This window comes from Bos javanicus, chromosome 23 (genome assembly GCF_032452875.1).
Source record: "Bos javanicus breed banteng chromosome 23, ARS-OSU_banteng_1.0, whole genome shotgun sequence".
Classification (NCBI taxonomy): Eukaryota; Metazoa; Chordata; class Mammalia; order Artiodactyla; family Bovidae; genus Bos; species Bos javanicus.
The window spans coordinates 24650246-24794424 of NC_083890.1; the positions used below are offsets into that span (position 1 = coordinate 24650246).

The 144179-nt window shown below is 47.7% G+C and overlaps 1 protein-coding gene across 2 annotated transcripts; it reads right to left on the reverse strand.

Annotated features, from left to right (window-relative positions):
* Nucleotides 1-354: 354 nt before the first annotated feature.
* On the reverse strand, nucleotides 355-69727 carry TRAM2 (translocation associated membrane protein 2). Of its 2 annotated transcripts, XM_061398422.1 has the most exons (11): nucleotides 69463-69727; nucleotides 33696-33759; nucleotides 17453-17562; nucleotides 16895-17011; nucleotides 11385-11443; nucleotides 10150-10234; nucleotides 9521-9591; nucleotides 7811-7915; nucleotides 7476-7619; nucleotides 6589-6752; nucleotides 355-5469 (listed from the first exon to the last, which is right to left on the reverse strand). In XM_061398422.1, the coding sequence occupies exons 1-11, from the start codon at nucleotides 69580-69582 to the stop codon at nucleotides 5396-5398; spliced, it is 1113 nt and encodes a 370-aa protein (XP_061254406.1). In that variant the 5' UTR covers nucleotides 69583-69727; the 3' UTR covers nucleotides 355-5395. The 2 variants fall into 2 exon arrangements, with proteins under 2 accessions (XP_061254406.1, XP_061254407.1); XM_061398423.1 differs by lacking the exon at nucleotides 6589-6752 and having other exon boundaries at nucleotides 5323-5469; nucleotides 69463-69700.
* Nucleotides 69728-144179: the final 74452 nt, after the last annotated feature.

The window sequence follows — 144179 nt, forward strand, 5'->3', positions numbered from 1 at the left end:
AACTATCTCAAAAGATATGCAAGAAACTACTAACAGTGAAAAACATTAGAAATGAGGTTGAAATGGCCGCAAACTCATTCTTCATATAAAAGCACACTTGCGCATACAAACTTAAGATTACAGTTGGTGCAAGTTCTTACAAAAAAGAAAGTTGCCAGCAATGTCACTATTTTCAAACAATCTTAATTGTAACCTTTTCAATCTTCAGGGGAAGAAACATACTCTGTAAATGCATTGAAGCAACACTCTAAACAATTCCCTTATAACCATCTGACTTCGAGGTGAAATAAAATAACTGCAACTTTAAAAAGCAAATGTGAGCATCCAGGTAAAAAGCAATTATACCTGAGACAATTAGACTAATAATTCTATGCCTTTTATTCAGTTATTTCAAAAATATTTGATCATTTGTCTCAAAATGTACATTTTAAAAAATTCATACAAAACTGTAATTTGTTTTAAAATCGGACAGAAACAGTGGGAAAAGGATTTGGAAAAAAGTTCACTGAAAGTATAAAGAGCCCCCTCAAAAAAAAACAAAACCCTTTTACATGAAAGCATAAATACGGCAGGTACAAATTTTCCTTGAGTTCCTCGTTGGAAATTTGGTCCATAACATGAACAGGCTGAAGTGGAAGAGTGAAGAGATACTTCGTCCACATCTGCATTATGAGTTGCTCAGGGCACCAGCAGCCTCAGCTCATCCTTCAGATGTTTATTAAACAAGAGAAACTGAAAACAAGGTGTAGAGTCTCGTCACATAAACACTTGACTCTGTACCCAAGGAGATGGTGGCACTTACCACTGGTCAGATGCGATCGGGTGACCAGGGGTGTCCACACACGGCTGATTCCCAGGAAAACCTCCCTCCTCTCCACACAAACTCTTAAATGCTTTCAGCGAAGTGCTGGTGATGCCTCAGGTGTCTCACAGAACTTATTCCCAGATGCTAACCTATTAATGCCCCATCGTGAGGATGGTTTTTTTTTTTTTTTTTTCCTTTTTAAACAGTTTAAAAAATACAGGGACTTCTAAGACGATGCTATAATGTTCCACTAGAATGCCACCAAGGTCACGAGAACGACAAAGAGGGAGCGTGGCTACCGTTTCTTCTGTGGGGATGACGACCACCCTCCCGTGGGTCCCGTCCTGGCCCAGTGGCCGAGCACTGGGAGGGACAGACGGCCTGTGGGAAAGACCACTGGCCGGGAGAGTTATTGCACAACCCGGAAGAGTGAGGAGGTGGCGGGAAGGGGTGGGCGAGGGGGAGCTGATGCTCAACAAGGTAACACTGCACGGAGGGGGCGTCTGCCACAGCCCAGCAGGACCCACGTCAGACGGGCATCTGTGAGTAACACTTGTGACCGGAAGTAAGAGTAAACACCTTCCTGCATAAACTTTGGGTCGAATGGGAAACAGAACAGATGAGAAGAGGCTGCTACGAGGATACCTTTTCTTCTACACGTCGGGGGAGCTGGATGAGCAGGGTTCAGCGCATGAGCCAGAGGCATGGCGGCCTGGTGCCCAGGGAGCCCCAAGCTTCCCTGATGGGCAGCTGCCCGCAGAGGGGCCCTCACAAGCACCTGGACTCGAGGAGGAACTGGAAACCACCAGGTCCTGACAACGGGCGGGGGCGAGGCTAAGACGAATGAGGGGAAACTGTCACAGTCCGTGTCCCTTTTCCACGGAGCCCTGCTGGGGCCGGGGGCTGGCCACACAGTGCAGGTGGAGGCCAGGAGACCCCGGTAAGGAAGGCACTTCTGACAAAAAGATACAGGATCAGCTCAGGGCACAAAGAGGCCTCGCAGAGCCAGTGTCCCCATGCTTTCTGGGGACCTCCATAAAAGAGCGAGCTGGTAAGGGAGGCGGCTGGGGGAACCGTGGTCTTTCACAGCCTTCTGAAAGGAATTACTACTCACGCAAGAACTGAGAGAGAGAGAGAAGTTGGTGAAGGCTCCTCCCTGAGGCAGCCATACCCGGGGAGAGACTCGACTTAGGTCCCAAGTGATCTGTCAACAGCCCAGTTGTGCAGTCGTGCCTAAGCCCTCCTGAGGAGAGGGCTGCGAGCTAAGATGGCAGCGTGGAGACAGAAAGACCACTCGGCGGCCCTGACTCCCAAGCCACTCTCCACGGGGTCAGGCCCTGACCCTCAGGAGAGGGGGTCTGTTCACTGGGACCCGGGGGCCCCTGCAGGTGCGAGTCATGTGCAGACCTCCCTGCTGCCTTGGCCCCCCAGCCTAGGACAGACCGACAGGGAGGCTGAAGCCCAGGAGAGAAACCAAAAGGCTGCAAGGAGCAGCCACTTTGAACTTGAACCTGGGAGGGGGGTGCACACCCTGCCCCTACCTTCTCCTCAGCACTGAGGAAAGTCAAAGGTGACAAGAAAAAAGGTCCCCAAAGCAAACCCAGCCGCGTGCGTCCCGGAACACCCGGCCCAGCTCCAGGGCTTTCCAGTCAACAGCACCCTCTGCAGAGGGGGCCAGGGCAGGGATCTAGTCTGGTTTCTGAAGTGTGGTAGCGACAGAAATGGGAGAGGCCCTCGTTGGGAAAGGATGCAGGTCTGCAGAGACACGTGTCAGGACTAGGACTGACCAGGCCCAGCTCGGCCTGCTCCTGGGTCCCCCAGAACTGCCCTGCCTTCAGAAGGGGCACCTATAACCAAGGAATAATATGCAGTTATCAGAACCCGGAGCGAGACAACTTCCCATCACAGAGCCTCCAGGGAGGGTTAGGATCGCCACCCCAGGGCCTCCTCTCCCAAGCTACCAGATGCCCCCACGTGTGCCAGCCGGCAATGATGGGGTGGGGTGGGGCTGCTGAGGTAGATAAGTGTCTGCTCGGCTCCTGGCAGATGGTGCTAAGCAGCCTCTCAAACTTGGGGGCGTCTGGCCGGGCCATCACAGAGGATGTGAGACTGAAGAACAGAGCCAGAATGGCCAAACCAAGACAAGGCAGCCCAAGTTCTCAAGACCAAGCGGAACTGAGATTTTTCAGCCCCTGGTCACACACAGTGAGCCAACCTGCCACAGGCTTGGCTCTGCTCTGAAGCAAATGTGCCAGGCATGCCTGGGGTGACAGGCACCCACAGTTACCCTCTCAGCCTCCCCTCAAATCACTCCTGAAGCTGGCGGGTAGGACACTAGCCTCCCGTAATGTTCTCAGGGGCTTCACATGGTGGGGAAGATTTCCCCAACTCTCATCAGGGAACCAACCCCATTGTTTAGGATGCAGTGAGAGTCGGCCCGGGCCCAGGCTGGTGGTACCACCGTGAGGCACACGGTACCGCGGAGACCAAGGGCACACCAAACACCTGTGTTCTGTCAGTGATCACCTTGGTACCCGAGAAGGGACGCTGCTCTGGGCAGGGCCCCAGCTGCGGCTCCCTCCTCCCCGGCCCAGGGAGAAGGCACGACGCTGCAGGGCTCCCCAGCATGGGGGGTGGCCTCCGGGGAGCACTGCCAAGGCCAAGGACACCTAGAGAGGACTGGGCCGGGCGTGAGGCCAGTGGGCAGGCTGAGGAGGCTGCAGGCTGACCTGGGCTACATACATGGCATCCCCAGGCAAGCAGGAGCAGAAACTTGGCTACAGCCACGAGCGGGGAGGGGGACTATTTGAATGGCTGAGGGCGTTCTAGACTGGATCCACTCAGTTGGTGCAAGCCACCCTTTCACCAACATTCTCCCTTGCAGCCCAGGTAAGTGTCAGGGAAGGAGAAGATGGGAGAAATTCGCATTTTCACAAGCACTGTCCCTCTCCTAATGGTAATCAAGAGAACCCCTTCCCCTCTCCAGGGCCTCATCCTGAGCAGAGAGGCGAGGGTCTACCAGGCTGTCAGGAAGCAAATCCCAGGCACTGGGAGATTAAAACTTTTCTCTGGGGCAAGTGACCTGGAGAAGGAAGCTGCCTTGATGAAGAGACCCATTTCCCCCATGCTGGGTAATAACTCAAGGTTTACTTTCTATTCTGGTGTCAGGGAGAAGAGCAGCCCCTCAAATGGCACTAACATGCCTGCTCCCACCAGCTCCACACGGCACTCAGGTCTCCTCCTGAGAGCCTCGCTCCCTGCTGGAGTCCTCACAAGGCACTGTGAGGCCTGGAAGCCTTGTCTTTGGGGGGTTGGGGGGGAACACGTGGGGGGAAGGTGCAAAAAGACTCCCGTCAACAAGGCTGGGTCTGCCCTCCTAACCAGCAAAGCGATTCTGAGTCAGCCTGGGTTTATACCGTCTAAAATGCTGTGGGCGTGCTCAGCAAACAGCAGCAGACAACGACAACTCCATAGGACAGTCAGCAAGTGAGGCTCGCAGGTGAGGGGCCTAGGTGACCCTCGCTGGGGCACCAGGGGTCACCGGGGAGCTTAGTGTTCCTGCAGCGAGAGAGATGAAGTCAGGGGCAAGGCCAGCCCCCAACAGGCAGGGCTGCTGGGTTTAGAACCGGCGTGTCCCCCGCTGGGCTGGTTTGTTAACTGCTGTTTGGTTTGGTTGCTGGTGAAAGATGGGAAGCGCAGTGCAGCTGGACGTGCTACCGAAGGCCAGGTCGACGCCGTCATTTCTGCCGCATTACCTCCCTGGAGGTGCCCACCGCGCCGGTTACTTTGCTCTTTCTGTAGAGTGGGATGACTCGTCCTCCTCTAGCAGGTCCCCGACAGAGAGCAGGGGTGGCTGCCGATGCATGACCAGCCACGGGACCCCATTCAGTCACCACCATCCTTCTGGAACGAGCTGTCACGTCCCAAAGCCAAACGCCTTGGCACTTAGGACTAGAAAGGGCCCCCGGGACGGGGGAGGCGGGGTGGTGCTCAAGATGGCACGTGCAGAACTGGAATCATACATCTCGTCAGTTCATCAGCACCTAGGAGATGATGATCCGAGAGAGCCGGTCTCTCCTCCTGCTGCCCATCCGCACAGAGATCACCGAGGGGCCACTGCCGGCTTGGTGGAGGCTCCATGGCACGGGGCGGCCCACTCAAGTCCCAGGGACTGGGTGTTAGATGGCCAGCACTGCAGGCTTAGCCTCCTCCCGTTGTAAAAAATCAGACACGGAGAAATTGCACGATAAGGTACACTAACGAGTAGAAAGAGAAACAAGCCATGAAAGGAGAGAAAGAGGAGGCCGACAGAAAAGGAACCGTGAGAGAGCCTGGGCTTCTAGCAAACCCCACCCAGGACAGAGGTGAGGAGGTGCGGCGGTCTGAGGAAGGGAAAGAGGGAGATTTTTGGTTTTATTGAGAACGGTTCATGGAGGAAGAAGAGGAGACAGCTGAGACGTAAGAAAGAGGAAAAGGCCCTGTGTGAAGACGGGATTGTGCTGTTTGAGGCGGGGCGCCTGGAGCAGGAAGGCGGGTGGGGGCGCTCCCTGCTGGCCCCACGAGAGGATTGCTGTTCTCAGCACTTTGGCCTTAAGGAGACTTCAGTTTCTTAGTCCGTGTGGAGGTTCCATTCTCGGCTTTCACCACCCCATTTTCGTGGTAACCTGGGAATAAAAGGAGACGGACGTGGTGTTTCTGTTGCGTCTGAAGCGGGAGGCGGCGGGTAGGGGTGGGAGCGGAGGGGTGGGGGGAGGCCTGGCAGCCCTGTGGCTCTCCACGGGACAAGCCGAGGGGACCCAGGCTGCAGCCCCCCATGGCGAAGGACACCAGCAGGCCGTTTCCGGGGGGCCCTGATCCCCGCTAAGGTGGCTGGTCTCTGTCCTTCAGCAGGAGGGGCTGGGGTGACACATGGCCACCGAGGCCGGCCCAGACCCTCCTGAAATCACTCCAAGGCCTCTGGGGTCCTCAGCTCCCCTCAGGCCCCTGCTGGGCACTGGCTGGCTTCAGCAAAGCTTCAGGGAAGCTGACCGGCCGGACAGGAGGAGGTGGAGAGGCTGCAGGGACAAGGCCGTACCCTCTTGCCTGATGCTCCCTCTGCCCGAAAAAACTCCGCTTTTTCTTGTCAGCAACACCCAGTCTCCTTGCTCAGAGTCAGAGGCTCATTTGGCTGCAGCCTCGCCCCGTACCCACCCCCGCCCCCAGCGAGGCCTGACTCGTAGCCACACCCAGCCGCACACGTGTCTGAAACACACACAAGCCCTGCCAAGCAGGCCACACCTGGAGAAAGGCCGGTGACTCAGAAGACAGAGCCTGGCGCAGACAGGCCCCCAGGCTGCATGGAGAGCATGGGGCTGGCAGCGCCCCAGGACCTGGCAGGGGCCAGAGGAGAAGGGGGTGTCCCCCATCCGCCAGCCCCTAGTGCTGTCACCTCGGGTCACCCCTGAAGAGAGAGGCAGAGCCAGCATCCTGGGAGACAGCCAGGCCGAGATGCAGAGCAAGGGGGCAGGTGAGGACACGCGGCTGCCCTTGATGGGGTCCCCAAGGCCAGCCTGAAGGCATGCTTCCTGCCAGAGTTCCCCACCCCACTGCCGCCCTGCCCTCTGTGGCCACGAGGGCTCCTGCCTCACCTGCCTGCCCCCGCCCCCGCGACAAGCCATCTGGGCCCAGCCACGTGCCAGTCAGGTCCCGGCAGGAGCCAAAGAGTCCCCTTTGGGGAGGAGGAGCAGCAGGTCTGGTCCAGGGTCCTGGGGGAGCCCACCTGCCCCACGCAGATCCACACTCACCCGACTCCCTCTTGATGAGCCTGGCTGCTAGCCTGGGGGCAGCAGGCACCCTGCGCTTGGCACTCTGCTCGCTCCAATACTCGCGCCAGTGCCGCAGCTGCGAGTGGATGAAGCGCCACATGAGCCAGGCCTGGGCGGCACACACCAGCAGCAGCACGCACAGCCTGCGGGGACAAGGGCCTGGTGGGCTTGGGCGGAGGCACAGCCAGGACCCCACAGCGCCCGGCCCGCCAGCCCTCCGGGAAGAATGTAGCCAGTGCCGGGCTCAGCTCCAGGCACGTGGCGGGGGAGGGGGGTGTGCCGGCTGAGAGGAAGTGATAGATGTGATTCCAGCTCCTGTCACAACGCCCTGTACCTGCCCGGGACCTGCCGCCCAGAACATGGCACATGTAAGCTCCCTATCATTGGGGCGGAGGGGTGGGGTGGTGGTTCAAGTGAACTGAGGTACGATACAGCAGAAATCATTCTAGAAGAGCGACTTCTCATCCGGCGAGCAACCCAGATAAATCTGATCCCCCAACCCCAGATCATGAGGTCCGTGGCCTCCTCGCTGCCCTCCTGGCCGCTTAGGAGAACATGTTGTGAAGAGCCCACAAGGGGTCGTGACGGACAGATGAGAGGCTGTTTGTGAGCCCAGCACCCTCCGTGAGGCGTGGGCCGGCAGGGGACCCTTGTTGGCACTGGGACCTGGCCTGCAGACTGACGGACTAGGGCCAGGCAGGAGAGACGGCTGTGACGGAAGCAGGGGGGTGGCATCTCTTTTCCCCTCCCAGCCGGATGTCTGAGATTCCCCCCTAAACATCAAGGTGCGGGAGACCTGGGGGTCTGCCCCATCCTGACCTCCAGCTGAAGTTGGGCTGAATTCACAAAGCTCTTGGCCAGCTCACCTGCAGAGTAATGTGTTGAAGTTCCCTTTCTCAGGGTCAAAGGCCTGGTTTTCCATGCGAGCGAGGCCGAAGCCGATGGCCAGCACGGCAAGGGTGAGGATGAAGAGGCGGGTGACTCCAAATACGGCCGCCCAGGCATTGAACCTGCCCGCAGGGAGGTGCAGAAGGTGTGTCAGCCTTTGGGGCCCAAACGGGAAGAGGGTTCAAGGGTGGTCGGGGAGGGTGATTGAGAACTGAGGTGTCCAGAATAAGATGCTCCAGGAAAAAAATAACCCCAGGGCTCCACCTAACCCCAGGGCCCTCCCATCCCACGCCCTGGCCTCAGCATCACTCACAGCTTCTCGTTGTTCTCGTCCGCAAAGTGGCAGAGCCGGGCCGTGTGGAAGAGGAACTCGGTCGAGTACTGCAGCAGGAGCAGGACGAGGCCCAGGCGGCTCAGGCTGCGGAGACACAGGCGAGCCTCACAGTCCCCGTGAAACACCCATCGCCCTGGGGCCCTGCCTCAGCCCGCGATTCAGCTCTGCTCCTTCCAGTCTGCCCCCACGCTGAGCCTGGCCTTTCACCTGCTCTGTCTGGGCCCGCTGCCCCACCCGCTCCCCCCGTGGACCTGGCTGACTTCACAGCACCCGTCACTCTGCATTCATCACCTGGCCCGGGGTGGGGCCACAGAAAAGGTGCTCACGGCGAGTAGCTGAGCTGTGCGCGTGCAGAAATACAGCGGGGGCTGGTGGGAGGGAGTCCCACTGCCCGATTTGTCATCCAAGTCTTCATGGCTAAGAGGCGCACGAAGAAGCAAAACTCAACACAACGTAAGAACACGTGCGAGTGAACTGGCCTCTTAAACCACGAGTTCTCTGGATCCTAAGAATGGTCGAGAGCATGACTGAGGGTGGCCCAGGGTCTCCACACAGCCGAGGCTGGCCAGTGGGATCGTGCCCTTGACCATCGCAAGCCTCATTTCCCAGCCCCGCTCCCACCTCAGGGCCCTGCTCCTGGGGTCCCCTCTCCTACACAGCCCGCCCCCGCCCAGGTCTCCACCTGCCTGACTCTGCCACTCGCCCCCGCACCAAGTTCCCTCCTCAGAGAGCTCTTCCCACCACAGAGGGGCCACCTCCTCATCCTGCCCACCACAGGAAACTCTTTCCTGACGGACACTCCTTCCCTTCCTTCGAGCGGTCCTGCCTGTGCACCCTCAGCCCATCCTCGCCTCACTGCTGGGTGACTGTGGGCTGGCTTGCTCAGACCTGCCCTGCACGCAGCACCAAGAGCAGAGCGGGCCCCACACAGCCTGTGCCCTTCAGAGGCCTGTCCAGGCACGGACGCTGCTCCCAGCCTCCAGAGAGGAGAGCGGACCTGGGTCTGGGTCACCCTGTTTGGTCATTCTCACAGCAGGCCTGTAGCGCAGACCCAGGAGACCCCAGGGCCGGCACCCCCGGGGCACCTGAGAAGGTTACACAGCACATTGCTTTCCTGTCCTGCTAAAAAACCCAGCCTGAGAAAACTCCAAACTAGAAGACACATCCTGCCCAGCAGTGATTCTCTTCACTACAGACACACTCGGGGTGACGGCCACGCTTCTGACCTCAGGACAGCCAAGCAGTGCCTACTCTACGCTTCACTGCAGACCCAAGGGAAGTCCAGGGCCACGAGCTCTGGCAGCGCCCCCACCTGGACGCGTGGGGCGGGAGCCCCGCTCAGGCTGCCGGCAGCCTGCAACGCCCCGGGTCGGCAGCGGTATGCCTCAGATCCCTCCCAGCTCTGTCTCGGGTTGAGGCGGTCACTCCTCTGGGTTCCCGTGGCAGGTGGTCCACGTGGTAGCACAGTGTTCATCCCACTTATCTTTGTAGTTTTCTCTCCTACTCGTCGGAGAAAAAGTCCGGTAAACATAAAGCAACCATCCACTGTCCATCTAAGTGTTCCCAGGTGTCAGCATGGTGCTTGGCACACAGAGTGTCTGATCAGTGCCTCCTGATTGAATGACGGTGTGGAGAGGGGCACAAACGTAAACGGGCGGGGAGACCTGGCCCACTCTGGGTCCCACTCACTTTAAGAGGTATGCGCCTGCTATGTGGACCAAGTACAGGCAGATGTACTGGAGCTGCCGCGGGATCTCCTCCTGCAAGAGAGAGACACAGATGGCACATGTGCCGACTCCCTGAGACGCAGGAGCAGGGGAAGAAGGCGCAGGCGGAGCTGCAGAGCAGGCAGGAGGGGTGCAGAGCGATGCTGCTCTAACACAGGCAGACGGGTGCCCCCAGAGACCCGTGCACCAGGCTGTACAAAGTCCAAAGGTAACTCGATGGTCAGAGGGCGGGACTGGGTTGAAAAAGGAGAGACAGGGACTGGGGAACAAGGGCTTTTGGAAATAAGTCAGAGGGAAGTTTAAAAAAAAAAAAAATCTCTGTGGAAAAGGCAAAGACCTCTCCATCAGCTCCCCTGAAGATGAGTCAGGTTTCCCCAGAGTCACACATCCTCTGGGGGAGGAAGAGGCTGATCTGGCAGTGTCCCCCCTGCCAACAATCCTGGAGGATGTCAGGGAGACTCTGACAGGCGCTTGCTCAGCATCTCACCCAACACACACCCATCTCCACCCCCCATGAGAGGGTAGCCAGAGAGAGGAACAGCAGGAAGGTAGGGGGACAGGTGGTATCAGAGAGGGGCAGCGAGTACTCACCTTCCGTACCTTCTGGAAGTAGAGCTCGGGAAGTGCATGCAGCCAGTAGGCCAGCTGGCACAGGTAGAAGAACTTCACCTGGAAGCTGGAGACAAGGGGGCCAGTCACCCAGAGGGATGGAGAGAAGTCCCTACCAGGGCGGGCGGGGGCAGGCTGTGTGAGGAGCTGGGCTGAGGGAGGGGCGGGTGGGGGAGAGCTGGGTTGCTGGGAGGGGCGGGTTGGGGAGAGCTGGGTTGCAGGGAGTGGGGGCGGGCAGCTGGCATGCACTAGATCCCTGGGCCAGGACACTGCTCCACATGTGGAGGGACACAGGAAGCCCATGAAAAGACACAAGAAGGATGAAAAGAGCAGAGGACAGGGGTCTTCAGCCCAGAGGAGGAAAGGCTAAGGAGAGGCCTGATTCCAGAGCCCTGTCAGGGAGGAGGTAGTGGGCAGCGGGTATGTGCCAAGGAAGGCAGGGGTCTCAGCCACAGAGGGTGGATCTAACTCTGCTAAGTCTCTGGGGTTGCCGTTCTAAGGATCTTAGGAGAGTCTGAGAGTCGTCTCGGGGGCATGCGGGCCCAGCTTTGCCCTCCTGGTATCCCATCGGAGCAGGAGAGGAGGGGGTGCTGCTCAGAGAGACACAGGTGTGGATGTGAGCAGGTGCCAGGAGGCGCAGCCCACGGAGCTCCAGGCAGTGGCTCTGCTTCCCGCTCCCTCCCGGCAGTTTAGGAACCCACTACAGACCCAACACTTGCGGCCCCTACCCTTGAAATTCACATTTGAAATCCTAACCCCGCAGTGACAGGGTACCAGGACGTGGGACCTCTGGGAGGTGATGAGGGCACAGGGGTGGACCCTCCTGAGTGGGATTAGGGCCCTGGTGACAGAGGCCCTTCTCCGCTTCTGCACGTGAGGAAGATGCCATCTGTGAAGCAGGAAGCGGCCTCAGCAGACGCTAGGTCTGCCAGCCTCCAGAACTGCAAGGAAGGACTGTCTGGGGTTTATAAGCCTCTGGACCCCTGCCATCTGTGGTGCTCCCTGAGGGCAGCCGGGCGGAGACCCTGTACCTGAGCTCCTGCAGGAAGCACCCGCGAGCACTGGGGGAGGCAGCAGCTCCCAGACTGGCCTCCACGACACTGGCCCCGGAAGGCTTGGGGGCATCTGGTCTTCATGCTCACTGGCCCATGTTCTGGCCAGTCTGGGGCGAGAAGCTGGCACACCCAGCCCTGGGGACAGAACGTGACAATACTCACGGGAGGTACACATGTGGGTAGTCTTCCCAGAGGCTCCTCGGGTTTGTTAAGTATCCTTCCTGTCATGGGCAGAAAGAGACCGCGTTTAGAGACGTGACCCCAAGGCCAGCAGGGACCCGGGGCAGGCCCGGGGGTCAGGGGTCACAGACACACCTAGTCCCCAGATGCCAGAACGAGGAGGTGACGGAAAATGTGAACACGGAGGCCCTCTGGCACTTGGCCGGTCTCTTTATTATAAAAAAGAGTCATGATGCAGGAGGAACAGCCCTGCTCTGGGGTCTGACTTGACTGAAGACCCGAGTCTGACTGCGGGTCTGACCCTGACTGGCCGCATCCTCCGAGCAAGTTTGTCTCCCTCAGCTTCAGCTGGCTTGTCTGTAAAATGAGGATAAAAATACCCTCCCAGAGTTATTGTTAGAAATAAATGTGACAGTTTATGTTTATGTGACAGTGTCGAGTATTATGCCTGGCATGCAGGCACTCAGGAAATGCTTGCAGGGTGAATAAGCAGATCAACTCCAGAATCACCGTCCACTGGAAAAATGAAAAGCCTCCTCTGGTTTTTCACAACGCTGTGAGCAAAAACAACAGCAGGACCCCACAGGCCTCCCCACCGGTGGCCCGTGTGACACTCATCGCACAGTGCAGTCCCTGTCCTGGCGCCAGGACACCACAGGCCTTCTTTTCTGGCCTATTTTTTTTTTTTTTTTCTGGTTCTTTTCTAGCCCTTCTTTGCATCTCCAGCATCTAGCCCAGGGCCTCTTATAGAGTAAGGGGGAGGCAACCTGAAAACCCTCCGATCAGAAGACACCTGGACATGCTGCATGAAATCTAACAAATGTTCTTTCAGATGCAAAGCTGAGCTCACAATAAGAAAGGCAAAACCCCTAGGGCCCAGGAGGGCAGAGCAGGGGGCAGAGGCTGTGGGACCAGGGCATATGTACCCACATGGGGACAGGAAGACCCTCAAAAGGCTACCACTCCAGAGGAAGGGGAGACTAGAAAGGATCTGACAAAGAACAGAGGGAGAAGAGGTCGGTGTCTGCTCACCCTCGGCTCAGTATGGGAACAAAAAAATATGACCTCCTGAACATCTGTAACCTCAGATTCACTTTCACATGGGTTTGGAGCGCACATGGACATCACCTGTGTGTCCAGGAGTCCCCACCTAAGAACTCAGCATTGGCGGTACTGTGGGCCAGTGAGACCACTGGGACATACTCCTGTCCAAGGAAATACAGGGTTCTGACATGCAAGCCTTGCTAAAGATGACTTTATTATCCAGGATCACAAAACATACAAGGAAACAACCCACCAAGAGCGAGGAGGCCAACGGGATGCTCAAAGAGGACAGAGGAGGTGATGGCAGCCTGACCTCCTTTTAGAGACAGGGAAAGGAAGGAGCCCCAGAAACAAGGTGGTTTCTCAGCAGTACAACTGAAATCTGAGCTGCATCCCCAGCCTCCTGGTCCCGGTACCCCAGGCCTGGTTGCCCGGTCCGTCAGAAAGAAACCACGCTACTGGCTTGGATGAGGAGGCCGAGAGTTTCAGATGTTCCCACCAGGACCAAGGAGCAGGCTGTGCTGGGGGGAGGAGGCCCAGTGGCTCACAGGGGACCTCCAGGTGGCTACAGGAGCCTCAGCCTTATTTCCACAGGAGGGCCAGTCTACCCTCACTTGAGTCACTAAACACCTGAGGACATTTCAGGTATGGCCCATGGCCCCAAACCCACGACCGGGGCCTCATTAACACAGCTTCCCAACTGACTGGGTGCCCTCAGGCCCAGGCCCAGGGCAGCCATGGTCTCCCCCAAGCCCTTCCGGCCTCATTCCATCTTCCTCCTCACAGTCCAACAGCGGTGGGAGGCTCCGGGGCGAGCTGGGTGAAGAGAGGGCTCTTCTGCGTTGAGGCCACCCCTCGCTGCCACCCACACGCCACCTGCATCAGACACCAACCCTGGGCACAGAGGTTCACAGCCTTCCACCCTTGCTTCCAAGAAACCAGAGCAGGCAGGACGTTCCTTCCTAGAAGAAGCACCAATGCACTTAAGGAGGAAAATGGTACTTCGAGGACTCAGGTGGGAGAATTGCTGCCAAAAAAAAAAACCACTGGCCAAGAAAAGCAGCACCAACAGAAATCTAAAGCCCAGAGAATCCTGGGATATTAAACACGGACCTTCCCGGCTTGGCCCTTCATTTAGGAGACAAAGAAGTCAGAACTGTGAAGCCAACCGACGGCAGAGAAAACGCCCCAGAACAATGCTGCCTGCCTGCGCAGGGCAGGAGGGAGGCGCACGGGGCAGCCGGAGGAAGAATGACTCACTGCTCTGAGAACAGTCTTTTCTAGACCTCGGGCCAGGCAGCCGCCCAGGGGGGCCCAGGCCGGGACCCTCGGAGCTCCACATGGAGTGTGGGCTCGCCGCCCCCAGATCTCCCTGCCGCCGGGTATGCCATCTGGGGGCCTTTGGGGTCCTCTGTTCCTTCCTGGTTCTACAAATCAACTAGGCAGCAAGGAGGCCCGCTGAGCCGCCACACTCCCTCCCCTCCCCCACAGCCAGAAAGCACCAGCAGAAGAGGAGCACCCAGTCCTGATATGGCCAGCTGCTCCCTGGACCCACTGGTCCTTCAGGAACACCGCTGCGGAGGTTCCGCTCCAGGCAGTCTGTCTGTCAGGAGGCAGCAGCCCTGACCTGCACACTTGCACCGAAGTTGCTCCAGGGCAAGGCTCCCGCTGAGCGCCCAGCTGCAGCCCTACACTAGGAAGGGAGGCGTCCCTGGGAAGCCAGGCAGGGGACCAGGCGCCCACCCAGCCTGATTTCCGCAGTAGAGTTCTGTTTCTTTGCCCTGAACGATGAACAGTAGTTGGGCTAGATTAAAGGTAGGAGGTTGACATTCTTATTAATGTTCAGTTGGCCCATCCACAACCCCATCACCCTGCCTACATCAATGCAGAGAGAAATCTGAATCCAATGCCAAGATAAAACTGGTTATTTTGTGGGGGAGGGATTTAGGGTCAGTTTTTACTCTCTTTTTATAAACTTTTATGTATGGCTCATGTTTGAAAAAAAAAAGATCTGTGAATTCATAAAAACAAGTGATTGATTACTTTAAAAACTGCTGAAAGCTGGAACAAGAAGATACATTTGCAGTTTATTCCCTGTCACAACAATATTGAGAGAGCACTCTCTACATGCTGTACATGCTGCGAACACACCGAGAACTGAACTCGGGGGCCAGCTGTGAGCACAATTCTGGGAGCAGTCCTAGGCAGAAGCAGGCAGCAGAGAACACCCGTTAACAAGCAAACACCAGAGTAGAGGGCAGAGTGCAGCAGATACAAGAGGAGGCACGTTCTCTGCGGAGGTGACATTTAGGTGGAGAGTTGGAAGGCATGGGATGTCAGGGGATGGAGCGCTGCCTGCAAAGCCCAGGAGGCAGGAAGGCCAGGAGAGTTAGAGGAACGGTGGGGGCTGGGGCGAGTGAGAAAAGATGGATAAGGCTGGCCCAGAGCTCAGGAAAAAGCACAATTTCTCTACAAGTGGGACAGCGGCTTTGAAAGCAGGGGGTGCATGACGTGGTTTACACTCTATGAAGATCTGTCTGGCTGGGCAGACAATGGATAGGGGTGGGTGGATGGATACAGGAGTGGAAACAGCCTCCTTCTACAAGTGATCCAGCAAGGATGATGGTGGCCTAGATTACAGATCAGGGCTGCCCAGCTGTAGCACTCGTGATGCCCGGGCCAGACTGGGCTTTGCTGTGGAAACTCCTGTGCACTGCAGGACACTCAGCTCATCGCTGGCCTCGACCCCCTAGAGGCCGGAAGCATGCTGTCAAGTGCCCCCTGGAGAGACCCACCAGCCTGGGGGACAGAGATGCAGGCAGAAAGCAGGGGACAGGCCCTCCACGTTCTGGTGGAGGCAGGGGACCTGCTGATGACCTGGCTGGAGAGTGAAAGAGAAGAATTGAGAAAAAGTTCATCATAACAGAAACATACGATTTTAAAACCTAGCTATTTTTACTCCTTTTACATAAGGACCCTCTCTTCTTCAGTCACTTTCACTTGGAATGGCGTGGAGGGAGCACGTGAGGACTAAGAGCCACGTGGTGGATAAGGACCGGGGTCACTCGAACTTTCCAGGGTCTCTATCTCCAGCTGGAGATGCTGAGTGGAGGCCTGGCTGTCACCACAGTAAAAGCCTGTTTGGAGTGAACGCAGGAAAGCGCGACCGCTCCAGATTAACGAGCCTCACTTCCAAGCCCTCGACCGGCCCGGGAGAAGCAGGGACTTGGCGTGGAGCCTTGCACACTCTGGAGGGGGTGGGAAATCCCCTGGGTGAGTAGCTGGGTCACAGCTCGGGTGGGTGGTGGGGTGAGACTGAAAGGGCAACAGTGATTCAGAGACGAGGCAAGAGCAGTGAGGTATCTGAGGGACCCCAGGGTTGCTGTGCCTCAAGGGAGCTCCAGGTCTCCAGAGGCCGCAGGACCCAAACACCCAGCAGCAGGGAGAGATCTGAGCCCAGCAGTGTGTACACTTCCTGGGGCCGCATCTGCGCTACACAACAGCAGGGGGGCACTACTCGCACAGACCATACGGAAAGTCCGCCCCAGGGCCTGCTCCGCAGCACAGAGGCCTGGGGCCCTGGGTTTCAAATCCCTAGTGTTCTGTGGTAACAGAAATACAGGCAACATGCTGAAAGACATGCTGAGTCCTGCTTTGAGAACATGGGCCCAGGGTTCAGACCAGAGACAGAGGGGTCCTGAGGATGGGAGAGTGGGCCACTGTCGCTAAAGAAGAGGAAGCGGGGTGAGGGGTCAGGGGAGGCAGGGAAAGAACCTCCTAAAAGATCACAAGGTTGCAGAATCTTCCAAGCCCCCGGCCTGGATTTCTCACAGGACGATTCTAGCTCCTGAGGAAGAGATCTGGTTACAGACAGGAGGTGCTCCAGGCTGTGGTTGGGGAATTAAAAACTTCCTAGCATGACCGGCAACCTCAAAGGACTGTCCACATTCTGCTGTACAAAGGAATTTGGCTGTATCAAAGGTTGCTTAAGAGTCGTATTGTGCAAAGAGGGGAGGCACAAAGAGGGGAGGAGCAGCTGTCTGCTCCTCCAGGCATTCGTTGGGGGCGGTGCTGACTCTCAGGGGCCTGATGTGCACACAGCAGAGCTGGCCATGCCCTGGGAGGCCAACGTGGTGAATCAGAAGCAAAGCCTCAAGTCCTGTCCACTGCGGAGCCATGTGACTGCAGGACCACTGCGAAACCTGAGCTTGGATTTCTTCAATCCATGACCCAGGTGCCAAGGTGAACATAAACCTCAGCTCAAGGGACAACACAGTGCGGGGGCCCTGGGAGCGGACATGGAGCTACGGAGCTGTACGCTGTCATCACCGTGACATCTTTTGGACCAGATGATGCTCCCTGGCTTCACACAGCTCCTAAACCACTGACCCCTCTTCTACCACGATGCCACGGCTGCCCGGGCCCCGGTCATCACGAGGACCACTCACCGTCACCACCACGTAGAAGCACCAGATCACCGAGCTGAGATGAAAGACAACCAGCTGCCCAGATTCGTTGAACTTGCTGTGCTTGACTTTGGAGAGATGAAGCCGTTTGCTGATTTTCTAAAGAATAGAGAGGGACCTGCGCGTTAATATATAAGTGTATGGATAACGGGCAGGTTTCAAACACCTTTGCTCTCCCCACAAAGGGGCTGAAGCTATGTCGTGTGAGTGTCAAATGTGCACACAGCGTTGAGTTGAAGGCAAGCACTCTGAAAGAGCGGCGAGGTGGATGTTTTTAGCCAAGATGTGAAGGCGACATCCCCGACCCGTGCCGTGTGAGCCCGATGACGCCGTGTCGACACACTTCAGGCAGCTCCCTCCCGTGAATAAACACCACTACTAGGAGGCTGGGGGTTGGGGGGGGGACACAGTGTGGTATGGAAGGTCAGCCCCCAGGGAGCCGGAGCCTGCGAAAGGGGAGGACCGAGGCCTCCGAGCTGCGGCCGCTCCACCCGCGCGTCCCCTCAGCCTCCCACCTCCGAGCCCAGACCCGGCACTCACGTCTAGTATGTACTCCTGCACCACGGCGTGCAGGATGATGGCGATGAAGATGTAGAACAGGACAGTGACCAGGTCTTTCGGGCCGTAGTGGTAGTGCACCGTCTCGCCGTCTGCGGAGGCAAGGAGAGCCACGTCAGCACCCCCGGCGGAGGAAGTGCTCTGCAACCCGCAACTGAAGGGAGACTGGAGCGGAATGTGCCATCAAGGGCTTCCCTTTGGCTGTGACCTCAGCCTGAGAAGAATGAGTTTATTCCAGAGAACCCACCCACCGTCTGGACTTGGGTCCCGGGAGCACCAGTGGGGAGGGGTAAGGAGAAACCAGCCCATGGCATGCCCTGATTTGGGCAGGAGGGCTTGGTGGCTGCAGCTAGAGGTTGGAGACAACCAGCTTCCACCACTCCCTGGCTGTGTAACTACAGAAAAGTGACCAACCTCTCTGAGCCATAATCGCCTCCTCTGTAAAAACAGGACCGCAGATTATAGACTTCATTGAGGAAGCACGGGGTGGGGTTCAGAGTGTGGACTCAGAAACCTGAGCTTGTATCAAAACTGTCATTTATCTACTCCCTCTTTTTGCTTTATGGCCACACTGTGCAGCTTGCAGGATCTCAGTTCCTGACCCCAGGCGATGGCAGCGAAAGCCGGGAGTCCTAACCTCTAGGCCACCAGGAAACCCACTCCTCCTCAAAAAAAAAAAAAAAAAAAAATCTGAAGTATAGGTGACTTATAACATTGTTTTGGTTTTAGGTACACAGCAAAGTGATTCAGTTATATATAATTTTTTTCAGATTATGTTCTAGTATTGGTTATCACAGACACTGAATAGCTTCCCTGTGCTATATGTAATTCCTTGTTGCTTGTCTATTTTATATATAGTATTGCGCATCTGTTAATCCTGTCAATCCTAACTTCTCCCTCCCCCTATCTTCCCCTTTGGTAACTATAAGCTTGATTTCCATGTCTGTCTGTTTCTGTTTTGTAAATAGATTTATTCATATTATTCTTTTAGATTCCACATATGGGTGACATCATAAAATACTGGTCATTGTCTGACTTACTTTCACTTAGTATGATCATCTCTATATCCATTCATGTTACTACAAACTGCATTATTTCATTCTTTTTACAGCTAATATTCCACTGTATATATATAAAACATCTTTATCCAGAAAAAAAAAAAAAGAGGCAAACTATAGTTTGAAAAGATACAAGCACCTCAATGTTCACAGCAGCATTATTTTACAAAAGCCAAGACACGGAGGCAAACCTCAGCGTCCGTCGACAGACGAATGAACAAAGAAAATGTCATTTCTTCCCTATGTAGCTCTGGGGCACCTCTATGTGTGACCTTTCTGGGCCTCAGATTCGTCATGTATAAAATGAGGATAATGGAATTCTTGTACTATAGGGTTGTTGTGAGAATTAGGTGACTTCAAAAAGGCAAAGTGCTTACTTAGAATAATATCTGGTGTATAGGAAGTACTGTACCTGTATCTGCTATTATTTTTGTTGTTGTTTTGGTTGCATGCAAGATGCTTACCAGTGCCTATAAGCATACACTAAAGTTATTAAAAAATAGTATTTAGTAGCGATAAACGAGATGCAATTTCAGATATCTTAAGTCTTGCAAAGCTCTGCTAGTGCAACCACTCCCTCCACGGACAGAGGCGGCTCCTGCCTTCTGTCCAGCTGGCAGACCTGCGGGAGTTCAGGTCCCAGGCCTGGATCCCTGGTGCTCCGTGGCCCTCCCTCCCCCGGGCAGACACACTGGCCACCTCTCCAGCTGTGCTGCCTTCACGCTGAGTCACACACACATGAGTCATCTCTCTCTGCTGGGATGCATTTACCAGAAGGTAGGCCAGGGTGAGTGAGTTTCAGGGTGGCCAGAGCCAAGAAGAGCTGACTGGGTCACTCTGGGAGCCAACCCATGACCCCGCCACCCCGGACTGGGAGAATGTACTGGTGGGCGGTGGAGGGGGTGGGGAGTGGGCTGGGAAGGGGGCAGGAAGACATGAACTTTGAGATCAGACCAGCTTTCCTTTGTCCTCTCCCTCCTTGCTTCCACAAACACCCTACTCTGTGAGAGCCACTGGGCTGATTGCTGAAACATGGAGACAAAAGACACTGCCTTAGTTTCGGAGAGCACAGACCAGTCAGGAGACTGACAAATAAGTGTACAAAGACCTACAGACAGGCAGACAACCACATGGTACCAAGAGGTAAACACAGCCACACAGGGAGCCAAGGCAGGTGAGGGAGACTCCAGCTGGGGCGGGGGAGGTGGGGCAGCCTGTCAGGATAAATGGGATGAAATAGAAACTTGAGAACAAGCAGGGGTAGGCAGGCGGGGGGCGGCGGGAGGGGGCGGTGGAGCATCCTGGGCAGAGGAGCATCTGCTAAGGATGCAGGGAACGAGGACACATTATTGAGGGCGGCCAGGGTACCACATAAAAGGGTGTGGACATGATCCTGAAGGCAACATGGAAACATCGAAGAATTCAAACTCAACAGGAAAACGCGGAAATTGGGTTTCAGACAGTTCACTCTGGCAGCAGTGCTGCATAAGCATTGGGCCTGGAGGCAGAGGCCAGTGAGACAGGTAAGGAACTCGGGGGACAGGAAGTCAAGTAGAAGAGGAAACAGGGAGGGAGGAGGGCCATCGGTGGCCTAGACCTGTCAGACGAGGTGACTGACCCAGGCAGGGGCTGAGACCCGGGCTGGGAGCTGGGACCCAGGACGGAGGAAGCAAAGAGGCAGGCTTGTGGGTCAGCCTATGCTTCCGCCCTTCCATTTGCAAGGCCAGCATCACCCTTTCCCAGCCTTTGTAATGGAGGTTCAACGGAGACTAACTAGCTGGCAGCATATTTTGAAACTATAAAATAATACATGCAAAGTTTCACCATCAAGACCAGCCTTATTAGGCAAAATGGGACTCAACCAAAAAAAGCATGGCCCCAGAGTAGCTGAATAACACATGTCAAGGGCTTCCCTGGTGGCCCAGTGGTTAAGAATCCACCTTGCAATGCCGGGGACACCGGTTTGATCACTGGTTGGGGAGGATCCCACATGTTGCAGAGCAACTAAGCCCATGAGCCACAACTACTGAGCCAGTGCTCTCGAGCCTTTGACTGGCAACTGCCAAGCCCTCAGACGGCAACAAAGAGTAACGCCTGACTGCCACAACTAGAGGAAGCCCACGCAGCAACGAAACCCAGCGCAGCCAAAATAAACAAATCTTAAAAAAAAAAATGTCAACACTTTGGATTATCCATCTTAAAGCCTCTTCAAATTACTTTCATTCATCACTCTATTCACTATGCTTTCAAAGAGATGTGACCAGAGCCCTAAATCCTTCTTGAAACAAGAAGGGATGCGTGGACTAACATCCTTTTACTCCTTTGCTGATAAGAGCTCCATGCGTATTTGCTCACCCACCAATAAACCACAGGCAGGGAGGGCTCCATGCTGGACACTGGGGCATGGCAGGGAAGGAGGTGGGCACGGCCCTGCCCTCTTGCAGCTTAGCACCTACAGACCAAGTTCTCTCTACCCAAAACCAGAGGCCGACAATGACGACAAAAACAAAACAAAAAAACATAATTAGATTGAAAACTGGGCAAAGACTTGCAGCAACATGGGAAGACCTAGAGATGATCATACTGAGTGAAGTCAGTCAGACAGAGAAAGACAAACATCATATGATATCACTTATACGTGGAATCCAAAATATGACACAAATGAGCTTATCTATAAAACAGAAACAGACTCGAGACATAGAGAACTTATGCTTACCAAAGGGGAAAGAGGTGGGGGGAGGGGTACGCAGATAAAGCAGGAGTTTGGATTCGCAGATACAAACCACTATACACAAACTAGGAAGACAGGCCCTGCTATATAGCTCAGGGAACTGTATTTAATATCCTGTAATAAATCATAATGGAAAAGAAGTTGTTTTTTTTTTAATGGGCAAAGGAATAGACATTCCTCCAAAGAGGACATACAAATGGTCAACCGGTATATGGAGACCTTCAACATCACTATCATTAGGGAAATGCAAATCAAAACCACAATAAGGTACTCAAATCCATTAGAATGGCCACAATTGAGAAAAAAAGAATAGGTGTTGGTGAGGGTGTGCACGAATTAGAACCATATTTGTTCACTGTTTTGAGAATGTAAAATGGTGTAGTCACCATCAGAAACAGTATGATGATTCCTTGGAAAATTAAAAATAGAACTACCAGATGATCCAGCAGTTCCACTTCTGTACACAGAAGAAAAAGAACTGGAAGCAGGATCTTAATGAAATATCTGTAAACCTCATGTTCACAACACACATCACGACAGCCCAAGGTAGAAACAACCCAATTGTCCATCCACAGATGAACAGAAGAACAAAATCTATGGTCCATACATACAACAGACCACGAACACCATTCAGCCTTAAAAAGGAAGGAAAACCTGTCACATGCTACACAGAGCCTTGAGGGCATCATGCTAAGTGAAATAAGTCAGTCACTAGAAGACAAATATTGCATGATTTCATTACCGAAGGGCCCCAGAGGAGAAAAATTCAGAGAAGACAACAAGAATGGTGGTTGCCAGGGACTGGGGCAGGGGAGGGATGTGGGGCTGCTGTTTCATGGATGCAGTTTCAGGTCTGCAGGATGAAGCGTTCTGGAGATTGCACCAACAGTATGAGTGTGCTTCATACTACTGAACTGGACGCTCAGAAACGGGTAAGATCGTACATCTCATGATAGGCGTATTTCATAACAACAAAAAAAAACAGCGGCCAGGTGTGATGAGTGCTGCGACCTGGGCAGGAAAGGATCAGGGCAGGGCCCTGGGGAGGAGGCGTCACTGAGGTGTGCTGGTCAGAGCAGAGTGGTCTGGACAGAGGCAACCAGGGAAGATCCTGGTGGGCAGAGGACTGGGTGACCTGGAGAGCAGAGGTGAGCAGGCCGTGCCACACCCCACACCCCTGACAATCATCCAAAGGCAAGCGAAGGTTCTGGAGCACTGAGTCACAGACACCTTTTGTAAAGATCACTCTTCCTGTCAGATGGACGGGTTAAGTGGGCTGGAATAGGACCGGCAGAGCGGTCAGGAGGTGCCCATAGGAGGCCAGGGTTGGGTGCAGGCGTGCCCTCCACTCCGAGGGTGGCAGCGTGATGTCTGAGAAGACAAATCCAGAGAGATGTGGGCAATGGACTCACAAGGACCATCTGGTGGGCTGGCCATGCAGAACGGTTCTCAAGTTCCCTCTGGAATCTGTCCTCTGGTAGCGCCCACAGTTTCAGAATGCGTCAACCTGCTGTCTGGTTTGGTTCTTGTCCCCATCCATGGCGAAGCAGAGTGGACGAAGAAGCAGAACTCACAGGGTTAAGGGACAGGGCCATTTCTCAGGTCTCCCAGTGTCCCACAGCCCAGCCCGGCCCCCAAAGCCACCTCAGGCCAACAGGACCCCCCTTCATGACCCCTGCCCTGACTGATGAGAAGCTGATCCTTGGACTTCTTTCTCCTACCACAGAGCAAGGAGCATCACACAAGCACTCATGAGCTGTGCTCTGATTCACGCACAGCATCTCCACTGCTCTCCCCTTATCTGCTACCCTCCTGCCCTTGATTAGAGCAGGAAAGGGGACTGGTTTGGCCCCTTCCGCTCACCACGGAGCTATGGAGGTCTGAAACCTGTGTTTTTTCAGGAGGTTATAAACAAATGGATTTTTTCTTTTCTTTTTAAATGTTTGGTTGCTAACAAATTCTTAAAAAATCCCGTCTCTCCCCATGTTAGACCTCTGACCCTTTAAGCAGCATCCCCGCCTTGTATGAGCTCTCAAAAAAGAATGGCAATAGTCTGGCAGTGAGCTACTGTGATTTTTTTTTATTAAAGTTTAGGTCCTTTTTTTTTTTTTTTTTAACTTTTTATCTTGTATTGGGGTATAGCCAATAGATCCCTTTTTAAAAGAAAAAAAAAAAAACTTTCTTGGCTTTACTGCATGGCATGTGGGACCTTACTTCCCCGACCAGGGAACTAACCCACATTTCTTACACTGGAAGTGCAGAGTCTTACACTGAACCGCCAGGGAAGTTTCTGAGCTGCTGTGATTTTTAAGAAGAGTATGTTTTGGCACATCTGAGCTCTTAGACCAGAGAGGTGATTCCAACCCAGAGTCACAGCAAAATGCCCGCAGAGACCAGGCGGAGAATGCAATGAGCAAAGTGGTCCAGGCGTCTTCAGGTAAGTCCTTTCAACCCAGAGTCTGCTGCACTAACAGTCTTCAGGACCACAGAGCTCCCCACTGTTTCTCCTCAGCTGTAGGGCCCTCCTGGTCTGTCTTTCACATTTCCACTTTCAGAGAGAAACAAGTTTAAGAAAAGAGTGACATCCCTTTTAACCTTGCTAGAAGAAAAACAACAATTCAGACTAGGATATGCGGTGGCTGCCAGGCATTCTTGGTGTTGGGGGCACATTAGAGAGGAGTGGCGATTGTGGTGAAGTGCAGAGCATCTGCCCCGAGGGGGTGAAGGAAGGAGGGGGAAGGCCACTGGAGGGGTGCGGCCCCGTATTTCAAAAGCAGAGAGAGAGGTTCCCTACGTGAAATCATCTGATTTTAAAATGCTGGTGACTAATTCCAAAATTGTAAAAACACTTTATGGGCCAATTACCAAACTGGCCAAAGAAAATACACATATAAGCCAGCTCTGACCACAGGCCACCGATTTACAATCCCCAGCCCAGATGCCTCCTGACACCTCCCAACGCCCATATTCCAAGTCCTCTTCCCGCGCACCACGATGGAGGTCAGTGTATCCCCCGGAGGGGTTAACCTTGCCCAGGAAGAAGCACCTTCAATAATGACCCTCCCTCTATAAGTGACTCATCCTGTCTCCTGTCAAAAGTGGCACTTGCTTTATCTCTGATCACAGTTTAAAAGTGAAGGATAGGGAAGCCTGGTGTGCTGCAGCCCATGGGGTCACAAAGAGCTGGACACGACTTAGCGACTGAACAACAACAGTTTAAAAAGAGAATCAACATGCTCAATAAGAGCCTGGCTGTCCTGACAACCTCGGGTGGAGCCGGCCCTTTCGGGAGCACCCTCTCACCTCCTGCTTTGTTTGCTTCCTATGACTAACAGACATTTTCCCGTTTCCCCTGGTGTCACCTGGAAGCAGCTTCTCCCGCCTGCCTCCACAAGTCCCATCTTGTCTGGATACAGCTGTGCAGTGTCTGACCTCCTCCCAGGGACCTGAGCTGGCCAGTGGCCAGCTACAGCTGATGCCCCATCCGCTCTTTACATCCGCTTAAAGTCCAGGCCCTGCCAGCGAGGGTTCTGCCTTTGTCTGGTGCTTCAAAGAATACCACTGTACAACCTGGATGCCTGTTCTGCTCCCAGCTTCCTTCCTCACCCTTGCAAACCTGGATTTATGAGTTACTTTCTATTGGTTTCTATGCTTATGGCCAACTGTTTCCCCATTATTCTGAATCTTCTACACAATAAATAAATCCAGAACTCTGACATGAAGAAACACCAAAAGCAAAATCAAGATGCAAATGATGTTTGAGCGGAAAATATTTATAATTTGGATTAGAAACAAAGGTTGATCTTCCAATGTATGAAGAGCTCCTAGAACTTGAGGATGAAAAGATAACAAACCCAACAGAAGAATGGGCAAAGGATTTGAACAGACAATTCACAGAGGAAAAAAACACAGATGGCGCTTTTACATGTAAAAGGATGCTCAACCTCACTGAGAAACGAATTACAGACACAATGAGATACCATCCCACCCATCAGACTGGCATAAATCCAAAACTGGTCTCTAACTCTTGCTGAAGCTATGGGAAACCAGGCTCTCACCCTGCAGTGGGATGCGAAATGGACCACCTCTTTGGAAAGGTGATTTGAAAATTTCCACTGAGATTACAAACCATCAGCCTTTGGATATGGCAATTCCACTTCTGGGAATTTGTCGTATAACCATATCTGCCATGTTCAAAATGACACCGGCAAAAGGTTGTGCATGGCAGCATGGTTTTTACCCTTACGAAAACAACCCAAGTAGTTTTCATCTCCAGTGCCTGGCTTACAACACCTTATAACACACAGGTGTAAGCCTCCTCAGGGATGCACGCTGCTGCACATCCACCCCAGGGCCAGTGAATCAGAAACTGGGACATGGCCCAGGAATCCATGCTTAATGACAGCAGGGGATCCCAACACATTGTCCATACAGACAATGGAGCCAGTTTACAAAAATCAGGGAGAAATGAAGGGCAAGAACAGGAGAAACTAATCAGAAAACATGACAGCAGACAAGTGGTTGCTTTGGGAGGGGGTGTTCACCGGAGGGGTCTGAGGAAGCTAGGAGGGCTGCCTCCTGACCTGGGGGATGGGTGCATGGCACACACAGATGTAAAAAGTCATCTCACTGTGCCCCCAAGTATGTGCATGCTTTACTGCTGTTCAAACCACCCAGTCTGTGGTACTTTATCATGGCAGCCTTGAGGTGAAGTGAAGAAAAGTGAAGAGAAGTCGCTCAGTCATGTCCGACTCTTTGCAACCCCATGGACTGTAGCCCATCAGGTGCCTCGATCCATGGGATTTTCCAGGCATGAATACTGGAGTGGGTTGCCATTTCCTTCTCCAGGGGATCTTCCCGACTCAGGGATTGAACCCAGGTCTCCCGCGTCGTACGCAAACGCTTTACCATCCAAGCTACCAAGGCAGCCTTGGCAAACTTAATAGACACACACACTCTCTCTCTCTCTCCCAGGCTGTTCAGAGAATGAAAGAGTCTTCAAAGTCATCATTTTAACTGCAGACTGCACGATTTGTTGCAATATATTTTTCTCCAGTTTCACTGGAGGTAGGAAGACAAGGATATTTTTATGATACAAAAATGTAGCAAAAAATGAGAGAGGCATTAAAGAGAACCTACAAATAAAAGTGAACAGCCTCTGCGTAGTTTCCCTGGGGAACCATTTCTTTCTATAAGGCAGTATAGCTCTGCCTGAGGCCTTCAAGAAATACCACAGGCACACACTCAGCCTCATTGTGGTTCACAAGTCTGAGGCCTGGGCAGAAATTGTGTGGTCCCTGAAGAGCGCCTACTGAGGGGACAATGTGAACTGAAAGCCATATAGAAAAAACAACTCAAGATCATACACCAAAAACATGTCTAAAATCTCAGCCTTGTTTTTAACTTGGATAAAAATATCAGGTTCACTGTTTAACTAAGGACAAAAATTATTTCAGTAAGACCTAAGCAAGAAAAAAAAAAAAAAACGATCCTGGCTAGATAGGAGAAGAAAAGATCTGCTCAGGAGAAATGGCCGTGTGGGGGAGGGGAGGCAGCTATTCAAAGATGCTGCCGGCTTGGAGGCTTCAGGCTGGTTAACAATTAGCCACAGCAACTCAGCGGCCCCTGCTTAAACCTCAGGAGCTCCACGTGGCATAAATTCTCTGGGCTGTATGTAACAGGGGTACTGGATAAAAATCAAGTCTAGGCAGGAAAGGGACACACTTCTGAGGGGCTGTTACCTGGGGCTGACCAATGACTGTGCGTCCACTTTTCTGCACAACTGTTACACTTAAATAATTAAGTGCTATGATCTGAATGTTGGTGTCGTCCCCCGCCCCCCAGTTCAGTTGGACTCCCAACTCCCAAAGATGATGGTATTAGTGGGTGGAGCCTTTGGGAGGTGTTTAAATCATGAGGGTGCAGCCCTCATGAATGGAATTAGTGCCCTTATGAAAGAGGCTCCAGAGTGCTCCCTTGCCCCTCCCACCACGTGGGGACACAGCAGGAAGCCTGTGACCTGGGAGAGGGGCCTCACCCGACTAGACTGTACCCAGATCTCGGACTCCAGCCTCCAGGACTGGGAGAAGTAAATTTCTGTTGTTTATAAGCCATCTAGTCTGTATTTTGTTACAACAGCCTGAACAGACTAAGAAAGTTTAATAAATTAACAACAACAACAAACAAATTATACCCAGGGCTGGCTATAAACTCCCACGCGTCTTCAGATGCCATCCAATACGGTGAGGGCAGTGAAGACTTGGGTTTATTTTCATTTTCTCTTATTCATACAGATAGGACCTCAGGGCAAAAGGGGATCTTGGCAGCTGTTTGGCCAGAGGGACTAGGATGGAGCCAGCTCTCTGCCAGTCTCTCTGGGCCCCCTGGAGTCACGCCCACCGCCCCATTTGCATTCAGGGGTGTGACAGCCCAGCACCCGCTCTGTCCTTACTGGTGTATCCTTAGGTACTTCCATCATCTCTTTTCCTTGTTGTGAAAGGACGAGGCCAGACTCTGAGTCTCAAGTCTCCTGCAGCTGGACAGACCACAGGTCCTGGTTGGGCAGCTTCTGCCTGAAATCAAGCCAGGTTTCCACTTCTAGAGTCACTGTCGCCCACCTGTCTCTTCCCTCTTTGTCTCCCACAAGCTCATCTTACAAACAGGGGCTCAGTTTGGTATGTGACGCCAATCTCCTAAGTACATGATACAAGCACAGGGCTAACTCCTACTGGCTAGCAAGGGAACAAAACACACTCTGAGCCCTGGACAAAGGCTTTCAGCTGAATGAGGCTTTAAAACCATCTGTCTGAGGTTGTTTTGATGGGGCCGTGTGTCTCGCCCTGGGAGGGCTGTGAGAACAAGAGCCACACTGTGGTGCGGGGAGGGACCCCGGGGGGTCCCTAGGCTTTTTATCTCCAGCTGTTAAATGCTACGTGGCAGCTGGTGGTGATAAAACCACCGGGACCAACAGGGAATGGTCCTTGTCCTCCTTCCTCACTGTGAAACCAGCCCTTCTCCGGAACAGGCCCTGCACACCCAGCCTTCTCTCTCCAGGTGTCAGGAATACCTAGGTGCCCTTGACTCCTGCAGAGTGGCAGCCCCAGCTCAAAACCAAATCCACCCAACAACAGTAACCCCTCGCCTCCACTCCTCAGACTAAAAACAGTTCTAGAAAAGCCAAAATTGGACGAGAACAGAAAGATGCAAATGAGTTCCTGGATTTAGGGGGTTTCCCTCCCTGAACTTGGGGGCTGGAAGCACAGGGTCCTCTGAAAGCCTACTTAGTGGGTTCCACCCAGAGCACGGGCAGCAGCACTTCAGACACCTGGAGGTCTCGTTACCATGAGGGATCCAAGGCAGAAGTCTTCGGTGGGGCCTGGAGTCTGTGTTTCTAACCGATTTCCAGATGGTGCAGGTCTGTGACAATCTGGGGAGTGAGTGCCTCCTGGATCCCTGTCTTCAGGAGGTGCTGGGTGGACACAGTGACCATCACCCTCAACTTGACAGATGGTGATGGAGACCCTGACACCGCCTGGTTTGCCCAAGACAGCTCAGCAAACTCTTGGAACAACTCAAAAGAAGCTGCTACATTTCAGCCTGTGTGGGGTCCCCTGTTCTACATCAGAAGGGGGAGTCAGGAAGCCACAAGTCTGTCTGTGGCGGGACTCAAGCCTCTGCTCTTTGCTGACCTTTTACAGTCTATATACTTCTGGCCGTAATACCAGATACTGTGGGGTATTTGAATCAGAAAGACTCTGATGGTTAAGACCAGAAACATGACATTTTATTCCTTGCCAAAGCTGGGTGTATGGTTGCAGATAAAATACACGATGGTCAGTTAAACTTGAATTCCAGATAAACAAAGACTACTTTTCTAGTATAATTATGCCCCATATATACTTTGAGATATACTTACACTGGAAAAAAAAGTAGTAATTCTCTGAAATGCCAATTTAACAGATAGTCCTGGATTTTTATTCGCAAAGTCTGGCAACCCTAACAGGTGGGAATGATGTGACAAGAACACTTCATCACTGTTGACCTTAAAGAAAACCCCAGGGACACTGACACTGTCCCAGGATGCACAACTTCTGACTGCAAGGTCTGTGCCATCTTCTTTTTTAGTTTATTTCTCTGAATGGAACTTAATCTTCTTAGCTAGCTTAATATAATATGACAGAGTCATGCATTTATTAGCCAGCATTATGAGTTGAATGGAGCAAAACTCCTGTGAAATCCAAATTCCCAGCATCTCAGACCGTGAGCTCCTTTGGAGTCAGAGTTATTGCAGATGTAAATAGTTGAGATGGGACCATAATGGAGCAGAATGTGTTCTAATCTGATACGACTGACGTCCATACAGAAAGAGAAACTGGATGCAGAGATGGCCGCAAACACAAAGACTGGTGTCCCACTGGTCCACGCCAGGGAGCACAGCCCTGCTGACACCTTGATCTTACCCTTTTACAGTGCGTTACATTTCTGTTGCTTAAGCCACTCAGCTTGCGGTACGTTGCTGTCACCGCTGGCCTATAAACACATGCTGGGAGCTGGAAAGAAGAGAGGTGAGCGAGGAAAGGAAGCTGGGAAGAAACTCCTCAGCGTTCCCACCGGCCGTTTCCTGTAGAACCTGAACACCTCCGCCAAGGGAGGCTAGGGATTTAGAAACAGCAGGCCGGTTATATGAAAACCGTCGCTGCTCTCCTAAAATCCACAGGTTAAACACTGATTTGAACAAGTCCCAAGCCACTGAAAGAAGAAACCTTAGAAATCAGAACTGACCCCGGTTCTACAAATAGGACTCATCCTCAAGAAGCTGCAGGCTGGAAGAGATGTGAGCCGGGGGGGTTTTAAGTTGTTTTTTTTTTAATTTTTATTTTGATGGCCCATGGCTTTAGTTGACCCTGCAGCATGTGGAATCTTAGTTCCCTGACCAGGGATCAAACCTGAATCCCTGCATTGGAAGGTGGATTCTTAACCAGTGGACCACGAGGGAAGTCCCAAAGGGGCGTGTGGTGGTGGTTTAGTCACCAAGTAGTGTCCGACTCTTGTGACCCCATGGACTGTAGCCCGCCAGGCTCCTCTGTCCATGGGATTCTCCAGGCAAGAATACTGGAGTGGGTTGCCATTGGTATGGGGTTTAAATCCGCAGCTTCAAGGGCCCTCTGCCCTGGGTTGTGAACTGCTTCTTTTCGGTGAGAAGTTGGCCCTCCTCCACAACTTACAAACCAAATACCACCACCCTGGTCTGGTGATCAAGGAGCTCAAAGCAAAATTAAGCAGGCTGCTCTAACTGCACTGTCTCTCTGGGTGATGTGCCAGTCTTATTTTGAACAGCCCCAGTGGCAAGATTTAAACAAAAGCCAGGCTCTTTAGCAATACTTTATCTCCTCTGTCAGTACATCCCTCCACCTCTACCCAGGCCTTATTCTGGCCTGGATGGGGATTCCAGGACACAATTCAATAGCCCCACCTGAGAAAAATGCCAAACTTCACTGGCTCCAGACACACTGGCCTTGGTTCAGTTACTAGAACATGCCGAGGTGTATGTGCCTCACCCGGGGGCTTTGTGCATGCCAATCCGTGTCTGGAATGTTCCTTCTTCTGCACATATCCCCCTCCCCAACCCCCTTCACATCAGCTGTTTCCCAGAAGTTCAAACAGCAGTTTCCCAGAAACATCTGGCAATCACCCTTTGATGTTTCCTTATCGCACACCCTGTATGCTCCTTTCGACACCCATATCACAGCTGTAATTGTTTATTGTTTGCTGTGTAGCATCTATTCCCTCCCTAATAAACGGTTAAGTTCCATGAGTCAGAGATCAGACGTGTTTCATGAATTGCTCTACAGTCCGGGCCTGGCACATGGCAGGCACACAAATATTTGTCTGGATTAATCAATTAACTAATTAGTTAAAACAAACAAATGAGGGCAGGATAGGAAGCGCCTCCTGCTCAGGAGCTCTGGGTCTGGCCCTGGAGCAGGAAGCCTCGCTTGTTACTCTTGCTGTGAAGAGGGACGCTTCTAGGATATCACTTGTCGCCTAATTTCAAAGTTTCAGACTGAAACAATCAATCCCCTGGTCATGATCGGGCTTTACAAACAGGCCCTTCCTACAATAAAGCCACGTCCCACTCATATGTGCTTCAGCCACTGTGGTCCCCAGGACGGTACGTTCTCCCAGTAATGAACAAAGCAAGGCTGGGCTAGGATCTGGCAGGCAGCCCCTCTAAGTCGATTTTGGGCAGAAATGTAAAGAAAGTCCAGGCACCACCTCTGACAGGTGCATATCTCCTTGCTGTATCTCTTTGGCTTAGTTGCTAGGTCGTGTCCAACTGTTGTTGTTTAGTTGCTAAGTCGTGCTGGACTCATTGTAACCCCATGGACTGTAGTCCACCAAGCTCCTCTGTCCGTGGAATTTTCCAGGCAAGAATACTGGCGTGGGTTGCCATTTCCCTCCCCAGGGGATCTTCTTGAACCAAGGATTGAACCTGTGTCTCCTGCATTACAGACGGATTCTTTACCACTGCACGAGCAGGGAAGCCCCTGGGTATCTCTTTACAAATTAATAAACTGGCATTCTGATGTTTTTAAAAAGCCTATGCATGTGGGCTTCCCTCGTAGCTCAGATGGTAAAGAATCCACCTGCAATCGAGGAGACCCTGGTTTGATTCCTGGGTCAGGAAGATCCGCTGGAGAAGGGATAGGCTACCCACTCCAGTATTCTCGGACTTCCCTTGTAGCTCAGCTGGTAAAGAATCCGTCTGCAGTGTGGGAGACCTGGGTTGGGAAGATCCCCTAGAGAAGGGAAAGGCTACCCACTCCAATATTCTGGCCTGGAATTCTATACAGTCCATGGGGTCGCAAAGAGTCAGACACAACTGAGTGACTCTCAAAAAAAAAAAAAAGCATTTGATGCTATCTATAAAAAACATGATTTATGGGTCATAAGAATTAGATGCCTGAGGGTATTTGGGCAATACATATATAAAACCTTTATAATGTACATACTACTTGACCCAGAAATTCCAGTAATAGGAATTTATCCAAAAAAAAAAAAAAAATCATGAATGCAGGAAGTCACAAGAATGTTTACTGTAGCACTATAAGAACTGGGAACTTAAATATCCAACAATGTATGACTGAATACATAACTGTGGTAATCCTTATTAATAACTTTTCTTTGGTTTTTGCAAACGCCTAATTGAATGGAAGAATAATGAATGACTAGGGAAAAAGTTCATCATATGCTAACAGCAGAAAAGTGGGTTATATGAATCAAGATTACAAAATGTTAACTGTAGTCTTTGGGTGGTAGAGTCATGTATGATTTTTATCTTATGTTTACCTGTATTTTATAAGTTTCCTGTGAGAGTCATAAATGTACTTTGGAAACCATTTAAAACTAAATTGTAACCAATCACACACAAAAAAATACTATACGACTCTACTTATAGGAGGCCCTAGAAGAGTCAAATTTATAGCGACAGAAGGTAGAGTGGTAGGGGGCAGGGGAGAATGGTGAGTCACTTAAGAGCTACAGAGCTCCGTTTTGCAAGATGAAACAGTCCTAGAGATGGATGGATGGTGGTGAAGGAACTTCATACCACTGAACTGGTACACTTTAAAATAACTAAGATGGTAAATGACATGTGTATTTTATCCCAATTTTTTAAAAAACCAAAATACTTTAAAAAATGTTAAATGCATAAATCATAAGTATAGCTGGGTCCAGAGTTGTCCTAGTTATTACAATTTTCAAGAGACATAGGTACATAAGGCCGAATTTGACCCTGGACCACATGGCAAGGAGCAAGATGGTCCGTGAGCCCACCAGGCTGGCATGTGCCTTGGGACGACCTGGCCGTGCCATTTCCTGTCTCTTCCGTCATGAGTATGGTGTTTTCTCCCTCTCCAACCAGCTCTGATTCTAGATGAAGGGCTGAGTAAGCCGTCCCCAGGGTGTGACTTCCCCTACAGCCTAGCTACAGGGACTGCAGGGGCAGGCGAGTCTGGGAGAGACACCAGCCATGTCCTGCAGAGGCCACGGTTTAAGAGTTTTGCCCCCAAAGCCCTTCAGGTAGCCTCTGGTGGAGCCAGGCCAAGAAAGGAATCTTCCCTCCATGTCCAGACAACTCACCACCTCACTGCAGGATGAGGAGGGAGGACTAGATTCAGGGAAGAACGTGTCCCCCTTTATTCACCAGGAGGGCCCCAGAGATGCCCACCCAGTTCCTGGAGGTGGACCTCAGAACCCCAAGCTTGCAGAGCCCCTGGCTGAGCACTGCATGTGGCTGACACCTTTTCAGCAACAGGAAGTGGGATGCTGAGTCTAGATATCCAAAATGATCATACATGGCACAGGAAAAGGAAGTTTTCCAAGAACTTTGGGGTTAACAGGGCCCGAGAAAGATAGAGACCAGTACTTTCCTTACCTGCTGTAGGCATGCTAACATTGTACTGAGGTAAGATAAATAGGAAGGCAGTCTTGGCGGTGACCTGTGAAACAGAGGGAAAAGTTCCAAGTTAGCTTCTTGGCCACATTTTAAAAAAAAAAAACAAAAACCAACCAGCAAAGCCTGCGACCAGCCCTGGAGTCCATGCCTTTCACATTCTCAGACCCACAGGCCTCTCCAATGAAGGGTTTCACCTGGAGCTGAGTTAGCAACGTTTGTTTTTCTTCCCTATTTTCTTTAATGGCATCCCTCCCAATACCTGTACTGAAAACAAACAAAACCACCCCAAGTCCTGGATGGTATCTAGACTGGTGCTCGCTGCAGACAGAATGCGACAAGGTGTGCTCCACCCACCGGCAGAGAGCTCAAAGGCAAAGGATACACATTTGTCTGTGCATCATTCATTCATTCACTCAAGTGTTTATCAAGGTAGTTCTAAGTACCCAGCACCAGTGAAGACAGGAACTAATAGAAGATAAGGTCACAGCCTTCCAGAGTTTTCCAGAACTCAGGACCTAGCTGAGGTTCCCCAGCACGCTGATTAACTGCACAGTGGGCAGCAGCCCCCCAAATCTAAACCTGAGCCTCAGAAACAGAGAACTCCAGCTGCTAATTTCACATCTTCTCTACTCGGGGGGTGGCAGGGCACAACACCCCATACTGTTGGTCTGTTTATTTCGAAAGCTGCCTTTCAACTCTCAGTGGTGCTGTGATAAAACTGTGGCTGTCACCTGAGTTATTAACAGCCAATTCAGTCCTCTCGTGGTTCAGCCTGCAGGGGAGAGACTGTAAGATAAGGGGATTTGACGTTTGGACTCTAGAACCGACTGCCTGGGCTCAGACGTTGCCTCTGCATTTGTCCTCCTGGAAGGATGGAGGGGGCAAACGCTCTCCTCAGCCCATGGGACACTTGGGAGTCTCACTTCCTGTGTCTGTAAAAGGCAGGGTATTTGCGGTGCCCTAGCTGGTCTGGGGCGGGGTGCGGTGTGCGGTGTGGGGCAGCGATGGCCCAGCTGTCAGCGTCGTTTAAGGCTCCCCAGATGTTTCTGATGTGCTGATGTTTCTGGAGCAGGTGCAGAGGCCAGGTGTGAGGTGGCCAGACACCAGGCCTTTCCTGGCAAGCCCCTGGGGACACTTCATCAGCAGAGTTACTGGTTTGCCTCTAAACAGAAAGATGTGAAGGGTGCCCCGTGGGTGTGAGGGAACATGGGTTTCTGTGGCAGAAACAGCAGGGAGATGGCTGAAGGACACCCTACCAAACGCTGCCTACTTCTTAGGGCACAGTCTCCTCCAGTGTCACCCAAGAAACACACTCGCCTTTTAAGCTGGCAGGCTGAAGTGGACCTCTGTGTAGTTCTGGCTGACCAGAACCCCCTGGCCCCTGCCCAATGGCACCAACATTTCCTGAAGAGATACCTCTCCCCACCTGAGTTGTGGTGACGGTGGTCTGGTGACCCCCGTCCTCCTGGAAGGATGGAGGGGGCAGAAGCTCTCCCCAGCCCATCAGACACTTTCTCCCGGGCTCTGAATCTTGGGCGGGGATGGAGGAAAACCTGGTCAGTGCCATGTGCCTGCCAGACTCTCCTGCTGGGGTTCCTGAAGCTCTGCCCTGAAGCAGAGACTCACATCAACCATAGGAACCCCCAGGCGGTCCCTTAAAGTTGGGTCAGAGTCCATCCTAAGATATATCAGAGTCTCTTGAGTACAGCATTGAGATCCAACCCAGGCTGCATGTTCGAACCTCTGGGGGAGCTTCTAGAATCTCGATTCCTGGACCACCCTCAATTAACCCTACCCCTCGGGGGTGTCAGCAACCCACCAGTCTCCCCAAAGCAGGCCAGGTGCAGCCTGGCCTGGGAGCCCCTCATGGGAGATCCACCCTCCCCAGCCTCGCAAAGCACGTCTCTCTGGCCAGTTTCTGTCTGTGTCCTCCATAGAATTCATTTCATGTAATCAAGTTATGTTTTAAGTCAATTTTTAACTTCGAGAGAAACACACATACTTTAAAAACTGAAACAATTCAGAAATGTAAACTAAGAGCTGAATATTCACGCTACATTCTTGGTTTTTCCTCTCTCCCCGCTTGTGTGGGGTCAGTTTTCTGAGAGCTTTCCTACGCATCTATCCACTTGGAATTAATTTCATTTTACTCTGACATCATAACTTTGTCTGTGTTTATACCACTTGACAGAAGGGATTAAAGAGTGAAGAAATTGTAAAAGAGCTACAACTTTTTTTTTCCAATTTTTTTTTTAATTCAAGTATAGTTGATTTACAATGTAGCGTTAGTTTCTGGTGTACAGCACTAGGGCACCAGATTCAGTTATAACACATATATTTTTTCATATTTTCCACTATGTTTATGACAGGATATTGAATACAGTTCCCTGTGCTAAACTGTAGGACCTTGCTATTTATTTGGTATATAGTAGTTTGCATCTGCTAATCCCAAACTCTTAATGTATCCCTCCCTGCCCCCTAGCCTTTTCCCTTTGGTAACCATAAATTTGTGTTCCATGTCTGTCTGTTTTGTAAACAAATTTGTTTGTATATTTTAGATTTCACATATAGGCAATATATTCACATATACCAGAATTACATGGTATTTGTCTATCTCCTTGACTTACTTCACTTAGTAAAAGAACTTATTAAGTACTGTTTAAGTCACTTTCTTAGCTCGGTTAATCAAATGGTTGTCACAGGAATGTACAGACCAAGGCACAAAAACATCCAGCATACATGAAAGTATTCAAAGTATGGCGACACAGAATGTGTAGCTTGACTTTTCCTTTACTGATGGGAACACAGAGATAAGTGGCTATATAATAAAAACTTCCTATAAAAACTAGGCCTTTTCATTACTATTTGGGGTTACCCCTAAAGTTTTATGCTGAAAAGTTTGCCCAAATAAAATGGCCTCTCTGTGGAAGTGTATACAGACAGACATTTTTTTTTTCATTGAAAAAAAAGTTTAGAAAATGACAATACAGGGCACAAACAAATCAACAGGGATATACAAGTAGAAAACATAGGGACAAGGTAGAACGAAGCATGCCGCTGGCTTCTTTAATTGGTTAAAAGCACAAAGTGTAACAGGCAGAAAGTCTATTTTAAAGAAATTAGAAAGCTGTGCGTTTAGACATAGAAAACAAACTTATGGTTACCAAAGGGGAAAGCTGGGGGTGGGGGATAAATTAGGAGTACGGTATTAGCACTTACAAACGGCAGTATAGAAGACAGATAAACAACAAGCACCTACTGCACAGCACCCATCCTGTGATAAACCACGATGGAAAAATATGAAAAAGAATAACCTATAATGGAAAATCTGAAAAAAGAATAAATATATATAACTGAATCACTTGGCTGTACACCTGAAATGCCATATCGTAATCAACTATACGTTAAAGAAAAAGCTGTGTTTCTGTCTCAATTAGCCCCAATACACACATCCACAAAAATGGTATGTGAAGGAATGCTGTCCTACACAAGACACTGTACCCGGAATTAAGGGAAACAGCTACTGACACAGGAGTTAACACCCAGAGCATTAGCCTCTAACTGGTGGAAGGATAATCCCACTTCGCTTTAGGGATGACAGCAATCTGGTATATGGGCTGTACCAATGCCCTTGGCCTAGCCCTGCATACCCAGTCAATTCTTGTTACTGCTGCTGTTCTGCAAAATCACTGTGATCCCAGCAACAGTGGACCACTCACTGCTCCTAGGGGACAGGGGATCAGACTCCTACAGGACTCTGAGCACATTTCCATCAACTGATCAATATGTAACCTTGGTTTACACATGTTCCCTTTGAGAGACGCTGTTGAAACGTGAACCCTGAGCTTGTGGCTTGAGCCTGAGGAAGCTTCTCTAACACATGTACATTCTCCACCAGGCCCATCCCGGCCTCTCCATGCTCAAGATCCCCAGACGGCACCCTGGCACCCCATGTGAGGGCCCCTGTAAGCAGCTAAGTCACAAACAAAAGGCATGAAGATGCAAGACCGTGGCACTAATCAGACAGCAAGAAGGCCACTTGCTCATGGCAGGAGCTGGATCAGGAAGGCAGAGCGTCAGCTGGTTCCCCTCCATCCGGAACGTGTTTGTCGAGTGAGCCATACACCCCACTGCCCTGCGCATGTCCACAGACACCACAAAGTTGCCTGGAGATGGGGTGCTGGGGATCACAGGTACACGTCAGCACACAGCAGCAGTGCACACGTGAGAGGTGCCAAGAGTTCTGTTCTGGGGTGAACCCGAAAGCTTTTCTCCTTTTTAACTTTTATTGGGGTGTAATTTATGCACCATAAACATCATCCTTGATAAGCAGCCGGCTTTACAGGGCTTATCTTTCCTTGTTTTTAAACTCTCTCCTCACTGGGATATCAATTCTATGAAAGGAGGGGTCTTTGATTATCTTCAATCTACTGCTGCAACAGTGCCTAGACACGGCCTGCACTGGGCAGGCGCTTGTTAAGCGCAGGCCTGATTAAGTAGGGGAGGCGCTGCTGCTTTGTCACTTGACTCTCAGCTTGTGCTCTGCCCTCATCCCCTGCGCATGTCCCCTCTCTCCCTGGGGTCCTTCCCAGTGCTGGGCATGTAGTAGCTCTCTCATAAATGCCTACTTGATGAGCAAATACTGCAAGAAGCTATAGCGTTTAGTAACCACAGACAAAAGCTTAACAGATGCTTTCTAAACATGATTCTAAGAGGAAAGGATCTGGGACTCTGCTTAAGGCAAAAAAATCAAGATTCCTGTATTTTTCCATCCCTACGCCCCTGGTCATAACAGCAGAAACCATTTCAAGCCATGCATCCTTGTCTGCAGCAGCCAAGCTTGCCTCCACGTTACACGCCTCAGCAAGATAACGTGTTTTCTCTGCTTTGACGACAAAGAGACTACACCTGAGACACAGAGAGGTCCCCGTCCACCAAGACCTCACAAGTTTACAAGCAGAAAAGGCAAGACATACAACATGACACATAAAATAGAATGATGATATAAAATAGGAGAGGATGACCAAAAAATATATATTGAAGGCAAAGAGGAGGAGTAGTGATGAGGGTGATCCACAAAAACTCACTTCAGAAAGTCTCACTGGCTTAAGGCCCCCAGAAATTTGGCCTTAAGCTTTCTCAAAGTCGTCGGAAGGGAGGAGGAGGAGGACCATCAGCTCCTAGACTGATCACATCCCTTAATTAAGAAAACAAAAAACACGGCCCCTCCAAAAGCAACTCTACTTTTCCAGCACACAAAAAAGGCAGCTCTACTTTCCCAGCACAAGAAACTTCTGAGGTCTTCTGGCATCCCAAAGCTTCACTCCAAACTTCTCCCAACTTCAGACCAAGGATGAAACGGCCAAGAAACACCCCTCTGCCAGCACTGGCTGGGTTCGTTAACACAGAGGGCTAAGAAACAGGAACCTACTAAAAATGTCATTCCATTTATTTCCCATCCTTCTAAGGTTGTTTATAGGAAACATTATCGAGCTTAATAGCATTTAAAATGCCAGGCTCAGTGGGTGAAAGTGCAAACGTGCTAATATGCTAATGTAAAGAAGAATACTAAATTATGTAGGAGGGGCCACCACACACACACACACACACACACGAAGCTTCACTGAACTTTTAACTCAAACAGGGCATCAAGCACAAAGGCAGTGACACTGAGCGTGCTTGTGTAGCCATAACAGAACCAAAACTGTTGCACATGCCGTGTTCTATTAGGGACACATGAATCTGAGCTCTCAGTTGCAACTGAGACCAAGGATGCCAGTAAAAGAGCTGCCTCCAGCAAAGCATAATAGACGGACTCCAGTCCCAGTCCTGGTGTGGGTGTGGGTGACCGACCTCAGGCAAGGCATTTCACCTCTCTGGACCCCAGTTTTTCCATCCATGAACAACAATGGTGGTGAATGTTAGGGCTTACTCAGTGCAATGCATGGTTCTAAGGGCTTCACAGAAATTATTTCCTGTAATTCTCACAACCACCCTGTGAGGCAGATACTCATAATATTCCCATTTTACAGATAATCATAGAAAGGATTAGGTATCAGAATGCATGTCCTTAAAGGTCCTCTCTCCACCTTCAGCTCCAAAAAGTTATTTCCTGGTTCCACTTACCATCAATGCTAAAAACATAGCCTTGGCCTACCTTGGTGGCTCAGTGATAAAGAATCCGCCTGCCAATGCAGAAGACACAGGTTTGATCCCTGGTCCGGGAAGATCCCACCTGCTTCCGAGGAACTCACCCCGTGCACCACAACTACTGATCCTGCGCTCTAGAGCCTGGAGCCGCAACTACTGAAGTCCAGAGCCCGCACTCCACCACAGGAGAAGCCTCTGCAATGAGAAGCCAGAGGACCACAACCAGAGAAAATCCTGCAAGTGAGACAGCCAGCAAGCCACACACACACACATTTAAAAAACAGATTCGTGCTGACAGCTTGCTGAGAGTGTAAAATCCACTACTGCATCTGCATCATGAGAAGACGAGGCCCAGGTATCACCTGTAACCAACAGCAAGAAAACAAGGCCTCTTGGGTCAACCTGCCAGGCCCATGTGCCACGTACACCTGGGCTTGCCAATGCCCCAGTCTGCTCTCCTTCACTGCAAGCTGATGTCTGGACAGCAGAGATAAGAGGAGAGATGCAACGAAGGTAGTCTCCTGGCTTTCCTGGTAAGCAGTATTTGACCTTCGGTTTGGTTTATTGTTTATTTCGTGGCCATATCCACACACTGGTCCTTGAATGGGCTGCACTGCAGGACTCACCACCAAGGACAGGAGATGGGAGGGGTCCTGCTCCAAACGAAGCTCACCCACCCAGGGGCTGAACCGCAGTCCATGCAGCCGACCTGGAACCTCTGGGGAGGGGTGCTCACGCCCAGCTCCTCAGGAGCACAAGTGAGCCAAGTGACCTGTCCCCGTCTCGTGCCCCAGCCTGCTCTCCGAAGCCACACGATCTCCACTTAGAATTTCCCAAAACTGCTCTTGCATCTTCCTGCCCAGGTGGTGCACAGAAAAATTTCAGTCAGAAAAACATTTAAAACTCACACCCCTCACAGATACAGAGAACAAACTAGTGGTTACCAATAGGTGGGGGGAGGGGCAATATAGGAGTAGGGGATTAAGAGGTACAGTTATGTATAAAATAAGCTACAGGTATACAGTGTACAGCATGGGGGATATAGCCAATATTTTATAATAACTGTAACATTTAAAACTGTGTAGTATATTGTACACCTATAAGTTATATGATATTGTACATCAAATATACTTCAGTTTTAAACTGTAAGAAAAAGTAAATAAGTCATGCTCAACTGGTGAGTGTTTTTAATGAGTCTTTTAGCCTTTCTCTTCTGGAGTGTTGGCTTCATTGAGTCCAGCTGGTCACCTGCTGCTGCTAAGTCACTTCAGTCGTGTCCGACTCTGTGTGACCCCATAGATGGCAGCCCACCAGGCTCCCCCATCCCTGGGATTCTCCAGGCAAGAACACTGGAGTGGGTTGCCATTTCCTTCTCCAATGTATGAAAGTGAGAAGTGAAAATGACGTCGCTCAGTCGTGTCCAACCCTCAGCGACCCCATGGACTGCAGCCTACCAGGCTCCTCCGTCCCTGGGATTTTCCAGGCAAGAGTACTGGAGTGGGGTGCCATCGCCTTCTCCGGCTGGTCACCTACATGCACCGTAATATGGCTGGGACTCGGTGCAGGAGGTTCGAAGCCCCTCTGCCACTCAATAAAAGGCAGATACAGCTGAGACAAAGATGCTTTTCACACTTGCTTTCTGAAAGTTTCCATCTGGATGAGCAGGGGCTGGCAGGGAGGGCCAAGTGCCTGCAGTCAGGGGCAGGTTGTTGATGGTACCTTCTGTGTGGCTTTTATAAACACCTGGAGATTTCGTTTTCTCACCTGAAAAACCACCTTGATGTAAGAACAAGGCAAAACTACTCACACACACACTACAGATTCTCTACAAGCCTGTGTTCATTGTGCTGAAAAGACTCTCTATTAACAGTCATGATCACAGTCCTATATCAAATGAAAAAAAATGACACTGTACATTTATGAGAAAAACCCATCATCAGAGCAACCATGATACAATGATAGCAGGGGCTTTAGAACATTCATTGATTCCAAGGTCTAAACTATATTATATTGGGATCAAGAGGAATTTAGAAAGGGCCACTTAAACAGTTTCTAAAATTTTGAAGTTGAGCTTTTAATTTTTTTGGCCATGCTGAGCGGCTTGCAGGATCTTACTTCTCTGACCAGTGATTGAACCCTGGCCCTTGGCAGTGAAAGAACGGAGTTCTAACCACAGGACAGCAAGGGAATTCCCAAGATGAGCTATTCAAAAACAGAAAAAAAAAAAAAAAGATACATATGAAAACTGAATTTGAGGTTAATCCAGTACTAAAACACAGGAGGTGGTCTAAAGTTAGCTCTTTGCACTTCCTTTACAGCCACAACTAACTGATAACCTTAAGACTGCATGTTTATGCAACCTATGCTTATACAGAAGGAATTCGACCCATTATGTGCCTTATAGACAGCCTTAGATAAATACCTACATCCCGTGTATATTTCTTCTCTGGAGGCCTTAATACATACACACTCTCATCTGCTCCCTCCCACAAAGATCCCTGAGCCAATATTTTAAATACTCTTAGTTGATTACATACTTCACCTCCCCTTCATCCTCAGCAGCTCTCCCCTTATTTGGGTGGGTCAGCATACTCAGAAACCATTCCTCACAGAAGCTAAAAACTATATAAAAATAAAGAAGAGCCTTGTTGTTCTTGTTTAGTCACTCAGTTGTGTCCAACTCTTTTGGGACCCAGTGGACTGTAGCCCACCAGGTTCCTCTGTCCATGGGATTCTCCAGGCAAGAATACAGGATTGGGTTGCCATTTCCTTCTCCAGGGGATCTTTCCAACCAAGGGTCTGACCCTGAGTCTCCTACACTGGCAGGAGGATTCTTTACCTCTGAGCCACCCAGGACGCTCAAAGCAGCACTTAGTCATTCAAAATTCAAAAATAACAAAATAAGGAAGTGTGTACACAGAATACCTTTCTAGCATGTCAATGTTCTTAAAATGCGCTTCTCTTGCAGGACATGGCAGAGTTCAGATTCTCTGCGGATATTCCCAGAGCACATACATGAGTGAGAACAAATAATTTTTATGAGCAAAAGCTACTTGTTCAGATGCAGTATCTCTTTAAAATAAAAATCAACACAGAAAAAAGAAAGGGTTGTGGAGTGTAGAATTTTAGGCTCCAAGTGATTTTTTGGGGAGGGTTCAGATTAAGTAACATCTTAGACTTGATTGCAGAAAAGGAACTGTGGCACCAATATATCACAACGTCCACAGAGCTGCAGTTTCTAGAGAAGCTTTAGCTCCATAAGGCGGGACACACAGGGAGGGGGCAATTCTGAAGCCACGTGTGTCTGCGGCAGCCAGTCACTACTCACTGGCCATCATCACCAGTGGCTCCAGCGAGAATCAGACCCAAGGAGCTCGTGGCATTTCCTCCTGTTTGGAGGAAGTGGAAGGATTATTGGGGGCGGGGTGGGGAGGAACCAGGCGGGGCCCAGGTGGATCTGCCTTCATTTGCTTGTTTACAATGAAGGAAGGAAAGAGCGGGGTAGATCAGAGTCGAAGGCCACCCTTTTAAATGATTTTCCACCGTCTGGAAAGTTTCCTTCTTAAAACATCAGCCAGGCGTGGGGAGAGCCTGGCGTAGGGAGCGGAGCTTGCTAGAGAAGGGAACTGGGGAGAGCGATGAAGCTTCTCCGGGGCTGCAGACCAGGCCTGATTCCCGTGGGAACCCTCAGATTCCTCTTGGGCTCCAGTCAAGCCGAGAAGAGAGGCCCTGACTCAGGCTGTCCACCTCCGCCCACACGCGAACTGAGCGAACGAGGGCAAAAAGGCAAATCAGTGAGCTCTTACAATCAGCCGTTCCTCTGCAATTGAGAATGTGCGTTGTCTGTCGTCCTGGTCTCTGCACACACACCTGAGGGGTGAAGGGCGGGTTCGGCGGGTGCCCTGGGGTGCCACCTAACTGCAGGCAGCACCTTACCCTCCACACTCGAGGCCTGAGCATCGCACCTCTGAACCTCCGCTCTTTCCCGCGCTCCCTGCGCATGCACTATACCCTGCTCTGGGCGGCCCCCAGCCTACCCAGCACGAGTCCAGGAAGGCCTGCCGAAGACCACCCGCAGGAGGGCACCTGAGAGAACTTCATGGATGATGACTTGGTTCAGGTGAATTAAATCAAGGCTATCAAGGTGAATGAAAAACACCAGGCACTCAAACATCCCTTGTGTGTCTGCAAATAATATTCACAGGGGGATGTTCCAAATCGTCTTCAAAGTGGAGAAGGAAAATAACATGAAAGGCAAGAGTTCCCAGAAAAATGTGCTACAGACAGACGGAATACACAATTCTAACCCCCAAGGCACCACTTGAGGTAGACACTACCCACACTGCCACAAGAGTCCCTCCGTAGCCCTAAACCGAATAAACAGAGCCCAGGCAAACACTAATATCTAGGTTACAAGCTATATGCCAAGATACTCTCTCTCTCACACACACACACACACATTCAGATAAAGCAATGCATGTTAGTGCAAAATCTCACTTTACTAATTCAAAGCAGTATTTTAAATGAGATCTAAAAATGTGTGGTGCTTTTTCTCTGCTGGGGAGGCCAGCTTCCTTCACAGTCTCTCAGCAATCCAGGAGGCTGCCTGTGACCTCACACAGGTGAAGGCGGCCCAGGAAGAAAACCACACCTCAGAGGGAAAGGCTGGACCGAGGCTGAACTCAGGGCGGGTCCTCAGAGGCAGACAGGTGGCGGCAGGCACCCTCGTCCAACATCCAGTGTGTAAACCCCCAACCACTTGCTGGTGAATCCAGGCCTTGGAGCAAGGGCCAGGGGCGAAACTGGGCAACTCTATTTCAGAGGGACATAAGAAGGAACAGGAACCGCTGGGGACACCAGTGACCTTAAGCTTTGGCTGAGAAGCACGGATGAACCCCACGTAGAGCAATCAACCACACAGCAAAGGTGGAGGAGGGGAGGATGCAGACAGACAGGCACACACAAAGGTGGGGGGGGGGGGCTTCCCTGCCAAGGCCTCGAGGGGGACAGTGCTTCAGCCACTGCTCTGCCCCCTCTAAGGCAGGAGCCCAGGCCATGGCCTGCAGAGGGCAGGTCAAGGAGCTAGCCTGGGTGCGGTCTCACCCTCTTCCCAGACTGCACTGGGAAAGACCAAGATCAGCCTTCCTGAGAACACCACAGGCCCACTCCACAGACCTCTGTGACTTCTTAGTGCCTACAAAGGAATCAGGCCCCCTCCTGGATCCCAGGACACCACAGGTACCCCACCCCACCTAAACTTTGCCCCCTCAATTCCCAGACACAAGAATACCCCCACCCCAAACACCGTCCCAGGCGGGAAAGGCACTTCCCAAACCTGGAGCCCAGCCAGATAAAGCCAGATAAACGTGGAAAAGCTTACAACACAACCTCGTCATTATCAGAGGGTACACACAGCAGTTCTGGCGACTAGAGGGGGGCTCTGCCTGCCGTGAAGAACTGAAGGGATGGACAGGCCAAAGGCAGGCAGGAAGCAGGTTGCACGCTCTCAGAGACACCAGAGAAATATGACTCTGGGGAAATGAATGGCCTGTGTGTGGAAAGTGATGAAGCTGCAAGGCTGGCAAGAACCAAGTCCCATGAAGGACCCTCTATGGTGGGTATAAAAACTGGACTTTTTGCTCCCTGTGGGAGGCTTTAAGCAGGGGAGAACACACTGAGGTCTCCACTGCTGAGAGCATACCTGCTCAGGGCGCAGAGGAGGGGCTGGGGAAGCCTGGGGGGCAGGAAACCAGTTTGGAAGGAAGGATAATGCAGGCCTGGACGAAGGTGATGGCCACAGACACAGGCAGCGTGGGTCATTTTCAGAAGATTCGATGGCACAGTGAATTCAGATGGAGTATCCAACAGTGATGTTCCCGTCTGGTTCAGGAGATGGACGGTGAAACATAACTTCAGTAAGATATGCTTGGGGTTAGAATGGCAATGAGGAATGCTGGGAGGGTGGTGGGATCATCAACTGAGAGAGAAGACAGCTGTGGTCCAGGGCCGGGACGGGGAGGGAAAGGGAGGGGGCTGAGAAGGACGCACAAGAGAGGCAGAAGGAACAGCAGCTAGGGGAGAGGGCATCAGGAGGAGTCTGGGCTCCAGGGTCTTGCTGCAGGGGGCAGTGGTCTTAACTTTTTTCCTTCTGATGGATCCAGAGCAGCTGGAACAGAGCTTAGTACACACTGGGACCCCAACAAATATTTGCTGAATGAATGAGTGGATGAAGAGTCTATCCAATTTGGGGACGGGAAGGTCATAAAGTCATTATTTGCTGAGTAAAATGTTGCAGAAAAGGAGGTGGCAGAAGCTGGCACATGAGATGAGCGTGAAACGTAGAGAGAAGGGGAGACAGGTCTGGACCTCGGTGGCCAGGAGGTCAGGGAGGGATGGAAGAGTTCTCAAACCTCCGCGTGGTGAGGAGAAAGTCTACGGGAGGTGAAGTGACTGGATATGCAGAAAACGGGGGAGCTGGAAGGAATACATCTACTCAGGGGGGATCTCTTGAGGAAATGAGATCCAGGACCACAGAAGAGGGGTGGCTGAGGGAGCACCGGCCGTGGGCAGCTCCACAAGATTGCTGATGCCTCTGAAGTTCTGACACTTGTTCAGATCCGAGAAGATGCTCATTCCGTATGCCTTGAACTGATGTAATTCGAGGGGGAAACAGGAAGTCAAGAGGACTGGGGAGGATGTGGTGGGGGAGCAAAACCAAAATTATAACAACAGCATCACGCTCAACAGGGCTGGGAAAGCTTCTGGCCTGTCTGTCGCTTCCTCTGGCCCAGCACTGAGCGGCCACTCTCCGAGGCCATCAGTTCACCTTCAGTCGTGGCCCGAGAGGGAGAGGCAGGGCCGCCTGGATGGACTCACAGGAGGACAGCTGTTCTGCCGGTTCCGGGGGAATTGTTAGGGTGCTGGCCAGAGGACCACCAGGAGGCCTCCGACTTCCCATCATTCCAGCAGCCTTCACTGTCTCTGGTCGGAGTGATGGGGCTCGGAATCAGAACACGCAGTTGTATAAGGTCTGGCTGAGGCCGGGGTCCGCCTTCTCCACTATAGCCACAGGAGGGATTCTGGGGCCTTCTCCTGGATCTTATAGTGGCCACACCAAGTTTTCTAACAGCTGGGTCAAGGAAAGCAAGAGAAGTGCGTATGTGTGTGCGCATGCATGTAAAACAGGCTGGTAAGAAAGACACTCTCACTCCCCAGAAACATACCTCTGCTTAGAACTGAAAAATCTGAAAAGTTAAAGAACATGTAAAACTTTTAAAAATATAAAATCAACCTATCAATCACAAAATGTTTACTGAGGGCATGCTCTGTGCAAGGCACAATGCTACTGGAGACACAAAAATTTCTAAGACCCACTTCCTCCCCTCAAAGGCTCAGACCAAAACCAGAAGCTACAGCCTGTCAATCCAGTGCAAATCCTTAATTTCAGCAGTGGTAAAACTGACCGCGCTTTACTGAACACTTACTGCCAGCTGTGCCCGGTTGAGGCGTTTTACATGATTACCTCACGTAACCCTCAACAGCCTGTAAGGAACAACAATGAATGTGTGAGATCTCATTAAATGCTGGGCCCCGTGGGAAACAGCAAACAGGATCACCCCATTTAACCTTCTGTTGTAGAAACTCCTACTGCTATGAACACTGCCTCTACTATTACTTACTATGTTCCTACCATGTGCCAGGAATCGCTGTAAACACTTAACAGAAATTATCTCATTTAATCCTCCCACAAGCCCTATTATACAGAACAAGTGAGGCTCAAAAAGCTTAGGAGGGTTGCCCAGAGGCACACGACTAGTAAGCCCCAGAAGTGGGACTGGAACCCCAGATCCATCAGACTATGATGTGTGGACTCTTAGCCACATGCACCCCTGAACAATGAGCCTGAAAACTAATGATGGAGACTCTGTCGTGCGCGAAGAGTTATTTGTGAGACAACAAGAAAAGATGCCGTGAATCAGGACATGACGAGACAAAGGACAAGTGGGGGTCCTTCTATCTGGGGCAGAGACTGTGGCTTTATTCATCTTTGCACCCTGAGGGTCCTTGGTACAAAGGAGCGACTCCGTAAATATCAGCAAGTGCTCTGGGCCTGGAGCGTATGGATCTCCTTGGGGAAGACTCCTGGGAGGGGGTGAGCTTGGCCAGAAAGATGTACAGATTGTGGATAAGTAGAGGGGAGGGGCGAGGGTGAGAAGAGACATAACTGTGCTGAGACAGTGCGGGAGGACCCAGATGGAGCCAGCCAGCTCAGTGCACCAGGGGGGCTTTGGTGGGGCAGGGCGGGAAGGTGGATCTACTGTGTGGGGTGGCTTTGGGGGGATCTACTGTGTGGGACAACTTTGGGGGGATCTACTGTGTGGGCAACTTTGGGGGCATCTAACTGTGTGGGGCGGCTTTGAGGGGTATCTACTGTGTCAGGCAATTTTGGGGGCATCTACTGTGTGGGGCAGCTTTGGAGGGCATCTGTGTGGGGCAACTTTGGGGGCATCTACTGCACTGGGCAACTTTGGGGGGCATCTACTATGTGGGCCGATTCAGATCAGCTGAATCCCATGTGTTTCAAACAAGCTGGTCTAAAACAAGAAAAGGAAGGGAAATCTGGCCCTCAGACCCCTTAAAGTTTGCATTCATTCATTCAAGTATTCATTCATTCATTCTAGCATTCATTCATTCATTCTAAAAGCAACCCGGCTCCAAAGTCGACTTTTTGCCTACTGAATTCATCCATGGGATGCTGTTCATTCCTGCATCATGGGCATTTCAACATCTTGCTTCCCCAAAGAGCCAAGCACAGATGAAAAAGTAATTGCTTCCCTCAATTAGGAAGGCAACACTGTCACATAAAAATCCGAACTCTACTTCTAGACACAAAACTTGACAGACCATCCCACATTTGTTTGCCAATTAAATTTTATCCGTTATTTAACGGTCTAGTGAGTCTGAGCTTCTCCACGTGAAACCATCAGGGAAGTAATTTCCTGTTGGATACCGATGTTCCAAGACCAGTGGTAACTGCACACATGATAAGAATCCTACGTACGTTCCACTGGAACCTCTTATTGGTCCCAGAAGGCCCAGGGTGCAGAGCACTGGCAGAGAAGGAAATGGGTTGAAGTGGTACCTGAGCATTATCTGAACTGGTTCAGGAGCCAGGGCGATCCTGGTCTCCCCAGAGATCAATCAGGGTAGTCAGTAGGTTACAGTAAACGTGTTCCAGGATTTGAATTATTGCAATCAGGAAACATCTGCCCCAAAAGGCTGTCATCAGAGTTTGCAGTATTTTAGGAGTACCGGTATCCCTTTGCCCCCCTTTCCAACTGCCCGCGGGCATAAAGGAGGCAGGATTCAAACAGGAGATAGAAGAGACTGTGCAAGTGCTACTGGTCTGGCTGAGTCTCCATCCTGCCCTGGGGCCCAGGGCAGAGGGCGTGATGACCTTTACCAAGTGCATCAATGGGTTTCTTGGAGCCCTGGCTTCATCTGATTCCACAGGAGGTGAGAGGACCCCAGGAGGTGCCACTGCCTGGCGCCCTCCCCGCTGGGTGACGAGGCAGTGACTCGATCACATACCAAAGGTCCAGCCCCCTCCTTCAGCCACAGCTCCCTCGCCCACCACCTCTCCCTCTTCCTCCCTCTCTCCTTCACAACACAAGGTCTGCACCGGCTCCATCCTCTGTCTCTTCAGATTTGGGGCCACCTTCCAAGATCGAAAGCCCTGGGGCGGTTTACCATGTCTTGTCCATTTCCCCTCGTCCTGTCTGTCTCCACCTGTTAACAACACCTTCAATCATCTCATCTGTTTCCACCAGGACCTGGATTGAAACTGTTATGCTCTTCAAATAAAAGGCTTACTACTAATACCACGTGACAATAATTAACCTCATCAATACAACTGCTGGCAACAGGGCACATCACATCAGCCGAAACCTCTCCCATCCATGTATGCTGGGAGCTTAACTAGGAAACTAGCGGGAAGGCGGACAGACGGCTGCTCCGAGTTGTGATGACCAGCAATGCTGACAACCAGCAGAAACCACTTCCCTTGGGCAAGATGCCTTGGGACTGACTTCTCACACATTCTCGTCAACACAAGCCCCTGCTTCAGACCAGCGACCTGCGTGTTCAGGGGCCTTTTCCTAGGACACCACTGCCCTCGGGCTGCAGGAGGGAACCCCAGGCTTGGCTTCAGGAATATTTGATCACAGAGCTTCCAGCCCTGATTTTGGAAAGTCACATCCACTCTGGAGACTGACTTTATACTGACAAATAACAGCTTTGAAATAATAATCTCATCTGCTCCAGCAGGCAAGTGAAAGGCTCTCAGCCTGTTTAGGCTCCAAGTGGGTGGAAGGGGTAAGCCAGGGAGGCCCCAGCCCAGCACCTCCTCAGACATGGGGGGATTTTTTCCCTTTTCCTTTTCAGGGACAGAGCAGGCCTGGTAGGTGGCGGGGAAGGGAGAGCCTGCAGACAAACCGGGCCTCAGCTCCGGGACGTCCTTCCACCTTTTCCTCCAGCTGAGCAGCCTGGGGGCAAGCTGTCTGCCAAGCTTCCCCGTGTAAACACTCCGGCACCAGCTGGGGTTTGGAATCCGCTGAGTCTCTGCCAGCTGGCAACCTGGAGATGGGCCGGATTAAAGGAATGCATAATGAGTCGGGGGGTGGGAGGCAGGGGCTGTATTTACCCAGAGGGGGTCTGCAGGGGTCACTAAGGCGCTGACTAAAGGCGGCTGTGGAAGGGGAAAAATCCGAAGGGAAGAGGAAAGGGGTTGCATAGTGCCCAAGTGTCCTGCTGCGCCCCACCCAATGGCCCAGGGCTGTTATGCTCATTTTTTTTTCTCTTTCACAAACTGGCTTCTTTGTCCCCATCTCGGTCCCCCTACCCCTTCCACATCTCCTGCGCAAGTTACACGCGGCCTTTTCAAAGTTCTGCAGCTGGCTGCTCCAGAAGGCTCGGCACGACCAGCCAGCATGACACTCGATCCTCTGTGATCCCGATTTGGGAACGTTAACACGGAAACCCAAGCCACGTGCTGACAAGCAGGCCCCGGGCCACACCGGGCCCCAGCCTCAAATACGGAGACTTCAGGCTCCCCCAGGTGAAGTCCAGAAGGCAAGGATTCAGAGGAGATGGACTGCTGGGTGGGACCACAAGACCCTCATGACCTTCAGCCGCCTGACAGAGGGTTCGGGGGACAAGAAGTGACCCAAGTCCAAAGTCCTGGGGGGCACTGGGGGACACAGCTGACAGGAAGCCGCCTGCAGCCCTCCTGTGTGCGCGCGTGCTCAGCCGTGTCCGATCCTTTGCGAACCCACAGACTGTGGCCCGCCAGGCTCCTCTGGCCATGGGATTCTCCAGGCAAGAATACTGGAGCAGGTTGCAGTGCCCTCCTTCAGGGGATGTTCCCAACCCAGGAGATCTTCCCGACCCAGGGAAGCAGCCCTCCGTGAAGCACCAGTAAATATCTCACCCTGACGTGATATTTATCACTAAGCAGAAGAGGCAGGCAGCCCTGCAGAACACAAGGAAAACGGCACCCAGAGGACGCGGCGGACTGTTCTTAGAAGCTCAGCCACAAAGCAGCTGTGGAGCCTCAGGCTACAAGCCACCGCCCACAAGGCCTGGGGAGTCACCTCTTCCAAAGGGTTTTTCCCTGCAGTCCCTTTGCTCCCTCAGATTCCTCCACACACAGATGCTTCCAGGACAGAGACTCACCCCCAAGTTCAGGGTTCAAGGCTCGGCCCTTGTCGGTCCTTTAGAAATCCTGCCCCAGTGGCCGCCTCGAAGCCAGTGACATTCAAATCTACTTTTCCTACTCAGTTCTTTTTCCTGGGGGACGTTGCTGCATCTTTGCCTAAACAGCACGCCACTGACCCCATTCGGCATGCCAAAACTCACACTACGCATCTTTATTTCAAAAGCTGATACCCAAGAGACATGCCCATATCTGCCCATGTCCCAGGCTGCAGTCAAGGACTCCCACTGGCCCTTACAGTCACCTGTTGGCTTTATTATGTAATTAAATCCATTATTTCCGCTCACACCCTCATCTCTCACCAGCCTACAGAAGAGGGTTTAACTGGAGTCTCTGCCTCAGGACTCAGTCTTCTTCCTCTTCTCTGGCCATCCTAGCTAGAACAGCCACGCTCTTCCAACCTCCCCACTGCTTACAGGAAAACGTCTAACCCTTCCATCTGACATTCCTGAACCTCCTTCCCTCTCCGCCCTTGATTACCACAACTCCCCAAACTCAGTACAATAGCCCTGGACGCCCTAAAGAATGTTCTAGAATATCATTCCATGAAATACTCTCCAAGGCCAACAAATGTTTGGGGAGCAGGTATACTAGACTCATTATGCTCCATTAAAGGCTCTGATAAGTCCTGCAGCAAAGAAACCTGTTTAGCCTATCATTTCCCCAGCCTACTCAGCCTAGAAACTTCTGCAGCACTTCATCTATTAACGGCTCCCTTCAGTTCTCTGCGCGACTTCTCTTGCCTGGAAGATCAGCCCTTCGTTCTGCCTTCCATTTGTGTGTCTGCCTCAATTTCCCTTCGAGGGCCAGCTCTGGCCGCCCCTTCCACAGACTCCTCCTCCTGCCGTCCGTGCCCACACTGCTTCCTTGCCTCACCCCGAAGCCCATGCTGCCTACGGGCCTTCCTGAGATGCAGGGGAGCACGGCAGTGAAGAGCCTGGATTCCGAATTCAGAAAGATGTTAAATCCCAGTCCTGCCTTCAGCAACTCTGATGGGGCTGTTTAGAGTGCTCTGTGCATGGAGAGACAACAGGATGTACTGAAGAGAGCTGCTGACAGGGTCAGCGCAATCAGAAGGGCCGATCCAGCACAGGCTGGGCACATCACATACTCAGGAAGTCATCATCAGCCATTTTTCTTCCAATTTGTTACCGCTGCTTTGCCATTTATCATTTTCTGTGTATCTTTTCGATGGGAAACCACAGAAAGCCCCAAGGCTGTCCCTTCTCCCACTCTTCCCTCTACACAATCAGGTTTAACAAATAATGTGTTGATGCAGTGGCTCACTGGTAAAGAATCTGCCTGCCAATGCAGAAGACACAGGAGACTCAGGTTTGAGCCCTAGGTTGGGAAAATCCCCCAGAGGAGGAAAGGGCCACAGTATTTTTGCCTGGAAATCCCATGGACAGAGGAGCTTGGTGGGCTACAGTCCATGGGGTCACAAAGAGTCAGACACGATTAAGCGAAGGAGCATGCACAAAAGCCAGCATCACAAACAGCAGGTGGGCACACACCTGGGCAGGGAAGTGGAGTCAGCAGCCCCAGGCTATCAGCATTGAGCAAGACGCTGTGGGTCCAAAGATTCTTCAAGCAGTCAAGACCCATACCTTCACTGAAACCCTCCCTGAGATAGTACCATCCAGCCCTGCCCCCACCACCTGTTCACCCGCTACAGCCCTGGAAGGGTAGGGAGGTGCTCGGGAAACCAAGGCAGGTGGATCTCACCCCAAAGTGGACAGGGTGGCCGGTTTCCACAGCCCCACATTGGGCCACGATGACCTGCTGTGTTAGGATTTAACTTGAAATTTTCAATTGCTGTTTCTAAAAGCTTAAATTTTCACCACAGGCCCTTTCATTCATGTGACTTGCTCGGTTAATAACTGAAACTGAGAAGTTTCATTTCCACTTCTGGTCCACCCTGACTTGCGTTTTTCCTGATGTGTCTGTAGTCGCTTCCCTGAATGGCTTGAAACACCCCCGTTTCACCCTCTGAACCTCTCTTCAAAAGGCTTCAGAAAGATTTCCCTGGTGATCCAGTGGCTAAGACTCTACACTCCCAACGCTGGGGACTCAGGTTCAATCCCCGATAGGGGAACTAGATCCCACACGCTACAACTAAAGATCTGGAGTAGCCAAATCAATAAATATTTTCTTTAAAAAAGGCTTCAGAAAAGCACACTCTTATTTACAGCATGTGGGAATGACGTCTCTAAGATCCAGGGCGCGAGCTTATATCTACAGCATCCCCTGGCAGCTCCGTGGACCCCCCTCTCCAGCTCCCCCACCCAACACACCCGAATTCCCACTCCACCTCCAGGTGCTTCCCCATTCTCCTCTCTCCATTCAGCTTTCCTGTTCTCCAAGCAACAGGCTCTGCACCAATCCAAACTTTCCATCTTTCCATCTCCAAAATGGTAACAGCCTTAATGTGCCTTTTCTGCTTACCAAAACTATATTTCGTTGAAAAAATATAGATAGAAGCATGGAAAAAAATTAAATTACAGTTGTGCCACACACAGAAAACAAAACCATCGACTATATCTTGATAATTATCCTTACCACTGTCTTTTTATAAAAATAACACAAATCCAAGTTTTTAGAGAGGACCACACTGACATTACATTCTATAACCTGATTTAAAAAGAAACACACACCCATAGGCTATGGACAGCCTTCTGTGACATTGCATATAGATTTATGTCACCATTTTCAACTGATCTAACCAATCCCTTACTGGCAGGCATTCAGAAACAACCTCAACTTTTAAAAATGCTAACATCTCAAAATATTTGGATATACCATTGTCTGGGGGGAAAGGTCAGAATTTGGTCTGTGCATTTCTATTACAATCATGAAAAACCACAGTATCCAGGTGTCTCACCGGTAAAGAATCTGCCTGCCAGTGCAGGAGACACAGGAGACACGAGTTCGATCCCTGGGTCAGGAAGATCCCCTGGAGTAAGAAATGGCAACCCACTCCGGTATTCATGGACAGGGGAGCCTGGCAGGTTACAGTCCATGGGGTCACAAAGAGTCGGACATGACTAAGCTCTCACGTACACTGGGCAGAGTAAAACTTAAATCAACTGTGCTAAGCGGGAGGGCTCAAAGAAATCTGTTTATAAGAGTGGCATTCAAACAGCAAAGAAAGTCATTCAATAAAAGCAATTCGTAAAATGCAAATACAATATTATTTTTAAAAACGCTATGATGGGCTGTGCATGGATGGGCTGTGCACGGATGAGCTGTGCTCGGGTGCTTAGTCGCTAAGTTGTGTCTGACTCTTTGGGACCCTATGGACAGCTATCAGTGGGATTCTCTAGGCAAGGATACTGGAGTGGGTTGCTATGTCCCCCTCCAGGGCATCTTCCCAACCCAGGAATGAAACTCAGGTCTCCTGCACTGGCAGGTAGATTACCACCTGAGAAGCTCATGACAGGCCACACCATAGTATAACATAGTTCAAGCAGCACATCTCCACTTCATTGGACCACAGAGTTTTCTTTCGAGGGGGAGAAGGAGACAGTAGTCTGAAGTCATATGATCTTTGAGAAGGGGAAGAGGTGAGAGGTAATTCTGAGGCTTGATCACTTGAGGGAGCCCAGTGAACCATGGGCTGAGGGCTCAGAGCCCACCAAGGAGAAAACCTCAGCAAACGTACCCCATTTCCACATTTCTTAGCAGTCTTGGTGGCCCAGGCAGCAAATGGTGTGTCTGGTGTGGCGTGGATACATCAAGACTATATATAAATATATATGAAAATGAGAGACAACAGAAAAGCAGCTGCCTGATGATGGCTTGTGAGGGTCACAGAATTAATTAGTATTCATGAATAATGAACACTGATGGAGTCCTTGATATCAAGCTCTGTGAAAATGCTGTATGTACATGCACTATTAGCTCACAAAAAACTCAATGAGATAAGCACAATTATTTTCATTCCCATTTTACTGAGCTTGTGTGGGGCACAGTTGAGGATCTTAAATTAGTGAAGTGGAGGAGCCGGTAAAGAACCAGGCAGTGTGAAAGCAACGTCTGCACTCCCAAGCTGTACATGCTCTGGGGTATTTACAAGCCCGGCACGACCTGGCAACATGACGTTGGGAAACAGGGTGCCCACCCGGATGGCACGGGCAGCCGAGCCTCACACCAGCAGTCTGTTTTCCAGGAGAAGGAGAGCCTGGGAGTGAACCATCCCAATAAACCCGCACAAGAACACCACAACTGCCTTTCACTTCCCGGAGGTCTCCATGGAAATGCACAGAACCAATTGCGCCCTGGAGCCAGGCCTCTCCGATCTGTTTGGTTTTATACATGCCCCTCGTCTGGGACTTTGGCCACGTCACCATGGTCTTTTTTTTTTTTTTTTTAGCAGTAAAGTGGAGCGAAGGCACTTGGGACTAATCACAGCTGAAAGATCGTCTATTTAGCTTCAGCGTGCTGGGAGGAAGGGCAAGGAGACTATATTTGGGCAAACTGTTGATGGGGGGTTCAGTGGAGTGCTGGCTTGGGTGGCAGTGCCCTTCTCCCACCCGCGCCTGCCCCCACCCAAGCCATGTGGCTCGAGCACTTGGCTCTGACACAGGCACATCCCTGAATCCTCCCTGGGGCTCCAAGGAGCAGAGGCAGCACCGCCACTCCAGGAAGTGATGCAGTGAGAAAACCAGCACGGAGCCAACAGGAAGCCAGGGAGCCCTGCAGCACGAGGTGGTAACGTGGCCCCCGCCCCAGCTGCAGAAGCCCCCCAGCGATCAAGCTCAGACAGAGCCCCTCACAACTCTGGCCACAAGGAACTGTGACCACTGGTTTTCCTATCCCTCCTCCACATGAGGCAGAGCACTCCACATGAGTCTCAATCATCTCCAGGTCCCAGGCACCTTCCATCAGCAGGGGCTCAATAAATATTTGAGCTTCCCTGGTGACTCAACAGTAAAGAATCTGTCTGCCAATGCAGGAGACCTGGGTTTGACCCAGGTCAGGGAGATCCCAGATCGGGAAGATCCCCTGGAGGAGAAAATGGCAATCCACTCCAGTATTCTTGCCTGGGAGATCCCACGGACAGGAGAGCCTGGCAGGCTGCACAGTCCATGGGGTCTCAAGAGTCAGACACAACTGAGCAACTAAACAACAAATAAACAACAATGACAAATTTAAAAGAGTTCTGGTAATGGTTGTATAACAATGGGAATGTCCTTAATGCTACGGAACTGTACACTTAAATGGAAATATCAGGGTAGGGGGGTAAAAGGGCTATGGGATTATATGAAGTCATGTGTGTGAAACTTCTGAAAATTGTAAAGGACTATGGAATTTAAAGAATCTTCCATTCAATTTAAAAAATTAAAAATTGTAAATGGTAAGATACTAACTAGTATGTCATGTATAGTGAAAGTGAAGTCGCTCAGTCATGCCTGACTCTTTGCGACCCCATGGACTGTAGCCCACCAGGCTCCTCCATCCATGGGATTCTCCAGGCAAGAACACTGGAATGGGTTGCCATATCCTTCTCCAGGGGATCTTCCCAACCCAGGGATCGAACCCAGGTCTCTTGCATTGCAGGCAGATGCTTTAACCTCTGAGCCACCAGGGAAACCCATGTTATGTATATTTTACCACAATTTAAAAAAAAATAACACATATCACAGAAAAATAACAGGTGGTGACACTCAGATGCTTCTAACACCCATTGTATGAAATGTGGCCTTGTGTGCATTGAATAATTTGAGTTTAACAAGTATGGGGTGGGTTTAATAAGGTAACAATTAACAGTGAACCATGATTTACTGAAACAAAATGTCACAGAGGTGGCAAACGGGACACTCAGTAGGCCCTTCCAGGTATCCTAAAGCAGGAAGAGTCAATAAACGTGTAAGGGGTCAGAGACAAAGCCCCACATCCATCCAAGAAACCAGACTCTTCCCCACATACTTTCAACCCCAGATCTGAGAGCTGGCACCCCACCGGTCACAGGAGTGCGAGCGGTCCACACACCTGCTTCACTCCCAGCTCTTTCTAACAGGACGGGAGGGTGGCAGTCTACAGAGCAGACCTGTGTGTGCGTGCCCAGTGGCTCTGCTGTGTCCAACTATGAGAGCCCGTGGACTGCAGCCTGCCAGGCTCCCTCTGTCCATGGGATTTCCCAGGCAAGAATACTGGAGCGGGTTGCCACTTTCCTAAGCCACTTCCTCCTCCAAGGGATCTTCCCCGACTCAGGGATCGAACCCTCATCTCCTGTGTCTCGGTAGACAGATTCTTGACCACTGAGCCACCAGGGAAGCCCGAGTAAACCTGTGGATGTTACTAAATCCTACTGGAAAGGGAGGGCCAGTAGATCTGAGATGTTCCTCTACTTTGGTAAGTTTATGTGGTGCATGAATCTCCAAGGAAGGGGGCCTGGTAGGAAGAGTTTCATGTACCCCTCTGACCCAGAAACTTCTAGCCTCCTGTCACCATGCCAGGGATTCCAACATCCTGGAACTCGAATCAGGAAATATCAGTGTGAGTAGATGGATTATTTAGAATATCCTGAGTGCATACCTGGCTCCCCAATTTACTAGCTGTGTGACCTCAGGCAAGTTATGTGAATTCCCTTGGCCTCAGTTTTCTTCTCTTTAAAATGGAGTCAGGACTCGGGCTCTGAAGTCAGACAGGTGGGCTGTCGATCCTGGCTCTGGCCTCTTGACCAATGGAAGCCTGGTTAGGCTCCCTGCTCTTTGCAGACCTCAGTTCCCTCGTCTGTACTATGGGAGCAACCACAGTATCCACCTACTAAGGGTGGCTTGGAGGGCGGGATAACGGGACCCAAGGAAGGTGCTCACAGCAGTGCTTGGCACAAGGTCAGCACTCAGCACACTTTGTCCTTTGACCCCACAAGCTGTAAAGTGCTACATGAACGTCAGCATCCTCTGAGGCTCCAGCCAAGTCCCACTCTTCTCTGACGAAACTTCCCTTGCTGGAATCTAAAAGCTTTCTCAATTCCAGGCTTACACAGTGGGTCAAACCACTGTATTCACCACAAGTATATTCAGCATTTAGTGAGAAGCTGATATCTAGCACTATTTCCTACACTGATATCTAGTGATTCAGATAGAATTCTTATCTCAAGTTTTTTTCCAAAACAGAACTGAGAGGAGTTAGATGAATTTAAAAGCTACATACACCTACTGTTAGAAAAAAAAATTAAGGGAAAGATAGAACACTGAAAACTAAAGTCTTCCATGAGCTACCTGGGGGAGAGACATAATTGATGTTGACAGTCTGCTATGATTTTTCCGGATTTTGCCTTTGCATATACAAATGTTTTTTAGTATTATTAAAATGGACTCAAGCAATGGCTCCCTGTTTCCTAAGCCGAGGAGCAAATCCAAACGCTGGGTGTCCACGGCCCTGAGACCAGTGCAGACTCATCTTCCATAACTTCCTTCCTGAGCCACCTCCCCGACTTTGGCAACACAGAGCCACTTCCCACTCCCTAACCTCTCTGTCCCTTCCACACATCCTCTCTCTGCCTGGAACACCTACCTTCTCCCAGGTCCATCTGCCTGGCCAGCACCCCTCAGGCCTTGAGGCCCAGCACACGTATCTCCTGTTTACAGTGACTCACTCTGTACCTTTGCACACAAGAGCACCAAGGATACTGCCCCCTCCCACAGGACTCCGGGCCCTTGTGACAGCAGGACCTTCACCTTTCCATCTGTGACCCACTTGGCAGAGAGCACACGCCCGGTCTGAGTCGGGCTGAATGAACAGATGAGAAAGGCCGAGGCTGGCAGTGAGGAGGCGTGAACTGTTAGAGGCTGCGAGAGTGTTCAGAGCAGGTGGTGCCGGTGCGACATGGGAGGTGACACAGGAGGTGACGTCTAGGGAGAAGCTAGAGTCAGTCAACAAAACGGGAGACGGGATGGGGGAGGGGTGCATACACAAAGCAGGAGGCAGGAAAGAGGAATGTTCAGGAAGCACTCGGGTGGTTTGCGATGAGGGGTCAGGGCAGGAGCAGGCTGAGCTTGGAGGACAAAGGCTGGTCAGACTCCAGGGGGACCTGGAATGCCACACTGGGCTCCTCAGACTTCAGGTGGGCACCACCAGAGGCCTGGAAGGGAGTGAGACCCAGACCCAGCTCTGAGCCAGACGACGTCCATGGAGAAGGGACCACAGAGGAGGCCAGACAGGAGGCCGAGGACCAAGCTGGGACTCACTGTAACATTCAGGGGGGAAGACATCCAGGGTGTGAGCAAAGGTTGAGGAGCAGTAAGGGTGAGCAGGGATGCGGGGCAGCTCAGAAGGTCAAGCCGGTGGGACTAAGAGACCAGACGTGGGCCAGTGACCACAGGGGTCTGTTCCGACAGATGCACTTGCTTTACTTCCCTCTGCTGTAGACCACGTAAACTACATGCAGTGGGGGCCAGGGCTGTTAAGATGACGGGTGATCACCAACGGGCCTCGGGAAGAAGACCCCCACGGTTCCACCCGGGTGTGAGAGGTCGGACAAGGGCCCGATCCCCTCGTTTTGTCTCCAGGAGCCTGGCACCAGCACAGAGATGGCAGACACATGTCAAAGATGATGACTGACATCCATCAGCACCCACCGCCTGACGGACGGAGCGCAGACAGCCCCTTATGTACAGTGAGCGAAGCAACTTCGTGAACAAAATGAAGCTGTGCACAGGCCGAGCCTCTCTCCTCCCCTCCCCAGTCAACCCCCATCCCCCAACCCCAGGAAACCTCCCCAAAGGGCTCCCCCGCCCTCCGCCTCCTCTGACACTGGAACAAACCCTGCTTCCCTGGGTCAGGCTGCTGTACTTGAACATAAGCCCCTTCATGGCTTATGTAGCGAGAAAAAAAGGGGAGGGGGGGTGAAGATGTTCCATCTGTCTGAGGCCTGACTTCTTAAAAAATTAGAAATCGCGTTAGACACAAAACATACTGTCTGAGTAAGTCTGAAGGACACTTCAGTGATAAGGTCACACAAAGGCAGCAGCAGACAGTGGCTCAGAGCAACACTCGCGTTCAAGGGCAACTCTGCACCGGGGCAGCCAGGTCACAGCGGGTCCCACACAACCGCCTGGTCACAGTGTCTGCCACACTGGGTGGATAGAGAGAGTCTCTGAATGGACACCAGAAAGTTCAGATGTGGGGGGCCCAGGGAAAGTGGGGGGCCAGGGCATACTTCCCAGTTGGGGTGGAGACTGAAATTTTATTTGGAGGTAGGAGGAGATCTCCTGGGGAGTCCCTGCCACAGCCTTCTGATCAGACTCCTCACCTCCAACCTCACCCCCCAGGGATCAGCAGAGCAGAGGACGGAGTCTCAGGTCACTGCCCTCCCAAAGCTCTTCAAAGGCCCCCAGTACCTCCAGGAGAAAGTCTCAGGCTGGCGGCCACCACCTACCTGCCCACGGTTGTCTATCTGCCCAGCCACTGCTCCATCTGAACTTGTTCTTTCTCCTGTAACCTTGGATCACATACCCACGCTTCCTATAACTGTACGTGAAGTGAGTGCAGGCAAGGACCTGAGTGACTACCCAGTGTGGCGGTCACAGGACAGGGCACAGGGCTGACCTCCCCGGACACCCTGTTCCCAGCTGCATTCCAAATGCCGAGGGAGCCGCAAAGGGGAGCCCCACAAGTCAAGACGTCTCTCCAACACCTCCTGAGAGCAACATGAACAACAGGGCATATGCACTCAGCTGATGCCCTGCACCCAGCCACCCTCTAAGCGCTGTGGCTGTATCAACATTTCATCTTTTGTGTTGCTGTTTCTAATCCTCCCAACGACTCTCAGACATAGTGTTACCCCCATTTTCCAGATGAGGAAGCTGAGGCACGGAGCGATGAAATCATCTACAGAGACAATGCTGCTAGGACAGGGAAAACCAGGATTCAGACTCAGGCCATGTGGCCCCAGGCCCATGACCTCAGCCCCATAATTCATGCCTCTGACAGTCCTTAACAGAACCACACCTTAAAGACCCCCCGTTTCACATTACTACACAAACAAAACCCACAAAAACCAAATTCTCAGAAAGCTACACGGAGACCAGCATGTCCAACAGAACTTTCTCGAAATGTGGCCAGTGTGGCTGAGCAACTGAACCTTTTGTATTATCTTGATGAGTTTACACCGAAACAGCCGGGTGTGGCGTGTGGCTGCCTACTGGATGGCACGTGTGAGGCCTGTGTTGGCTGAGTCCACAACTGTGACAGCGCAAATGCTAACCGTAACAGATAATCCCTCCTCGAAACTAGGCTTCAGAAGGATGTCACCAAGTGCTGATGCCTCTCCTTTACAACATCTCTCCACCCCTTTAACTCGCTCCCATAATCTCGAGGCAGAAAGCATGCCCGTGGTCAGAGGAGCTGAAGAGGCCTTGCAGATGGGGTGGGACCCTACCAGCTGGCCGGCAACGCCTTAAGAACGCTGCTGTGGGTGTGGGGTTAGGGTGGCTTCAGACTCTAGGTTCACCCCACTGATGTGAAATTAAGAGGCCACAGATGTGTGTGTGTGTGTGTGTGTGTGTGCGTGTGCATGTGTGTATGTGGCATATCACTGAATATGCACACACGCTCCAGCCCAGGGCCCAGGACCACCCTGAGCACCTGTGTGATGAACGCTGGGTGGGCAGGGCAGACGCTGGCCATTCTGCCCAGGACAGTGGCCTCTTCTTGCTCTTCCCAGGTCCCCCGTCAGCCTCTTTCAAACAGTAGTCACAAAATCCGTATCAACAGTTACTCCTTGCCCATCAAGCACCACAGTTACTGAGCCCATGCCCTAGAGCCCAAGTGTCACAACTACTAAAGCTCCACTCACTCTAGAGCCCGTGCTCTGCAGTAAGAGAACCCACTGCAAGGAGAAGCCTGCGCATCACCACTAGTGAGCAGCCCCACTCGCCACAAGACAAAGTCTGAGGGCCGTGACAAAAGCCCAGTGCAGCCAAAAAAAGGAAAAGAAACCCTCTTCAGAGGTAGGACAACTGAGGCTCTGGGGATGACGTCCTTTTCACTCCTACCAACTCAAATCATGTTAGGGTTTGATGTTGAAAATCTTAAGAAACCATATGGAGGAGTTCTTCAAACCTCAACCAAAGCTCCAACCAATGACAGCCTCTGCGTACCAGAAATCACACCTGCATGCATGCACACACACCCCCGCCTTCGGTCAGTTCACTCATCCACGAAGCTGTGTCATACACAATGCCTAGGAGTCACCACCACACTTGTCCTCTGCTCAGGGTGTTGGGGCTCTATTCAATAAATCCCCTCTTCCGCCAATGGCAATGGCTTGAAGGTGAGGCCCAGCCATCTGTAACTCTGTAAGCTGCACCTGCCGCTTTTATCAAATTCAAGATCTTACTTCTATCTGCAAAACAGACTATCAGCTTCAAGCCACCACGTCATGACCTCCTTGGAGAGGAGGTCACCATGTTCACATTCGTCCCCAGAGCTCACACAGGCATACAGCAGGCACTCAGTCAGCAAAGAGCTGCCAAATAAATGCATGCAGCACACTGAAGAAAGATCTATCAGTCTCAAGGCTTCTGCACACACAGTTGCATTCAAATGCAGCATCTGGAAAGCCAGTGAACAGAAGTGTAAAAACACATTGGACCTGAGTTAGATGATGTGGGTTCAAGCCCCGAGCTTGCCAGAAATTCACTCGATCGTCCTGGGCAAATCACTCAACCTCTGGGGTCTTGTTTTCCCCTTCTATGAATGTAGTAGATGACGTCTAGGTTTTCCTTTAGCCCCTGGGCTTGTAAAACATGAAGAAAAGCTGTGCCTTGAGCGGTGACCACGATATTAACTTGATGAAAAGGTCAATGAAGATGTCACCGCCAGAGGCAACAATTCTCACGCAGATGTGGACCAAGAGCAGGCAGTGACTTTAACAGGAGGTAAAGCTTCTGCCCACTCACCCTTGGTCACATATGACACACATATTCGGGTTACTCTCTGGAGTCTCTATCAGGGATTCACAAATTGCAATGACTGTTCCAGGAAGAAAAGTCTCCACATGGAACAATGACCTCCAGACATTACTTCCAGGTAATAAACGGATTCCACTCAGACAAAGAAAAATAAAGCAGCCCTTGGCTACATTCCGTAGACGCCCCATTCATGGAAGCATCAGGGCTGAGCTCTAAGTGTGAGCCAGACGGGGCTGACTTCTTGTCTTGGCTCTGACTCGGAGAGGATGGTCCTTGGCCAAGTCTCTGCTCTAGAAGCCAGGCTCTGGATGGGTATGACAACCCCCATAAACCATCCAGATTACAGGGTGAGGCCAGTAAAGCATTTCACAGATGGAGACTGCTGCCAACCCCTCGAGACAGATGAGGGAAGCTGTCGAGAGGCAACGTGGCTCGGGTGGAGAACCACAGAGCAGCACCTCACCTAACCCTGCATGTCCCCAAATTCCCTCCAGGGGCCTCCCAGGCCCCCACTCATGATGACCGGGCTCCGTTCCTTCATGCAGGAAAGCTACGTGAACCTGCACGGTCCAGGAGACCCGCTTGCAAAGCTCTTTAAACCTCACAGTCAACCCCCAACGTTACCCAGCTGTGAGTAAGCTAGGCTGGGTTTCTTTCCAACCGAGACACCTGAGACGAGGGAGCAAGTCGAAGCTGTATATGAGATAAAGGTGTGCTCGTGAAATGAGAAGGGCTGTGTCAGGAGCCGTGGTGGTAGCTTTACTGCTTTCTCCCCCCAGCGTTTTTTTTTTTTAACTCCTTTTTCTTTAACCATTAGGTACCAATGGACACCAGATACACAGAGCTGGATAAAAAGGTTACGAGATCATATCAGTGAAGTTTCCCACCACGGCCTGCTAAAAGCACTCTGGTTGATTAGAAAGCACTTCTGTAGTTTGGGAACTCTAATCCCCTCTTATCAACCCTTCAGCTTAGGCATTTATCAGGGTGGGAACGGGGGATACATCTGCCATAGAGTGATTTCTGGTGCCCCTGCCCACGATGAAGCAGATCAAAAAAGGAGCTCATGCCTGCCAGACTGAAGTTTTCTCCATAGCAACACATGGGACTCTGCAAACAGGCAGGACTAAGGCGCTCTGTTGTGACTGGGCTGGACAGTGCTCCGGAGAAGCAGCAGCCGGAGGGTGCAGACACAGAGCAGGCGAGAGGGAAGTGGCAAGGTCGGGGCTGGCAGGGCAGCTGACAACCACATATCTGAGACCCTCTAGTACCCCCAGCCCACCTTTCAATAAGATGGATGGAAGAGGGACAACTGATGTTCTCCAGGGAAAGAGGCACCTGGGGTATTGTGATTGTCCCCTTTGGGGCAGACGGCTGGCACTGGAGAACTCGGGGGAAAGGTCTCACGGAAAAATAGGTCATATCTAAATGGAAATCGGGACCAGCATGATGGCGGAAGGTGTGCTCACACGCCCAACTGGGACGCCAGTAACAGAGACCACCAGCGTGGTTGCTGAGACCATCAACTGAGTGCCTGCATGCCAGGACCAGTGCGAGACATTTACACATTATCCTGCGATGAGAGTTAAAAACTCACTCACTGATCAACACCTCCTTTCTGGCCGTCACATTTTTGCCAAGGGAATAAGTAGGGATCACTGAGGAACCCTTACATCCCACAGGAGAGGGTTTGACACTTCAGGTAGACCAGGAGGAACACTAGCTCCAAATCTCTGTTCTGTTGTTCAGATCACTGAAATGCGGGTAGAAATCCAATCACAGAACAAGGGCACCCCAGAGACAGCCCTTCTCGGCTTCCCCTGACTCATTTCTTTAGAACACCACTGATGGGCCACGTCAGAGGCAGGAGAGGAAGACGCGTAAGTCAGGAACTATACAAGCTGGCAGAGGAACGTCTTCAAAAGCACATTAGGAGTTAGTCAAAGAGAGGCGGCACATACCCATGGATGAACATCTGTGCCGTATACACAGCTCTTCGTCTTAACAGAACAGACGCAGAACTGTCTTAGGGCACTCATGAATGCTAAGGGGCAGGACCAGCAGCCTCACTGCGGGTTGCGGTGCCTACGGGGACGCCTGGCAGGATGTGGACTGGTGCCACGGGACCCATGTCCTGCCAGGTTGTAACACAACCGGCTCCCACTGTATATGCTGCAAACACATCACCCTGACAAGCTGACCGTGGCAACCAGTCAGCAACCAGGAAGAAGGTGGTTCCTGGGGAAAAGGTGGCCCTACTACATCTGTCTCCAAAACAGTTTGAAAGCAAAAGCCAGCCACTGCCCTCAAAGTTCTGAGTCCAAAATTTTTAAAGTCATCATGGACCAAAACAGAAACCCAACCTTCAAATGATGGGCCCAGAATTTCAGAACCGTTTCCATGCTGCAGACTGGCAGCGCTTGCAAATGAGCTTGGGCAACAAACAAAAGTTTCTGTCTTGAAATAACTTTAGACGTAATATACAAGTGGCCTCGTCTCTGCTGGATGTGCCTGCCCCCCCTTGTTCTCATTCTCCGATTCCTAATGAGCGCCTTTTCCTCTCTCTTTCCCTGCCTGGTTTAGTCTGAAACGTGGCACCAAAGGAACAGGACACTGGAAAGGGAAGGGAAAGGGGAGGGAATGCGGCTTTCAAATCGGACACACACCCCACTGGCTGCCCACACCCTGAAGGCCGCTGGGGCCGGACTCCACCTAACAGGCCTGAAGGACCCAAAGTGTGGAGTAGAAACCCCCCCTTGCACCATCTCTCCCCAGCAGAGTCAAGAAAGAGAGCTGGAAGGGAAGGAGGGGGGGAAATAAAGCTCCACATTCCTGACATTTTTTAGCCGAGTGCCGAGACTGCACAGAACAGCTCTATTCCAAACAGCCTGCAGGATGGAAAGAAAACCTGGGCTCAGGGGGGAAGAGCCTGTCCCCCTACCCCAGCCTCAAAAATGGGAGAAGGAATCTCAGGAGGGTTCAAAACTGAGCCAGATGGAGGTGGGAGGGGAATTCTTTCACGTGTGTTCCCAAAGGAAGCGATCCCAAGGGAAGGAACTTGGAGTCAGCATCTCCCAGGGGACAGAACCAAGGTCCTGAGGTCCCTGCTGGGGAACAGAGCCCTTCTGAATGCTGGTGAGCTGACCAGTGAGTTGGGGAAGGGGCGAGACACAGAAGAGGTGGAGACCAGTTAGGATGCAAGGGTCGGGGGAGAGGGCCTCAGCTCATTGGCCGAGGTTGGGCAGGGGACCCCAGAGGAGGGAGTGGCCAGGATACTCGCTCTTTGTGGGAAGAATTATAATTGAGTTTTCCTGACTCAGCTTCTGAATGAAGGCATCCTAGCCCTGCCCCAAGTTAAAAACCCAAAAGCCGGCAGTCCCCTCGCCCTGCCTCCCCCTCCACTTTCCATCTCCTTCCGTCTTCAATCGGGCGGTGTTAAGTGCTGGCCTGCCCCCGCACCCTGACCCACATCCCTACCTACACACACAGGCACAGCACCCCTCCAGGGGAGAGCCCAGATGGCCCCGAGTGACAGCAGTAAGTCCCTGACGGTCTCCCCTGTGAGGGCGCCCACATGTGTTTCTCGGAGGTCCCCAGAAGACAGTGAGTTGTTTCCACTCTCATTTGGTAGTTCTAGAAACCTGAGTCTCCCCAAATACCTGTCTCCATGGAGCGTCAGCTGGTAGATACGATGAGGACCTTCTGTGTGCCTAGCACAGCAGAACACACATGCTTCGTAAGGGAGGTTGGGGCATGGCCCTCCTCCTCCCAGGCCAGCCCACACTGACCCACATCATACCTCAGTGCACCTTTCCCAGGAGACAACCTGCCTGAAGGCATGGATGCCACCGGACTAAGGCTCTACTGGAAGACGGTGGTGGGATGGACATAGGCATTTCGGCCACGACCCTTTCCACATTTCCCAGTCCAATCCCAAGATGGGGAGGAGAGCAGGGCAGTCTTTTCGCTGTTTTTTCCCACCCTGGGCCTTCTTTCCTCCTCTTCAACATACGGGATTAAGGACTCCTGGCGCTTTCTACCTCCCATAGGCGGCCACGTTTAACCAACAGGACTTTCCACCAGACCACAGGCGGTGAGGGAAGGAGGTATCCGGAGCTCAAATGCTCGGCAGCTCTTTTGGATTAAAGACAGAGTAGGTAGAGTCACCACCCTTAATGAACGCCAGAGACACAGCAGAGGCCCACCAGGCTGCAGAGCGAGCATGTGGCTGTGAGCGCTACAGCTGTCACGTGTGTCTCTCCAACCACACCCTCCCAGACTGGTGACAAGGCATTGGGAGGCCTCTCAGAATGAAGGACAGCAAGGAGATACTGAGGGCATCTGCTGGAGCAAACAAATTCTCTATCCCATAGGCTATTTTTATGGCCAACAATAAAGGTTCAGGCGCAAATGACTTGCTTTTATATTGGGAGATGCTGTTACTGCATTTGCTGCTCACATGATCTCAATTAAACCTCACAATAACCCCTGGGAGAAAGACAGGTTTTTACTAATCTGTACTGACAGGGAAACTGAGGCTGCAGCTGTTTTTTGGTTTTTTTTTTTAAATTTCATCAGATGAGTGACCAAGCAGAGACAGCAGCACAGGAGATGACCCTGGCCTGACAAAGCCCTTGCCGCGCATATACTGCAAGAGATGTGGGGGTTGAGGGAAGAGTAAAGTGGGCCTGCAGACCCCAATAGTAGTCTCCAGTTACTTCTGACAGACCCTGAAGGCCAGCCAAGGACACGTACACCCATCCAACCCTGGCTCAGCCACCACAAGAACATCCCCACCTTAAGGGCAGCTTCCCTGCCTAGCAGGGCCCTCGTTATCCTGAGAGAGGAGATAGGAAACCCAGACACAGAGGACACGGAAGAGGAAATTAGCCACACCAGAAATCCTCCACATCCAAGGCAACTGATAGATGGTTACAGCTTCCCAGCCCGATCCTGAGATGCAGACAAGCTGCCAATGAAGCGGCACTCACCTTGAGACAAGGCAGACCAGGGCGAGTCCTTCCCTGTTCGCCAGTTCTCCCTGCTTGTGACTATCACATTTTTCTGGCTGTCTGGAGCAGGGAGTCTTGCCATCAGCCCCCTTGGATTCCGACCCCATTCGAGGTAAGTTGGTGAGGCCTGCCCCAGCTGTCCCCTACCCCCACAGTTATGGTAGAATCACCTTTCTCCTAAAAGCAGAGGGTATGCCTCGCCTTCACCTTGCTCCTGTCACAGGGAGAAGCTCTAGGTCTACCACACATGGACTGAAGGAACAGTTCACAGAACGTTATGATCACAGGGTACATGAAAACTGGCCTTTGGGGCAAGAGCAAAAAAAAAAGGAGGGGTGTCAGGAGGACCGCAAAGGACACTGCTGGGATGGGGCTAGGGCCGTACCCCGAACACCTCCACTATGGCCCAAAGTTGAGGATGCAAGACCCCGAAAATCAGGTGGGAAGTAGAAAAGGGCCGGGGTCCCTCCCACTGGAAAAGCCCAGAGGAGCTGGCAGCTAGGGCTAGGAAGGGGGAGTTGTGCAATGCCTGCGGGTCTGGGAGTCTCCGGGCTTGGCTCCTGGACACCAGAAAGGAACCTCCGCTCGGCGGGCTAGGGTGGCAGAGCCGCGTCAGTTCGAGGCCAGGGTTGAGAGTCGGGGCTGCAGAGAGAGCTGCAGGGTCCAGTGGGTACCCAAGGGGGCGGCAGGGCTGGCGGTCACGACGCGGAGCTGGCGGCGGTGTCTGGGCTGACTAGGAGGCCGAGGGGCGCACGGTGCACAAAGCCGGGGGGATGCGGGGGACCGACACGGCGGCCCGGCGCCCGGGCGCAGACGCAGACCCCGGGGGACCCGCAAGGGGACGCCGGGCAGCGCGCGAGAGGGGCGCTCCCCGCCCCGATGTCGCTCACCTCGAACATAAGCCCGATAAGGACGCAGAGCACCAGGCAGAAGCCGATGTCCGCATGGTTGTGGATGACGAACTCCTGGCTGAAGAGCGGGTAACTTTTCGTCCGCCGGCGGAAAGCCATGGCAGTGGGCGCGCACGGCCGGCGGGGCCCGCACCCGGCGCTCAAGAGCCGCCGTGCAAACTTCTCGAGCCCCGGCCCCGCTCCACCCGCCGGCCCGCCGCCCGCCCGCTCGCTCGCCCTCCCGCCGCCGGCCCAGCGCCCAACAACTTCTGGGGCCCGCCCCCTTCCTCCGCCCGCCCCCGCCCCCGCCGCCCGGAACCGCCCCCGGCGCAGCCCCCTCGCCGCCCGCGGCCCTCAATCCGCGCGCCCGGCTCGCTCGGGCCCCGCCCCCCGCGCGCTTAACCCTCTCGCCGCCGCCGGGGACGCGCGGGGGGGCGGGGCCTGGGCCGGTGGGGGCGGTACCCGCGGCCGGGTCCTTCTCGCCCGGCTCGCGCACCCCACTCCCTTCTCCTGTGCTGCGAATCTGCAGTTTCCAGCGGAGGGGCTCACGAACGCTCTGCCCTGCCCGGACAGGAAGTGGGTCCGGGTTTCCCTCTCTCCTCGGTTACCGCTCCTTCCTCCACGGGAAGGGAAGGGCCGCAGGGCCACCGAGAGGTGGGCCGCGCCTCCAGGGTTCTTCCGGGGGTGCGAGCTCTGACCCTGTGGGGCTGAGAGCAGCGCAGGTTGGGCGCAGGAAGGAAAAGCTGCAGGCCGGTTTCCTTGATGGCCCGCGCCCTGCACCGATGATTATGAATGGACGGATAACCAAGTGTTTGTTGAGAGCTAGAGAGCGTTAGGCACGGTTCAGAATGCTGGGAATGAGCGGCAAAGACCTTGCCCTCGGGGAGTTTGCTTTCTAAAGAGAGGAATGGATGAATTCGTGCAGTTTTGCTCTATTGACATTTGAGATCTTTGTGCCACTATCACTGAGTTTCACACCTTTTACCCAAATATCTTCGGTATTAATCTGAAAAAGTGGAAGAATAAACACTGAAGAAGAAAAGAAAGAACTTTCACATTGAAAGTTTCTATTCAGTATTAAGTTTTAGAAGTACTCCTGGAAATGACAAAAGGTATTTTTCATAAATTAATTTATATCGGCAAATATTGGATTTATTCCTACCAATAATGAAGGAGTCAACTAATCACCTTCCAGATATACAAAAATACAAAAATGAGCAAAGAACTATTTAATTCCTAGTTCCTTTTTTATTAGGTCCTTAGCAATTTCACTTCTAAGTAAATACAATTTCTTAGAAACGGCACAGTGTAGGAAATGGGGTTGAATCTGGACTTAGCTGGAGTTCCAAGATAAGTTTTCCATCTTAAGTTTCTTGAATCCAGTATTTAGTCTTTGTTCTTTAATTCCTTTATCTGACTTTAAGGAAATGAGAAAGTAATGCCTGTATTGGGCTAAACCTAATTTAACTTCAAGACTGACCTTTCTTTTAGTTGGACCTCAGTCTCAGGAATAGAAAGATCCAGAACTCTGGAACATCTCAATTTTCCATCTGTGAAGAGGTGTTTAAATCTTCAAACTGCAGACATGTATCTATTAGGTTGAACCCTATGGAATTGATTTCTTTATAAGTCAAAACTGGAATACCAGCATTTCATATGGTTTAATCTGATAGTTCCCTTGTGTTTAAACATGACTGTTTCTAGAGGATGCAGTGGTGGGAATTTCCTGCAAAAGATGAGATGTTGCCAACCTTTTAATATTCCCAAGAGTTTAGTTGGAAAGTTCTGGTACACAGTTAGGTACTATAACCTCCACATTTATAAATGAGAAACATGATATATAGGGGATGACTTCTGGCTCAAATTGATGACTGCCAACTCCAAACCTTTCCAAATATAACTGAACAATTAGACTTGGGGCTTAAGTTTAGCTGTATGATTTATATGTCATTACCTTTGAAATCCCAAGAAGGAAGTCCTGAAAACTGTCACAACCATCTTTAAGTCCTAGTTTCAAGACCACCTTCAACCCCAAATGGATCTCTTCCCAACCCTCCTCATGTAACCAGTCATGGAGTCCCACGAATTCTTACCTCAGAATCTCTCCCATCAACTCTCACCTCCACCATTCTTCACCTGGGCCACACTAATTACCCATATTACAATGACTCCAATATCTCCCCCCTTCACACATTATTCCACTAGAAACATCTACTGAGCACCTACCAAGTGCCAGAAACTGTGCTAGTTACTGAAGACAGAAAGATAGGACAACCCTTGTTGGTGGTTTTAAAATATGTCCTCAAGTTCTTCCCTATCTCTCCCAAAAAGAGATGGTGATTAATACACCTCTCCCCCTTGCGTGTGGGCTGGATTTGGTGGCTCGCTTTTAACAAACAGAATAAGTGATGGTCATAAAAGCATTTTGGTTTTCTTATTTCTTTCTTGAGCTGGATCCCTTGCTCTGGGGGGGAAGGGGGCTGCCATATTGTGAGGATACTCAAGCAGCTTTATGGAGAAGTCCCTATGGACAGGAACCAGGACCTCCAGCCAACAACCAGTGCTAACTTGCCAACCTTCTGCATGAGCCCTGTTGAGAGCAAATCTTCCAGCTCTGATCAAGCCTTCAGATGACTGCAGCCCTGGCTGACCTCTTGACTCCAACTTCATGAGATATCCCTAGCCAAAACCAGCAAGGTAGCCACTCCCAAATTCCTGACACACAGCAACTGTGAAATAATAAACATCTGCTGTTTTAAGTCAGTGAATCTGGTTGTTATTTGTTATACAGCAAGAGGTATGCTGCAGCTTACAATCTATTAGAAGAGACAGAGGCATCGTTACCATTCAGTGTGATGATGGTGACTCTAAGAACAGTTTAAAATATGTACCCTATGAGGACAAAGGAAAGGCAACTTAGTTCTGGTTGGGGTATTGGGAAGAGGACGTTCAGGCTGGACCTTCAGTAGGTCCATTCTCTATTTTATTAATAGAGACTGCAGAAGAGCAGTGTGAGATAAATTTTGGAGACTTAAGATGGAACTAGATTGTAATGCATTTCAAATGCCATGATAAAGAATTGTACCTTTCAAGGTATACATTTATCAAAACACCATGAATATCTTATAATTTTATTTGTCAATTATACCTTAGTAAAACTGAAAATTTTAAAAAAGAGAGAATTGTGACTTTACTCTGCAAACAGTGGGAATTTTTTTTTAGCATAACTGAATCTCTCTTTAGAGAGAGAACCATCAGGAATATAAAGATCATTTTTATTTAAAAAGAGTGGTATCTGGAAGACCAATTGAAAAACTATTATAACAGCCTAGTCAAGAAAAAAAAAAAAAAAGGAACCCTTCTCGATAGTGGTGATAAGAGTGAAAAGGCAGTGGATGATTTCAGGGACATTTCAAGGGTTAATTCATTGGATTTGGTGTTTGCTTTAATATATGATGTATAGAAGTTGGAGGAAGCAAAACTTTAGGCTCTGGTGCTCATGCTCAGTCACTCAGTTGAGTCAGACTCTTTGCGACCCTATGGACTGTAGCCCACCAGGCTCCTCTGTCCATGGAATTTTCCAGGCAATGACCTAAATAATAGTGGGACCATTAAAAAAGATGTATATGGAACAACAGAGAAAAAAACAGTTATAAGAGAGAAAAAGTGGGCCTCCGCTTTGCACAAGCTGAGCCTGAGGAGTCCTTGATGCTTTGACAGGTCAGTTGGAAACCATTGATTGGATTAAGGGAGGGAAAGCCAGAAATAAAGGTATTTGTGCTTCATCTCGGAAAAGGCGATGGCACCCCACTCCAGTACTTTTGCCTGGAAAATCCCATAGATGGAGGAGCCTGGTAGGCTGCAGTCCATGGGGTCGCTAAGAGCCGGACACAACTGAGCGACTTCACTTTCACTTTTCACTTTCATGCATTGGAGAAGGAAACGGCAACCCACTCCAGTGTTCTTGCCTGGAGAATCCCAGGGACGGCCCGTCTATGGGGTCGCACAGAGTCGGACACGACTGAAGCGACTTAGCAGCAGCAGTGCTTCATCTGCAAGGGGACTGTTGAATCAATGAGGTTAACCAAGTGTTCCAGAAGAGTGTGCTGAGTGAAGGAAAAGCCCAAACTCAGCGGAATCTGAGGGACCCCCAACCCTGAGAAGAGAGAAGGAAAAGGAAAGGGTAGGGTGGAGGAAGCTGGAACATAAGCATTTCACCAGGACAGGTTAAACCAGGCAAGATGAGAAGAGGATGAAGCTCCTAGATGTAGGCATTACAGTCAGAGCCTACTTTAAAAAAAAAAATTAATTGAAGTAGAGCTGATTTACAATGTTTCAAGCATACAGCAAAGTGATTCAGTTACATACATATTTCAGATTCTTGTGCATGCCCCTGCAGTGGAAGTGCAGTCTTCTTAGCCACTGGACCACCAGGGAAGTCCTTCCATTCTTTTTTAATGGCTGGTTAATATTCCATTGTTTGTCTGTCCCTTGGACTGCAAGGAGATAAAACTAGTCAATCCTAAAGGAAATCAACCCTAAATACTCATTGGAAGGACTGATGCTGAAGCTGAATACTTTGACCACCTGGTGTGAATAGCTGACTCATTGGAAAAGACCCTGATACTGGGAAAGATGGAAGTTTGCAAAAGGAGAAAAGAAGAGCAGAGGATGAGATGGTTAGATACCATCCCTGGCTCAATGGACATGAATTTGAGCAAACTCCAGGAGATAGTGAAGAACAAGGAAGCCTGGTGTGCTGCAGTCCATGGGGTCACAAAGAGTTGGACACAACTTAACAACTGAACAACAATATTCCATTGTGTATCTATATCACATCTTCTTTATCCATTCATCTGTTGATGTACATTTAGGTTGCTTCCATGTCTTGGCTACACCAACAGTGTAGGAGGGTTTTGAGGCCCACTCTTAAATGGATATTGGAGTGGACTTGGTTAACATTGGGTAGGAGATGAGAAAAAGAGATGAGAAAGTAGTCTATTCTTTTAAGAAGTTTGGTGAAAAAAAGGAAAATGGATGGTGTTCTTGGGAGATATGGAGGATCCAAGGAAGGATCTTTATTTTTTAAGATCTGAGATTGTTTGGAGACAGAGAAGAAACACTCAGGAGAGAGAGAAGGAAATATAAAATACTAGAAATATGGGAGATCGTGGATGAAACCAAGGAAGAGGCGTGAGGGCCGCTCCAACAACAAAAGCAAGAAGGGAAACTCCTCTGAGCCTGGGACAACGACCTAAGGTGGGTGAATATATAGTTAGGCCTGGAGGTGGAGGACATAATAACCTCTCACATTTATGTTGTGCTTACAGTTGCCCCATAAGGGAGCAAGACAGTGATTACCAGCCCCTTCTTATAGCTGTTCTGAGACACATGAATGACCAAGGGCCACATAATTAGCAGGTTGCTGAAACAGGACTCAGACCAGAGGTCAGCACCGGGTCCCCTCTGCCTGCCCAGGCTGGAGCCTTTCAGGCTTCCTAGAGCATGGCACTGATCAGGTGGGTGCCATCTCTCTCTCTCCCCCTATCCCATAGTAAAGCATTAGTTACCCAGTCATGTCTGACTCTTGGCAACTCCATGGACTATAGCCCACAGGCTCCTTTGTCCATGGGATTCTCCAGGCAAGAATGCTGGAGTGGGTTGCCATTCCCTTCTCTAGGGGTTCTTCCTGACCCATGGATTGAACCCAGATCTCCTTCATTACAGAAAGATTCTTTACCATCTGAATCATCAGGGACGTGGGGACTGATAATTCTGAAACACCAGTTCCTAACTAAACTGGAGTAGCCCCTCTTTCTAGACCACACCCTGTGGTTTCTGCTTTCTGTGTCTTTGTTCCCCTCATAAGACCCCTGTGCTGTGTCCCTTTGCTAAAAGTAGCCAACCTTCAAGATAAAGGGCATTACCTCTTCCTTCACAAAACTGTCTTCAGGGAGTTCAGGCTGGAGACATAACATGGCACCTATGCACTCCTCTCAGGAAGCAGCAAGTTCTCCTGCAACCAGTGGATCTGTCCGTGAGTTTTACACCCCCTTTGGATGATGTCACCTTTAAAGGCAGGAATCTAGCCATTCACTCTCATATCATGCTGTGTTCTCATCAAGTGTTAATTTAATCGAATAAATGGCTGAAAGAGAAATGCTGTGGTCATGGCCAGTACAAGTATGACAACTATCCCCAGCAAATTGAAAATGTCTTTTCCCTCATAACAAGAAGTCCTGAATTAGTTCATTCCCAGGTGTGTATGTGATTCATCCAACCCTGGAGTCTCACTGTCCTCCCACTTTGCTTTTGTCTCAGACTTGTTCCTCATGGTTACAAAGGGGCTGCAACAGCACCAGGTATTGTATCCTTCATACAATAAGACCCAAAATTCAGACAAGATGGAGAGGGGCATTTTGAAGAGTGAAGAAAACTTCCCCAGAAACCCCAGACTTGCCCATCATGCCTCATTGACCAGATTGTACCTCATGTCCATACTTAATCCAATCATTGGCAAGGTGAGTGGAACTGACATGATTAGAGTAACCTCACCAGGAAGCCATCCTCAAAAGAGCAGAGACTTTTAGCCTCCTGTGAAGATCCTGATGACTGACGGCAAGAAAAAAGGGCTGGGAGACTGGTATGGAGCAAGCATCCGGAAATGTCTGCACAGTAATTTTTGTCAGGGCTTTTGATTATGATTTATTTATTTTTGATGTCGTTGCTGCACAGGCTTTTCTCTAGTTGTGGCTCCTGGGCTCTTGAGCACAGGTTCAATAGTTGTGGCTCACAGTCTTAGTTGCTCCACAGCATGGGGGATCTTCCTGGATCAGGGATTGAATCCATGTCTCCTACGTTGGCAGGCGGATTCTTTACCACTGAACCACCAGGGAAGCCCCTGTCAAGGTTTTTTACTCTGTATATTTTCACTTCTTTGCCTTATGGGACTCATGGTACTCTTGCCCAAAATGAGTCCAGCTTTCTGGTTTCTGTACAGTAGACACATGAATTTTGCACATGTCACACACCTAACAGTCACTGTTGAAGTGTCTGGCTGATGGAACTCCAGCTTGACAAAGTGAGGTATTGTTTCTCTTGGAGTCTAGCATATTAAAACAGACTCCATACCACCTTTTGCCAAATGATGAACCATCTGATCTTCTTGCCTCGTACCCCACAGCAGTGTAGTGGAATCAGTGGCGTACCAAGGTCAGGGCAGTGGAAGCTTTGTCCCTGGGGGCAGGGACAAAGGGGTTGCATGATCTATAAAGAATTTTAAAACAATGATAAACCTTTAAAGGCACTGTGGTATCCTGGATTGAACCCTGGAACAGAAAAAGGACACTAGTGAAAACACTGCTCAAATCCAAAGAGTGTAGTTTGGTTAATAGTATTGTATCAATGTTAATTTCTGTTTCAAAAAATGGACCACAGTTATATAAGCTGAGTGAAAAGTTTTATGAGGACTATCTATAATATTTTTGCAACTCTCCTGTAAATCTAAAATTATTTCAAAGTTAAAAGAATTTAAATAACAAAAGTGACTAAAAATTGGTGTTTCTTTTTTTTTTAATATCACCATGGCAATTCTAAGCGATTTTAGAAGTAAAAATACCTCCCGCTTGCCGAAACTTTTGCTCTAAGTTCTAAATAATTGTTGTTGCTATTGAGTTTTAATAATAAATATGTAACTTAGCCCATTTTTATTACTTATCTTTTAATAAGCATTGCATCCTATGTGAAGTTAATTCAGCTCTCATATATACCGCTGGCCCCTAATGTACAGGTTCTCAGATGCTCACATTTGTTTCAAGTAAGTTCATACGGGATTGGAATCAGCGGAGCTCAATTCCGGCACAGCCAGATCTCCACCCTCTGGTGCAACAGAAGCTTGCATTTGAACCACAAATTGGAAATAAACAATGATAATGATTTTACAGATGAAGAGACAAATTGTTACTTTAGTTCCATCATTCTGTGTGACCACTTGCAGCTCTTATTTGTGTTTTAAAATTTAGAACAGTGAGACAGAGTACAAAATACCATTGTTATTTATTATTATTATTAATTTCATGTCATGTGTCATGATTATTTCTGGGTTGTTTTTTTTTTTTTTGGTAAAGGAGCAGAGTCTTAAAAAAAAAAAAAAATTCCCACTCACTATTAAATATTCTAAGTACAAGAGAATGTAGAGTTAAGAGTCCAGGTATTAAAAACTACCTTAAAGATTATATAGCCCACTCCCCTCCTTTTAGAGACAATGAGAGGAAAGCCCATAAGACTGGTGAGTTGGGGCGAGGACAAGGCCTCCCTTCCTGGCCTGGAGCTCCCAGCCCAGTCTCAGTATCCCATGCTCACTAGTCTCTGGCAGACAGGCAGTAACTCAGAAAAAAACAAGTAGCTCGTCCAGTGGCAGCTAGTGACTCAGTGGCAGAGTAACACATGGGAACCAGGACTCCTGACCACTCAGGGCTCTAACCACTGCCCTCTATTTCCTCTTTCCAGCTCATTCAGCTGGAGACAGATTTATTCCAGACGACTAATGAATGTGCCACCATTCAGAAGGGAAGTGGGGGGCATTTTTAAGAAGAGACGCAACTCAAGTTAACACGAGAAATGAATGCATTGCGGTCAGAATTCCTGCAACCAGAAAAATAATCGGAATACAACATTTAGGGAGCAAAGGAACAATTTCAGATCCTGACTTCCACTGAGTTCTCCAATGTGGGGGGCATCTTTAGATGGAAACTATCTGGGAAACTTATCCTTAGTTTGTTTAAAAAGAAGGCAGTAACTATCAGAGTAGCAGCTCTGTTATGCAGTGGGCGTCACAGTGAGGAAAAGCTCAATGGAAAGATGGCTTATAGGAGCCACTGCCTTCCCCAAGCAGCTTTCGCCCAGACTGGGGAGAAAGGGAGACATTGTTTTGATTACATTTAAGCACCTCTCTGTGGACCTTTGGTACTAGTCCATGAAATCCATCCCAGCTTGATTCTCACATCACAGCCCAGGGTTCAGGAACCATTTACTTGTGAGCTGACGATCAGCAACACTACATACAACTGGGTCTCTCTTTGTACAGTTCCCAACCACAATAACTGTTTCTGGGTGCTTCGATCCCCACTGAGCAGATAATTGACCTCCTGCTATGTCCTTGAAAGGATGATGGGTGAGTCAAAGGGTGGGTGGATGGATGGATAGGTGAGTGGAGGGAAGATTGGTGTATGGTAGGATGGTTGGATGGGTAGGTAGATGAATGAATGGATATATAGGTTGAAGGTAGGTGGATAGGTGAATGAAAGGTTGGAAAGGTGGATGATTGGATGTGTGGAAGAGTGGATGGATTAATGGATCAATATGAAGGAATCTGGGCTTCCCTGGTGGCTCAGCTGTAAAGATTCCAGCTGCCAAGCAGAAAATGTGGGTTGCATGCCTGGGTTGGGAAGATCCCCTTGAGAAGGAAATGGCAACTCACCCAATTCTTGCCTGGAAATCCCATGGGCAGAGGAGACTGGCGGGCTATAGTCCGTGGGGTTGCAAGAGTTGGACACAACTTAGCAACTAAACCACCACCATCATGAAGGAATCCATAGTATCCCATATTTATATCAGTGCCCAAGGTAATTCCATAGTGAAGGAACCCCACGGGGAGTCTGCTTCCACACAGGAGGTGTGTTTAAGAACAAAGCTATATTTAGGTGGGATAGAACCTTGGGGTTGATTTTAAGACCCTGAGAGATTGGAATCATAGCTTTTCATGTGTGCCTTAGTATTAATAACCACCTCATTCTCTGCTACAGAACAGGTGCTAAGTGAATATTTGTTGACAAAAATGAATGAATAAATGATTTGGGAAACACAATGAAAGCTCCCCCTGACTCTGATATTCATCCTCACATTCTGATTTTCTGCAATTATATTCCAACATGAAAAGTTCATTCCTTTGTAAATCAAGTATGTGTCCAGAGTGTCCAGTTATGATGCAAAATATTCCTGGATGCTTAATACATGAAACCCTTTCCATCTGTTGTCTCTTTGGCAAGAATGAGTGGGTCACATTGCTGTTTTGCTTGATTCTTTGCTAGGCAAGCCCAGAGGTTTCTCTGACTGGGTTGAAGGACTCACTGACGAGTGGAAGAGGGCCCTTCACTGGGCGGCACCAGGGTTCTGTCGGGGGAGACAAGACCCCTCTCTCCTGATCTTGGCAGCCAGCCCCTGGCCGCTGCCCCTTCTCAGCAGCCCCTCCACCTGATAAGAGAATTCCTTGCTTTGTCTTCTGGGTTTCCACAAGCTGAGTGGGGCACTGAGGTGAGGAAAGAAAGAAAAAGAAGAGTTAAGAGTGAGAGCAAGAAAGTAAACACCAGAAGATGGGAAGCATAAGACAGTAAAGAGAGAAGAGAGGAAAGAAAGAAAGCGAGGCTGGATATAGGCAGCGGATAGGAAAGAGAAAAAAAAAGATAGGTTCTCTTTGCAACACAGTGCTTCTAGTAATAATATCATCATTATCTCACCTGAACAAATGTGAGAGGACTCTGTCTACTCACTATACAACATGAAAATGCAACGCACTTCCATCAGCCTCATCAGAAATCTTGGCAGATACTGTCAGAAAGTGGTGCTGCTTCTGAGATGTGATTTTTCAATAGCAGATAGCGTACTTTTTGATTGGGGTTGGGAAAAAAGAGAAAAGGGGAGTTGATCTGTGTGTGTGTGTGTTTTTCTTTCTTTTTTAAATCTTGAAATTCTTTTCCCCAAGGAGGTTTAGCCCTAGCCCACATTGAGCTCCTTGGAACAGCCACGTCAGCATGACCAGTGGTCCGGGGCTGACCTGCGGTCTTAGGCCCACGCCAGCCCCTGTGCCAAGGCCTGTTCCTTTGAAATAGCCTCTCTGCTCAGTCTCCAAGGCCCACCCTGTGAGGCCCTGACCTCCCTTACTCCCTACTCTTCGTAGTTTCCAGTCCCCTCTTCCACTTTTGCCCAGACCTTGGTGTCCCTGTCCTGCACAGAGATGTCTGAAATGGACGGTTCAAGCAAAGAGTGTTTTGTTTCAGGCTGAAGCAGGCTCAGGGAGCCCGGCAGCGCCAGAGGTGGGAGTGGGCACCTCTGTCCGCAGACTGAGGCCTCGCAGTGTGCGGGCTCCCCACGACCAGCACCACCTTTTCCTGGGAAGGCGGCCAAGGCCTGCGGCCCCGGGTAGGAAATCCCCAGTGAGAGGCCCTTCCTGAGCACCACAGAAAATGCTTCTTTTCATTGACTCCAGTCCCCTTCCTTTCTAGCGTGAAGGCCCAATCACATCCCCCTTCCTGGCCTTCCACACTCCACTCACATGCCAAGTGCCCCGCCCGGCGCCTGCTGGCTCCTGCACCCCTTCCCCAGCACCCTCGGCCGGGCTCCCCCAGCCCCTGGAGGGCCGCCTCCCCCCCATCACTGAGGCCACCCGCTCTCCCTCCAGCCAGCACCCTGGGACCTCCCAGCACACTCTTCCATGCTGCGACCTAACACCTCCAGGAGGCTCCTGTCGGGTTGGACAGAAAGGGTTTGTTGACTTTGCCAGATTAGCAAGGGGAGCAAATTCCATGGATGCCTCAGTCCCAGAGTCTCAAAGTTCAGACCTCCTGTTTGATAGCAGGAGCACAGTGATGGAGGCGGCCTGAGATCACACGAAAGAATAACAATGACAGCCATTGCTCTTGATGGAGCAATTACCAGCTGGCACCCAAAGGTCTCTGCCCTCTCATGAACGTAATCCTCATGACAACCTCGGCAGCAGTACCTGCTGCCAGTCCCGACTTACAGGAAGTAGAAGCCCAGAGATACTAAGTAACTGGCCCAGGTTCCCAGGACAGTAGGAGGCAGGGCAGGGTGCGCCTGGAATGGCACTCCTGTCCCCACCCTCACCTCTCCGGACGTGCCCTGAGGGCAGGAGGAGACTTAGATTCCAGACTGTTTCTGCCACTCCCGGGTGGGTGACCTTAGGCCAGTTACACTCTTTCCTAATCGGAAAAATTAAGAGGAAGAGGTGATTTCTTGGGGCCCTTCCATGTGGTGATGCTGTGATTTTCCCCCCTTACTTATAAAGAGAGTCAGAAAGATCTCCAAACTTTCTGGACCTGACGTCAACCACAGGCAAAGGGATGGCGTGGGTGGCAAAGGTGATCACTGGTGACCCCTCAGAGTTCCATCTACCACGTTTCCTCTGTCCAGACCACGCCTCTGGAGTCCTGCTATGCTTCTGGGCCCCCAAATCCTTGGGTGGATGAAAAGATTTGCTGTTGTTGTTTAGTTGCTAAGTTGTGTCTGATTCTTTTTTTGACCCCATGGACTGTAGCCCTCCAGGCTCCTCTGTTCATGGGATTCCCCAGGCAAGAATACTGGAGTGGGTTACCATTTTCTTCTCCAGAGGATCTTCCTGACCCAGGTTAAATCCACGACTCCTGCTTGGCAGGCAGATTCTTTACCACTGAGCCACCTGGGAGTCCCCAAAGAAGGTTTGTCTATCACCTAATAAATTAAAGCATAGCAAGGAGAGATAAGAAAGCCTTCCTCAGTGATCACTGTAAAGAAATAGAGGAAAACAATAGAATGGGAAAGACTAGAGATCTCTTCAAGAAAATTAGAGATACTGAGGGAAAATTTCATGCAAAGATGGGCTCGATAAAGGACAGAAATGGTATGGACCTAACAGAAGCAGAAGATATTAAGAAGAGGTGGCAAGAATACACAGAAGAACTGTAAAAAAGTGATCTTCACAACCCAGATAATCACAATGGTGTGATCACTCACCTAGAGCCAGATATCCTGGAATATGAAGTCAAGTAGGACCTAGGAAGCATCACTACAAACAAAGCTAGTGGAGGTGATGGAATTCCAGTTGAGCTATTTCAAATCCTGAAAGATAATGCTGTGTAAGTGCAGCACTCAATATGCCAGCAAATTTGGAAAACTCAGCAGTGGCCACAGGACTGGAAAAGGTCAGTTTTCATTCCAATCCCAAAGAAAGGCAATGCCAAAGAATGCTCAAACTACTGCAAATGAGCTCACACACTAGCAAAGTAATGCTCAAAATTCTCCAAGCCAGGCTTCAACAATACATGAACCATGAACTTCCAGATATTCAAGCTGGTTTCAGAAAAGGCAGAGGAACCAGAGATCAAATTGCCAACATCCGCTGGATCATGGAAAAAGCAAGAGAGTTCCAGGAAAACATCTGTTTCTGCTTTATTGACTATACCAAAGCCTTTGACTGTGTGGATCATAGTAAACTATGGAAAATTCTGAAAGAGATGGGAATACCAGACCACTGACCTGCCTCTTGAGAAATCTGTATGCAGGTCAGGAAGCAACAGTTAGAACTGGACATGGAACAACAGACTGGTTCCAAATAGGAAAAGGAGTACGTCAAGGCTGTATATTGTCACCCTGCTTATTTAACTTCTATTCAGAGTACATCATGAGAAATACTGGGCTGGAAGAAGCACAAGCTGGAATCAAGATTGCCGGGAGAAATATCAATAACCTCAGATATGCAGATGATACCACCCTTATGGCAGAAAATGAAGAGGAACTAAAAAGCCTCTTGATGAAAGTGAAAGAGGAGAGTGAAAAGTTGGCTTAAAGCTCAACATTCAGAAAACTAAGATCATGGCATCTGGTCCCATCACTTCATGGCAAATAGATGGGGAAACAGTGAAAACAGTGTCAGACTTTATTTTTCTGGGCAGATGGTGATTGTAGCAATGAAATTAAAAGACGCTTACTCCTTGGAAGGAAAGTTATGACCAACCTAGACAGCATATTGAAAAGCAGAGACATTACTTTGCCAATAAAGATCCGTCTAGTCGAGGCTATGGTTTTTCCAGTGGTCATCTATGGATATGAGAGTTGGACTATAAAGAAAGCTAAGCACCGAAGAATTGATGCTTTTGAACTGTGATGTTGGAGAAGACTCTTGAGAGTCCCTTAGACAGCAAGGAGATCCAACCAGTCCATCCTAAAGAAGCTCAATCCTGGGTGTTCATTGGAAGGACTGATGTTGAAGCTGAAACTCCAGTACTTTGGCCACCTGATGTGAAGAGCTGACTCATTTGAAAAGACCCCGATGCTGGGAAAGATTGAGGGCAGGAGGAGAAGGGGATGACAGAAGATGAGATGGTTGGATGGCATCACCGACTCAATGGACATGAGTTTGGGTAAACTCTGGGAGTTGGTGATGGACTGGGAGGCCTCGCATGCTGCAGTTCACGGGGTGGCAAAGAGTCGGACATGACTGAGCGACTGAACTGAACTGAATAAATCAAAAAACACATAGACCCTGCACATCAGGGTGGGTAAACCCAAGCCCCTTATTAATAAAGACCTATCCTTCAAATGCATCCTCACTTGTAACAGAGGTGACCAGTGCTAGTCAAAGGTGAGGTCACTTTTGCCCAACTCTCCTGGGCAATAGAGGAGCGGTCTTTCATGCTCTGATCTAAAACAAAGTTGTAAATTTGATTTCAGAAACTGGGGGCCCACTTCCTGCCAGGAACCCCTCAGTGACTGCCCATTGCCCATAGGAGGAAGCCCGCATCCTTAAGATTGGCTTCGAGGAGAGCCGTAAGCACACACTAACCCTCCCACCTTAGTCCCTAGAAACTCATGAGTACATCCCCTGCCAATTTTGATTGAGCTGGCAACATCTTAAGAGTTAACTCTGATTGTTGGTGGAAGATTCATAGCATCCTATTTGGTTGATTTTAAAATGCACTCTTTTTCTCATTTTAACACCTTACTCATTTAAACACTGCAATTGGTGGCAGGCTGCTGTATATCTGACAGCACTTTTTCTTCTGTTGATTCATGAAGTAACGATGTTGCTTCCAACTGGAGGCATCTCAGGTTTGATGGAGTGTGGTGGGTAGCGTTTTCCACAGTAGAGCTCTGGAGGCTTGTCCAGGAACCAGGAAGCTGCTTGCCCATTCTCTGAGTCTTCCCCCCTCAGATCCCCCACCAATCAGACCTGGGTCCTGGTGTAACAGGAGTGATCTCTGGAAGCCTGTATGGACCTCCGCTTGCAACCCCGTGTGATATTTAAAATGTTTAGAGACTTGATACAATCACACATGGAGAAGGCAATGGCACCCCACTCCAGTACTCTTGCCTGGAAAATCCCATGGATGGAGGAGCCTGGTGGGCTGCAGTCCATGGCATTGCTAAGAGTCGGACACGACTGAGTGACTTCAGTTTCACTTTTCACTTTCATGCATTGGAGAAGGAAATGGCAACCCACTCCAGTGTTCTTGCCTGGAGAATCCCAGGGACGGAGGAGCCTGCCGTCTGTAGGGTCGTGCAGAGTTGGACACGACTGAAGTGACTTAGCAGCAGCAGCATCAAAACAAGAGATAGGGATTTCCCTGGTGATCCAGTGGCTAAGACTCTGTGTTTCCATTGCAAGGGGCCCGGGTTCCATCCCTGGGAACTAGATCCCACATGCTGCAAATAAGACTCAATGCTGCTAAATAAATAAATAAATATTTTTAAAAAGAAGAATAAGACTACTGAAAACCATTGGCATGTCTGTCCTGGAGCTTACTCGATCCCCACCTGGCTGTGGTACTTCTTCCTGATTTTATGGACTGTTGCCAGCACCCGCAGGGAACTTGGCTTGTCACCTAGTCCCAGGGGAAAATCCCTAGTTTTCCCTAAGCCAGGGATAGTTAGCTTAGTCTCTTTTGCCTTTACTGGCTTACGAGATGGGCAGGTGTATTGGTTTACTATTGCTGCCATAACAAATGAGCATAAAACAACACAAATTTATTTTCTTATGGCTGTATAGGTCAGAAGTCAGGTATAGATCTCACTGGTCTAAAATCAGGGCTGCAGGGCTGAGTTCCTTTCTGTAGCCTCTGGGGAAGAATTGGTTTCCTTGTTCCTTTAGGCATAGACAGAATTGAGTTTCTTGCAGCTGAAAGACTGAGGTCGCTAGCTATCAGCTGGGGGCCTTTATTAGTATCTAGTGGCCTCTGTCTTACATATAACCCTTGCCCCACACTACCATCTCTGTCACCCATCCGGGTTTATGTGATTATGCTGGGTTTTTTGTTTTTGTTTTTGTTTTTTTGCGGGGGTTTGGACACACAGGATGGCTTGCAGGATCTTAGTTCCTCAACCAGGGATTGAACCCAAGCCCCCTGCAGTGGAAGTTTGAAGTCCCAACCACAAGACCACCAGGGAATTTCCATATGTGATTATGCTGAACATCCTAGATATCCAGGATAACCTCTCCATCTCAAGAATCTACCTTTAACCTACAAAGTCCCTGCTGTCGTTTAAAGTAACAAATTCACAGGCTCCAGGGAATAAGAGTGTAATCGTCTTTGGAGGCCACTGTCTGCCTACTATATAGCTTGTGATCCACTGTGGCTGAGGAGATACAGAGGAAATCTGCTGGGGCTTGGAGAAAGATTATGCTTCCTGATACAATAACTTTGGGGCTTTCCTGGTAGCTCAGCTGGTAAAGAATCTGCCTGCAATGCTGGAGACCTGGCTTCGATCCCTGGGTCGGAAAGATCCCCTGGAGGAGGGCACAGCAATGCACTCCAGTATTCTTGCCTGTAGAATCCCATGGACAGAGGAGCCTGGCAGGCTACAGTCCATGGGGTTGCAAAGAGTTGGACACGACTGAGCAATTAAGCACAGCGCAGCATAATGATTTTGAGGTTTGCCCCACTCTTACCTACTTTAATTGAGGGGTTGTAAGCTGTGGCAACCATCATACCATGCTTGGCATCAACACCAAGAATAAAAACTGACACACTGAGAACAGTAGTGGGAATATCAAAATGAGAAGAGTGCTTGGCCTTTTGATGACCATGTTGAGCCACTGAATCAACATAGCCTATTAACCTACTCCTGCTGGCCCTCTCTTTAGGGCTGGAGGAGGACCCTGTATTTCTGGTTACGGCTGGGGATTAGTCTTAGAGGAATAGATTGCCCATAGTCCACAATGTTGTGTGCTGGACTGTACAGATATGAGAGTTGGACCATAAAGAAGGCTGAGTGCCAAAGCATTGATGCTTTCAAACTGTGGAGCTGGAGGAAACTCTTGAGAGTCCCTTGGACGGCAAGGAGATCAAACTAGTCAATCCTAAAGGAAATCAACCCTGAATATTCATTGGAAGGACTGATGATGAAGCTGAACTCCAATACTTTGACTACCACCGACTCACTGGAAAGAGCCTGATGCTGGGAAAGATTGAGGGCAGGAGGAGAAGTGGGAGGCAGAGGATGAGATAGTTAGATAACATCCCTAACTCAATGGACATGAATTTGAGCAAACTCAATTTCTAGATTGTGAAGGACAGGAAAGAGTGGTGTGCTGTAGTCCTTGGGGTCCGAAAGAGTCAGACATGACTTGGCAACTGAACAATAATAACAAAGACTGTACATCCTGGTTGAGGGGATTGTCTGAATCGCACCTGAACTTGCTGTATCCTTCAAACCTGGTGACTTGGACTGCTGGTGGCCCTCACAGCAGCTCAGTCTCCCCAGCACTGCTCCAAGGAGTCTCAGCTTTTCCCTCCCTGTTAATCCTGTATTTTCAGATTCACATCTTACTTGCACTCTGCCCAGCTTGATACTTCCGGTGTATCGTAATATCCAGACATTCCCAGACTGCTGGCCATTCCCTCAATAGTCCTTCCACTTCTGTATGCTTCTACACCGTCCCTTCAGGGTGGTCCCCCAACTGGAAATATTCTTTCTACACTTGCATATCTTCACCATGAAATCCTTGTGACCATATTGTGATGCTATTGTTCCCTGGCAAATGATTCAGAAACATTAGGTAATTTATTTAAGGGGACATGGCCAGTAAGTGGCAGAACTGGGATGCGGATGCAGGTCTCTCCGACTTCAATGCCTGTGTCCTCTGACACCCTTCATTTGGCATTTTAGAGAAGACACTGAGCAGCTCAAGTCATGAAGGACGTGTCCCCTTCCATGTCTTATAAGCACCCTATGGGGAGGTAATGAGTCATTTCTTATTGCCTCTCAGAGCTACAGTCAAGGTCAACAACTGCCTTGGGGGTTGGGGGTTGGAGGTCTGATTTGTAATGCTTTCTAGTGGTTAAATATCCGCATCATGGCTGATTTCAACATCCCAGTGTGATCTTACTGAACCAGGAATGGGAGGACTGAACAGCGCACAGCATCATAGGATGTTTGCATTATAGGAGGTTTCCACCAACATTCCCTTCTCCAAGGGTCTTCTTGACTCAGGGATCCAACCCAGGTCTCCTGCATTGCAGGCAGATTCTTTACTATCTGAACCACCAGAGAAGCCCACAGATACAATAGATGTGAATAATCTCAAGAACACAGATACCCACTCCAGTATTCTTCCCTGGAGGATTCCATGGACAGAGGAGCCTGGTGGGCTCCATGGGGTCACAAAGAGTCAGACACGACTGAGCAACTGACAGTTTCACTCTTTTTTCAACCTCAAGAACACGGATAACAGCAAATACAGTAAAATCCTTAAGAAGTGAATAAGTTTTGATCATTTCTTAAAATTTGTTTTAAATCTAGTTGCTTCTATTTTAATTGTATATAAATTAATCTTTAGTAATTGTTGTGTTTAACCATAGGCTTGCAAAGTTCCTGAAAACTTAACAATTAGGTTCACAACTGGTTTGAGCTAGCTCCAGCACGCCACTGCTGGAGTCTAGTCCCAGGCTTTACTTTTAATTGGTTCTAGAATGGTGGTGAGAATGCTAATAAAAAGAATATGCTCATCTACTAATGAGCTTTGAATAGAGCTGGTAACTAGACTTCAATATTCTTTCCCCTGTCTGACAATGTCTTAGTTCCCTCGCTCATACAGAAGGCCAAACAAATAAAAACTAGTTGAGGGTGGAGACCAGGGCACAGCCAAGGCTCCAACTAAGGTCTTCGAAAACTGGACTCTGCCCCGTGCCAGGGTGGGGCCCTGAGACGGCTTCCAGTTCAAAACAGTCCAGGGCAACTGGGCTTGAGCAAGTAACTGTCCTTTCTCCTCATGTTCCCTGCCCACACCCACAGCCAGAGCAGTAGCTGAAGAAAAAGTACCAGTCGTGTGGCGGTTTTATCACATTCCAGAAGGGAAAGCGCCCCCAGGAACTGGGAACCCTGAAAAGAAGCAACAACTAGATTGCTCCTTCCAAAGGCACAAAGAAGTGCTGCGAGGGGGCCGCCTTAACCTTTTGTGATGGGTGCAGGGCTGACGTCACTGGAAACTGGAGTGGGCAGGCGCGGCGTGGGGAGGGAGAGGGCCTCTCAGCGCTACCCCTGCCCCGGCCCAGGGGTTGTATTAAGACCATATATGGACTCGGGCTCAGGCCGGCATCGGGGCTCCCAGAAAATTGCATTTTGGGATTAAGTCATTGCTACCAGCCAAAGGGAAGCCCCTAGAAAGGCTGGTCAGCATAAAGGAATCTGGCCAATTGTGGTCTGGTGTGGAACGATTAGGGACGGGGCGGGGTGGGGTGGGGGTGGGGTGCAGACCCTTTCCAGCCAAGCTGCTCTTAGAAAGGAAGGCCAGAGCCCGAGAGCGAGCTGTGGGAGTGACTCTCAGCCACGGTACCAGGGGAGGGACTCGGCAGAGGACCCGCCCCCTTTCTCAGACTCCCTCCTGCCGCGAGGGACTGGAGCTTTATCTCTGATTCAGATGCGGGGAAGAACTCCAAAATCTCAGATGTGGGGGGCAGCCTCCTCGACTCTGGGTGAAGGCGGCTCTAACACTACTCAAGGCACAGAAACCCTACTAGCCAAGTGAGGGATAGTCCAGGCTCCCAGTTACTCTGGGGTCGAGATGGGTTCACCCGGGGAAATCCGAGCAAGTGAACCCCCTATCCCTTCCTCTAAGTCCAAACTGGGTCAGCCTAGGGTGACATAACTGGGGCTTGGGAATCCAGGGAAACAGGAAAGGAAAGGGTGGGTTGAAAGTGATCTTGGAAAGTGGCTTTTAAAAGAGGACCAATACATTGGATCCAATTTACAAAGATTAATTAACTTGTTTTGCTGTTGTCTCAGCAATTGAGTGGCTTTAACTGTTTTGTTTTGTTTTGTTTTTTAAGGACTAGCTTGAATTATGTAAGGACACTTCTCTCTCTGTGCACCTCTTGATTTGATTCAAAAGACCAGAAACACGGATTATTCTCTCTCAGTGAGAATGAACTGCTCTATAGGCGAGATGAAGAGAAATCTCACAAACATAAGGTGCAGAGAAAGAAGGCGACACAAAGGAGGACTGTGAATCCCATTCGTATCATCTCGGAAACAGGCAAATCCATCTGTGATGTTAGAAGTCGGGATAGTGGTTCCTTTGTTGGTGTGAGTGGCTGGGAGGGGCAGGAGGGCCTCTGGGTACAGTGATGGGCTCAGTCTTTGTCCAGAGGCTGCTTACACAGATGTAGACACACTTCAATGTCTGTCCACTTAGGATCTGTGACATGTATGTCTGTTATATTTCATTCAAAAGTTTCCTAAAAAATAAACAAACCAGACTGTAATTTTGTAAAGTAAGTTGTAATAGCATAAGAGTGAATTCCTCCATGCCAACCAAAAATAAACCTCTAGTGTCAGCGTGGCTGACATCGACCCCACTGCTGCTGTTCACTGATGTGGGGGTCTTGGGAGCCCAGCTCCCCACTTCGCACATCCTCTGGTGCAGAAAAAAGGGGGTGGGGTTTAATTAAATGCTCTCCCAGAGAAGACACCTGTTCCTACCTGTTTAGGTGGAGATGGAACAGATTGAATGTTTGCTTGACCTCTCCTGTGATCTTGTAGAAGAAAGTTCTGCAGGTTTGGTGAGCCTACAGCTCAGATTTCACAGTCAAAGCACACATACTCGTGTGCATACACGTGTGCACACGTGGGAGTGTTGAGCCCCTCTCAGCATCCTCTCATCACCCATTGTCAGCCTTGACTTTCCCATTCATCTTTGTCCTCATCTCATCTCCACCTCCTTGATCTTAGTAAGTGTATTTGTCTCCTGGGGTTGCCATACAAAGTACCACAGATTACATGGCTTAAGACAACAGAAAAATTTTATCTCACAATTCTGGAGGCTAGAAGTTCAAGATCAAGGTGCTGGTAACCACGACAGGATCTTTTCTGTGCCTCTCTCTAGCTTTGGGTGGCCTCAGTGATTCTTGGCTGGGGAATGATGGCTCCAGTACTTTGCCTCCACTTGGCATTCTCTCATGACCTCTGTCCCTCTCTGTACATCCATGCCTGAATTTTCCCTTCTTGTTAGAGACACCAAGCATATTGGTTAGGGCTACCCCTAATCACCTCATCCGAACTCGATGACCTCTGTCAAGACCCTATTTCTGGGCTTCTCTGGTGGGTTGTGGTAAAGAATCCACTTGCCAATGAAGGAGACATGAGTTCAATCCCTAGTCTGGGAAGATCCCACATGCCACAGGACAACTAAGCCTGTGTACCACAACTATCGAGCCTGTGCTCTAGAACCCGAGCTCTGCCACAGTGAGAAACCCAAGCACTGCAGCTAGAGAGGAGCCACAGCTCCCGGAAACTAGAGAAAAAGCCTCCCAGCAAGGAAGACCCAACACAGCCAGAAAAAATCAATTAATCAATCAATCAAATTATTTTTAAAAGATCCTATTTCCAAAAACAGTCATACTCTGAGGTACGAGGGGCTAGACTTTCAACATGTATTTTTTTTTTGGAGAACACAATTCAACTCAACATCCAGTGATTAAAAGACTTCAGGAAAAACTAAAGTAACCCCCCAGCTCTATACCCTGCCAGGAAAGAGTAAGGATTCCAGGTCAAGACCAAACACCAAGAGGGACTTCCTGCAGTCCAGTGGTTAAGACTTCGAGCTTCCACTGAAGGGGACCTGGGTCCAATCCCTGGTCAAGGAACTAAGATCCCACAAGCCAAGGGAAATCATCATCAAAAAAAAAGAAAAAGAAATTAAAAAAATAAGACCGAGCACCAAGAGACTTGAATAAGTAGTAATAATCTCTCATGTTTTTATCATACTTCCCCTACCCAAAGCACTTTCATAATCAAAATACCATTTGGTTCCCCACAGTGAGAAAAGTGAGTTTCCTAGATAGCTCAGTGATAAAGAATCAGCCTGCCAATGCGGGAGACATGAGTTCCATCCCTGTGTTGGGAGGATCCCCTGGAGGGGGAAATGGCAACCCACTCCAGTATTCTTGCTGGGATAATCCCATGGACCGAGGAGCCTGGCAGTCTACACTTCATAGGGTCAAACAAAGACACTTTGTCTGACACTTTGTTCAGACACTACTGAAGCGACTGAGCACTCACACACACGTGCACCTGCTCGTGGAGAAAAACAGAGATGCAGTAAGAAAGGCAGAAATGCAAGCTCTTGGGCCAGATGGCCTGGGTTGGAATCTCAGCTCCATTTGCTACCAACTGCTTGATCTTGGGAAGGTTATCTCTGTACCTTGGTTTCTTCACTTGTCAAACAGGGATGTACTGAGGATGAAATGAATTAATAGAAGAAGCACTTACAACAGTGCCTGGTACGAATGGATAAGCGTTAGCTACAGCAAAGTTAGGACACCAGACAGTGTCATCCACATCTTACAGATAAGGAAACAGAGATGAACAGGGTGATTCAAGGCAGATCCAGAATGGATCCAGAACCCAGCGCTGATTCATGGGTTTTCTGGCCTGACTTGCTGTCCTCTTTAGGTAATAATAACAATGACAGTTACTTCTTACTGAGCACACACTAACTGCCAGGCACTATGCTTTATATATAGCATCTCATTTAATTCTCATAAGACCCTGTGAAGCTGGGCTTGTGATCCCCACTTTAGAGCTAAAGCACCCAGCTAGTGATGGGAAGCCAGGTTTTGAGTACAGGCCTCTGCAACCTCAGGGTCTGAGTTTTCGACCCCTTATGCACCATCTCCGGAGAAGGCAATGGCACCCCAATCCAGTACTCTTGCCTGGAAAATCCCATGGGCAGAGGAGCCTGGTAGGCTGCAGTCCATGGAGTCGCTAAGAGTCGGACACGACTAAGCGACTTCACTTTCACTTTTTACTTTTCAAGCATTGGAGAAGGAAATGGCAACCCAATCCAATGTTCTTGCCTGGAGAATCCCTGGGACGGGGAGCCTGGTGGGCTGCCGTCTATGGGGTTGCACAGAGTTGGACACGACTGAAGCGACTTAGCAGCAGCAGCAGCAACATGCACCATCTCCTTCCCTAATAGCTCAGTTGGTAAAGAAATCCGCCTGCAATGCAGGAGACCTGGTTCAATTCCTGAGTCAGGAAGATCGGCCGGAGAAGGGATAGGCTACCTACTCCAGTAGTCTTGGGCTTTCTTTGTGGCTCAGCTGGTAAAGAATCTGTCTGCAATGTGGGAGACCTGGGTTCGATCCCTGGGTTGGAAAGATGTCTTGGAGAAGGGAAAGGCTACCCACTCCAGTATTCTGGCCTGGAGAATTCTGGCCAGGGTCGCAAAGAGTCGGACACGACTGAGCGACTTTCACTATGCACCATAACCTCTGGAAAGATGACCACTGTAGTTGCTTGCTTTATAAACACAGTGTTGCCAGGATGGATTGGGTGACATTTGTAAGTTCCCCCAGGGTTAGGAAGCAGCCACTTCTAACCATCCTTCTCCCTATTGGTACAGGCCCTGGGGCCCCATAAGTGTCCCATCTGTGCCCACGGAAGGATCTGCAGATCCAACACCAGAGCTTAAGGTGCCAACCCCAGGAGAGAAGAGACGCCAGGTGAGAGCTTGATAGCCAAGGCCGGGGCTGGGCGCCAGCGGGATCCTCTGATGCTGCCAAACAGATAGAGAGGATGTGGTGCCAGCACCCAGAGGGAGCTGCAGTGCCCAGGCACAAAGGCTCTGGGACACCTTTGAAGTCTGTGTGGAGACAGAGGAATGACAACGACCGCCCCTCCCCCCTGGGTGCAGCTAGTCCTGGAGGGGGATGCTCCTTTTCAGATGGGCTTCAGACACCACCTGCCTGGTTGGAGTCATCAACCAAAGCCCTAATGGCAGCAGCCCTCTGGAGGCTTCACCCAGGCTGGGCTGACACGCGTCCCGATGCGCACACATGGTTGTGGCTGACGGCCCAGGCAGACACGACTGTTTTGGCTGCTGTCACTGATTCTTCTCCCTCTATCAGCAGTACCACACTCAGAGTCCTTGATCCCAGCTCTCCTGATTAGTGTTGCCACAATCCGTGGGTCCCTGCCTGTGCCCCCGTGGGGCCCCCTGGTGGATCTGCCAAGGTTAAAGGCATCACTGGAGGCTGGAAATGAGGCCAGTGGGGTGGTGCAGACGGGGAGGGAGGGTTTGGGTGGATATTTTTCCAACAGAATTTAAAGAGTGCTGTTCGGGGCTTCCCTGGTGGGGCCTGCCAATGCAGGGGACATGGGTTCAATCCCTGGTCTGGGAACATCTCACATGCTGAGAAGCAACTAAGCCTGTGTGCCACCACTACTGAAGCCTGAGCACCTAGAGTCTGTGCTTCTCAACAAGAGAAGCCACCACAAGGAGAAGCCTGGGCATCGAAACCAAGAGGAGCCCCGGCTTGTGGCATCTAGAGAGAGCCCGTGTGCAGCAACAAAGACCCTCCACAGCCAAATCAAATAAGTAAATAAGCTTAACAAAATAATAAAGAACATGGTCCTGAATCTCTCTTGTCCCCCTGGTGAATGATTTATGGTAACAGCTCTGACCCTGGAGTGGACTTTAGGGTTGGGGGGAGCACAGAGTAAAAAGTTGGCTGCCTCCTTTGACTTCCATTTAGACCAGCTCTCCAGGGGCATTGAGAATGACTTATAGAGTTCTCCCAGAAGAATGAGGGCTGTGGCCTGAGCCAAAGGTGTTTACTCCCGTGGAGGTGGGATTTTTGTTGTTAGTTTCAACATCAAGGAGGTGTGAAGGTTAGGTACAAATCCTGACAATCAGTACCACCTGAGGAAGGCCAGAAAGGGGCTCCATGGGCCGGGGCTTCTCAGACTTCAGGTGCACAGCATGGAAGCAGCTGGGAATCTCATGAAAATGCAGATTCTCAACCTGTAGGTCTGGGTGGACCCAGGGGGCTTGTGTTTCTGACTTGCCCCTGAGGTTTGTCTTCTGGACTAAGAGATGCTCCTGTTCTGTCCTGGCATTCCCTTCCACACACACCACCACTGCCAAAAACCTAAAATAAAACCGGGGAATTGCATTTTCTGAAAGTGTCTTACACAATCCAAATCATTGGGAAAGGACTGCCATCCTGTATTTAGAATTTTTATCTGTCCCCTCCTCTTTCTCTGCCAAGAATGGTCTTAATGATCAGGTCAGAGGGTAGAGCAAAGGATAAAGAAGATTTCATGGAGAGTCTTGGGTAATCTTAAAGAAAGAGGAGAATCAACCATATGAAAAGGGCCAGATTTTGATCTAAAATACAGTCTTAAGGTGATTTGGATATGTATGCATAACAATACTAGAAAACATCGTTAAAGGCAAATTCTATCTGTTCTTTGTGCTTTTCTGTATTCCCCAAATTTTCCACAAATGAACCTATGTAGCTTTCACCTTTTTTTTTTTTTTGCTTGCACCTTGAGGTACGTGGAGAAGGCAATGGCAACCCATTCCAGTATCTTGCCTAGAAAATCCCATGGATGGAGGAGGCTGGTAGGCTGCAGTCCATGGGGTCGAAAAGAGTCAAACACAACTAAGCCACTTCACTTTCACTTTTCACTTTTCATGCATTGGAGAAGGAAATGGCAACCCAGTCCAGTGTTCTTGCCTGGAGAATCCCAGGGATGGAGGAGCCTGGTAAGCTGCCATCTGTGGGGTCGCACAGAGTTGGACACGACTGAAGTGACTTAGCAGCAGCGGCTTGAAGTACGCAGGATCTTAGTTCCCACACCAGGGATGGAACCTGCGCTCCCTGCAGCGGCATTGAGGAGTCTTAACCACGGGACTAGTAGGGAAGTCCCTGCTTCCACTTTTTAAAAAAAGGCTAACCTTGAAACATTCTGGACTTTGGAAATGCATTGGTCTTGCCTCGGTCCTGGGAACCAGAATAGAATCTTTAACATCTAAGAGCTAATACTGTATAAATAGGTGCACTCTGCAGATAACTGAGCCCTGGGAGATGGAAGGAGGGCAAGGATCTTCTGGAGTTGATGAGACCAAGCCAGCATGCAGGTCAGCACTGACTCACCACTTAGCATTGAAGGAGGGAGGGAGACAGCCCCTGGGGAGCACCCTGTCTCTGCCTCCTGAGGTCATGCTGACCGCTTGTAACCCAAGGTCTGATTTATTTTAGTTTCTACGTCTGCAAGCAAGGCCAGTTTGCACAAATGTTGGTCTGGCATCTTGATCTGTGTTTACAAATCAATGAGCAGACTATCGAAATCAATAAACTATGATTGAGTGCATTTTATAGATGAGAAAAGGCGGTTTGGGGGAGGGAGGTTGGAAAGAGTGGAATTAATCATGGAAATGGAAACTTCATAACTCAATTTCCCTCCCAGGACATTTCCTCTCCATCAGGGATTCCCCATCTTCGAAAGTGTTAGAGCAGCGCGGCTCTGGATTATCAGCAGGGTGCTTTGTATACAGTAGGTGCTCATTTTAAAAAATACCCTGATATTTCTTTCACAATCTGAATATAGAGCACTGAGCAGTTTTAGGAAGTTGCTATCTTTCCCCACTGGTAGCAACAAACTTTGAAAGAGGTTTGCATATACCATCACCAACACCTATTTGTTAAACAAAAGAATATCAAAACAATAAGATTTAGGAGGATTGAAAAAACAAAACAGGTTGCTAAGAGACAGAAAAAGAGGTGGCTCTAAGTGTAGCAATGTTCTTTTATGTTTACACATATAAGATGGCTTTCTAGGTTTCACGCACATGATTTTTAATGCTTGAGAAAAGAAAATTAGAGGAGGGCTGCCTTCTCAGGTCCCTCCACCCTCTGTTCAGGAAAGAAGACTGGTTTTCTGTTACTCCCTTGACTGATCTCTCTACTGCTTATTTGCTAGGCCCTCTCAAATTTGAATAATCTTCATCCTTCATGCCTAGGTTGCAAAGGTAAATATAAGCGACATTTGCTCTTTTGTCTCCAGTCTTCACTCCTCTGGGTCCTTTGTTGACCCACAGCCATGATCCTTCCCATCAGGTGTCCTGTATTTTCATGGCTTCCTCTAGAAAAAAAGGAAAAACTATACACAGGTCTGAACAACTGGTAATGATGACAGTTTAGAGTAGTCGAGATGTGGTATTCCAGGCCAAACTGCAGACCGATTTGTCTCCTAAGGCTCTCCTTGACTACTCTTTTAAAAGTATTTATTCATTTACTTTCGGCTGTGTTGCGTCTTCACTGCTGTGCGGGCTTTCTCTAGTTGTGATGCACAGGCTTCTCACTGCAGAGGCTTCCCTTGCTGCGGAGCACTAGGGTGCGTGGGTTGCAGCTCCCAGCCTCTAGAGCATGGACTTATGGGCTTAGTTGCTCTGTGGCATATGAGATCTTCTCATATCAGGGATCAAACCCTTGTCTCCTGCATTGGCAGGTAGATTCTTTACCACTGAGCCACCAGTGAAGCCCCCTCTTTGACTACTTTTAATCCTCTGTTTTCAGTGTCAAGGTGTCCCTGGACCCCAGAGCATGTCTCTGAGGCTCTCTATTGCCTCTGGGAAGGCTGTGGACCTGCAGTCTCGCCCTGACCCCCCTACCTCTCCCCTTCTCACCATCCCATCCAAACTTACCCAGCCTTGCCCCAGTCTTCAGTATCTTTGTCAGAAACTGACCAACTCTAACAACAGGCCCCTTAATAGTGAGAATTAAAGTGCATTTTTGAGAGGATAGACCTTCAAAGCACCCAACATAAGCAACCCTGCCCTTGGATCCAGGAGCCCCATAAAGATTGATGACAGATGAGTGAAGCTGTCTCCTGTGTGGTCCCCTCCTGATTCCATAGCATCTTCCTCCAGCCCTATGCTGCTGCTGCTGCTAAGTCGCTTCAGTCATGTCCAACTCTGTGCGATCCCATACACGGCAGCCCTCTAGGCTCCTCTGTCCCTGGGATTCTCCAGGCAAGAATACTGGAGTGGGTTGCCATTTCCTTCTCCAATGCATGAAAGTGAAAAGTGAAAGTGAAATTGCTCAGTTGTGCCCAACTCTTAGCGAACCCATGGACTGCAGCCTACCAGGCTCCTCTGCCCATGGGATTTTCCAGGCAAGAGTACTGGAGTGGGGTGTCATTGCCTTCTCCCCAGCCCTATGGGCATTGGTGATTCACCGGTACTTCAGAGGACCAAATTGTCCCTTAAGTAAAGCAGATAAAAAAAAAACACAAAGTAGTCTTTGCTGCAGTAAATCATTTCCCTTTCAGTGTGTTTGCACCATCTACTTCTGAACCAAGGTCCCTGGCTGAGCAAACTGGTATACGACCAGTTAGATTCTCCGGGCAGTGAGCATAGCACATGCCCATGCCTCTGTTGTAACGATTTGCACTCCTGGACCACCTTGCTCATTGGTAAGTGGGCTCCACAGCCTACCTTCCCGACTGAGAGAACCAAAGACCAGATGTGGTCCTCAGTGCCCCCTTCCCTTGGCGAGAATCAGCCTGGAGCTCTCACAGTTTGCCACATGGAGTTGGTGATGGACAAGGAAGCCTGGCGTGCTGCAGTCTATGGGGTCACAAAGAGTCGGACACAACTGAGCGACTGAATTGACTGACCACTGTCCTGGTCGAACTCCATGACTGATTATGGAAAGCCCTCTGCTGTAGAGAGAAGCAGCTGGGAAGACTCTCTCAGAAATCTGGGTGTGCTAACAACCAGCAGCTAATGAGAATAGTGCTTCATTCATCTGCTGTCAGAGGAAGTAGGAGCTGGGTTCTCAGACCCTGGTCAACTGAACAGGAACTTGAGAAGGAGTCTCTGGAAGCAGAGGAGAAGTCTGCCATCGTTGTTACACTAGGCTGTGGTGCTATCTGGGTTGGAACTGCAAGACCGCTACTTGAGAGTATAGGATGGGGGCCTGGTCAGGAGTTTGAGCTTTGGTGTGCCACACAGCTCCTGGAACTTTCCAGGAGATCCTCCTAACCAGCAGTTACCCAGCGCTGACTCATTCTTAGTTCACCGACAGGAATGCAACTCTCAGTCTAACTCAGGATGTTGAATTGGGGAAACTGGAGAAATACATTCCTGGGGCGTGTGTGTGTGTGTGTATGTGTATCTGTGTTGGGGGGTGGGGTGTACCACTTACTTTCTGATCGGAGAGCAAATGTGATTGAACTTACCCTGGGAAAGGTAAGTTACAGGCATACATAAACGTTACAAGTTTATCTCTTAAAGATTTATCAGCCTAAACTTACTTATATAACATGATGAAACCCACAGGCTTTGGCAACAGAGAAAGATGTAGGTGTGAATCCAGCTGCACTCACTGTGTGGCCTTAGGCAAGTTACTTAACTTTTCTAGGTCTCAGTTCCTTTATCAGTAAGATGGAGATGATGATAACAATAGCTCCAACCAATCAGAGTTATTTTGAGGACTGCATGAGCTAAGGCAGTCGAAGTGGTAGAACCACTTAACATTCATAAATGTTCAATACATGTCAGCTATAATGCTGAGAGTGTGAAAGTTCATCATTTTTGGTAAAAGTCAAGTTTATTTAGGTCTAATTTATGTGTAATAAAATTCACCCCACTTGATGTACAAACAAGCACACACAATCATGTAACCAACACCACAATCAAGATGCATCACCCCAAAAAGTTCTTCTGTTCCCCTCTGTCATCAACTCTTCTCCCCATCCCCCACCTCAGGCAACCACCGATCTGTTTTCTCTCCCTCTAGTTTTGCCTTTTACTGAATGTCATAAATGTCACCATGCAGTACGTATTAATAGAAGAAAGCTCATCATTTTTAAAGACTGACATATACTTGACATCCAATACGTTTCTAAGTGGATTTAAAGAATCAAGATACAATTTTCATTTCAAATCAGGTGATATATTTTCCGTGACTTATAGAAGAGGTGTGATACCTTTCAAATACCTCCTGAATTAGTTCCTTTATGGGTAAGAGGGTCTTTGTCATACACTATCAGTCATTAAGTCTCAGCCTTGAGGTCGGGGCTGGAAAGGAGGAGATCTCAGGGATTCAGAAAGGGGAAATACAAGTTCCCTTCCTCTCCTGTATGGATAAATGGGTGAGGAGAGAGTCCTGTGAGTCAGGAAGTGAGTCACATGGTACTCCATCTCTCCATTTTAGGAGAAGTCTGGGGGAGCGGTGGAGAGGAATGCCAAGGGTAGGGGCATTTCGTCTTGCCACCTTCCTTTCAGGTTGTCTTGCTACCTTCCTGTGCCAAACCTAGGAGGAAGCCACTCCTCAGTAAGCCTGGTAGCGCCATGACTATTTCAGCTCCCATATGGCATGGAGAGGCCCTAGACATCCCCTCATGGAAAGGGAGAAGAAGATGGAGCTGAGCTGAGAGCTGCCCACTGTCACGAGGGGAGCTGATCCTACAGCAGGGAGGATGGGCTAATCCCCCAGAGCAGGGGCTGGACAGAGGGCATGGCTTGGAGGGCTTAACACCAGCAAGAGGCTGCAGAAGACAGGCAGCCATGTTGTTCTTTAGTCGCTAAGTTGTGTCCTTCCCCTGAGACCCCATGACGTAACCTGCCAGGCTCCTCTGTTCACAGAACTTCCTGGGCAGAATACTGGAGTGGATTGCCGTTTTCTTCTTCTTCAGGGGATCTTCCTGACCCAGCAATCGAATCCGAGTCTCCTGCATTGGCAGGAGGATTCTTTAACACTGAGAAGCCCTGCCAGGAGGCCCCCAGGCACCAGGAATCAGCCCCAAACCCTGATCTCCAGTCAACTGAGCTGTATACAGAGGTCAGCAGGGAGGCAGCAATGGGCAACAGTGGGGATCGGAGCACGAGAGACCCTTCTGGATTCTAGACCTCCGTCCCTAGTCCCATGATTATTCCTCCCAATCCCATTTTAGGGAAACAGAGGAGAGGGCAACAAAATCAGAAAGCCCAAGCATTTTCACTTATTATTGCAGCAGCAGAAGGAGTCAGTAGGCAAGGGCGTGAGGGAAAGTCAGAAGCTGTTTTCTCAAGTCACCTGAGCACAGTGTGGGTAAACTTCCGGCTCCGGTGCACTTGCATTACAACTTCACAGATGCTTTATCTTAATTTCTGGTCTATTGTCTCTTGACGGTGGCCTCTAAAATGGCAGCTTTAAGAATAATGGTCTTGCAACCAGTAGTCCAAAAGTGCAACACATCCCTCTGTGAAGAGTGATTTTTAAAAGTTTGCTACTCAAGGGACTTCCACGGTGGACCAGTTGTTAAGACTCTGCGCCCCCAAAGTAGGGGGCACAGGTTCAATCCCAGATGGGGAACTAAGATCCCACATGACAAATGACATAGCCAAAAAAAGAGTTTTCTACTCAAATAGGCAGCCTGTAACCTATTTTCAAGCTCAGGATTTCACCATTCAGATTTCTTCAATAAGCCTGCTCCCTTTCTTTGTAGGATACACACAAAGGTACCTCATGCTATTACACACATTTCTGCATTTCCACACAGCAAATAAGAGTTTTTCATAATGAGCAATTGAAATGGGAGTTCGCTGCTAGGAGATTAAGAAAATGATTATAAATAACAGGAAAAGCAAATGCCCTTTATCTGAGAGCAAATAAACTTTAAATGTTAGGGCAAGTTACAATGCCACAGTGATCAAGTAATTAGTTCCTATTGAAGTAAGCTTAACCCAGGGAAACTCAATAGGCAATTATATTTCCCATATATAACTGAGCAAGGAAAAATATGAGATTTAAGAATGTACAAAAGGAACTTCTTTGTAGGCCTCTATTAAAATTGGATGTTGAAACCTGCATAGCATTTAAAGTACGTGTGTTTGCTCAGTTGCTAAGTCATGTCCAACTCTTTGTGACCCCATGGACTGTAGCCTGCCAGGTTCCTCTGTCCATGGGATTTTTCAGGTAAGAATACTAGAGTGGGTGGCCATTTCCTTCTTCAGGGGATCTTCCTGACCCAGGGATCAGACCTGCATCTCCTGCTTTGGCAGGCGGATTCTTTACCATTGAGCCACCTGGGAAGCCCCACATTAAAGTATATCATTATTTTTTCCCACCCTTTTATTACACTGAAGTGAGGGCATCAATCTCGGGAAAAGGTGAAAGTTGGCATCTTGAAATGCACTGGTAAATTATAAATTATGAGAGTTTTTGATAAAGCTGGTATTTACAGCTTCATCAAGGATTTTATATTATTTACATCTAGACTATATACACAATCCATGCCCACTAACCCATTCCAGTTAATTAGTGCTGTTTCCATTTTCAAAGTCACACGAGACCCTTCTTGCAGCCAGATATACCTGAGAGAGAGATGTTTTGAGAGGGTCACTCGGATTGAGATTTAAAATACAGTCATTTATAATAAAGGCCTCTGAAGTCAGACTGCTTATTTTGACATAAATCAGAACCAAATTGGCATCACTGAGGATGTGTTTTCGGTATCTACCTATAAACACAAATTCTCTTGAGTGATGTCAAATAGTTCAGTTCAGTTCAGTCGCTCAGTCATGTCCAACTCTTTGCGACCCCATGAATTGCAGCACGCCAGGCCTCCCTGTCCATCAGCAACTCCCAGAGTTTACCCAAACTCATGTGCATTGAGTCAGGGATGCCATCCAGCCATCTCATCCTCTGTAGTCCCCTTCTCCTCCTGCCCTCAATCCCTCCCAGCATCAGAATCTTTTCTAATGATCAACTCTTCGCATGAGGTGGCCAAAGTATTGGAGTTTCAGCTTCAGCATCAGTCCTTCCATTGAACATCCAGGACTGATCTCCTTCAGAATGGACTGGTTGGATCTCCTTGCAGTCCAAGGGACTCTCAAGAGTCTTATCCAACACTACAGTTCAAAAGCATCAATTCTTCGGCGCTCAGCTTTCTTCACAGTCCAACTCTCACATCCATACATGACCACTGGAAAAACCATAGCCTTGACTAGACGGACCTTTGTTGGCAAAGTAATGTCTCTGCTTTTGAATATGCTGTCTAGGTTGGTCATAACTTTCCTTCCAAGGAGTAAGCGTCTTTTAATTTCATGACTGCAATCACCATCTGCAGTGATTTTGGAGCCCCCCAAAATAAAGTCTGACACTGTTTCCACTGTTTCCCCATCTATTTCCCATGAAGTGATGGGACCAGATGCCATGATCTTCGTTTTCTGAATATTGAGCTTTAATCCAACTTTTTCACTCTCCTCTTTCACTTTCATCAAGAGGCTTTTTAGTTCCTCTTCACTTTCTGCCATAAGGGTGGTGTCATCTGCATATTTGAGGTTATTGATATTTCTCCTGGCAATCTTGATTCCAGCTTGTGCTTCCTCCAGCCCAGTGTTTCTCATGATGTACTCTGCATATAAGTTAAATAAGCAGGGTGACAATATACAGCCTTGATGTACTCCTTTTCCTATTTGGAACCAGTCTGTTGTTCCATGTCCAGTTCTAACTGTTGCTTCCTGACCTGCATATAGGTTTCTCAAGAGCTCAGATGTCAAATAGGACTTGGGCAAATAAAATGTCTACAGACTTGATGGATTTCTGATTCTGAAAACTCTGGAGAATTTTCAGAATCAAAACTTCAGAATCCCATCTTCAGATTTCACAGCCAGGAGAAACAAACAGGAAACATTAGCCCTTGTTATTGACTTAGCAATTCAGTTTATCCCCCCGAAGTCTGAAGTTCCCCCCCTTTTTTTGGTGAGCTCTTCAGTTTCATTCATTCGTGTACTGATTTATTCATGTGCTTGTCTTATTAGTTATTTATTTCTGTGTATCAAATTACCCCTAAGACCTAGTGGCTTAAAACTGCACACATTTATTATCTCTTGATTCCTGAGGGTCAGGAGTCTGATGTGGCTTAGCTGAGATCTCTGCTTTGGGGTCTCCCACAAGGCTGTAATCAAAGTGTCAGCCAGGGATGGAGTCTCCAGTCAGGAAGCACCCACTCCCAAGCTTATGTGGTTATGGGCAGGATTCAGTTTCTTGCAGGATGTTGGACTGGACCTCAGCTCCTCCTGAGGACTCCCTCGGCTCCTTGCGATGTGATCATTTCCAACAGGGCTTGCTTCATCAAAGTATGCAAGCTGAGAAGGTAACCAGCAAGATGGAAGTTATACTCAATTATAACCTGAAAATGGAGTGAGATCCTCTCACAGTTGCCATTTCCCATGGTTTAGAAACAAGTTTCTCAGGGTAAGGAGAATACACGAGGCTGTGAACAGCAGCAGGTAGAGATATTTGGGGACCATCTGAGAGGTTGTCAATCTCATCTATTAAGAATTTGTTGAGCCCCTCCTAGCTGCGTGGCTCTGTGCCAGGTACAGAGGATACAGTGAGGAGCACCCTTCTCTCATCACAATTCACAACCTATCTGGGGAAAGGGGACAGACATTCAGTAGATGATTGCAACTGGTAACAAACAGGCTGAGTTGGAAATACAGGGAATAAAGGCTCCTCCTATCCGGTCTAGGTCGAGGGAGATAGGATGCACGTCAGGGACAGGCAATTCAGTGGAGGCTTAAAGAAGGACTGGTCCAGATAGAGAGGAGGAAGGAAGTTTTCCAGGAAGAGGAAACAGCCTGTGCAAAGATACTGAGGCAGGAAAGATTGCATTGTGTTTGAGGGGAGAGTGGCCGGAGTGTAGACTGAGGGAATGGAAACAGCAAGAGGAGGAAGGGGGGCCTTGTCTGCTGTCCTAAGGAGTCTAGCCCATGGCTGGTGATCTTCTCAAGGAGGCCCCTGAGACGTGACTCAGAGACCCCTGTGACCACCTTTCTCCTTCCCCTGAGGTCTTCTCCCTAGTGGCCTGCAGTCAGTCTTGAGGCTGTGACCATGATCAGACACTCCCAGGTGCTTCACTCCTCTTTATCTTGTGATGATATCCTGCTGATATGGACCATACAGACCCAAAGGCTCTTCCTCCTTCCACCTTTAGGGGTTTGCCAGCAAGTTTCAAGCAAAACCAGATGTGTATGTGTGCTCGGTTGCATTCAACTCTTTGAGACCTCCATGGACTGTAGTCCACCCCCTAATATATAAAACACAAAAGCAGAACCACTCAGATCAAAGACAGTTACAGGAGGAGAAGGAGCCCTGGGGAACATCTTCCCCCACATTCCCACGAGGGTTCCCAAGACACCTCTCTGGGGCTTTAGAATACCTCTAGAGTGTCAGAAGCTCCAGGACTCTGATGAAACTAGCTTAAGAAACATGATGCTTGGCCACAACTTTGCCAGCTATTATTTCCAAGGACTCATCCTTTCAATAAACCTGTGTCAAACCCTTACGGTGTGCCAGGCATGAAGAAGGCAATGAGCACTTGAAGGTGATTAAGACAGTCTCTTCCTTCTAGGAACTCTCTCAGGAGCGATTCACCTGGGTGAGTGACTCACCACATTGCAAGATGCAATGTGCAGTTACAGAGGGTGGGGCAGGGAACCCTGGGGGCTCAAAGGGGCACAGGCAGAACAGCTTTCAAGAAGAGATAAAGCAGGACTTCCCTGGTGGTCCAGGGGCTAAGAGTCCCTGCTCCCAGGGCCTGGATTCCATCCCTGGTCAGGGAACTAGATCTCACATTCCACAACAAAGATACAGCATAGCCAAATATATATATATATATATATATATATATATATATATTATTTTTTTTTTTTTTAAATAGACGAAGCTTGGGTGAGAAGGAGTTTGCAGATGAACAAGAGGCCAGGGATGGTACCTGTCTCTGAGGATTTGCCCTTGAAATTACTCCCTTCCCACTGCCCAGCTCAGACCTCACCGTCTATATGGGGTACCCTCTTCTCACTAGGCTAAAACAAGGGCCCCAGGCTTTCAGTAGAAAGGCCTTGAGTACGCTCCCAGGCTCTATAACAGCCATGGTGTGGGCAAGCTTGTACTGAAATCACAGTTTCTGGATTGAGACAGAAGATGGGCAACTTTACACAGTTCTAGACCCCAAATTGTCTTTCCCCACTTCTAAACAAAGAGACTGAACAGGGAACACTCTACCCCATCTCAGAGCATTTCCTCCCAACCAGGGCTCTGCTCAGAAGGGGAAAGGATCTCCTGTCTGCTGGAGTCTTAGATTGGGGTCACTCATCAGGCCGGGAATGTTCCACTGGTCTCTGGGGTTCCCGATGGGTCTTGATAATCCAGAGTTCTAGGGAGAGCTGGCTTCCATTTCCTGAGTAATTATACAGAGATCTTTTTTTTTTATTTTATTTTATTTAACTTTACAATATTGTATTGGTTTTTCCATATATCAAAATGAATCTGCCACAGGTATACATGTGTTCCCCATCCTGAACCCTCCTCCCTCCTCCCTCCTCCCTCCCCATACCATCCCTCTGGGTCATCCCAGTGCACCAGCCCCAAGCATCCAGTATCGTGCATCGAACCTGGACTGGCAACTCGTTTCATATATGATGTTATACATATTTCAATGCCATTCTCCCAAATCATCCCACCCTCTCCCTCTCCCACAGAGTCCAAAAGACTGTTCTGTACATCAGTGTCTCTTTTGCTGTCTCATATACAGGGTTATTGTTACCATCTTTCTAAATTCCATATATATGCGTTAGTATACTGTATTGGTGTTTTCTTTCTGGCTTACTTCACTCTCTATAATAGGCTCCAGTTTCATCCACCTCAGTAGAACTGATTCAAATGTATTCTTTTTAATGGCTGAGTAAAACTCCATTGTGTATATGTACCACAGCTTTCTTATCCATTCATCTGCTGATGGACATCTAGGTTGCTTCCATGTCCTGGCTATTATAAATAGTGTTGCGATGAACATTGAGGTACACGTGTCTCTTTCAATTCTGGTTTCCTCAGTGTGTATGCCCAGCAGTGGGATTGCTGGATCATAAGGCAGTTCTATTTCCAGTTTTTTAAGGAATCTCCACACTGTTCTCCATAGTGGCTGTACTAGTTTGCATTTCTACCAACAGCGTAAGAGGGTTCCCTTTTCTCCACACCCTCTCCAGCATCTATTGCTTGTAGACTTTTGGATCGCAGCCATTCTGACTGGCGTGAAACGGTACCTCATAGTGGTTTTGATTTGCATTTCTCTGATAATGAGTGATGTTGAGCATCTTTTCATGTGTTTGTTAGCCATCTGTATGTCTTCTTTGGAGAAATGTCTATTTAGTTCTTTGGCCCATTTTTTGATTGGGTCATTTATTTTTCTGGAATTGAGCTGTAGGAGTTGCTTGTATATTTTTGAGATTAGTTGTTTGTCAGTTGCTTCATTTGCTATTATTTTCTCCCATTCTGAAGGCTGTCTTTTCACCTTGCTTATAGTTTCCTTTGTTGTGCAGAAGCTTTTAAGTTTAATTAGGTCCCATTTGTTTATTTTTGCTTTTCTTTCCAATATTCTGGGAGGTGGGTCATAGAGGATCCTGCTGTGATGTATGTCGGAGGGTGTTTTGCCTATATTCTCCTCTAGGAGTTTTACAGTTTCTGGTCTTATGTTTAGATCTTTAATCCATTTTGAGTTTATTTTTGTGTATGGTGTTAGAAAGTGCTCTAGTTTCATTCTTTTACAAGTGGTTGACCAGTTTTCCCAGCACCACTTGTTAAAGAGATTGTCTTTAATCCATTGTATATTCTTGCCTCCTTTGTCAAAGATAAGGTGTCCATATGTGCGTGGATTTATCTAATCATTTGTGTGTGTGTGTATGTTAGTCGCTCAGCCATGTCTGAATCTTTGCAACCCCATGAACTGTACCCCACCAGGCTCCTCTGTCCATGGAATTCTCCAGGCAAGAATATTGGAGTAGGTAGCCATTCCCTTCTCCAGGGGCTCCTCCTGACCCAGGGAGCAAACTGGTGTCCCTCACATTGCGGGCAGATTCTTTGCCATCAGAGTCACCAGGGAAGTTATAACAACAACTAAAGCTCATACCAGTCTTAAAACAGTAAATTCAGTAAATTTAGAGTCTTTATAAAGGGTGCAATAGTAAGCTGATGCGGTGTGATATCAGAACAGTCGGCCATTCAGAGGAAAATGCTTCAAGAGTGGATGCTAGGCTGCGCAAGCCATTCGGTCTGTTGTTTAATTGTTTTATCTCTGGTGACTCATACAACAGCTTTAGCTTAGCTTCAGGCCAGGTTTGGATAATGATGGCAAAAGAGTCCAGCTTAGCTCTGTCCTCCTCCTGCAGATCTTCCTTCCAACAAAAAATAAACTCTGTCTTTGTCTTACAGACTCAACCCACCTTTGAATTTTTCCACACATTGTAAAGTCCAGCTTAGCTCTGTCCTCCTCCTGCAGATCTTCCTTCCAACAAAAAATAAACTCTGTCTTTGTCTTACAGACTCAACCCACCTTTGAATTTTTCCACACATTGTAAAGTCCTAGCATAGTATCATGGGACACCTATACGTCTTACCATGTGTTTATAATGTTTATACAGTTTTATACTGCTTTACTTCCTTTGTCTGCCAGAGTAGATGGTAAGCTCCTTTCAGTTTCAGGGAATGCTTTCTGCATATCAGGATTTATGATTCTTTGCCACCTCCGCTAGGCTTAGCACAGTGTCAGGCAAGCAGGCACTCTATAAATATTTGTGTGTGAGTGAATAACCATGGCCTGCCCTATGTATTATGCCGCCAGTATCCCTGACATGAGGGGACCCAGCCGGAGCATTTGTGAGGAAAGGAGGCAGTCTGGGAGGGCTGTGTGTGGCTCACAGCTGGCAGGCAAAGACCACAGACCCCAGGCCAAGTATGTGTGACAGTTAACATCTTTATGCCTTACAAAAAAGAAAGATATATAGATAGAAAGGAAGGCCCCTAACTGAACCTGCATCAAGGGTGATTACCGTTTACTTAATCCCAGTTTGGACTACACGTCACCAGGCTTCACTTGCACCCTTTGTTTTAGTTGTAATTTAGCCATTTTCACCACATTTTACTTCTTTACTCAAGAGAGCATTCCCGGAAAACAGCCCACCTGAGGACTCTGCTAAGCGGAGTGTGTGGATTTATTTCCTTTCAACTATTGCTGTTCACTCAGAAGTCAGGCAGTTAGCGTTTCATCTACTTGAGCCTCGGTGAAAAGTTGAAGAGCGGGTAGCACAACTGGAGTGTCGTGATATGCTTATTTAAAGGCTGCATTTGCCTTTTAGTTCAAAGAGGAGCTGGCATGGTCTCTCCCCTGGATCCCGTGTCAGGAGGGGGCTTGGCTTCTGTTCTGAGGACAGCCTCTCCTGGCTTTATGACTGCAGGTGACTCACTCAACCACCTGGCAAATTTCTTCCTGCCATTTAAGGTGACAAGGAGAGTGGGGAATCTTATGAACGCTGCAAAGGCCTAAGGATATTATGAGAATGAATTGCTTTTTGTCCGTCCCTTCTAGGAAAAACATCCATGAAAAGTTGCATTCCTGGATTCACCTTTTCCGTAAACTGGATCTTCTTCCCATATCCTCTGTTTCTAGCAAAGGGCCTCTTCTCTACACAACACCTTTCCAGAGACATCCAGCCAAGTCTTATCAGTTCTTCCTTTCCAAAGCTTGTGCATCTGTCCTTTTCTACATTCCTTATTCATCTACTTAGTGACAATTACTAAGCATCAGTGAAATGTAAGCCATTGTATCGGTTGCAGTGGGTAAAAATAAGACTAAGAAATAGATAGGCTTCTCTGGTAGCTCGGTCGGTAAAGACTGCCTGCAATGCAGGAGAAAGTGAAAGTGAAATCACTCAGTTGTGTCCGACTCTTTGCAACCTGTGAACTGTAGCCCACCAAGCTCCTCCGTCCATGGGATTCTCCAGGCAAGAATACTGGAGTGGGTTGCCATTTCCTGCAGGAGACCTGGGTTTAATTCCTGGGTTGGGAAGATCCTGGAGAAGGAAATGGCAATCCAGTCCAGTATTCTTGCCTGGAAAATCCCATAGACTGTAGCCTGAGGTCGCAAGAGTCAGACATGACTTAGTGACTAAACCACCACCAAGAAGAATTGGTTCTTATTGTAAAAAGTTTTTTTGTTTGGTAATTTTATTTACTTATTTATTTTTGACTGTGCTGGGTCTTCATTGCTGAACAGGCTTTTCTCTAGTTGCTGTGAGTGAGGGCTACTCTAGATGTGGTGCATGGACTTCTCATTGCAACGGCTTCTCTTGTTGCGGAGCACGGACTTTAGAGGTGTAGGCTGAAGTAGTTGCAGCATGTGGGTTCAGTTGCAACTCCCAGGCTCTAGAACACAGGCTGAATAGTTGTGCTGCATGGGCTTAGTTGCTGTGTGGCATGTGGGATCTTCCCAGATCCTGTGTCTCCTGTATTAGTAGGTGGATTCTTTACCACTGAGCCACTAGGGAAGCCCTACAGAGCTTCTTAAGGGTCACGGTCATCAACTCTTTCTCAGGTATTTTTCTCCTTGTGAGAAATTGAAGGTTCAATTCAAGTCTCCTGTCTGTAATCTCTTAGTCATTTTCTCTATCAAGCATTCCACATCCAAATTAATATTCCTAAGTAAATATTTTAATCATGTCATTTCATAGAGTTAAAACTTTTTCATAGCTCTTCACTGCTCACGGGATAAAGATCAAACTCTTAGTTTAACTCAAATTTAAGAGCTTCTAAGATTGGAAATGAACTTATTTTCTGACCTTACTTTCCAAACTCCTCTTTATAAATATTCAGCTCAGACAAATTGGTCAGATTGTTATGCTAAAACTATACGTCCAGTCTATTTATTCATCTATTCAAGAATAGATTGGATGAGACGTCCCTGGTGGTCCAGTGGTTAACAGCTTGCACTTCTACTGCAGGGGGCATGGGTTTGATCCCTCATTGGGGAACTAAGATCTCACATGCCATGTGGCGTGGCAAAAAATAATAATAATAATAATGGATTGGATGTCTTCTGTGTGGCAGTGCTGTGACAAAGGATGGTGTACAGTTTCTGTATTCAAAGAGTTTATTGTTTAGACATGGATTCAGACAAATGAATTGAGTATGACAATGACAGAAGGAGCACTGGATGGAATTAAGCACCAGATGTGATGGGTGCACACAGACATGGCTGATCCAGCTTTGCAGAAGTAAAGCAACATCACGCAGAGAAAATGACATTTAAAGTGAGATGTTAGGCAAGAAGCTGAAGAAAATGTGTTCCAGACAGCAAAAGCAGTGTACTCAATGCCCTGGAGATGAGAACAGGTTGTGTTTAAGAAACGGAGAGAATGTGAATCAGAATGGAACATGGAATACAAGTTTGCATTGTATGTGTATGTGTATGTGTGTGTGTGTGTTGAGTTGTGTGTAGGGAAACCAATAGAGGCTGCAGAGGGAAGCAAGCCTAGATCAGTGGAGATCTCATCAACTCGGCTGACAGGCATAGGCCGGATAAGTTTGAAGCCACAGATTCTCATGACCAGATCTGGCTGTCATCTGGAGAATGCCATGCCCCAGTCCCACAAATCTGGAATGGAGTATTTGGGAGCATTAAGTAAGGTCTTTCTTTCTAGGATTATTGTTGATTATCTTGTTAAGATGTTTGATCAATTTCCTTACATTAGTCCTAAAAGTATGAGAAACCCAACTGAGTCAATCTTTGAGAATTCAGGCTTTTTGGGGGGCTTTAAAAGAACAATATAGGAGATTTACCTAAATCAGTACAGACACTAGTTTATAACCTGGTGGGATTTCATATTAAACTCTTGCTATAAAGATAACAGGTATCACTGGTTGAGCACTCACAACAAACTCATATATTTTCATGACCTTGGGTGAGATACCTGCTACTATACTCATTTAGTGATGAAAAAATTGAGACTCAACCAGTCTAAGTAACTGGCTCGAGGTCTTAGGGTTGATTGTAAATATTTGCTTATTATGAACAAGCAAAGCTGGGTTTGAACCCAGAATGATCTTATTCCAAAGTACAGCTAATTTTAGGGTCTGTTTAGTTGAAATTTACTCCGTATTCATCAAAGAAGTTTTAGCATATTCCATCACCCTTCCTCATACATCCAAATGTACAGGTTACTCTGTGTCTTGCCTAGACTGGTAGGTACATAATAATAAACACGGTGTTGGATGAGGAAATGAGGAGTAAAGGGAGGATGCAGCAGGGAAGAGGGTGAGGGGTATTTTATATTGATGAGATATGGGAGAGAGGAATTTAAGCCATGCAAAATGAGTAGAATTAATGTTTCCCTCACTGACTTCAGCTCAGGCCCTCACCTTATAGTAATAACCAGTGGGTTGGAGGGAAATTGCTTCTCTCCTGTGGCCCATTTGAGAGTTGTGATGAATGGCTCCTCACATAAGGCTCCCTTGTACGGAGAAACACAAGTACACAGAACACAGTCCTCCAAAAACAGAGGCCCGTGTCCAGGTTTTAAAAACCACCAACCAACCTGTACTCAGAAACAGCCGTCCATTTAGATGCACAGGAACTGAACAGCCTTAGAAATGTTCCAAGTCAAACGGCCCAGAGTAAAAAACAAACAGCAGCAGCTTGCTTCCAGAGGCTTCCAGGAATCACCCTGCCCAATAAAGAAAACAACGGCCAGATCTGCTTGTTAACTAGTTTGAGTCTGAGAGTAGAACTCTGGGCCTCAACCTTGTTTAACTATTTAACAATGGAAAAAAATAATGAAAATGATCCAAGACCTTGAAAATAGGTTAGGAACTCAATGACAAATCAATATTTCAGTTGATATCTCATCACTTACTGTCCGCCCTAGGTAGCAAGGGCAAAGATACTTATTGCAACATTGCTTGTGCAAAAACCCCAGAAAACCACCTAAGTATCCATTAACGAAAGATGACAAATATACTAGTGTAGTCATGTTGTGGAAGATCATACAACAAGGGAAAGGAAGTACTGTTTTGTTGTTCAGTCGCCAAGTTGTGTTTAACCCTTTGCAACCTCACGGACCGCAGCATGCCAGACTTGCCTGTCCTTCACTATCTTCCAGAGTTTGCTCGAATTTATGTCCATTGGGTTAGTGATGCTAGCTAACCATCTCATACTCTGCAGCCCCCTGCTGTTTTTGCCTTCAATCAGTTACATGGTGGACTATCATACGATGAGGAAAAGGAAGCACTAATGGTTGTACTCAGGGAGCTAATTCTCCTTGTCAGTAGAGTGGAAAAAGTAAATTGCAGGATAATATGGACAATTTGGTGTTGGAGAAGACTCTTGAGAGTCCCTTGGACTGCAAGAAGATCCAAACAGTCCCTTCTAAAGGAGATCAGTCCTGGGTGTTCATTGGAAGGACTGATGCTGAGGCTGAAACTCCAGTACTTTGGCCACCTCATGCGAAGAGTTGACTCATTGGAAAAGACCCTGATGCTGGGAGGGATTGGGGGCAGGAGGAGAAGGGGATGGCAGAGGATGAGATGGCTGGATGGCATCACCTACTCGATGGACATGAGTTTGAGTGAACTCCGGGAGTTGGTGATGGACAAGGAGGTCTGGCGTGCTGCGATTCATGGGGTTGCAAAGAGTCGGAAACGACTGAGTGACTGAACTGAACTGAACTGATATAACCAAAACTTTATTAAGAAATATGCAAGTAGGGTGAAATAAATGGAGAGGTAGAGTATATTCCTGGGTGAATAAAACCTGATTGCTAAAAAGGGTGAACAAATTCTTCTTAAATTAATTTACAAGATTAAGGCAATCCCATCAAAAAATCCCAGTGGAATTTTGTTTTGTTGTTGGCATTCGAGGACATGATTCTAAAATTCACTTGGAAGAATAAAATGAGGAGAAAAATCAAGATTTTTATTGTTCCACTAATAAAGCACAGAATGTCAGCTTTTTAAATGTTGCGGTATTGTAAGAATGAAAAAAAATTAATACAATAGAAGAGAACATCTGACCTGAAGCAGATTTATTAGTATCTATCAATATATGTGGTTTTATTCAGGTATGACCTAAATCAAATCCCTTATGATTATACAGTGGAAGTGAGAAATAGATTTAAGGGCCTAGATCTGATAGATAGAGTGCCTGATGAACTATGGATGGAGGTTCGTGACATTGTACAGGAGACAGGGATCAAGACCATCCCCATGGAAAAGAAATGCAAAAAAGCAAAATGGCTGTCTGAGGAGGCCTTACAAATAGCTGCAAAAAGAAGAGAAGCGAAAAGCAAAGGAGAAAAGGAAAGATATAAACATCTGAATGCAGAGTTCCAAAGAATAGAAAGAAGAGATAAGAAAGCCTTCTTCAGCGATCAATGCAAAGAAATAGAGGAAAACAACAGAATGGGAAAGACTAGAGATCTCTTCAAGAAAATCAGAGATACCAAAGGAACATTTCATGCAAAGATGGGCTCGATAAAGGACAGAAATGGTATGGACCTAACAGAAGCAGAAGATATTAAGAAGAGGTGGCAAGAATACACAGAAGAACTGTACAAAAAAGATCTTCATGACCCAGATAATCGCGATGGTGTGATCACTGACCTAGAGCCAGACATCCTGGAATGTGAAGTCAAGTGGGCCTTAGAAAGCATCACTACGAACAAAGCTAGTGGAGGTGATAGAATTCCAGTTGAGCTCTTTCAAATCCTGAAAGATGATGCTGTGAAAGTGCTGCACTCAATCTGCCACCAAATTTGGAAAACTCAGCAGTGGCCACAGGACTGGAAAAGGTCCGTTTTCATTCCAATCCCAAAGAAAGGCAATGCCAAAGAATGCTCAAACTACCGCACAATTGCACTCTTCTCACACACTAGTAAAGTAATGCTCAAAATTCTCCAAGCCAGGCTTCAGCAATATGTGAACCGTGAACTTCCAGATGTTCAGGCTGGTTTTAGAAAAGGCAGAGGAACCAGAGATCAAATTGCCAACATCCGTTGGATCATGGAAAAAGCAAGAGAGTTCCAGAAAAACATCTATTTCTGCATTATTGACTATACCAAAGCCTTTGACTGTGTGGATCACAATAAACTGTGGAAAATTCTGAAAGAGATGGGAATACCAGAACACCTGACCTGCCTCTTGAGAAATTTGTATGCAGGTCAGGAAGCAACAGTTAGAACTGGACATGGAACAACAGATTGGTTCCAAATAGGAAAAGGAGTACGTCAAGGCTGTATATTGTCACCCTGTTTATTTAACTTATATGCAGAGTACATCATGAGAAACGCTGGACTGGAAGAAACACAAGCTGGAATCAAGATTGCTGGGAGAAATATCAATAACCTCAGATATGCAGATGACACCACCCTTATGGCAGAAAGTGAAGAGGAACTAAAAAGTCTCTTAATGAAAGTGAAAGTGGAGAGTGAAAACGTTGGCTTAAACATTCAGAAAACGAAGATCATGGCATCTGGTCCCATCGCTTCATGGGAAATAGATGGGGAAACAGTGGAAACAGTGTCAGACTTTATTTTTCGGGGCTCCAAAATCACTGCAGATGGTGACTGCAGCCATGAAATTAAAAGACGTTTACTCCTTGGAAGGAAAGTTATGACCAACCTAGATAGCATATTGAAAAGCAGAGACATTACTTTGCCAACAAAGGTTCATCTAGTCAAGGCTATGGTTTTTCCAGTAGTCATGTATGGATGTGAGAGTTGGACTGTGAAGAAGGCTGAGTGCTGAAGAATTGATGCTTTTGAACTGTGGTGTTGGAGAAGACTCTTGAGAGTCCCTTGGACTGCAAGGAGATCCAACCAGTCCATTCTGAAGGAGATCAGCCCTGGGACTTCTTTGGAAGGAATGATGCTAAAGCTGAAACTTCAGTACTTTGGCCACCTCGTGTGAAGAGTTGACTCATTGGAAAAGACTCTGATGCTGGGAGGGATTGGGGGCAGGAGGAGAAGGGGACGACAGAGGATGAGATGGCTAGATGGCATCACTGATTCAGTGGACCTAAGTCTGGGTGAACTCCGGGAGTTGGTGATGGACAGGGTGGCCTGTCATGCTGCGATTCATGGGGTCGCAAAGAGTCGGACATGACTGAGCGACTGATCTGATCTGATCAATATATGTATTTGAGATGGAATATCACTATCCAATGATAAAAGGAAAGCTTATTCAACAGATGATATATATTTTCATTGATTATATGAAAAAGAACAACAAAACCAAGCTTAATTCCTATGTTTTGGCCTCAAGATTTCCATATAGCCATAAGATATACAATTTTATTTGAAAATAAAGATTAAGATATAAATGAGAGAAGGACATTCTAAACATAAACAAAAAAGAGGTCATAAGAGGAAGGATTATGTTTTCAGCATAGAAAAAAAATTAAAACTGCTTTACAGGGCTTCTGAATTACAGAGGAATGATGGCTCCTGGAGCTTGCCTAGCTTTACTGCCTTGCTTCAGCGTATCAGAAATACCACCATCCAGGGACTTCCCTGGAGTTTCGGTGGTTAGGACCCTGCTTCCACTGCAGGGGCTCAGGTTCCATCCCTAGGCGGGGGACTAAGATCCCGCACTCTGAGTGATGCAGCCAAAAAAAATGAAAAATAAATAAAAACAAGAAATAACCTGAGGGACTGTAACAGAAATTGAGATAAGAACAGAAATCAGTGAATCAGAAAACAGAAAAATAAATTTTTTTAAAAAAATTAAAAAAAAGAAGAAAGTAAGCTAGGAAAGTAAATGAATTATTATTGGTTCAGTTTCACTGAGGATGAAATAACTGCAATTCCCATATCATTGACGCTGGAGACATGAATAGCAAAAACAACAAAGTAGAGAATAGATCAAAAGTCAGATGCGGACGTCTATGAATATCCCATGACACACCTTGTGTTACAATTGACAAAGGTTCACCATTTCAATGTTTCATCAAAAGGAAAAGATTGTGAAAGCTGCATAAAACTCTGTACTATCCCTACAATGGGAAGAAAGGGGGAAATAAGAGAAAAATTGCAAGTCTCTATGATGACACATTTTTATCTTCTTTCCAGAGTTCACAAGAGAGGTCAAAAGCAATCCAATCCGGAATCTTCTGAAGCAGACCCAAAGTCCTCCTGACACCCACAGAACACAGATGACACGGATAAGCAAATATCTGACCTGCTTTTTAGTAGTTTTGCTGTTTTTTAACCAAAGAACAACATTTAAGGCCTGTATTCCCTGGTGGACCCATAAATAACTCTCTGCTTTATTTTTGCTAAAAGTTGGAGGGAAAATAAATTTGCCAAAGTCTCTGCAACACAATCCATATAGATGGAAGAAAAACATATTAGAGTTTTGATTTGTATTTACTTTCATGTCACCTTTTAAAAATTTCCCATCTCTCTCTGTACAGAATTTATCAGCACAGTGGTACATGAATGTAATTTAAAAATAAATACACACACACATATGGGGTGTTCATGCTCATGTTTTAAAAAATTTATTTGTTTTTAATTGGAAGAAAATTGCTTTACAATGTTATGTTGGTTTCTGCCCTACATCAACATGAATCAGCCATAGGCATACATATGTCCCCTTCCTCTTGAACTTCCCTCCCACTTCCCACCCTATCCTACCCCTCTAGGTTGTCACAGAGCACTGGATTGCATGATCATGTTTTATAATGGTAGGGTGCAAAAAAAAAAAAAAAAATCAGAGACTATCAGTCTAGACCAGAGGCTCTCAGTCTTAATTAATTAACTGTGAAACATGTTGCAGTTAATGTTTTATATCAGATTGGGCTTTTTAAAAATCAGAGCAGATTCAGTTTATCTCTCAGTTCTTATATAGGTAGTATGCTGTTTTTTTGTTTTTTTTTTTCATTTAAAAGACTATTTTTGTTCCCCTACCAACATCCCGTACCATTTGTTAAAACTGATGAACCTTCACAGACATGTCATTCTCACCCGGAGTACACAGTTTGTGTTAGGATTCACTCTTAGTGTTGTACATTCTATGAGTTTGGACAAATGAGAATTGGATCATAAAAAATGCTGAGCGCCAAAGAATTGATGCTTTTGGAGAAGACTCTTGAGAGTCTCTTAGACAGTAAGAGATCCAACCAGTCCACCCTAAAGGAAGTCAGTCCTGAATGCTCATTGGAAGGACTGATGCTGAAGCTGAAACTCCAAAACTTTGGCCACCTGATGGAAAGCACTGACTCATTGGAAAAGACCCTGATGCTGGGAAAGATTGAAGGCAGGAGAAGGGGACAACAGAGGATGAGATGGCTGGATGGCATCACTGACTCAATGGACATGAGTCTGAGAAAGCTCTGGAAGTTGGTGATGGACAGGGAAGCCTGGCGTGTTGTCATCCATGGGGTCACAAAGAGTCGGACACAACTGAGTGACTGAACTGAACTGAACTGAACCCATCATTATTGTATCATACAAAGAATTTTCACTGCTTCCCAAATCTTCTGCCAATTCATCCCTCCAATTCATCCCTCTCTTCACCCTCCAACCCCTGGCAACTACCTTTTTTACTGTCTCCATAGTTTTGCCTTTTTCAGAATGTCTTACAGTTGGAATCATACAGTATGTAGCCTTTTCAGATTTTCTTCTTTCACTTAGTAACATGCATGTAAGCTTCCTCCATGTCTTTTCATAGCTTGATAGTTTCTTTCTAATGATGAATAATATTTCATTATCTGTGTGTACCACAGTTTATCGATCCATTCATCTTCCGAAGGGCATCTTGGTTGCTTCCAAGTTTTGGCAATTATAAATAAAGCTGACAAAAACATCTGTATGCAGGACTTCCTGGTGGTCCAGTGGCTAAGACTCTGAGCTCCCAATGCAGGGGACTGGCATTCGATCCCTGGTCAGGGAACCAGATCGCACATGTCACAATTAAAGATCTTGCATGCCACAGCTAAGCCCCGGTGAAGCCAAATAAATAAATAAATATTTAAAACAAACAAACAAAAACATCTGTATGCAGAATTTTGTTGAACAGAAGTTTTCAACTCCTTTGGGTAAATACGGAGGACCATGATTGCTGGCTCATATGGTAAGAGTATGTTCAGTTTCCTCAGAAACTGCCAATTTCCTTCTCAAGTGTTATGTACCATTTTGCATCCACCCTGGCAATGAATGAGAGTTCCTGATGCTCGACCTCCTCGGTGGGATTTGGTGATGTCAGTGTTTTGGATTTGGCCACGCTGATAGATGTAAAATGGTATTTCATTGTTATTTTAATTTTCATTTCCCTGATAGCATATGATGTGGAGTATACTTTTATTTCCCCGCTTGTCATTTGTATATGTTCTTTACATATACAGAGGTGTCTGTTAAGGTCTTTGGTCCATTTTGTAAATTGGGTTTTTTACTTCCTTTCTGTTGTGTTTTTTTTTTTTTTCTTTTTGTTGTGTTTTAAGTATTTTTTGTATATTTTGGATAAAAGTCCTTTATCAGATGTGTTTTTGAAAATTTTCTCCAAGTTTGTGAATTGTGTTCTCATTCTCTTCATGTTGTCTTTTGCAGAGAAGTTTCCAATTTTAACTGAAATTGAAATCCAGCTTATCAAGTATTTATTCTATGGATTATGCCTTTGCTGTTGGTAGGATGCTTTTTTTTCCCATTGGAAAAGAGTCATACAGCTTGCCGAATTTTCTCCAAAGCCCCAAATTAGCCCTCATTTTTTAGATACTATTACTTGTTAAGAAAAGTGTAAATCATTGTAACACGTTTTTTCATGAGAAAATTTCTCATTTTCTTTTAAATGAGAAGCATGAATAGACGTACAGTAGAATACAAATAGAGAGTAGACAACATGCATACACTGTTGTAATCAAGAGTGGGACTATGTGCATGACTACTAATATGCAATGGGGCTTCCCTGGTGGCTCAGTGGTGAAGAACCTGCCTCCCAGTGCAGGAGACGCAGGTTTGATCCCTGGGCTGGGGAGATCCCCTGGAGAAGGAATGGCAATCCACTCCAGTATTCTTGTCTGGGGAATCTCATGGACAGAGGAGCCTGGTGGGCTACAGTCCACAGGGTCCCAAAAGAGTCAGAGATGATTTAGCAACTAAACAACAACAATATAATATGTAGTAGTTATTACTGAAACAATGTGATTGAAATTAGCATCACTATTATTTATTATATTACAAATATTTATGTATATTTATAAATATATATTATTTATTTTATTTATATTAATGCTAATTTAAAAAACTCAGCAGATGGCATATTAAGACAAGTTTTATCTAAGCTTATTCTTCAGTTGTCATATTTCCTTGCCATGTTAATATACATGTGGAGAAGTGAATTGAAAAATAACTCATCTTGCATTGTAAATAAAATTTAAAAATTAGACAAGCGCTGTGGTTTTCCACGTTGTATCATAATTTTTTAAATTCCAAAGGACTGATTCATCAGATGAATAAAATGATTTCATTAACCTCAAATAAAGAAAAAAGGTCAGTAGTACTATTTTCTTCTTTTTCTCTATAAAATATTTCCAGATATTTTTCAATATCTGGATAGATCATGAGAGAGTGGCATGGTTGTGAACATCATCCATCATTCAGATTGCAGTAAGAAAAAGATGAGAACCTTGGGCCTATATTTCAACCCCATCTCTACATCAGTATTCCAAAATCCAGACTGCTCCTCAATCTCCAGGCAATTCACCTGGACTGGACTTTCAGAAGAGCAGATGGTGTCAGGACCTAGAGGGACCCTCAGGTTGAGCAATGGGAAGGAGAGAGATATGGAGTCAAGAATAGACGACAGTCACAGATAAGTCGATGTGCTGACCTGTTCCAAAGTTTCCCCAGAGATAGACTGATCATTTGTTAGGATAGTTATTTTTGGCCATACTGCACGGCATGTGGGAATCTTAGTTCCCTAACCAGGATCAAACCCACACCCCTTGCAGTGGAAGCTCGGAGTCTTAATCACTGGACCACCAGGGAAGTCCTAGGAAAGCACGTTAAGTCAACACGTCCAGGTACTCACGGCCCAATTTGGACATTGACGAGATCATAGAATATAGGATTAAAGTGAAAGGTCACTTCATTCCCTTTAGCTCACATAGTGATTTTTGTCCAGTCTAGAAGGCAGTGAAAATCAAGAGCCAGAAGGAAATAACCAAACCAAACCAAACCAAACAAACAACACAAAAGCAAAGTCCTTCTGGTCTTTGTACTAGAGATGGTGAACAGATGTTCCTCGATCACTGAGAAATGGCCTTAAGTAGTAATAATAAGAATTTAGACACATCATAATTTTGGGGCAGATGGGATGGAGAGCCCAGAGGATTAAAAATCTAGTGATAAATAGGGAAGCAGAGGTAGTGGATGAGGATATTTCCAGAGGAGAGAAATTGTTAACATGGGAATGGGTTATCATGATAAAGATCATTCAAAGAACATTTGTTCTCAGCAGACACTAAAACAGGATAGATCTTATCCCTCTGGGCCAACACAAATTAATTTTCATGCCTCTTAAGATTTTGCAACTCTATGATTCTGTGTAGGGTGTAATTAGATTTTGCTGCCAGATTTGTCCTAAGAAATGTCATGAAATGGACATCTCTCAGAAGTGGTTCATCTTGGTCAAAGTCAGCCCCACTTCCTTATGCCTAGCAGGGCCATACATGGACACATAACCTAAGATTTGTGATTTGAGGACAAGATTTTCAGGATACTGAACAATGATCCATACTGGCTGCATATTATAACTCTGAAGAGCTTTGCAAAAATTGCTGCTACACAGAAAGCTATAAAACACCATTGAAAGAAATTATGGAAGATGTTCCTCAACAAAAGGAAACAAGTACTGGTTTGGATGGCTTAACACTGTTAAGATGGGAATATTCTTCAGATTTATATACAGAATCAATGCAATTCCTGTCAAAATCCAGTCTGGCCCTTTTATAGAAACTGACAAACTGATTCTAAAATTCACACGGAAATTCAGGGGACCTCAAATAGTCAAAACATTCTTGAAAAGGACCAACAGAGTTGTTTAGGACTCACGATTCTTAATTTCAAACTTACCACAAAGCTACAGCCATCAAGACTGTTTGGTACTAGTATAAGATTAGACATATAAATCAATGGAATAGAATTGAGAGTCCGGAAATAAAGCTATGTGATCAGTTGGCAAGAGTGCCAAGACATTCAGTGGGGAAAGAATAGTCTTTTCAGCTGATGGTGATAGGACCTGTGATATTGTGATTTATAATAAGATATGTTTGGTCTTCATCCCCGTTTCTGGCACAAAACTTGTTGTGGATTGGTTATGATTTCAAGTCCACTTGTTTATGACTTAAGTTTTGATCTAAGAGTGATCTTGTTTATCTTGAGGAAGCTATATCAAGATGATGTCATTGATATCTGTTGTGCATCAGCACTCAGGAGCTCAGCTATTGAGGGAAGCCGCCGGAGGTGCTAATGGATCAGAACATATAGAAGAGTGGCCAACAGAGTTAAATTTTAAATACTAAGTATTTGTGAAGATTCACTGGGAGTGTTCAGTCTGGGCAAGGCTATTTGTTGATCAAAGTAGCTCTCCAACATTGGCTCCTGGACTTCCCTGCTGGTACCGTGAATAAGAATCTGTCTGCTAATGCAGGGGATACAGGTTTGATCTCTGGTCTGGAAAGATTCCACATGCCTTGGAGCAACTAAACCTTTGTGCCTCAATGACAGAGCCTGAGCTCTAGAGCCCACGAACCACAGCTTCTGAGCCTGTGTGCTACAGCTCCTGAAGCCTGCACTTCTAGAGCCTATGCTTCTCAGCAGGAGAAGCCACCTTGAGAAGCCAGTGTGCCGCAACTAGAGAAAGCCCTGGCGCAGCAACAAAGATCCAGTGCAGCCAAAAGTAATAATAATAATAATAATAAAGACCCTGGCTCCTGCCATAGCCACTCCTGATCAGCAGTGATGTTAAACTGTGCAGCAGTCACAGGAAGAGAAAGGACATCTGTTCTTGCCTTGGAGAGGCTACTCCTCATAGGAGTGGTACAAGCTGTTCAAGAGAGGGTCTCCGGAGCAGCCCACCTTCCTGGCCAACACTGGCAGCTTCACTGTGCTGGCATTGAGCAACAAAAGAGACTTTCTGTTTGCACTGGCAACTGGATACCCGCTCTTGGTTGGCTGACTCTACTGAGAACTAGCTTGTAGAAAGGTACATCTCAACTAAATCTGGACTTCTTTTACCTCCCCTCTGCCTCAGGCAATAGTGTAATTTACCTATCATTGGATTGACGTATGAAATCTCTTTATTGGCTTATTAAGAGACATTATCCCATACACTATTGGCTTGTGAAATATTAGTATTATAAATTATAATTACTGCCTTGAACCTGTGTTAAACAAATTATTGGCAAAGACAATCTTAGTCTCAGAGCATAACAGTCTCAGAGCATAATTTGCTGGGCAAAACAGAACTCCTCAAACCGTTGAAATTTCCTAAGTGATGAGAGCCATAATGGTTTTTGTTATGCAAATGAGGATATATTTGGAATGCACCTAAGTATGGTGGCTGGTTGCCAGAAGAACCAACCTAGTGGATTGAATGTTGGGACTTTCCCAACTCTGAAAGGAACTCTGTCAAACTCTGGGGAGAGGAAAGGGGCTGGAGGTTGAATTGATTGCCAATAGCCAGTGATTTAATCAATCATGCCTAATCAATGAAGTCTCCTTAAAAACCCAAAAGGGCCGAATTCAGAAAGTAGATGGCTACAAGATGGGGAACTAGAGAGGCCTCACCTCTTCTCGTGAGCACATCATAATCACAACTGTTTGCAGAACAACCATCAGTGAAAAAGACTGGAACCTACCAGAAAAAATAACTAAAAACACAAAGAAGGAACCACAACGAGATGGGTAGGAGGGACATACTTGCAATATAATCAAGTCCCATATCCCCAGGTGGGTGACCCACAAACTGGAGAATAATTATATTACAGAGGTTCTCCCACAGGAGTGAGGGTTCTGAGCACCACATCAGGATCCCCAGCCTGGGGGTCCTGCGCTTGGAGAATGAGCCACCAGAGCATTTGGATTTAAAGGCTACTGCTACTGATAAGTCGCTTCAGTCGTGTCCGACTCTGTGCGACCCCATAGACGGCAGCCCACCAGGCTCCCCCGTCCCTGGGATTCTCCAGGCAATTAACACTGGAGTGGGTTGCCATTTCCTAAAGGCTGCTGCTGCTAAGTCACTTCAGTCGTGTCCAACTCTGTGCGACCCCGTAGATGGCAGCCCACCAGGCTCCCCACACCCTGGGATTCTCCAGGCAAGAATACTGGAGTGGGTTGCCATTTCCTTCTCCAATGCATGAAAGTGAAAAGTGAAAGTGAAATTGCTCAGTTGTGCCTGACTCTTAGCGAACCCATGGACTGCAGCCCACCAGGCTCCTCTGCCCATGGGATTTTCCAGGCAAGAGTACTGGAGTGGGATGTCATTGCCTTCTCCATAGAGGGGCTTAATTTGGGGAATACCAAAGGACTAGGGGAAACAAGGGCTTCACTTTTAAATGGCACTCACAAAATTTCATACTCTCTGGGACCCAGGACAAAAACTAATTTGATAGGAGTCTGCGCCAGACCTTCCTGCTGCAGAGGAAGTCCTGGGGAGTCTTTGGAGAGGCAGGTTGGTGGGGGATGGCTGTGGCTCACATGGACACTAGCAGCAGCCACGTTGGGAGCTTCTTTACAGCGTGGACACTGGTGCTGGGGGGAGCCATTGTGAAATCCCCCATCTAGCTTTTTAGCACCAAGACCTGGCTCCTGTGGCTGCCTACAGGCATCAGGGCTTGGGTGCCTCAGGCCAAACAACTAACTGGGTGGGGCTGCAGCTCCATCCATCAGCAGACAGACTGCCAAAGACTTCCTGAGCCCACAGAAACCCCAAGATGTGCCTCTAGATGTGGCCCTGCCCACCAAAGGGACAGGACCCACCTCTATCCACCAGTGGGCAGACACCAGACCTGCCTTCCAGGAGGCCCACTCCAGCCCCTAGACCAGCTTCTCCCACCAGGAGGTAGACACAGGGCAAAAGAAAACCACAATCCCACAGCCTACTGACCTAGTCTGCCCACAGCGGGCCAGACCCTGCTCTGGGGCCAGCTGGGCCCTGGCCATGAGCTTTGGGACACCCTGAACTCCATACCCAACTGTGCCAGGATTCAGCCTCCCACACCAGAGATCTGACACCAGAGCTCTGGAATCCCTGGGGCCTGCAGCCAGACTCCAGGACCCGGCTCTGCCTGTGGTGGGAAATAGCCCTGGATACTTCTAAACCCGGACACCACCCACAGGTGAGCCAGCACTAGCCTCAGAGCCCCCTGGGGTTCTGTAGCCAGCCACCTCGTGACCTGGCTCCACCACCCAGTAGCTGGCAGCCTCTGCACAAGGCAGGGCTTGGTAACCAACCAGACTCGGTAAACAACCAAGCCTACAGACTGCCCACAAAGTCAGCCTGCCACAACAGCATGACCCATGCAGCTCTCCTAGGAGGAACCCCTAGAACATATAGCTTGCGTGACAAAAAAGGAGTCTATTGCTAAGACACATAGTATGTCTCCTACCAAGAGCGACTTCTCCAAGATTGGGAAATGTAACTGACCTACCAGATACATAAAAATGCAAACAGCAACTTAGGCAAAATGAGGCAGCAGAGGAACATGTTCCAGGCAAAGGATCAGGATAAAGCCCTAAAAGAAGAACTAAGTGAAGTGGAGATGGGCAAGCTACCTGAGAAAGAGTTAAGAGTAATGACTGTAAAGCTGATCGAAGAACTTGGGAGGAGTGTGATGATCCAAGGACCCCAAGGATGAAAGAGCAGATAAAACCAAGGAGGGTCTTGGAATGCAGGAATGGAAAAACCAGACCCTTGTCCTTCCCTCCCCCATGTTGTAACTATTAATGGAACAGTATAACCTGTCTCCTGTCCTACCCCATAGGGAGAAGGTATTTGCCTTACTTGTCCCCCACCCAGTATACCTGCCTCATCCAATCAGCAAATGACCTGCAAGACTCCTATGGTACTCCTTGTACTCTGGGTATAAAAGTGGACTGAGGACCCCTGTTCAACGTCGGTTCTCCCTTAAGCTGGCCCGCTGTTCTAAGCAGCGTCTCCCACTCTAATAAACATTATTTCCCTCTCATTCTGTCTCATGTCTGGAAATTCTTTTCCAACCAACACCCAGACCACGCCATTTTTGGTGGCCTGTATGGGGACCTTGGGGTCTCCTCCCCCACCTCCTCACTTCTCCTTTCTCATAGGGACCCTCTGCGGACAGTCAAGTGCTGTGGAAGCAACTGAGGAACTCTGGCCAGGCTTACCCTCTGGTGTGTTCCAAAGGCCCCACTGTTCACTGCGCCCCAGAAGCTGCCACCCAAACCGGTGAGGGTCTCTTTCCTTGTCTTCTTTTCAACCGAGGACTAAGCCAACCAATACTGTGTGGGCACAGGTCAGGCACTTAAAAGCCATTAGGGCACCTGCCACATGCAGACTCCCACGTGAGGATAAGGGGGACATGGAACGGATCAGGCCACAAGGGCAACCACCCCCAGCAAGACAACTTCCGTGCACGTGTCAGGCACATAGTGGTTGAAGCAAAACAGAGACCATTGTCCCCTGGCCACCACCTCCCCAATAGGATTGTAAGGCAGACTCCTCAGCCTTCTTCCCTGTGACGTTCACTTCTTTCCCTTTCAGTCCAGATTGATTTACAGGAGCCTAGGTGTTGCCTCTGAGCCATCCCAAGAGTGCCTTCCACATTTCAGGAAATCGCCAAACAGTGAGGCACCCGGTTACTCCCAGGAATCTCTGTCTCTCTTTGCCCGGGTCACATGGTGCCCCAGCTGCATGGTTCTCAGAGGTCACCTCTCACTGCTGGATGCGACTGTTGGGACAGTCAGCCATTTTTGTGCCTTTAGTTGCACGGAGATGTCACTGAGACAAAAAAAAAAAAAAAACCTTTTTGCCAGTTGGTGACTCTCAGTACCCGCCTTCTACAGCATATAGGCTAAGGATGGGTTCTGTATGTCGTGGGAGCCTCTCTCAGACTCACCCCTTGGCTACATTCTCAGAAACTGGAAAATTTTGACCCTGCAAAAGGCCTGGCCTCAGTACAAACTGCACCACCCACCAAAATGGCCTCTGAATGGCACACTAGCTTTTGCCAAAAGCAGGGAGAGGACTCAGAATTTCCTTACGTTCACTCCTTTGTGGCCCTCAGTCAGAATCCAGATTTGGGGGACTCACGCCACATGTGTCTTTCTGTTGCCGCCCTATCTCCTGTTGCCCTCTGTTTTGCTCCGTCAGATTTCCTAGATAACCCCTGCTCTACCTTTCATATCCACATGATCTCTAAGAAAGGATTCTGAGGTTCCCTTTGGTCCTGGTCTTTATCCTATATTCAAAAGCCTGAAGGATCATAAACTCTCCTCTATGCTTCAAAACCAGTTCTTTTTGCACATGCAATTAAAAACAACTAGCTTGTTAAAAAGCCTGCCTAAGGAAAAGCTTGAAGTTAACCCTTTCCATGTCCCTGAAATACACAGGCCACTTTGCCTGAGACCTCAGTCTTGGGCAAATTAGAACTTAAAAAAAAAACTGTGGGGGGGATGTCAAAGAGACATTTTAAATCTCAAGTGGAAAACTACAAGATCTCTGTCTGTCTGTCTGGATTTATGCATGTCTCAGTGTGTCTTTTGTGTTTTTTTTACAATATTGCTGAAGTTGTAAATGAGTTCTGATTTAATTGGCCTAAAGAAAAGTAAGTGCTTACAAATCAGACAATTCTAAATACAAGAGAAATTAACCAAAATGAATTTCAGATTCATGTGAACTGGTAAATATTCAATATTAAATATCTAGTATAAATGTTTGTTTGCTAATCTAATATATGCATGTCTAAGAGCTGCTAACATTAAGCATAATATTTTCATTGTGCCTAGGTTTATTATAAGTTAAATACTGTTATATTGTTATCTCTGTTACAAGTGTGTCAGCAAGGAAAGTAACTTGAGTGAAGAAACTTAAAAAAAAATGTAAATGATATATGAGCTTTTAGATAAACTCTGTTAAGATTAAAAATGTCTGTCTAAAACAGTCTCCCTAGATTTTGGTAACCTGAATTTCTAGGGTTGTGCTAAACTAAGTGACAGAAGTTTATTGAATAGCTAGGTCATTTTCAAATAAAATAAGATTCAGAAACATTCATTACTGAATACGATCACTGCAGATGGTGACTGCAGCCATGAAATTAAAAGATGCTTACTCCTTAGAAGAAAAGTTATGACCAACCTAGATACCATATTCAAAAGCAGAGACATTACTTTGCCAACAAAGGTCCGTCTAGTCAAGGCTATGGTTTTTCCAGTGGTCATGTATGGATGTGAGAGTTGGACTGTGAAGAAAGCTGAGCGCCAAAGAATTGATGCTTTTGAACTGTGGTGTTGGAGAACACTCTTGAGAGTCCCTTGGACTGCAAGGAGATCCAACCAGTCCATTCTAAAGGAGATCAGCCCTGGGTGTTCTTTGGAAGGACTGATGCTGAAGCTGAAACTCCAGTACTTTGGCCACCTCATGCGAAGAGTTGACTCATTGGAAAAGACTCTGATGCTGGGAGGGATTGGGGGCAGGAGGAGAAGGGGACGACAGAGGATGAGATGGCTGGATGGCATCACTGACTCGATGGATGTGAGTCTGAGTGAACTCCGGGAGATGGTGATGGACAGGGAGGCCTGGCGTGCTGCGATTCATGGGGTCACAAAGAGTCGGACACGACTGAGCGACTGAACTGAACTGAACTGAACTGAACTTCCTCGTACAGAGAAACTAAAGATTTTGGACTATTAATGAATAATGTTTGATGCCATCCTGAGATGTTCTCTAGAATTTATTTAGAAATTATCACTGGTATTTATGTTCACCAATCTATAGAATGCTAACATAAAGGTCAGTTCTTGGTTGCTTAAGGAAGGTACGATGTGTGTTTTCAATAAAGAAGGTATGAGGAATGAAATTACATTTTATGAAGGGAAAAGGAAGTAGGTCTGACTTATAGGTGGCTGTTTCAGGATGGGAGAACAAAGTAATGAGTATAGAAAGTGATAAGAAGGCTTGATGGAAAGTGCACCCCAAGGGAAGAGTAGGGCAAATACCTTCTCCCTATGGGGTAGGAGGGGAGACAGGTTATACTGTTCCATTAATAGTTACAACATGGGGGAGGGAAGGACGATAAGGGTCTGGCTTTTCCATTCCTGCATTCCAAGACCCTCCTTGGTCTTATCTGCTCTTTTGTCCTTGGGTCACCACAAGGAGAACAGATGCATAGAGCAAGAAGTTAGGTGTTTTAAACAAAGAGTTAGAAAATGTAAAGAAAAACCAAACACAGATGAAGAATACAATAACTGAAATGAAAAAATAAGACTGGAAGGACTCAATATAGACTAAATGATAGAGGAACAGATAAGTGATTTGGAAGATAGAGTCGGGGAAATCACAGCCACTCAACAGAAAAAAGAAAAGAGAATGAAAACAATTAGGAGTTTAAAAGACCTCTAGGGAAACACCAAGGGCACTAATATTTGCATTACAGGGGTCCCAGAAGGAGAAGAGAGAAAGGAGCTGAGTATATATCGAAGACATAATAGCTAAAAAAAATCACCTAATGTGGGAAAAGAAACAGTCATCCAAGTCCAGGAAGTGCAGAGAGTCTCATATAGGATTAACCCAAAAAAGGAGTATAACACAACACATTGTAATCAAAATGACAAAAATGAAAGATAAAGTGAGAATATCAAAAGCGAAAGGGAAAAGCAACAACACTTGAGAGAAACTCTGCAGGCCACAAAGGAGTGGCATGATATATTTAAAGTGATGAAAGGGGAAACCTACAATAAGAATACTCTACTCAGCAAGGCTCTTGTTCAGATTTGATGGAGAGATTAAAAGCGCTACAGACAATCAAGCTAAAGGAATTCACTAAACCAGCTTAACAGATGTTAAAGGAACTTCTCTAGTTAAAAAAGAAAGGGCCATAACTAGATGCAAGAAAACTGCAAAATGAGAGAACTGATTGTTAAAGGTAAACAGACAGAAAAGATAAATCATTCACGCACAAAGCTGTTAGAAAGGTTAAAGGACAAAAATTGTAAAAATCATCTATATCCACAATAAGCAATTAAGGGATACATAAAACAATCAGATGAAAAATATAATTATCAAATAGTAATTGTGAGGGGAAGAGAGAACAAATCAAATGCAGTCTCTCTCTCTCTAGATTGCCCTATAAAAACCTCATGGTAACCACAAACCAAAAATCTATAAGCTACACACAAAAAAGAAAAAAGGAATTCAAACACTAAAGACAGTCATCAAATTACAAAAGAACAAAAGAAGAAAAGAAAAAAACAAAGACCTATAAAAACAACCCTCAAACAACAAAAGGGCAAAGAACATACATATCAATAATTACCATAATGGAATAAATGCTCCATTCAAAAGACATAGAGTGGCTGAATGGATATAAAAACAAGACCTGTGGGACTTCCCTGGTGGTCCAGTGGTTAAGACTCTGCACTTCTAATGCTGGAGGGACGGTTTCCTTCCCTGGTTCGGGAACTAAGATGCCACATGCCTCTTGGTGTGGCCACCCCCACCCAAAAAAAAAAACAAGACCCGTATATATATTACCTAAAAGGTACTCACTTCAGCTCTAAAGACACACAGACTGAAAGTGAGGGGAGAGAAAAAGGTATTCCATGCAAACTGAAATAAAAAAGAAGGCCATAGTAGTAATACTTATATCAGATAAAACGGAGTTTAAAATAAAGACAAGAGACAAAGGACACTACGTGATGATTGAGAGATCAATCCAGAGAGCAAGACGGGTGGCATGCCCAGGAGGCGCAGAAGTTCCATGCCCTTTCCCAGCACACCGCCCTAGGCATTTCTTCCATCTGGCTATTCCTGTGGTACATCTGTTCCCTGAAAAAAAAAGTGCACAACTCAAGAGCTGTGAGTTCAGTTTTATTTGGAGCAAGTGAAGACTACAGCCACGGAGACAGCTTTTCACGTAGCTTTGAGGAACTGCTCGGAAGAAATAGGGAGGGAGGTCAGTAAAAGCATGATTTGGTAAGGGAGTCCATGCAACCAAGCACAGATCTCAGTGGAAGGCTGCTGCTAGTCATGAGAAGCAGATGCTTCTGCTAATGATTTTGATGCTCTTCTAGATATGAGAAGACACAAAAAATTGGGTTCATAACATTTTCTTCTGAAAATCACTATCTCAAAGCCTGTTCTGCCTGTTTTTCCAGAGCAAAGAATGCCTCATTTGTGATCTCTGTCCTGAACTCCTTTCAGGGTAAAAGGTCTGTGACTGCAGTGGCTAGTGACTTAATTCTTGTAGAACTAGATGGAGAGGGACTGTTTTTTTTTTTTTTGTTAACATATCCTTTTATAACAAACCAGTAATGTAGTAAGCAAATGTTTTCCTGAGTTCTGAGAGCTGCTCCAGCATTTAATAGAACTCAAGCAGGGGGTTGTGGGAACTTCTGATTGATAGCCAGAGACCAGGTGATAATCTGGACAGGCTATTGGCATCTGAAATATGGAGGGGGCAGTCTTATGGGACTGAGCCCTCAGCCTATGAGTCTGATAATGAGTTGAACTGTAGGACACCTACGGAGTGTCAGAAAATTGCTTGGTGACATAGGGGAAACATTCACACACTGGAATTAGGTGCAGAATCAGAAATAGTGATCAGCTGGTGATCAGAAATGAGATCAGAATCAGAATTATAAGATGACTGGATATCCACGTGCAGAAGAATGAAGTTGGACTCCTACCTCATTCCATATGTAAAAATTAACCTCAAATATCAATACATCAAAAGCACAAATGTAAGACATCAAACTAAAGCTGTAGAAGAAAACATAGGTGTAAATCTTCATGATTTTGAATTGGGCAATGATTTCTTAGACTGGATACCAAAAGCACAAGCAGTAAGAAAAAAATAGATATATAGTACTTCATCAAAATTAAAACCTTTTGCACAGCAAAGAGCACTATAAAATGAAAAGACAACTCACCAAAAGCTGGGAGAAAATAATTATAAATAATACATCTGTAAATCATATATTAGATATTGCTGCTTAGTTGCTAAGTTATGTCTGACTCTTTGTGACCCCGTGGGCTGCAGCCCTCCAGGCTCCTCTGCCCATGGGATTTCCCAGGCATGAATACTGGAGTGGGTTGCCATTTCCTTCTCTGGGGGATCTTTCCAGATCAGGGATCAAACCTGCGTCTCCTGGATTGGCAGGTGGATTCTTTACCACTGAGCCACCAGCGAAGCCCATACTAGATATCAATTATCTTAGATATATTAGATATCTTCCTTCCTGGAGAAGGAAATGGCAACGCACTCCAGTATTCTTACCTGGGAAATCTTATGGACAGAGGAGCCTGGCAGGCTGCAGTCCATGGGGTTGTAAATAGTCAGATATGACTTAGCAACAAAACATACACACACACGTCAATAAATCTAACTCTGGTATCCAGAATATATAAAGACTTTTACCACTCAACAATAAAAAGACGTGTAACTCAATAGGAAAATAGATGAGGAATTTGGATAGACATTGCTCAGAAGAAGATACGCCAGTGGAAATAACACATGAAAAGAGGTCCTACATTATTAGTCATGAGGGAAATGCAAATCAAAACCACAATGAGATACCACTTCTTCATACCCACTAGGATAACTGTAACTGAAAAGAGATAATTGTTATTATCTGGGGATCTTCCCAGATCAGGGATCAAACCGGTGTCTCCTGCATTGCAGGCAGATCCTTTACCACTGAGCCACCTGGGAAGCCCTGCAATGGAATATTACTCAGTCATGAAAAGGAATGATGTAGGAATTCATGCTATAGTATGACCTTGAAAATGTGATGCTAGGTGAAAGAAGTCAGTCACCAAAGGCCACACACTGTATGGCTGCCTTTCTATGAAATGTCCAAAATAGGCAAAGCCCATAGAGACGGAAAGGTGATTAGTGTTTGCCGGCGTTTAGAAGGAGGAAGGAATGGGCACTCAACAGGTCTAAGTTCCCTTTTGGGAAGATGAATGTTCTGCATGTATTAGTGGTGATGGTTGTACAACTTTGTGAAGACACTAAAACCACTTAGTTGCAAATTTGAGAATGTGAATTTTATGCTATGTAAATTATATCTTAAAAAATTATATGAAAAAATACTGGTAACTATTCTCTACTCAGATCAACCAAATCCAAATATCTAGAGATGAGGCCAGGGCATTTAAAATTTTAAAAACTATCTTGTGATTCTGAACACCGGGGGTTTGTAACCCACTGCATTGACCATCAGGGACTTCCCTGATGGTTCAGTGGTTAAGATTCTGCACTTCCAGTGCAGGAGGTGTATTGGATTCCATCCCTGGTTGGGGAACTAAGGTCCCACAAGCTGTGTAGCATGGCACCCCCCCAAAAAAAAAATCAATCTTTTTAAATTGTGAACTTGTTGGTAGACATTAGCAAGATTCTTTAACTCTCCCTGGCTCTAATGGTAATTTTGAAGGGGACAGTTGGTAGGAGAATGTCTCAAGTAATCGAACCTAGGTCTCCCGCATTGCAGGTGGATTCTTTACCAGTTGAGCCACAAGGGAAGCCCAAGAATACTGTGGTGGGTAGCCTATCCCTTCTCCAGGGGATCTTCCTGACCCAGGAACTGAACTGGGGTCTCCTGCATTGCAGGCAGATTCCTTACCAACTGAGCTATCAGGGAAGCCCCAAGTAATTATAACTAAAACTCACCGGTACAGATGTCAGAATTCACCAGTGCTATCAACAAAGGGACATACTGTTTCATTTTGTGGTAATATGTTTTTTAAAAAGTTTTCCCCAGTGCTAATCAATTAGCATGTTCTTACATGTTCTCCCTTTTGCAATATCATGGAAAAATTTTCAAAAGATGTAACATTACTCTTAATTCAGTTCAGTTCAGTTGCTTAGTCGGGTCTGAGTCTTTGCAACCCCGTGAATTGCAGCACGCCAGGCCTCCCTGTCCATCACCAACTCCCGGAGTTCACTCAGACTCACGTCCATCGAGTCGGTGATGCCATCCAGCCATCTCATCCTCTGTCATCCCCATCTCCTCCTGCCCTCAATCTCTCCCAGCACCAGAGTCTTTTCCAATGAGTCAACTCTTCGCAGGAGGTGGCCAAAGTCGCTATAATGACCTGTGATCCACACAGTCAAAGGCTTTAGCATAGTCAATAAAGCAGAAGTAGATGTTTTTCTGGAACTCTCTTGCTTTTTCCAGGTGTTCTTTGGAAGGACTGATGCTAAAGCTGAAACTCCAATACTTTGGCCACCTCATGAGAAGAGTTGAGTCATTGGAAAAGACTCTGATGCTGGGAGGGATTGGGGGCAGGAGGAGAAGGGGACAACAGAGGATGAGATGGCTGGATGGCATCACTGACTCGATGGATGTGAATCTGAGTGAACTCCGGGAGTTGGTGATGGACAGGGAGGCCTGGCGTGCTGCAATTCACGGGGTCGCAAAGAGTCAGACACGACCGAGCGACTGAACTGAACTGAACTGATAATGATCTGTAATATCAGAATTGTATTTTTTAAAATCTACTTCAGCTTCAGAGTTCACGCTGGGAGAGCTATGGTGACCCCTGGCTCTGAGGATTTCCCTTTGAACTCCAGAGTGGGAGGCAGACTTCAGATCTTGAGGCTGTCCTAAGGGTGAAATGCTTTTTGTGTTTTTTTAATAAATTTTTATTTATTTTTGGCTGTGCTGGGTCTTCACTGCTGCATGCAGGCTTTCTCTAGCTGCAGCGAGCGGGGTCTACTCTTGACCGTGGTGCAGGGGCTTTTCATTGCAGAGGCTTCTCTGGTTGCAGGGCAGCCTCAGTAGTAGTTGCACAGGGGCTGAGTTGCTTCTCGCCATGTCAGATCTTCCCAGATCAGGGATGGAACTGTGTCCCCTGTGTTGGCGGGTGGATTCTTAACTATTGGACCACCAGGGAAGCCCCAGGTGAGGTGCTCTAAGGGAGCGCAGGCTAAACTATTTCACCTATCCTAAGCGAAGGCAAGAGCCACAAAGGCCAAGTAGTTTTTAATTTTACTTTATCATTTGTTTAATATTCCCACTTAATTCCAAAAGGAAGTGAAGTAATTTGATTGTTTATCTAAGAAAGTAGATTTAGGCCCAGAGTAGGCCTTATAAGCAAAGCATTCATTTTCCGGCATGGTTCCTTATGCAGAGAGATATGAGCCTAATAAATCCACTTAACCTGGATATTACGTATACTTTTGGAAAATGATTGTTTTCTTCATGGTCTAGTCCTGTGATGAGAAGCAGCAGGGACGAAGCTATGCAGAAGATCTAATAGCAAAGCTCTTGTATATTCTACTGGGAAATGCCTTGGTTCTGCTAAGACATCAGAATTATACACACCTTTTTATTAGACAAGTTTAGCACATTTAAGTAATAACCTTTCTGAAATATGTAAGTCTGTAAATAATGGCTTTCAAACATTTACTCTTCTATTAATAAGCATAATAGATGGAATGCAAAACTCTCCTGAGGTCTATCAGAGTTACACAAAAGAACTCTACCTGTAAGTTGGCTATCTGTACTCCTTACAAGAAAGCATATCAATATTGAAGTAAGTAAAAGCAATGTTAGACTTCTGTTCATTGTACTAGTCTTTGCTAATATTGAATTATACTAATTACATTAATATTTAATTTGGGGATAGGTTCAATAGAAATGCAATTAGGACAATCAATTGAGGTAGGTTCAATACTGGGGCAATACTGAATCTATTGAATTTTGAATTACCCTAATAATAAGATCAGTTTAGACAAGCTTCTTACTAGATACTTCTGACCTAGCCATGATGGAAAAGCTGGTACCATACAGCCCTCTCACTATAAATAACCACTGAACTAGATAAGGTACATAAAATAGACGTTGGACAACAGTCTGGGGGGACTTTCCTTTTCTTTCCTGAATTTTCCTTTTCTTTCCTGAAAGAAGGAAAGGAAATAAGGTAAGTTACATATACACATAAAAAACTTTACTGATGAATTATCTCAAACATTTAAAGAGAAAATAATATTAATCCTACATATCTTTTGTAGAAAATGAGGAGGTGGGAACATTTACAAACTTGTTTCATGAGGCAAGAGTTACTCATATCAAAACCAAAACCAAAACAAAAACGGTGGGGGACTTCCTTGGTGATCCAGTGGCTAAGACTCCACGCTCCCAGTGCAGGGTGCCTGGGTTCAATCCCTGGTCAGGGAACTAAGATCCCATATGCCACAACTAAAACCTTTTACAGCCAAATAAATTCATTAAATAAATAAAAAGAATTTTTTTAAAAAGGTATTACAAAAAAATCCCCCCAAACTGCTGACCAATATGATCCAGAACATAAGATATAGAAGTCCTTAACAAAATTTTAGCAAATTGAGCCCAGCCATACGGAAGAATAATTATCATGATCAAATGGGGTTTATTCCAGGAATGTGATGTTAGCTTAACATTTGAATACAAATTAATGTAATTTAACAGAATAAAGAAGAAAAATCATGTGATCATCTCCACAGACACAGGAAAAGCATTTGACAAAATATAACACTCATTCACAGTAAAATCTCTCAGCAAACACAGAATAATAGGGACCTTTCTGTTCATAATGTACATTTCTGAAAAAGGACTTTTATCCAGAATATACGAGCAACTCTTATGACTCAAAAATAAAAAGATGAACAAATCAATTTTTTCAAAAAAGTAGTCAAAAAGGACTTCCCTGGTGATCCAGTGGTTAAGAATCTGCCTGCTAATGCAGGGGACACAGTTTCGATTCCTTGTCTAGGAAGATTCTACATGCCATGGGGCAACAAAGCCCATGTACCACAGCTGCTGAGTTCATGTGCTATGCTATGCTATGCTATGCTAAGTCACTTCAGTCATGTCCAACTCTGTGTGACCCCATAGATGGCAGTCACCAGGCTCCCCCGTCCCTGGGATTCTCCAGGCAAGAACACTGGAGTGGGTTGCCATTTCCTTCTCCAATGCATGAAAGTGAAAAGTGAAAGCCAAGTCGCTTAGTTGTGTCCGACTCTTAGCGACCCCATGGACTGCAGCCTACCAGGCTCCTCGGTCCATGGGATTTTCCAGGCAAGAGTACTGGAGTGGGGTGCCATTGCCTGCAACTGCTCAAATCAGTGTGCTTTAGAGCCCATGCTCTGCAACAAGAGAAGCTCCCCAATGAGAAGCCTGAGATCCTCAGTGAAGACCCAGTGCAGCCACAAATAAATAAACACAAAATAAAAATAAAAGTCAAGAAGACTTCTGCTTTCAGAAAAATGGAGTAGACATACTTTTACCTTATTCCTCCTGCTAAGTACAGCTAAAAACTCTGGACATTCTATATAAAGCAAAGATAAAGAGACTCTGAAAGGTGGGAAAAGGAACACCAGCCATAGACTTCAGGAAGTGAGGAACAAGGTGGTAAATTCCCTTTACCACCTTGAATTTTGTGTGTGAGAGAAAGAGAGAATTTTCTTTTCTTTTCTCTCTTTCTCTTACACACACATCACACACACCACACACCACACACTACACACACACATACTCTAGAAAAGCCTACTGGCTCTAGCCAAAGACCCAAAGGGACAACCTTGAGTCTGGTTCCAGCTGTTCAACATTTTTTTGGTATGCTGTGAGGAATAAATCACCTATCCAGCCTAAACTTTGATGAGGTTTAACAAAGAGCCCTAATACAACCTAAAACTATTTTCTCTCCGGCAAGACCAAAACTCTACTTTCTTATCTCAACTTCCTCTCCTTAGGAAGAATTCCTTAAAGAAGAAATTCTTTTCTTTTCTTTAATTGTGTCAGCCATGCTTTTTCATGGCTTGCCCTACTTTTTCAGTGCTTAGCCTGTATCCTATATTGCATGTCCTCAACATCCATTTTACTGAGCTATCAGTTCAGTTCAGTTCAGTTCAGTCACTCAGTCGTGTCTGACACTTTGCGACCCCATGAATCGCAGCAGGCCAGGCCTCCCTGTCCATCACCAACTCCCAGAGTTGACTCAAACTCATGTCCATCAAGTCGGTGATGCCATCCAGCCATCTCATCCTCTGTCGTCCCCTTCTCCTCCTGCCCCCAATCCCTCCCAGCATCAGAGTCTTTTCCAATGAATCAGCTCTTTGCATCAGGTGGCCAAAGTATTGGAGTTTCAGCTTTAGCATCAGTTCAGTTCAGTCGCTCAGTCATGTCCGACTCTTTGCAACCCCATGAATTGCAGCATCCCAGGCCTCCCTATACATCACCAACTCCCGGAGTTCACTCAGACTCACGTCCATTGAGTCAGTGTTCCTGAACTATAATTTGCTTCAATATGCATACCTTTTAAATGCACAATCTGATAAGCTCTGATGAATACATATACCAATGAAATTATAACTGCAATCAATATATAGAACATTTTCATCATCCTCAAAAGTTTCATCTTCCCTCTTGGCAGTCTATCTCTTAGCCCCAAGTGTTTTTTGGTCACTATATTTGCATTTTCACTATAGTTTTTACACTTTGGGGTCTGGCTTTTTTCACTCAGCATAATGGTTTTGTGTGTATGTCACAGTTATCTGTAGTTTTTTCCTTTTTATTGCTGAATAGTATTCTACTGTACAGATATACACCACATTTTGTGTATTGACTCACCAGCTGTAAGACATTTGGGTTGTATCCTCTTTGGGCTATTACTGTGAATAAAACTGCAATGATCATTCATGGAAAAAAAAATGATGGCATAGAAGTGTATTTACTGACAGAGAAAAACATTCATGACAAATTGCTAAATGAGAAGAAAAAAGGTTACAGAACAGTTAATTTAATACAGACCCAATTTTGTACAGAATATACCTGGTAAATAAAAAGCACATAGAAAAAAGCCCCAAATGTGTGTGTGTGCTGGCTGTGCCTCGTGGCATACAGGACCTTCGTTCTCCCACCAGGGATTGAACCCATGCCCCCTGCATTAGAAGTGTGGACTCTTAATCACTAGACAGCCAGGGAAGCCCTGAAAGCCCCAAATGTTAAATGTTAATGATGGTTATCTCTGGGTGTTGAGATTACATGATTTTTAAATTAAAAAAAACAATAAAGTGGGGAAAAGACTGTAATAGGCACTTCACGAAGGAGGAGTTACCAATAAGCACGTGGTTCAAGGCACCACACACGCCACGACAGACAGCACCAAGCGCGGGCCAAGGCACAGAGCAACAGAAGCTCATGTGTTACTGGCGGGAATGTGAAACCGTGCAACCACTTTGAAAACTGGTCTGGCAGTTTCTCATACAGGTAAACATGCACCTACCCTATGACCGAGCAAATACACGTCTAGGTATTTACCCAGGAGGAGTGAAAACACTGAGCACAGAAAACACTTGTGCATGAACATTCACAGCACCTTTATTCCTGACACAGAATGTTCTAGGAAGAAAATCAGATTGCAAAAACTTGTTCTCTTTTTCTAGTCCAGGCTTTCACAACTAGAAGAACAGCAACAAACTAGAATCAACTCAAATGTCCATCAGTAGGAGAATGAATAAACAAAATGAATCCTTCCAAACAAAGGGATACTACAGATCAACAAAAAATTTAAAAAAAGAAAATCATTTCTGATACCTCCAACACAAGGATGGGCCTCAATATCATTGTGTTGAGTAAAAGAAGCCAGGTACAAAGAGATCCATATTGATTCCGTCTGTGGCCAAAAAAAAAAAAAATCAAAGCAGTGGCTGCCTGTGGGGTGGGGTGGGGTGGGAGATGGAAGGGGTTGACATGGATGGAGCTGACAGATCTCTGGAGGGTTATGGCAGTATTCTTTAATGTGATGGGGTATGGGTTACACAGACAGATGTGACTGCTGAAACTCAGAACTGTGCACTTAAGACCTGTCATTTCACTGTACAGGAGTTATACTTCAATAAACACGGGGGAAATTTAAAAGAAACAAATCTTTTTGTTATTACAAATTCAAACATAGAAAACAATAGAAAGTACTTTTATAAATACTCCATCATATTGGAGTAGTGTTTTGCTGACTTCTGTGACTGGTAATAAATTGCTTAAGACATGCATCACAACTGATTCCCCATTCATTCATGAGCCAAGAATGATTGTGTGTTGATTTTCTCATAAAAGCCTTCCTCCTCCCTTGTTATGTCTCAGGGTTTGAGAAATTTCTCTAATTTTAGAAAGGTAGAATTCTCTACCCTTCTCAGGGATTTCAATGGAATGTCAGAATTTAACCTCAGTTCAGTTCAGTCGCTCAGTCATGTCCGACTCTTTGCAAACCCATGAATCGCAGCACACCAAGCCTCCCTGTCCATCACCAACTCCTGGAGTTCACTCAGACTCACATCCATCGAGTCGGTGATGCCATCCAGCTATCTCATCCTCTGTCGTCCCCTTCTCCTCCTGCCCTCCATCCCTCCCAGCATCAGAGTCTTTTCCAACGAGTCAACTCTTCGCATGAGGTGGCCAAAGTACTGGAGTTTCAGCTTTAGCATCATTCCTTCCAAAGAATTTAACCTACTGACAACTCATTTTTAAATACCAGCAAGTCTTCATTTTTTAAGGTTTTTTTTTTTTTTTTTTTTTTTAACTGGTCAACATTGCCTTTAGGAGGAAACAAGTAGGATTAGTTTTAAAATAAGCTCAATGTTTTTTCCTGTTTTACCCACTGAAGAACTACAGTAATAGTTTATGCTGTACTCCTCTCCATTCATATTTTAGAAGATGAATTAATGAAAAGAATGAGGTAGACTGGGGTTAGGATGCTGTTTTTACCAATTACTTGCTATGTGACCATGAATAAATTTTTTGATCTTTCTAACCCTCAGCCTCCCTAACAATAAGTATACGAATATGTACCTCAAAGTGTCATAATGAAGAGTAAACATCATCTGAGAAAATGCCTTGACATTCTCCAGGAGCTCAGTAAATATTACTGCCTCCCTTTAACTCCTTAGCAGGGGACAAGAGTGAAGAATGTTCCTTTCTCCGTATTTCAGAGGTAGGTACATTCTAAAATCTGGACCTTCTGTGGGGAATTTACACAAGTCCAGTTTGAACCGTTTTACAGGTGAGGTGGCTATGGACAGATCAAGGCAGGTGGGAGTGGGAGGGCTGTGTGAGCCTTGCTTTTTATCTCCCTAGAACATCATGATCATTTTATAATAACTAATGATGAAAATATTGCCTGCAGTTTCTTCTCTTCTCGATGAAAGAGTACTAAGAAAGCCGTTTCTTGCTGTTGTTGTTTTTTTTACTGTTCACTGGGAATCACTGATCTGGGACCCGGCTGGTGTGTGGGAGGGCAGCTTTCCCAAGAGCCGGTGGTGGGGACATGTCAGCCCAGGCTGCCGAGGTCACTCTCAGATCCTGAATGATGCTCCCCAGTGTGGCAGGGAGGGCAGGCATGGAGAGGTCCCTCTGCCCTCTGTTACATTTTGTTTAAAGAGCCTTTTCTGCTTTTGTCGCCTCCCTCAGAGCGACCAGACTTCACTACAAAGCCCAACCAGATGTAATAAATTACCTGGCAAGAGAGAAAAGGACATAGTATTTGGAAATCTGACTTTCTTCCTAGAGCATTCAGGGTTACTTGTTCCAATGGCGCAGGGTTGTACGAGGGTGTGTGCTGGGCAGTTTGCAGCTTAACATTAGTAGGAAAATGTTCAGTTGGTTCAAATCATTTACAAATTTTTTGTATTAAGGGTTAAATGTTTCCAAACCTGGAGAAGTAGTGTTACAAGATAGCACTGGACATTTGTACTGCAGGTATAAATAAGCCTGTAATTGACTAAACCTTTACAACAATTATGTGAGCTTGGTTATGTATTACCCATTTTATAAATGAGTAAACAAAGGCTCAGAGAAGATATGTGTTTGCTTGGTGTCATGTGTATTGTAAGGAAGAAGACGAGCCTTAGAACTCTGGCCTCCGTGCTCCAAATCTTTCCCCACTAGATAGTCAATGAATGCTGGATGCTAGTTTGACTTTACATATGTGTATGTATATGTGAAAGTGTTAGTTACTTGGTTGTGTCTGACTCTTTGCAACTCCATGGACTGTAGCCCACCAGGCTCCTCTGTCGATGGAATTCCCAGGCAAGAATACTGGAGTGGGTTGCCATTTTCTTCTTGAGGGGATCTTCCCGACCCAGGGATCGAACTCAAGTCTCCTGCACTGCAAGTGGACTCTTTACTGTCTGAGCCACTAGGGAAGCGTGTGTGTGTGTGTGTGTGTGTGTGTGTGTGTGTGTGTTGGAATAGAGTATGTTGGCATAGAGTTGCTTTACAATGTTTGAACTCTTTTGAGAATAGTATTTGTTGACTAGCCAGCAGAAAACTAGCCTAGAATGTGATCCTGGGGATCCAGAGAATGAGGGAAAAGGTGGAGACGAAGGAAGCTGACATGAGCTGCTGTATGCAAACATGACAGCATGGACTTCAGGGTGACGATATGAGGCGTTTCTGATGGACTCTCTTGAACTGGATCTCCTTTCATATATTTCCTTTCTGGGATTACACCTCTTTTCCCAACCTTTTAAACAACCAATGCAGAGTGAAGAACAAGGGAAAATAAAAACACATATCATTTCCAGAGTGTCAAAAGTATCATCAAACTGAGGAAGAAATTCATAAATGTACACACATAATTTTTTTTAGATTAAAAACACCATGTCCCACCTAGTACAAAGCTTGTTCGATTTTTTTTTTTTTGGTCAGCCCCGTGTATTTTTGTTAGTAATGTTGACCACTGAGATTATTTTCTTAGCACAGAATTTTCCAGTAAACCTCCCACATTGGTGCAAACTTCCTGTTCTTCTTCCTAGGCCCTTCATTACAGGCAGCAGGAGAGCTGATATTCAGCAGAAAATTAACTTGGCAGGGTGTATGCTTAAAGGCATCAACTTTCGTGAAAAGAAAGTTTTTGTTTTGTTTTACAAAGCATTGCTTTTTACTTGTGGTGGGCCTTTTGAAGTTAGGGATTATTTTCTGAAGATAGAGGTTTTTGGTTTAGCACAATTCTCAGTACCTGGAAAACACTCAGTGTGTGTTGTTGAACTGAATGCCTAACATGTACTTTCCCTTGATCAAATAAAGAAATTTTGTGGGTTATTATTTATTTTGATTTAAGATACAGAATTATTTACTTATTTATTCTCGGCTGTACTGCACAGCATGCGGGACCTTAGTTCCCTGACCGGTGATCAAACCCATGCCTCCTGCATTGGAAGGTAGAGTGTTAACCTCTGGACTACTAGGGAAGTCCCTTCAGCCTTTATTTTCGATGAGCTTATAGGAGCAGGCAATCTTTGGAAACTGGATAAATGGATTCATGAGGACTATGGTCCAAGAACGTACTTTAAAAAGGAGGCTTTGACCCTTTATTAAGCATAAAACAAGGACACAGCTAAGTAAACCTCCTCTTAAATTTGTGGTTATCAGGCTTGGCTGTATATTGTAATCACCTGGGGTAGAATAGGGATAGCTTTAAAAAACATACTGCTGCCAGGTCTCAGACCCAGAGATTCGTGTATAATTGGTTTAATCTACAACATTTTCCAATAGCCATGTATAGATGTGAGAGTTGGACTATAAAGAAAGGAACTGTGGTGTTGGAGAAGATTCTTGAAAGTTCCTTGGACTGCAAGGAGATCCAACCAGTCCATCCTAAAGGAAATCAGTCCTGAATATTCATTGGAAGGACTGATGCTGAAGCTGAAACTCCAACACTTTGGCCACCTGATGCGAACAACTCATTGGAAAAGACCCTGATGCTGGGATAGATTAATGGTGGGAGGAGAAGGGGATGACAGAGGATGAGATGGTTGGATGGCATCACCAACTCGATGGACATAAGTTTGAGTAAGCTCTGGAAGTTGGTGAATGACAGGGAAGCCTGGTGTGCTGCAGTCCATGGGGTCACAAAGAGTTGGACACAACTGAGCAACTGAACCGAACTGAGCTTCAGTTTTTAAAAAACTTCCCAGGAGATTCTAATGGGCAGTCAGAGCTGAGCATCATTCTCTTACATGAATGGACATATTTAATCAGTATCTACTAAATACCAGGCACTGTGCTAGTAACTTGTTATTCTTTATTTTACTAACATGGAAACTGGGACTTGTGCATGTTGACTTGCTTACCATGATAGGGCCTTACACTCTTTTTGCCATTTCAGTTCAGTTCAGTTCAGTCATTCAGTCGTGTCCGACTCTTTGCGACCCCATGAATCGCAGCACGCCAGGCCTCCCTGTCCATCACCAACTCCCGGAGTTCACTCAAACTCATGTCCATCGAGTTGGTGATGCCATCCAGCCATCTCATCCTCTGTTGTCCCCTTCTCCTCCTTCCCCCAATCCCTTCTAGCATCAGAATCTTTTCCAATGAGTCAACTCTACCCATGAGATGGCCGAAGTATTGGAGTTTCAGCGTTAGCATCAGTCCTTCCAAAGAACACCCAGGACTGATCTCCTTTACAATGGACCGGTTGGATCTCCTTGCAGTCCAAGGACTCTCAAGAGTCTTCTCCAACACCACAGTTCAAAAGCATCAATTCTTCGGCGCTCAGCTTTCTTCAGGTCCAACTCCCACATCCATACATGACTACTGGAAAAACCATAGCCTT

What these genes read in the sequence shown, in the direction of transcription:
- TRAM2 (XM_061398422.1), bottom strand. Translation starts at nt 69,582, where the DNA reads ATGGCTTTCCGCCGGCGGACGAAAAGTTACCCGCTCTTCAGCCAGGAG. An exon ending in GACGAGAACAACGAGAAGCT is followed by an intron (nt 7,620 to 7,810) that starts GTGAGTGATGCT and finishes CCCTGCGGGCAG; the next exon opens with GTTCAATGCCTGGGCGGCCG. An exon ending in TTCAACACATTACTCTGCAG is followed by an intron (nt 6,753 to 7,475) that starts GTGAGCTGGCCA and finishes TTGTCCCCGCAG; the next exon opens with GCTGTGCGTGCTGCTGCTGG.